At 40.9% G+C, this 124,657-nt stretch overlaps 1 protein-coding gene and 1 long non-coding RNA gene across 11 annotated transcripts; one reads left to right on the top strand and one right to left on the bottom strand.

Annotated features, from left to right (window-relative positions):
- The first annotated feature begins 31,912 nt into the window (after window positions 1-31,912).
- LOC137106568 (uncharacterized) lies at window positions 31,913-120,243 on the top strand. 3 transcript variants are annotated; one of them, XR_010911971.1, is made up of 6 exons: window positions 31,913-32,073; window positions 32,695-32,804; window positions 35,156-35,188; window positions 101,108-101,273; window positions 104,588-104,676; window positions 116,511-120,243. It is a non-coding gene; the product is annotated as an uncharacterized lncRNA (long non-coding RNA). The 3 variants fall into 3 exon arrangements; XR_010911968.1 differs by lacking the exons at window positions 31,913-32,073; window positions 32,695-32,804; window positions 35,156-35,188 and adding exons at window positions 98,677-98,792; window positions 99,017-99,219; XR_010911970.1 differs by lacking the exons at window positions 31,913-32,073; window positions 32,695-32,804; window positions 35,156-35,188 and adding an exon at window positions 71,079-71,206.
- Window positions 87,526-123,654, bottom strand: tfec (transcription factor EC). 8 transcript variants are annotated; one of them, XM_067490039.1, is made up of 9 exons: window positions 123,525-123,654; window positions 115,326-115,533; window positions 95,060-95,314; window positions 94,247-94,345; window positions 92,151-92,271; window positions 91,152-91,208; window positions 90,982-91,057; window positions 89,915-90,062; window positions 87,526-88,791 (listed from the first exon to the last, which is right to left on the bottom strand). In XM_067490039.1, exons 2-9 carry the CDS (start codon window positions 115,509-115,511, stop codon window positions 88,321-88,323), a joined length of 1,413 nt encoding a protein of 470 aa, XP_067346140.1. In that variant the 5' UTR covers window positions 115,512-115,533; window positions 123,525-123,654; the 3' UTR covers window positions 87,526-88,320. The 8 variants fall into 8 exon arrangements, with proteins under 8 accessions (XP_067346140.1, XP_067346141.1, XP_067346142.1 ...); XM_067490040.1 differs by having other exon boundaries at window positions 92,226-92,271; XM_067490041.1 differs by lacking the exon at window positions 94,247-94,345.
- Between the last annotated feature and the right edge of the window lie 1,003 nt (window positions 123,655-124,657).

Raw genomic sequence — 124,657 nt, 5'->3', positions numbered from 1 at the left:
ACTCATTAATTGTTGCCCACCCCTCAGTGCTGCACTGCACTGTGCCATTATGAATGCGGGAATGTGAGTAGAAAAGGGCAGAGAGGTAGGCGAAGGATGAACCAAAGAGATTCTGAAAAATACACAGGGAGGAGGAACTCTTTGGAGCATGACAAAGAATGAGATTAAAGCTCCTTTCCCATTTCCAGTTGCCCCTGTGTCTGTGTGCATGCAGTCTGCACATCTGTACCCTTTTGTCTTAAATATCAAAGGCAGCAAAGGCACGTTAACATTTGAGTAATTCCAAAGATACATGAGGAGGACTGGAGAGGGTGAACGGTGCAATGAAGAAGTTATCAAACTAAGGAAGAGCGTTTCTTCTTCCTTTACATCAATTCTGAGAAAGCTGTTTGCCTGGCCGTGGTACTAAATCACGGAGGGGTGGCGCCGTGCAACCAGTGTGCTAAATTAGAAGCTTTTAATAAAGAGAAATGGAGGAAGTGACAACTTTTAAGAGAGGAGCGCAGGTGGTGAGAAGAAAACAAGAAGAGTAAGACAAGCAAGAGAACAAAAGAAGCAAAGCTATCAAGAAAGTGGGAAATGCATATATTGGGTAACCAGAATTGAGGCAGACAGGGAGGCAGGCAGGTTCAGTAAGGGGTCCTTGTCACTGGTGTCAACAGTTTGAGGTTGAGACAGAGACAGCAGCACTGAGGGCAGGCTAACGCTGACAGGACCTCCACTGCAGCCTTGACGGCCGGCTTCACTGGGACCTTAATTGGTCCTTTGATGTCTCTGGAAAAGGTGGTGAAGGCAATGGAAATGGAATCTGTCCCTTCTCTGCTGCCACGCCATTATATCACTATGCACTCTGTGTTTATTTATGAACCATGACCTTATTTCTTGTTGCTCCGTGCTTCTCAAGTGTGCCCTATTTCGCTGCTGCTCTACAGCTCTTTTTGTCTCCCATTCATTTTGTCTCGCGATCTCTCCTGCTCCCTCTCACTGTCCTTTATTCAGCATGTTAGTTTGCATCGAAGTTACTGCTTCCAAGTTCCCTCTTATCACTTCTCCAATAGTGTCACTGTTTTTCAAGCAAAAAATAACAACAAATGAATGGCCATCATAAATGTTTCTATGTTTAAAAAAGGGTTTGTGTTCTCATTCAAATTGCCATTTCCGTAATTTATAAGCATCTGCATGCCTGTGTTCACATCAAGGCATAGTAAAGGTTGTGTAGTGGTAACAAGTCAGGGTTTGTGTGCAGATGTGTGCGTGCACTGAAAACCCCTGCTGCCTGTGCTGATCAAATGGTGCAAAAAGGGTAAGTCCTGCTAATGTGGGGAGCTGTTTAGAGCCAGGGCCTCCTTTTGAAATGATGATGATAATGGATTCAGTCCTCTCATTAATGGAGTCCGAGAGCTCATTAGGCACCAACAAACAAGCTGGCCTTGTCGGCACAGGAAATGCCAAGTACCCCCATCTGCCTCTGTCTCCCATTTTGTCCAAGGATGTGACCATGTTACTGTCATTTACCTCAATCCCTCCCACTCCTCTCTACAGGCACAAACACACACCAGGGGGGTGGCGCGCACACACACACACACACACACACACACAGCAGTATTTTTCAGTCCTTAGCCGATTTACAGTACCAACCTCCCAGCCTCCCTGACCCAACATCAAAGTCGCCCAGTCTCTGTGCACTAGGCTGGGACTCCCTGAGAGACTCTTTCTGGGCTCTAGGGTCACAGGATCAAGAGGACTGAAATTGATCTTGTCTCTTTGGTCCCGTTCAGCCCTCTTTAGCCTCTTGTCATCACGCTCAGCTCCCTATAGGAGCCCCCGATCGTGAAACCTGCAGAGGAATTGAAAAAAAAGTGTGATTTTTGTCTCTTTTCTCTCACTGTCTCGTCAGATGAAAAATTCTCCCTCTTGTTCATGACACACTGACAGATAAAGAAGCATAGTGATGTGATTATTGAGTTGACTGTTCCACTTTCAATATTCCGACACTGGTCACTTGTCATTGTGTAAGATCAGTTTAAAGGGGCAAATAGAAAAGGAAAGATATACTCCATTGGTGAGACTAGTGTAAATTAAGTCTTGACACATTTGTTCATATTGGGACATTTAGCTATTTGGGCTTTTGCATGTGTCACAGCCCTGCTGGCTGAAGGTAGTGTGTGTTTAATTGTAACATTACTATCTCTCCATAAATGGCTGAGTTGGTAGAGTGGCCGCCTACCGACCATAGGGTCGGAGGTTCATACCCCGCTCTTCTCGACCACATGTCAAAGTGTCCCTGGGAAAGACACTGAACCCCCAACTCACGGAATAAGTTGAAAGGACAAAAAAAAAGAATCTCTCCTTATGCCATTCAAGTGCCACAGCTCTCACGCTTGAATGAAACCAAACCACACAGAGATGCAGAAGGAATCATTGCTCAAAAGGTTGTCAGACATGAGGCATGACAAATTATTAAAAATCCTTTTCTTTTTTTTTTTGCACTGTGGTCCTTTCTAACGGTCATTGTAATGTGTGGAGTCAGTGTGAAAGAAAATGTATTAATGTGCTTTTTACTCTTCTGGATTAATATCTAAAAAAAAAAAAACACAGTTCCTCTGTATTTCTACATTCACAGTTTAATCGCTTTGTCTCAATGGATCTAAAAATATTTTTACTCATTCACAATGTAAATACTGGCATTCATTTTACACGTGTATCGCAAGCTCCCATCGTAACATCTAAGAAATCATTTCTATCCATAGAAACCAAAGATGCAGATTGGCAGTAGTGAGTTTTTAATGTCTCCTTCAATTAATCGTCTCTTGGAGTCCAACTGAGTCATCTGCAGTGTATCAGAAAAGACACACTGCAGATGACAAAGTCTTATCTGCATACCATTCCCTCTCCATCAGGGAAGGAAGTGATATCTCCTTGTCAGGGAGGAGGAGAGATCAGAGAGTACAAGCTCCCAGAGAGCGAAACCCACAAGGGTCCATTCCGACTTCACAAGGACTCTGTTATCGAACATAATGATAACACACCGAAATTATCAATCAATACATACCATTCTTCAGATAAAATGTATCATAAACTTTATTTCTATTCCGTCATATTTTTCATCAAGTATTCATTCATTAAAAAAGTAAAATAGCATTTCTATGATAGAGGACTGTGTTTCCCTCTCTTTCTTTTTACATTATAATTATGGGCTTGAGGGATATCAATTAAATGTGTCCAATTACAGAATGCTTCAAAACTGGAATATAAAGTTGCGCCTTCTTTTTTGATCTATTTACTTGCAGCCAAGGCAACAGAGGGAGAGAGGGAGTAAGAAGTTTCAAAAACAGCCTCTGTTTCACATGAAAGCGGCATTTGATCATATTTTTTTATTTTTGTCTTAAAGAGAAAAGCTTGCCAATGAGAAGTCATTCCCCATTAAAGTCATGCAAAATTATCAGGCCTGCATTAAGAAGCTTTAAAAAAAAAAAAAAACGAGATATGTATCATGCATGTGGATATGCATAAACATGATGGAGGAGCTTAAGTAGAAAATGAGATCTGATGCCGTCGTGAAGAAGAGAAAACTGGCGTGCTCGGAATGCATTTAAATTTAAATATTCATGTCATTATAATTCTGAGGAATGTGGAGCGACCGTATGATATTTTATTGAGGAGGTTTTAAAAAATGAATGCTGTCCCTACTCCTTAATAAAAATCCTTGGCTTTTACTCTACTGCTGTGTTCAGATGTGTGGCAGTTAAAAGTGGGTAAGGTGAGTGTAGTATAGAGAGGAAGGGACAGGTTGATAGACAAACTGGTGGACGGATGGACAGACTGGACAACAACCGTGACTGGCTGCTGACATACAGGACTGCATCACATTATGCAGATGTAAATCAGTAATTTATCATTTTCATACTGTGTTATGCTCAGAAGTGTATAAAAGTGAAGTAAGACACAGGTGAATACGATCATGGAAGTCACCTTTTTATACCCTTACATAGCAGGCAGTGATTTACATATGCCCTCTACATTCCCTCTGTCCTTCCCTCAGTTTGACATCCAGACACTAAGACCTCACTACACTCACTGTAAACAGTAATCACCGTGTTGCGGTTTCACTCTGCGTCCTAGTCCAAATTTCTTAACAACTTTGAACATAAGGGGGTGAAAGTTTGGTCCACAGCTGCACTTCTGCTTTAGACAGAAGAGAGGGAATGGGAGAGAAGGGAGGAGATTTGGAAAGACTGACAGAAAAGTCTAGTTATTATGCTCTTTGACCATTGGGGATCTACACGATATGTGCAAGGAAGCAGGATTTGGTGAACCTTGAGAACAGTTTATGGGAGGATGATGCCAAATCAGAGGAGTTGGGATTGGTTGTTGTGCTAGTGATGCTAGCATCACTAGCACAGGGTGGGGGGTGGGGGACTGTCCCGCATCCTTCATCATGTTAATTATCTTTTGTTTGCCCTTGATAATTCAGAGGCCCGGTGTGCTTCCTATAATGAAAACCCTGAATCACAAGGTCTAGATTTAAGAAAAAGAAAAAAGGGGGGGGGGGGAAAAACAATGCCACTGTCATTACCACATCATCAGTGCCTGATCAATAATGAATGAAACGCACATTAAGCAGGGAGAGGCAGGAGTTTATGAAAATGACTTGTGTGAATAGATTAAATTACAACTATTATTACTTCCCTTTTGATGTGTTGCGTCAAAGTAATTACAAAATGTTAAAAAAAAGAGAGAGAAGAGATGAGGGAGAAGCGGGGAGCCTTTCCTTCTAGAGTTATAAAATCAAATTTATGTTACTGGGAAAATCACGTCTCAAGTCGACAGTGCTTAATGTATTAGTCCAAATAACATTTTCTTAAAGTCATCCCTTTCACATTTCTGAAGAAAGATCATTAGAGTTTGAATAAAGCATTCACATCCACGTGATGAAATGGGAAAAGAAACTCCTTTGTGTGTGCTTGCAAATGTCTGGGTGTTCAGCATTGAGCAAAATTCTGTGTGATAACTTAGCCATTAGTAGTCCAACTCATATTTCCGCTCTTCTTTGCCCCTGACATAGCTTTATGATCACCATAAATCTCGGAGCCAAAGTTATCAAGTTGCAGTGTTCAAACCTGCCGGTCCATTAGTTTACAACTCCACCCTGGCATTTTCTCCCAGAAAATACACAAGGGATGGCATTGGTTATGAATTACACCCCCATAAATCATCACCTCCTTCATCTTCCTCTGATAGAAGCTTTTAATGGTGAATAAGCCAAACAAGATGGCCTCCTAAGAGCCGCGTCGGCGTCAACATGCTGTTTGTGATAGTGGCTTTCAAAGGCTTTGTCAGGGGATTAGGGTGTTGAGGGGAGTGCCACGGTTAAAGCAGCTAATTATCTATATGTTAATGGGACGTCACTACATTCTTTATTCTGCACGGTGACTCGTGCCTGTGTGTTTTTTTTTGCATGTTTTGTGCGTGTGTGTGTGTGTGTGTGTGAGATCAAGAGTGAGTGCAGGAACAGGGAAGGAGTTTTTGAAATGACATGTACGGCAGTGATTCTCATTTGTTCAGGGGAAGTTTTCAAACTGTGGAAACGATGTTATTACACTTTGCCACAATCGCGCCTGTGTAATGTGCTATTTGCCATGCCAGGCCCGGATTTCGCAGATGGAAATTAGGGGAGAAAATTGCCACTAACTACTCAATTACAGCGCTTGATGGTTAGGCTGACCCCAGTTGGCAGCAATGGCAACACAGAGCCAATCACCTTCCCCAGATGGCATTAAATTAGAATAGAGAAAGAGGACAATTGCACATATTCATCGGAGAAAGACATTTGAATTACCTCAGATGCTTTGGCTTCATATTGAACAATTAAGTGCAGCGATGGGATTTTATGGGATGGTTTGGAGGCAAGGCGCTATGTTAGCATGATGGAGGCATTGTAAAAGGGCTTTGTCCTTGGATTTTCAATCTGACAATTAAAGCGAGTGTTAGTAATTTGAAAATTATGAGAGAGACTATATCGTCTATTAATCCTGAGACAATTAAGGAAACACTTAGTCCTCAACCTGGTACAAAATGTTCCGTATGCGATATTTATTAGGGTCTATGTAATTTATTTACGTTTGATGACTTACTGTAGTCTGCATGCTATAGTCTTTGCCTTTCTTGGAAAACGTAATTTTATTTGATTTAACTGTTGTTCCAAAATGAAAACTTGTGTTTTGAGTCTATCTTCCAGCACTGTCTTCAGTTTCACTACTCAGTGCACGCCACTGAAAGAAAAAGTTTAGATTTTTTGCTCTGCTCTTTTCTCAGTGTTTATGCTGCACTTGCAAAGAATAAATTGGGGTATCGTGCTTTGATCGGTGTTATATTTCACATTTAAGTTGATGTTTGTGCTGTGTGTGATGCGTTTACTCAGCTGGGAAAGGTGATCTCTATGTAGCACTGAAAAGCGTAATGCAATTACCCGATTCATTTTCTAGAGATTACTCTCTCAGTTACATAGAGGGCGGACGTTTAAAACCACAATCCATAATCCCTTTTTTCCCCTCTACAACATTTGGACAAAGGTGTTTTGTACTTGTGCACCAAAGGAAACAATATCAAAATAGCAAATTCGAGAACCACCTTTGTTTGGATTTTCAAATCAAAAACCGTTAAACTGAGCATAGAAGCTGTGGCAGTTCTCGATTACAAACAACACATCCCAGCACTGTTTTTGAGCTCACTTTACGCCTGAGCCGATATAACAAGAGCCAGCATTGCCAGGAGCAGGCCGCTGTGGTTTCACCTGACAGCTGGAAGTCTGAGGATCCCTCCTCAAATGATGTTTTTCTCTGACGAAATCTGCAGCATCTGCAAGGCTGTAATCAGTGTAAACCACAGTTTAGCTCAGATGTGTTTTCCCCTGCCAAGGGTTCACATGTGTTTACACTGTGGTGGCAGACAAAAGCTTTGAGTAACCATAGTCTGCAACAGCAATTTGGCAGCCACTGAAACCCCTGGCAGGCTCCACACTCATTTATCTCGGCTTTATCGCTAAATCAGTGGCAGCACGTAAAAGGGAAGCAGAGATTAATTGTTTTAGGGATAATTCATCTCCCTTCTGAAGTATTTTTATGTTGATGTGTAATATAGTACCGGGCAATCATTTACTTTTCTCTCTAACCTGTGGAATAACATTGTATCTAAGCACTGGAGTCTGTTATGGCATTTGTGCATATTCTCCTATAGAAGTGACAGAAATGCTCATGAAATTCTAATACAGTGACTTATTCTCACAACTCCAGGCAAAATGGCTGCGGCAGCAGTAGCAGCAGATTTAGCCAAGGAGGGCACTATTGGCGTGAAAGTTAACAACCTCCCCCTCTCAAACACACACACAGATGCACACACACACACAATTCTCTCCAATCGAATCAGTAATAACACTGATTCAGTGACTTTTTCATCGCTTTGCCTTTTTATCTTGGCCAGGCTGTTTGCCTATGCATCGTCACTGGAGGGGCAAAACACACACTTGTCCTTTTTCCATATTCAGTAGGTGTAAGACATCAAAACATTTTCATCATTAAAATGCTTACCATTTGTGGCCTTTGTAGCACAAGAATATACAATAGATTTAAATCTCCCCATCCTCTCAGAGAGCAAAACAAAGAGTGCTATCAGGTCTTTATAGTAAGGAAACGGCATCCCAAGGTTCTGTGCGGGGACCTACCTTTTGGGATCAATTATGTGGCCACGGGCTCTTTTTAAAAGAGCTGCACCTGATTAAAACTCTGCCAGTTTCCCAAGGTCCCTTTGTGAGGAGTGCGGAGGCCCTCGCCACGGCTATTTATTAGCATATTGTCTTTTAAAGGTCATTGTCTGTTTTGCACGACCCCTCTGTATCTAGAGTAGGACGCTGTCGGATTCACTTCCTATATTTCTGCACCACTTGCTGATTGCACGGGTTGGAAAAAGAGGAGGATGCAGGAAAGTTGTGTGCTTTTCACCCCCTGTGGACTGCATCAGGAGTTGACTGTATTGATACACAGGCTGTGGAAAAAGCACATACACATTCAGTGTACACACTCCAGTGGTGACACTGTGGAGGATCATGGGATGCTGTCGCTTTTTCCGTCCGTTTCCCCACAGCCTATGTAGAAATGTACAGTAGCCACCAACAGCCTGGTGTGAGCTGTTATCTCTGTGTAAACTAGTTGTCTCGGAAGTGCCTTGACAAAAGCAAGGAGCTTGTTGAACACTGGCACACATCAAAGCCAGGCAGAAGAGCACTCGGACTGACTAGCATGGCTCACAGGGGCAGGCTATGGACTGTTGAGGGCTTTTTGCGGATGAAGCTGTTGGAGATGGTGGTAATAGAAAGGAGCGTAGAGGGAAAGAGAGGCAGGCCCTTGGTGGGACAAAAAACGGAAGAGACCTGTTTGCTTCAGATGTGGTAAATGCTGGATCCCTGTAGACACTATTAGAGCTTCATCTGGCTTCCACATCCAGGGGGGCGAGAAGCAAAGGATGGAGAGGTGAGCAAAAAACAGAAGGAAGACAAGTTTGGGTTAGAATGAAAAAGAAGCAGAAAGATGTAAAGAGAAGAGAAAGGAGGAAAAGAAGAAATAATGAAAAGAAGAAAAAGAAGTAAAGCAGCTGGAAGGGCAGGAAAGTGCTGGAGTGCCCGTCTACATTAACTGATTGTCCATTGAATGTCACCTTGTGTTCCCTGACCAAAGTTGCAAATTGCAGGTAGCTGTAATTTATTTCCTTTTCATCCATAATCACCAATCAGGGCATCAAAGACAATCAAAAACTTTGATCACAATCAGGCTGTAGCTGAAACTTAACCTCAAATATGGTGTGTGTGTGTGTGTCCTGTATAATCTGATAAAGTGGCTACGGTTAAAGGCAGCTATGCTTACAGTATTATTGTTAAACGTTTTGTGAAACTTGGGTGTAGACTGCAATCATCAAGATGCAATAAAATTTGACATGATTGTGGAAGCAAGCATTCAAACTGTCCCGTAAGAGCACACACAGTTTATGAAAACGGAATAATATTTTTATTGTAATAGCTTATTTCGTTGCTTAATTGTGGGATTTGGTGACCCACTGGGCAACAGGAAACAAACGTGGCAAGAACATGGACAGGTGGTAATGATGAGAATCACAACAAAAGAGTTGTAAAATGGAAGAGTTATTGTGTGTGTGTGTGTGTGTGTGTGTGTGTGTGTGTATATGTGTGTTAGAAAGTTTGTGATCGTGAAACTGAGCCCAGTGTGTACTTGAAATAGAGACTATGGACAGGAGCTCACGAACAGGATAATGAAGGATGGACAAACAATACATTAAGACACAGTCTATGGGGACTTTCACCCCTGTAAAATGTAGACAATTACATCTCAAATGTATGTAAATACCAGGAAAAATGTAAATGAACAAGTGAAAGGTAGAAAAACTAACTTTAACAGATAAAGAGTGATTGCTTTATTTTTCTCCCCACACTTGGGTTATTCAGTATTGTGCAGAATCCTGAATGTTTCCATGTGGTACTTCTCATATGCCCTGATATCTTAATTAATCTTTCAGCACAGCTCACAGGTTATCCCTAACAAAAACCAGCAGAGACATCCTTATCTAAGATTTACAGACAACAGCATGCAGTGTTTTCACTATTTGAACTTGTGAATTTAAACAAGTCATCCCACAAACCTTTGGATAGACAGACAGTTTGTGTGTGTTTGTGTTGGGATGTGTGCTGCAGTTTTAGGTTTTAGTGCTTTTGGTTAGGACAGTGTAAAAGCAAGTGGCAGGTTCAACGTACTATTTATTACATAAGACATGGGCTGTCCCTTCTCCAGGTAACCTGTCAAAGTATGAACTCACTGGTACCATGGAGTAAGGATAGTTAGAATAAAAATCAAATACTGTCAATAATATTACAAATTTCCCTAAAAAACATCACATCAACAACATTTCTACAGTGTGAATAAAGGGAAAGGGTGTGTGTGTGTGTGTGTGTGTGGAATGGAGCAGTGTGCCTGATGTGTGCCTTTAAATCTACTGTTCTTTAAACTATCTTGTTAAGCAAAAGTGCCACTTTGAAAAATTTAAGAAGAAGCAAGGGAGATGATCTGAGCATTTTGAGGTCACATGGGAGGGAGGTGCTCACTGTTTTACATCCATAAGAATGTGTGTACTTTTATACTTCTGTACGTGTGAGTCCCGTTGGGTTCTTCTGACTCAAATTCTTTAAAATGAGGACATTGTGCTTTTTAGTGTTTATCAAGGTTAATGCATACAAACTTATATCTTTGTGTGCATGATACAAAAATTTGTGTGTGCATGTCTCCAATTTTACTCGTGTGCACATATGTGTATGCATGCAAGAGTGTTGCTGAAACACTCTCTCTTCACCTAAGCTCTGAGCAGACAGACACAGACTCGTGAAAAAAATACCACGAAAGAAGAAAAAGGAGATGAAGAGCCTGTGCTGTGTTTGTGTGTGTGTTGTGGTGTGGGGGTGTTTGGGAGGGGCAGAACACAGATCATGAGTGACTCCAGGCATCCAGCCACATCTGACTTTGATTAATTGGCCTGGCGTTCTCCCGTCTCTCCTCTGGGCAACCTGACAGAAAGGTAGACCACAGGACAGCACAACACCACCAGGGATGATCTGTCTTATAGCTTTCTTTTTTTGTCTGTCTCGCTCAGTCTGTGGCTCGTTCTCTGTCCCAATCATTGTCTGTCTGTCTGTCTGTCTGTCTGTCTGTCTGTCTCTCTCTCTCTCTCTCTCTCTCTCTCGCTCTCTCTCTCTATCTCTCTTTCTATCTCTCTGTTTTTGTCTCTGTGCTAGCTGTCAGCAGGTGAAGAAGACACACTCCAGTGAGCTTTGCCAAGTTAGCTTAAATCAGGCACACCCAAAATGACTCGCCGCTGTGGGAAGGAATACAATGCAGTTCATTGTTTTCTGCTAGACATTCATGATGTACACAACTTTCCAACAGCAGAAAAAATGCATACCGACACAGTTGGGTTAAGATCTCAACAAGTGTCTGGGGATGTTTAAATGCTGAAGCCATGTTATTTTAAAGTGTATCTGTAAAACACACTCTGTCACTTTTGCTATACACTTTTTTTCAACTTTTGATCTGTCGGGATTTAACTTTCTCCATTGTCAGTGTTACAAATGATTAGCAGACACGAATGCAGTTTGACTTAAATGTTCGCTTTTAATCTCACAGGTATAAAATCAAGAGATTGATGGTGAGTCTGAGTTTTAGCCTTCCTGTCTCTGACTTTCTCAGTTACAAAAAGCTTTGCCTGTTGACCTCAACACAGTCTGAGAAGGCCTACAAGATGATCAGTGCAGATAATTCCTCTGATTGAGTAAATAGGTGAACTTTGTGGTGACTACGTAGGAGAATCTCAGGCAAGCTGAGAATCCCTGGAAAATTTGAACAAGGTTTTGCTCCTACATTCCAGTTTGGTGTGAGAAAACTATATATAAGATTTGAAAATCAATACAAAATAAATATACCTACAAAACATGCATGCTAATAGGAAGATGCATGATTTTATCTCCATTTAAAATCAGCATGCAAACTGTTTTGTTAAAATCACGACAGGTGTGCTGATTAGCTTAAACCATCCCCGTTAGTTTGCAGTATATTAGCCTTTCAGTTCCCGACAGGAGCTACAGCGTGTTAACATTGCAGAAACAAGTGGCATGTATGACTGCCAAGTCCCTCCCCACCTATCCTCCTCCCTTACCATCTCTTTCCTCCTTTCCTCCCATCCCTTCTACCATCAGTGTTTAACCCCGCTCAATTTGCCCGTCTGGATGAAACAATACTTGTGATCAGCGCATGTAATGGCACCTTATTAACCCCAATTACCACAATTAAAACCCTGCTGCCACTGGGCCCCTTTCAAGTCTTAATTAATCAGATGGCAGCGAAGAGGCCGTTTGGTGGCCCCCCCCTCCCTCACACGCACACGACACACATACACATTTGTGTGCTGGCACTCATACACACCTTATCCCCAGCCTTGACCGACCATGTGGCCTCGCTAAAAAGCACATCTGGCGGAACAAAACGTCTCCATGCTGGCAGACAAATGCCTCCACTTTACAAATGAAAGGCAAGCCTCTCTCCTCCTCTCTCTCTCTCTCTCTCTGTCTCTCTTTCCACATCTCTGTGATGTGGGTATAATGAACGTTACAAGCCCCCTTGGCACAGTGCCTTATTGGGAGGGTTTGGAAAGCTGCCCAGTTTGTTCCTCGCTAATTGCTTAATTGATGCATTGTTTTTACTGATGATACGGATTTGCCCCCTCCTCTTCTCCTTTCCCTCCCTACTGCTGCACATGGATACAGATACAAAAGGAATTACACCCGATTAACAAGTCATGGTCCCTTTCAGCAGACTGTATTAGAGACTTAAAACCATTGTGACGGCTTCCCTAATTGAGCACAGCCACTTGATGTAACATAATGCCATGTAAATAAAACCACTTCCCCCCCTCCTGCTCGCGTTCATAAGCAGCCGCAAGAGAGACATGAATATGGCTGCTATAGTGCTAACAAGAGACTCTTTTATAGCCAGAAATCACTTTAGTTGCCAGGAAAGAGGCCTTTGTTTGTTGGTTAGTGCATTAAGTCTTCATGTGATTTGCTACACCAAGGCAATATCATGGACGTGTCCAGTTAGGATAAATAAGCATTTGGTGAACTGCAGTTGTTGGGGAGTTTAATTAGCAGAATAAGGGTTAATTGAAGGCCTCTCATGGGAAAGAGACTTGTGTGATACTCGGGAGAATACACACACTGTTAATACATTCCTCTTTTTCTCTAGATATCTCTCTTCCCTCCCAATCTCCAGGAGTGTTTCATGTTGACAACGCAGAAATGGCACACACACTCATATGCTAGCAGGCCCTCTGCATATTCCTACTGATGTCTAGTATAAAGAGGGCGTGTTTCTCTCCATCCATGTGTTTGTCCCTGGCTCCGTCTCTTGACTGCTTCCTGCCAACAGGGGCCAGGAATCAGCTAGATGAAGGAATCCTGGTCCACCGAGAGATGCTGAAGAAACAAACACAGACATTGTGACACAATGGAATGCTCAGTCTTTGTGGTCACAAACAGGAATGCTTGCACACTCGCGTCTTGCACATAAGAACAGACATTCAGGTACAGGCACATGTGTACACACACACACACACACACACACACACAGTGAGACGTCAACTTTAACACACACATGCAGACACACACAAACTTCAAGGCCTCAGAGACAGTGAGAGAGCACTAGAGAGAGTTGGATGTTATTTATTCATCAGTCTTTCTTGTAGTCAGGAGGCAACAAGCCCCCGGAGCTGTAAACACACAGAGACACAGGCCTCAGTGAGCTCCAACCCTGGGAATAACAAGTGGTCCCCACATACAGTACAAGCAAGCAGACGCACATGTGGGATGGCTGCACAAATACATACACACATACAGGGTGCTCATTTTCCCTGACATAGCAAAGACAAGACAACATCCTCCCTGGGACTGAATGAAGACAAAAGAAGACTACAATGCCAGACAGGGTAACCTATGTATAGAAACCACCATTACACCATCACAGAAGAACAGCAGACTTGATTCTGAAGCATGATAAATTGATTTTTGTACTTTCATACTTACTTCGGTTGAATATTAATTGAATCAGGCGGGCAGGATGGGATAGGAGGGAGGACAGGCAAGAAAATAATCAGAGTCTAAGAGGAAAGAAAAGAAATGTGCTGAAGGGATGGGATCTGGCATCCCTGCGTAAAAATAGCATCCCCTGCAAACACATTTGCTATTATCTCTTTGGTGCAGCGCCGAGTAGCACAGGCTGCACTCCGGCCCCCCTATGGAGCCAGACGGCAGCATTTACATGAAGCCTGAGCAGGAGAGTGGAAATTACAACTATTGTGACTTTATTTTCTACAGGGTTTATTGCATTATCATAATGTGGTGAGAGAGCATGATGGCTCTGGCATCAAGTGACAGCTGTGGTATGAAGGAGAGTCTTTGGTGTCTCTGCATGGGCCTTCAACTCTGACTTTCTTTTTGTCTTCCTGTTTTTCTTTCATTCATACTTATCTTTCTTTCTTTAAGTCCTTACAAGATTATTTCTTACCATTTCTTTACTACCAGCCTTCGAGTGTATGTGCATTAGCACAGTATGCATTTGTTGGCATGTGACAACTGGCAGGAGTAGTCCCATCCAAGCATGCAGGCCACAGTGGGCCAGAGAGGACTCTAGTAGTCAGATCTACAGGGAACTGCTCCAAGCAGATGTTCACTACCCCCTTGAGTGTGTTTGTGTGCACTGACATACAGTATTCCTCTGTTTCCCTTAGTATCACACTGAATGCATATGTGTGTGTGTGTGTGCGTTCCCCCATTGAAGCTCCTACACATGCAGTGGCATTCCGATCCACTGTGTGATTTCTGCCACTTCAAGCACCCTCTCCTTCAATGCTCTGTGACCGAACACCTGCTGTACAGCAATCTTTTAATGAGCGATCCACCTGAGAGAGGAGAAATGAGGAGCAGGAGGAGGAGAAAGATTTCATGGGTCTTTATTTTTTCTTTAGAGGTGCCACCTGTGCCGTGTTAAGAGATGTAAAGCCGAATCTCTCTGCGGAAGCCTGCGTTTGGCTTTGATTAGCATTGCAATCACAATGTAGACACAAAATGTAAGTGATGCATTAGCAAGGGGAGGCACACATGCAAACATGCCCCCCATCCCCAACTCCCCCACACACACACAGGAGACTGTCCTCGCAGCACATGAGCTGTCTAGTTACCATTTTCCATACCAAGTTAAAAAAAACAAATGGCATGCCACCTAGGAGACAGAACCCATTCTTTCCATTATTCTCTCTCATCTCCTCTGCCCTCCTCTCGTTATTTTTACTTCTCACTCCTTAATATTTCCCAAAGTGTGTGTGTCTGACTACAAGTATGCATGTACTTTAGCATGTGAGTGAGTGTGTGTGCGTGTGCACCTGGAGTGCTGGTGTTTGGGCAGTTCTTAGTCTGAGCAGCGAGGAGGTGATTTGTAGCAGGGGCCTCTACTACAATGCTCACTTCAAAAGCTCCTTCAGGATGCTGCACACTCTTGCGCTTGCCTGCACTCTGGGCCCAAATCAGCGGGTGAGTTCAGCATTAACCTATCATTTCCCTCATCCTCCTCATACATTATGTCCTTTGAATTTGTGTACCTAATTAGACCTTTGGGTTTGCTCAAGCTGCTTGTCTAATTTATTTGGCAGGCATTCACAAAGGTACATGTGCTTTTTGTCCTCTCTGTGTCAAATAAATGCAGGGCTGTTTATAAATGAGGTGGGTTTTATGTGTTTTTTTTTTCAGTTTTTCCTATGCTGAGAGATGAGATTATTCCATCCAGATAAAGACAGTTTTGTTTTGTCTATACCTGTAGCTAAAATCAGCCTGCTCTCGCTTTGAAATTTCTGTTTCAACTCTGCATAGCACAAAATGAAAACAAGTTTTGTTCTGAAGCCCCAGACATGATACAGTTCTTACATTATATCACATGTTTTCCAAGCTTTGCGTGTAATTTCTTTGACAGTGAAAAGAACTGCAGACTGACACATTCATAGGATATACCCCCAATATGCTGTAGACTGATCAAATGGGCTGATTTTATTTGTACATACACCATTAAAAGCCTCTGTGGAGATGTTTTCTCTCTTAAAGGGGAAAGAGGAGGGGCCTCCGTGCATACTGCTTGTGCACTTTTTACACACAGTCACAATCAATTAACTAACCAAATCGTGCTAAAGCGCCATTTATATCCAGAAGAGGATTTAACCGTACATGAGAAGGGAAATGTTATGAATTGTGAAATATTGATGGTGTTTGTGTAAATGCCTTTGCTTATGTCTCTTTTAAACTGTTTATAAATTCTAATGCGGGGCCTTTGGACTCCTGCAGTTTGGGTTTGTTAGCATTTAATGCAGAAGGGCGGGGGAAGCGATGAGCAAATAAGCAAAGGCCTGCAGAGATTGCTAAGTCGAGCTCTGAAGTGCAAATGAGCTTCTTACTCTCTTGGTTTTAGACTATGTTTTTTTACAACGCACTGACATTGAGACACGGGACATAGGAAACATGTTTATTTGAGCTGATATTAGCATCCGTGTCAAAGCCGCAGCAAGTAAAAAGATTTCCTTCTGGAAAGCTGCGGTGCTTAATTAAATTACATTTCAGTTCTGTTAATTCCTTGTTGTGCCATTACTACTGAAACATATCGCAGGAAGCCATAGTTCACTAATGACTTGAAATCTCAAACAACAAAGTCCAAATGGAAAAGCCACATGTCATGAGACAATTATAAAAAACTAATATTACTCCCAGATGACTAACACAGTGTGCAACGTTTGAATTAACAGCCTGTCAGTGTTTATATTTGGGCAAAACTTTGTTGGAACCTTTAACCTTCTAAAAGCCACTGGCACAGCTTGACCATCTTTTTCCTCTCTGCTGGAACAGCTTGAGTCGAGGCCTGATTAAAAAGCACAGACGTTGGCTGTGTCTTCCTGGGAGGTAAGCGCAAGCTAGGAGCCTGGCCGGGGCCTCGGGGAAATAAAGATTTGGATCGGGCTGATTTGAGTAGATGAAGATAGTGCGGTAATTACAGGCATCCCAGATCTCAGCAGTAGATATAGCAAGCCAGGCCCAGAGCTTATGGGAGTGTGATGAAGATGGACTCCTGCGCATTGGCAGGCAAGCATGGTGGATGATGAAGGGAGTGGGGAGTCATTCTGTCACTGATCCACAAAATCACATGAAATAGGACCCAGGGTAAGACACTAACTGCGTGACATCTCCTGTCATGGTACCAAAATAAATGTATGCTATTTGACACAGAAGAAAGTGGCTGTTCTGTATGCATTACTAATGTGATTATGATTCCAGTATTAGCTTTTCTGCTGCTGTTATTAAAACCATATTAGCTGAGCCACATTTTATTCTGTTTTATGGTTTGCCACTGCTTCTTTTTTCTCTGTCTTTATTTGTATCTTTCTTTTGTTCCTCCTTGTGCCTGGATCTCTAAAGTTACTTTATATAGAAAATCTGGTAGAAATTATAATGTGCGGATGATTATTGAAGGAGAGTAATTTCACCCAGTCTGGTGATAGACACTAATAGGACTCTATTGTTGTTAGCATTTAGCCTGTCCTGATTACCTTGTTTTTCATGGCTGCATCCTGAACTGGGGCTCCATCCCACCAAACCTCCAGCCCTGCATCCCTCCTCCTGGGTGACATTTCAGACGGGGCCCTGAGGGCGTTTAGAGGGGAGGCATCGAACAAGGTAATTGCGGCGAGGTTTCCCCTCACTAAATTAACCTCTGCTCGGAAATTTATTGGCCAGCCGCTCTCCAGCATTATTTAAACTTGCCGTTATTTCTGTGTTGAGCAGGGAGACACTGGCTTTGTGGAGTTTATTTATATATTTTTTTATTTCTTGTCTTTTCGTCTCTTTACTCAGAGGTTTGATTATGTAGAGATGGAAGATGTTTTGAGGAAATGACAGCAGCCAGTAATTTATTACAGACAGACTCTAGCTTTTGGAACATTTTTAACTGCTCACCTGTGGAAATACACATGAAATTGCATAGACTTGACAGCTGGGTGAAGTCAGTGCACTCCCAAGGGTCAAAACTGGGGCACAAACTGTACTTACACTGTTTCTAATGTATGCTGCTTGGGACGAAAGCCAAAAGGAATGTTTTTTTTTTTTTCATTTCCCTTCTGTGTTGGGCTTCCTTGTCCCTCCCATTTTGTCCATTTGAACCTGACTTCACTTTAATAGTTGTAAAAATACTGCTTATGATGGCAGTGACATTATACATTCCAACATCTCCCTCCTGTTCTGTCTCAGTTTATTTTTGTATTTTTTTTTAGGAGGGTGGCAAGCTGAAGGATAAAGTATGTAGTTCCAGCAGGACAGAAGCTTAGGCAGTATTGAATTTCTGCTACAAACACAAACAGCACATTTGTTAGATTTTCATAACTGTTATTACTGCACACGTCAAGAGTTCGACCCCACACATACAGCCTATAAGGTCTCGGTCGGTGCCCTTTATGGCACATTAGAGCAACTGTGTGGAAATCAAACGTGCACAGTATTAATATTTAAGAGGAATATGAAGGCATGTCAAACCATTAGGAACCACGAACTTGACCCTCTCTACACTTTCCTGGCCGATGTTTCAGATAGGGTAGAGATAAATGGATGTGCTGGAAACCTTTTCAGGCTCCTTGTGTCCCCTATATGGCATATTAAATTATCCTGGGTTCAGTTAGAGGGGCCTGAATAATGTTAAAGTGTCTCTTTTGCTGGTTGTGTAACTGAAATATGTCGACCGGTTCTGAATAAACATCAATCTTTGCGCCTGTGCCTCTAGATGAGATGATTGGCTAAATCGTAAAGCGGAGACAGCTGGTGCGGTAATGTCAGCTCGGCCGGGACGGGCAGTCAGCGCATCATGATTTACATTGCATCTGGCATTTTGGCCAAACCGATGGAGGAGAGTATCAGTCAGATTTATTTGACTTTTCTTTCCTCTCTTCCTCCTCTCCTCAGCTCTTTTCTCAGCTTGCTGACAGGCCCTCAAGTCATTCTAGTGTGTCTACACATGTAAAAGGCTCATTTAAGGAGGGAGTTAGGTGGTTGCACTTCTCTTTTTTTTTCCCACTCTCTCTCGTTCTTTCTGTCTCTCATTGGAGCGCTGCCAATTTACCGGCACAGTCCATGACGAGGAGTGCAGATAGGAGATGGGAGACAGGCGGTGTCAGAAGCAGGCGCTCACCCTTCTGACCAAGGCTAGTTTGTTGTCTGTACATGCTGCATAACCTTTTTCACATTTCCCTTCACTACCTTCTATCTCGCATTTACCCACCCAGCACCTCGTAACCCCCCCATCCCATCATCCCTTACTGCACCAATTTGTGAATCAGCTTATGATAATGGCGCGATCATAACGGAGCAGGCCCCCATTGAAATGAGATCGGCTGAGACAGTACTGACCTTTTGGCGGAGGTAGGAGTGGTAAAACGTCCACGCCGTAACAAGGTCTGTTGAGTAAGCAACTTACAAGGCAAGGTTACTGTTCCTAGAAAAATGTATGAGAGAAGGAGAGAGAAAGTGTGTAAGTGAGAGACATTGTTCTGACTGTGACTGACTATTTCACAAGTCGATTAACTTCTGTATGTGCTGTGTGAGTGTGTGTGTGTGTGTGTGTTGTGGATATTCTGCTGATGTGGATAGTTTTAAGAGTGTTACTGACAGGGCAGGGGCGGGTTGATGTACATGATCTTTACGCATCAGATGGAGGGGCATCAATCTCAGACGAATGGTCCTTGCACCCTTTATCCACTTGGGTAAGAAGTGTTGTACGTTCAGCACAGCATACAGTGATGTTAAGGTTAGCCATGCAGAGACTATACATTTTAACATTTGACATGGTGTGTTTGTGTATGTGTGTTCATGTGTGCCTTTGCAAGTGAGAGACCCATGCTGATTTGAGGGCACGCGCATTCACACCATCCTTGCTCCTTCTTTAGATGCTTTGGCCCTCTATAAATAAAACAACTTCCTTTGGCCTTGCTGACAGCACCAGTAATGGAGTCTGCATCATCAGTCTGACTGGCTGCCCACTTGACTGACTGTTGTATCTAACTGGTGGAGCATGAAGCAGCCAGATCACTTTTATCGAGAGCCTGGAAAAAAGAAAAGAGCAGCTGACTGGGTGTACCGATGCTTATGTTTTTGTTGCAGTTTTACCCTATGTCCTTAACATTCACCCATTCACACATGACGACAGCTGCCACCCAAGCATGCCTGTAGCCGGAGGGAACCAGATATCAAACCACTGACCCTGTGGTTTGTGTACAAACGACTGCTCTACCTACTGGGGTACAGCCACTTTTGTATATGTTCTTGTGCAACTTGAGGATGGATGTGAGTGTGTTCATCACCCTTCCTATGCGTACATCTGCCTATATGGTGACACAAAAAGAGGTGAGGGGTGTGCACGATCAATCTTCATTTGGTAATTTATGAAGGCGACCGCTTGTCAGGTATCCAGCGGCGTCTGGTACAACTCATTCTGCTGTGCTGGAGGGGGGAACCCCGGGGTAGCTGCGCCTCCTGTCACCTCCCCTCCCTCCTCATCGCCGTCTCCTACAGTGCCTGCTGCCGTCAGCAGCCCAGAGGCATAGCAGAGAGAAAGAGACGCAAGACGAAGTGAGAGAGGAAGCCAGGCGGGATTAACCCTGTGGCCACCCACGGCAGGTGCTGAGGCAGCCACGCGTCCAGCCTCATTAAGGAAAGGGAGAGAGGGCAGAGTGGCAACAAACACAGGGGGGATGCCAGGAATGTACATACTGTACCTACTGAACACAAACACACATGCATCTATTAAACCGCTGTGCCGTGCCTCAGAGAGTGGCACCTATGTAGGTAACACTGACACTTTGGAGCGTGCCTGTCCATTTTTTTCTCTTCCCCTTTTCTTTGTCCCCTTCTTTCTCACCTCCATCTCTCTTACCTGCTCTTCCCCTAATATTACCCTTTTCCTATTTCTTATTCAACTCAACTACCTGTACTACTTTTGCACTGGTGTCTATGGCATTGTGTTCATCGCCCACGCAGCTCTAACTGTCTCCAGCTCACTTTTCTCCCTGAGTAGGCCCATAGGTGGGGTTGGTTCGGTCTGGCAGATATGGCATGTTAGGACATGAGCACCTGGGCATGATAGTTGTAGACACTTTGTGTTGTGGGTTCACAGGAGAAGACGTCAACTGATAATTTAGCCCTAACACAGGGAGCACAGCACTTGGAACAGGGTGAGCGGGCAACAATTAGGCCCCCTAATTAGCCTGAACACATGGGACTTTTTGTAAATGTGTTTGTGTGTGGTTCCGAATTCGCATACTCGCACTTTTGTGCATATGCACCTAAGGTAGTGCTGATTATCTATTTTTTTTAAACAAATTTGAATCCAAATTTTCATCGGCGGCCTATTTTGTGGCCTGAGCACATACTTTCGGAAGTTTACTCTTTGATCGGACGTACTTACTAAATGCAATACTTTGAGAATCTTAGTTCAGTACCAGTACTTTCAACATCAGTCTCTTTACATCACCCCTACTTAACTTGAGTGTTAATAAGCCTGCAGACCTGCCCTCGGCCGTTAATCACGCAGAAATATAGGAAGTCGAAAGAAAACGCTTTGCTCGGGATACATTACAATAGGCTTGCAATTCTTCCTATTTGATCATGTCCCATTGCGTCTTTGCCATTCATTTTATCATCTGATTAAAGATTGAGATTTGGGTTTTAAAATGTGTTTTTGAAATTAGTTTAGTCAGGACATGGATTGCAGTGGTCTCCTGGTATCCTTTTTCCCCTCTAATTTCTGTGGATGGTCCGTTTGTGTGACGGCATTTCAGATGGTGAATTATTCAAGGCACTAAGCAGCACTTTAGGCCAGTTTCCCCCAGCCGGAATCTTTGATTGGGAAAACGGGGCCTGATTTGTGAACGATAGCCCCAGGGCTGCTGGCCTAAGGCGAGCTCGGGGGGGGACACTGGCCTCCGATCCCCTCCTGGCCCCAGGGAGGGAAGGTCCGGCAATGGCCACCAGGCCTTCCGGTCTCCAAAAGACAGTCCTTGCTTGTCCGCCCCTATCAGCCATGCCTCTGGAAGTGAGGTGTGATGCAGGATAGGTTCCACAGAGAGTATGAGACGGATGAGGCAGTTTCTGAGCAGCGTCTCTCCCCTCAGCCAGAGCCTCCGTCTCCCACGGCTGCCTGGGCAATTTGTCGGTCGACCTGCCAGGAGCAGAATGCAAATCCTCACCGGAGGAGATGCACAAGGGCCTCAGTGCCTGCAAGCTGTGTGTGTGTGTGTGTGTGTGTGTGTGTGTGTGTCTTTTCTATAACAGCCTAACAGGATAACTGTCATCAAGACCTCAGTGTATCATTGTGAATGTGTGTGTGTGTGTGTGTGTTATCTGGCTGCTATAGTAGCAGTTTCTTTTTTTCTCTCCCTCTTTCTGCCTCTGAGCTGAGACATGACTCTCCTTCACTGCTCATCAACCCACCACTCCTAATTTATAGATGGGCATAAAAACTCTGTATTTTCACTCACCCTGCCCACCTTCCACCTACCCCTGCATAGCACCAGCATGACAAATTAGGACACATGCTGTTAACCATGTAAAAGTTTTCTTTTTTTCCCTTTTCTCTCCATGTCTCTTGCACCTGTGTTTCATCTTTCTGTCCCCTTCTCAGACAATGGGGCTACACATTTACCTTCTGCTGGTAAATGATGACTAGGTTATCATCTGGCGAATCAGCTGACCCACACGAGCGGGTTCAAACTCTGGTTTGGACATGTCAGAGTTTCACAGACAAATTCGGCTCGCAGAGGAAGATAAATGACTGAAATGCCAAGACAAGCAACATGGTGTTCTCCAAACAGCACAGAGTTCAGACAAGTTTTCAAGGACAACTCAATACACAAGATGAAAGTGATCTTCTGGGCTCTCATCTCATCTTCACCGCTCATATCCAAATACCACCTGGATCATTCTGTGCTGTCAGCACTTTTTTCCCTCAAAAATTAATACTTCTTTTTCTTTCTGGTCAGATAGGGGTACTTTATTCGTCGTGGTTTGCCCGGAGTCCTCCGCATCTTCGGAATGTGAAAGATTTGAAGGCATGGATAAAAGGCACTTTTCTAATCAACATTTTTTTTCCTTAAGCGCTTCTTTCTTTTAAAAGCTGTTTTTCATTATTTATAAGTGTTCTGAAGGTGCTACTGAGCTGATTTCTTTCGCAAGGCCTGATATGAGGCCGATGGAGCTTGCAGAATTGATTAGATAAGCTTCGAAATTACAATGTCGAGCACGCAGTGCTCTGAAAATGTGCTCTAAAATACACTCATCGCGAATATTAATACCCAGGGCTTATAAGCACATATTTGAATGTAGAAGGGAAGTTGATACATGAACTTTCATGAGCTGTCCCAGTATGCATTGCCATATATTACTGGTCAAATAAAAAATTACCCTTCTTTCCTAAACGTCGTCCAGGATTCAGAGTGACGGAAGTGTAATCACAATTTCATCATTAGCAATTGAACATTCAGATCTAATCTGTTTTACTGAATAATTCTGAAAGATGTTAATCAAATATACGAAAGCATATTTAAAATATTTAACCAAATTATATTAATGAAGATGAAAGGGTGGGCTGTTTTTAGCGGATGTAATGCGAAAGACCTGGGTAATGGCTGGGTCCATAGGAGCACATGAAACACTTTGTCTTCTGCTAAATATTTCATGCCCAGTACCTGTTGTATGGTGCTTAATGAGCTATGGGGGAAAAAGATGATTTATCATGCAAAGTTTTCAAAGGAAATGCTAATTCAGATACACGCACACACACACACAAGAACACACATTCCTTGCATTTTTCTTATACACATTTTCTCAAGTAGCATCACCAAAGCCACACCACATTTTCCAGGGGTGAATATTTTAGCCCTGAAGAAAAGCAAACTCAAGTGAGAGCAAAAATCAAGGGTCAATGGTGTGTCTTTAAAGAAACTTTCCCTTTCTTTGCCTTTCTGCTCGGCCCTGTTCCTCCCCTGAATGCTAATATCAGCGGGGAGAGCGAGACAGAGAGACATGACAGAAACATTGTGGACGTGTGTGTCAGAGAGAGGGGTCAGCTCTGGGCAAACTCATGTTAATGCTCAGCCATTAATAAAATTTATCTTACTTGCTGTTGACTCTTTTTAACAGTCTGTTTTTTTTAACAGTTTTTTTTATTTTTATTTTTTTTTATTGAAATGCCATTTTTATTTTTCCTTTCCTGTTTAGATAATTACATTAGAAGATGAAAGTTGGGTAAAACAAGGTTAGGCAAAAGAAAAGTAAAACGCATGTATTATTAATGTTAAAAATACTGCACCTGGCACTCATAGCACCTGATAGCTCATGTCAGTGTTGTTACAATTTATATCATGATAAATGAAAATTTTATTATTATTATTAAGGTTCTTACTGATACATTAACATCCAAGTTCATTTTAACATCTTTTAAAGTAAACTGTTTTTTTACATTAACAAAACGTCTTAAATATTGAATCTGATCTGACAGTAACTGCTATCCAACCTATCAATCAAAAAAAATCTGATCAAAGAATAAAAATGAGCAAGCTGTTAGTGCCAACTTGTTTTTACTTTACAGGTTATGCTTGTGTCAGTAGCAGATACCCAGAGTGCACATGTATGTAAGGGGCATCTGTATCTGTTTGGAAGCATTAAAGAAAGAAGAGATGTAGTGGGAATGGATGAGTGTGAGTATTAAGATGAAGTGAAACAGTTGGATCCATTCCAGTGTTACAGAGCACCGGGGCCAAGAGAAGGCCAGGGCAACAGTAAGAAAGTGACAATCGTCAGGTGATTAGAAAGACTCGGAGGCTAGGTAGACCTACAAAATGAATAACGGTGCACCCCAAACTGCGCCATAAGGCTCAATGGTTTGTGATTTGCAAGTTGATAAGACAAGAAGATTAATAATGCCGCATGATAATGGCTGGCTGAAGCTCAGCTGGGGAGATGGTAATGATGGGATATTGCTGTAGGAGCAGTTCACTGAGCCACAGTGGAGTGAGGAAAAGACAGAGAGGGAAAGATGGAGAGAGAGAGAAAGGGGAGCTGCAGCCACGTGGGAGGAAAAAAAGCACTCATCCCAATTGGCCCTCAGGATATGAGAGTTTGAAAAATGAGAATGCAGTTATCATTTTAATTAGATATAAAGTTTTTTTAATATATATGTGTGTGTGTGTGTTTGTATATATATATATATATATATATATATATATATATATATATATATATATATATATATATATATATATATATATACACACACACACACACACCTATATATATATAGGTGTGTGTGTGTATATATATAGATATAGATATATATCTATATCTATATATATAAATATAATGGTGTGTATATGTAATTTTGCTAAAAGAGGGATTTCAAAGAACATATGTATTTTTCATTGCACTGTACCATTGTAATTCCTGAATGACAGGTTTTTGTTGATTTTCTTCTTTTTTGCCTTCCAGGTTGGGTAGTTGCAGGAGTCAGTCATAGCCGGGGGCAAGAAGGTAAATCATCCTGTAACACCTATACAATCACTTGCTCCAAGGCAGATTACACAAAAGTACACACACACACGATTGTTTCCAAGCATTTTATCAGTAGTCTACCTGTTTGTGTAGCAGGCCAGTACCAGGCTGTAGCAATAAGTATTTATTCACTATCTAGAAGTGGCCTCCAGTGTAAGGGATTCAACAACTTCTGTCCTCTCTATCACTGTGGAGGAAACAACATCAATTTGCTAAAAAACTTGCACAGTGTTTTTCCCTTTTCAACACATGTGTAATTTCCCTCAGACAAACCAGAGTCTAATCTCCACATGGAATTACTACATTTTTAATGATCTTGTTTGATTATGACAAGCTGTTAAATACTATGATCTATTTCTGCTGTTTCCTTCTTACATCTTCAGTACTGTTGACTCGTGTGTTTACACCTCAGACAAACATTTTGTCACGTCCCGATTCATCTTAATTGCACCACTTTGTCAGCGTCTGTTCATGAATTCTTGCCATACCTTCACTCAATCTCTCACCACTTTGTCTTTGTGTTAGGCGGTTCACATGCTGGATCGACTTAGATTCCGAACAATCTGCCTTTCATCCAATGATCACACAATTAGCTGTGCTGGTTGTTAGAAAAGTCTGTGTTTTGCATATCTCCAAAATTTTGTTTTCTCTTTCTCTAGACTGGACAAAACTTGATTATGTTAGAGATCTGATGCTTTGTTCATTCCAGCTGAACGTATTAAAAAAAGTTTTAATCCTGGTGGACAATTTTTTTAAAATGTTTTTTGGACCAAGAAAAAGCAAATTTGAATAGGTTATAATCAGATGGTTCAACGCCATTGATAAAACAGCTTTTGAGATGTTTGAGGTCAGTGCGGCGCCAAACGATCCCCAGATGTCTGTTAATGAGTCAATAATGGCCATTAAGACCTAATGGGCTGGAGTGTGGATTGGGGAAATTGTAACTTGAGCCATACCTCCAATGATTCTTGTTTTACTTAAGAAAGAAACAGACACAATTCTGCCAAGTGTAGGAGGCCGATTTGTGAAAGTAATCATGTTAATGAGTGACAAGTTAACCGTGTGACAAGCCGTGTTCTAAAGATCAACTCTGCTAACAGATGTTGTTTGTGATAGCAGTGCCTGAGAATAGTCACGACAGCTAATTTCATTACACAACCTGCTAACCTGATTTGCTTTGTTATACAGTGTGTGATAAAGTAATGTTTGTCTCTGTATGGAGGATGGCAGTTCAGTAACACATAGCTGATTCCAGCCTCTCTTGTCTGCAGTTACTTGGCCAAAGGATTACTTGACAGGCAGTCAAGTGTTTATTAAGTAAGAAATGGTAATAATCTCTGAAGTACAGCGGAGTGGAGGAGACAGAAGCAAAACAAACTAAAATGTCAAAGTGCCCCTTTAAGATCTTTCCGATAAAAGAAACCCACAGCGGATTGATAAAATCATAATCCTGTCAGCATTCTGCTTTCTACCTAGATTTCCACTTAGATACGTTATAATTAGATAGCAATAACTAATTAGTATTTAATAAGTTCCGAAGTGTGTCTCGGTTTCTCCTTTGCTTTCCTCTCTGTGTGTGATGAGTGTGTTGGATGATGCCCCTAGAGCTGCTGATCGCACTGACAGAAGGGTTGTTTGTCCAAATTTGGATTGACACTCAGTCAGGGCCCAGTCGGTCACCCCCTATCATCGACATGACACAAAGTGGAATGAGCCACATTAGCCACACGCAGATGCACATCTGCAGCGCCCCTGCCGTTTACACCCATTAAACGCCCATGATAAAGTCCTGAACGCCTGTAAACCCCCCCTTTTCCCTCCATTTCTCCCCATATTGCGGCTTCCTGGATCTCGGCACTGTAAGCAGTGATAACTGATGACGAGGGGGAAGACGTGACAGTGTCAATAACCATAATCGTCCCTGGGTAGGAAATAATGAAGCGTATGTGCCGTGTCAGCCCTACATGGCTTCAATATCCTCTAATAAAATGAAGTGGAAAAAAATTATCCGAGGGGAAAAAAAAACAACAATCAATAAAGTAATCTAATGATAAATACGAAATTGCCATGTGGAGTGAATATTATTTTCAATCTCTGAGGAATGCTCAGCAGATTATTAGGATGAAGGAGAGAAGCCTATTTCTATGTAAATGGGAGATTGATTATATTTATTTGCTGGCAGAGGGGCTCTGAACAGCTTGCCTGTGAGACACACACATACACTCACAAAGACGAGTGAGAGACATCCGTAGAGAGTCTGGTCATCAGACAGCTGTTTTTTCTGTCTGTTCGGTGTCCAGGCCCTTATGACAGAGGAAGGAAATAATACAGAAAAGACAGAAGGAGAGTGAGATCAGTCTTCTGGCTGCCAGCTCCAGCAGAGCTCACCTCTCCAGAATATTCTAATTACCAGCCCTCCTCATTACAGATGCCATGTCAATGAGAGGGTGGAGGGGGGGGGAGAGAGAACTTCAAGCAGAGAGGACCAATTCTGTAATTTCTTAATCACTTTTTTGGCAACCTTTGCATGTGCCCTGGTTAATGCCACAAATTGAATGTTTCTTTGGTTTCTCTCTAAATAGGCTATCATGCCGTTGCAGCGGTGCTTAGCAAAATCTATTATTGTCATTTGCATAGGGGCCTTTTTAGTGGCAGGATCCTACAGAGGGGCGAAGAACAAAGAGCTCATGAGGGAGAAAATAGGACAGAAATGATCCGGCGCTGCCTTCAAAATGTGACGTCAGGTCCCTAATGAAATCTTTTGACTGAGAACATAGCAAATGGTGGAATCTATATCTGACACTTAATGGTTTGCATAGAAATTAGAGACAGAGAGCGAGCGAAGGACCCCCTTTCGCTTGATGTCCCCTGATTAATTTACAGCACTTTTGTTACATCGGCATCGTCCAAAATAAATTAACCACGCTGGAGATATCAGAAGAGGAGGGGGGAGGAAATGCAATTTATTAGAGAAAAAAGTGAGATGAGATTAAATAAAATACCTAATTGACAGAAAAAGTCACCAAGCAAAAGCGCTGTTCGCCATTGTCGAAGAGGTGTGTGGGTGTGTGTGTGTGTGTGTGTGTGTGTGTGTATGTGTTTGGAGGTGAGGAGGGGGGGAGAGCTGGCCACTTGATTTCCTATGAAAATTAATCGGCTATCAAACAATCTTGGCCTGCCGAGGATGACTATACAGCAGGGGCAGGGACAGTGGTGGCGGGGGGAGAAAGTGAGAGTACGGTGGAGAGGGGGAGAGAGAGGGAGAGGGAGAGAATGCCCTTTGTGTAGGTGAAATGTGTCGGGGACTGTCATCGTAATATACCTCAGTGAAATGAAGGTTAATTCTGATGTACAGCCTGCATGGCCGTCATTATCGGCGAATCATGAAAATAAATTAAGCCACTGAAATAGATACTCCTCTGGTACGCGGCAGGGATCTCATGAAGGATGGACGGCTGAACTTTACAGATTATTATTGGGAAATAGTGCCGAATTCAATTAATGCACCTAAAAGACACCTTTATAGAGGGCAGCCATAATTTAAATGACAGCAGGGTGTAATTTTGCTTGTTATAAGTCAAATTTGCAGAGTTTCATGTTTCATGCATTTTTTCCTTCCCCAACCCAATTTACCTTTTTTTATTTTTTCTGTTTGCTAAGGATTTACTTGTCCTTAGAACAAGAAAATGTGTGTAAAGAAGAAAACACTCTCCTATGTAAAGGTTTCTGCTGCAACACAGTGAATATTTGGCAAATAAACGGGTTTTTGTTTAATCCACAGCAGTTTTACTATTGTAACTGCTCTTCATCTCCTCCCAAGTCTCAATATATATTTACTGTCATCCTCTGCGGCAGATCCTCATTGCATGTCCGCTTCCCTACCTCGCCGTGCAGGACCCCCTGTGCAGACAAACCCTGCGAAGCATACAGATGCCAGAGCCTTTATGCAGATCCACCCCAGCTTGAAAACGGAATGAGAGCCCAGTGAACTGGGTAAATGGTCGACCTCTCACCTGCACACAACGAAGAGAGAAGCCAGCGGCTTAATCCAGGCAGGTGTCTGACAAGGGGGTGAACACAGTCTGGGCCGTATCGCGCTGACCCTCGCTCAGACTTTACTTATCTATTAATCTACACCTCCCTGGAATGGGGCGGGGGTTGGGGGGGGGGGTGTTGAATTAACACCTCAACAGGGCACGTGGCTTCTGATTAACACACATCACCCCACCAAGCCGCTGCCTGCCTACCCAAATAAAAGACAGAGAGAATGGAGTGAGACCAAAATTCACACATGCAAGGACGTATAGAAAATCATATGCACAAACTGTAATTTCTGCTCCTGCATACATTCACACATCTATCTGTTTCTCTAACACACACTTTTTATAGCATGATCACCGCAAGGTTTATCATGGCTGCTCCTGATTTTTTTATGGCAGTTTTCTGAATAAGCAGGAAAATAATGTGTGTGTGGAAATAAAATTTTAGAAGAAAAGTTCCAGCCTGCTGAGCTCTTGTGTTGAGCTGCTCAGCAGATCTGTTGTTTAATTTGACATAAATACTTTCCCCCATCTAAACAGAGGCTATGTTAAATATTTATGTGCCTGTTTTTTTATTTCATAGAAGATTTGTGTGACGCAAAATAGAAATTGAACTAGTTTTGTCTTTATGGCGCATGAAATATATGAATGGATTAAGGAGCAAGCTTGCAAGAATGCTGTATATTGAAAATTGCATCATAAAAAGCAGAAGAGCGGTGCGTGAAAATAGGTGGATGAAAACTGTTCATATAAAAGTTGGGAGTTGTTAAAAGTATAAAGAAAGACAAATCTCACCACTGACTTTTTCAATTCTCAGCCCATTGAAAAAACCAAATAAAAGTAATTGTATTTGAGGGTAGGATGTAGTAATTTAGAATTTTTAAACCATTGGTGTCATCTTTATTTAATCTCAACTGTGGTGAAAAATCATATCCTCTTTTTCCAAAGCCAAACACACACAAATCTTCACTTCCTTGTTCATCTCCTACTCTCTTTCCCCCCTTTCTAGCTCTAACAGTTTAAAGAATCTTTCCACTATCATTATTAGTATTGAACTCATTTCTAAATTCAGAAATTGGCCCAGGAAGATCATTCATTGTAGCAGATAGTAAAATCAATAGCTTTTGTGTCAGGCAGCGTGGTCTGTCTCCATCTCTCAGGGTGGGTTGGAGCTTAGAATGTGCTTGCCTGTGTGTGTGTGTGTGTGTGTGTGTCTGTCTGTCTGTGTGTGCGTGCAAGAACGTGCATGTGACTGTGCACGTCTGTGTTTGAGATAGAGTACAGTACATAGAGCAGACAAAAGGCGAGTGAAAACTGGGGTAGTGGGGCCACCTCTTGACGGCATAGATACACAGTCTCACACGCATGGACATGTTTCAGTATACCACTTCCAGCTGACCTGCGGACACACACACACATACAAACATAAATACAAACATATTTTACATTAAATATAATCACATAGAAAAAAACCTAATTTGCAACAACTATTATGATTATAGTATTTCACACATAGAAACACATATAAAATATAAATATGCTCACATGTACACACACATTTGGTTAATTATTTTATTTGATTTTCTGCATCGACACACAATGAATACATTTATTCGCACACACATACATTCACTTTTTTTGCAGGCGGAGCCCAGTGACGGAACAAGGACAGCTTATCCCAATGAGAGTCAAATCAATCAAGTCCTTTTAATCACCACTCTGCTTTTATAGTGTGGCAGTAATGATGGAAGCCTATGTAGGGGCAATCCCCTAAGACCCCCCCCGCACTGCCACCTCCCCCATGTGGCTCAGGTTGGAGCCATCACACACACACACACACACACACACACACACACACTCTTAACTCTGATGATTTTCATTTCTCAATTACATTATCTTATTAACCAATCAATTGCCTGCCTTATCAATAATTAATGTCCCCCCAACTATTAGAACATAGATTAGATTAAATGCCAGTCTCGTCTCCCCTCTTTGATACTTTTAACTGGGCCCTTCATAGCCAGTGTGGTTTCAAGAGAATATTTAATTTATATATGAATTTTAAATATATTGGTATTTTTGAACTAATTATGTTTAGAAAGATCACCAAGTGTGTGTGTGTGTGTGTGTATATATATATATATACACACACACACACACACACACACATACATACATACATATATATATACATACATATATATATATATATATATATATATATATATATATATATATATATATATATATATATATATATATATATATATATATACACACACACACACACACACACACACACATTTGTTAAAAAATCAACAGATGGTAAATGGAAACTCAACCAAACAACCAAAATTAAAGTCAAATTCTCAGTTCTCAGGTGTCAAATAATAAAAAAGTTGAAATCTGGATTCCACTAGTTTCTAATACAGTTTCACCTCAGTTGAAATTAAAAACCTTGTTCATATCATGGACGTCTTATTTATTTAGCCTTCTTCCTTTTAAAAATACAGTATAAGGTCTGGAGACTCAGCACTAGATTAAACGACTGGTTAAGAGTTAAGAGTCTTTTTTTTTTACAGCGCGGTGCCCAGCTTTGGCATGCGCTGCTGCTCCTGCTGACTGCCAGACGAGCGCTCGGAGGGGTGTAAAAGAATGAGCTCACGGATCGATGTCTCACTCTGCTCAGCCCAGCTGTTGCTGTTGTTTCTCACGCAGAGAGGCTTTGTCTGGGCTACGCAAAAACAACCGGTAACAACTGTTTACCGTCTGCCGCCTTAGGCCTGAGCGGGGCCTTGCACTTGTTATTACTTGCAGTAGTCGCTGGTAGCTCGCACTGTGAGGCTGTTAATATGAACCACTTCAACAGATCACAAGTGGTCTGCAGGGCTGGAAGCCGATATTGAATCATTATTCAATTATTTATTTATTTATATTTTACTCGCATAGATTACGCACATAGATACCTGCAGATAAGACCACTAATTTTTAGAGAGCAGTGTCATTTCCTCCTTTTTGTGTGTGTTGCAGCACATTTAAATGCGAGCACAAACACGCACACACACTCATTCATTTGCACTCAGGGGTTCTTGACCCCAGACTTTAGGCCTGGGGTTGCTGTTAATTATAACCAGGTTTAGAGGTCACTTACATGGCAACAATGGATCCTGCATGTTCTAAACACAGGTATCCTAAACACAGAATAATTTCCTTTTTTCTTTTTCATGATTTGTATTGTAGATCTGAAGGTGTTCATACTGTGAAAAAAAAGGATGTGGAGCAGGGGAAACGTGAGCCAGAGAAAGGAAAGCTCCCTCATTTTTTCTCTCTTTCTCTCTCTCTCTCTCTCTCGGTCTTGCCCTTCCTTTTTAGCCGGGCTCAAAACATCTGTCAGCACTCAGACTCCGGTGGCGAGGTAGAGAGAGCGGAGGGCCTGGTATGCAGCGGGCCCGGCCCAGGAATCAGTGGAGCCGCTCAGCTTGGTACGGGCTGCCTTGTTTATTTGCCCTGACCTCGCGTTCACTCTGAGGTTACAGGAGCTGCCTTAGTGAAAGGAGCCATTGTCCTGCAGGAAAAATCTGTTACAAATATTTACTATGGAGGGAATGCTAAGCAGTGGCCCGCAGCCAGCCAGACTCGAGCTGTAAAATTCACTACAGTGCATTTTTGAATTAGCCACCTCCACCCCCCATTCCTTTTAACTGGGGTTAAAATTATACCCCCACATTTTTATTAATGAGATCACACTGTCGCAGATTATTAGCCATTTAATAGCCTTACCATAAGGATCCTATGATTTCCTTCTGCCTAAATTTATCCCATAACTTAACATTTTAACAGAGCATGTAGCATGTGTACAGGGACACAGTGTGGTTCTACACATAATGACTTCTGTTGGTTTGTGTATTACTTAAATTAAAATTCCCAATAATTTTATGTGTTTTCAGCAAACAAACTAATTTGCTTCCCTGGCTTCTAGTCTGTGTACGACATCACATTTAACTACCACGCCAATGTTTTTCTTGCAGGAAAAATCTGGAGCACATCCCCGCACTACATTTCTTATTCCACAGGGTCCCCCTGTTAGGTCAGTAGTAACAAATGCATTTTCAAAAAGGCTGCATAAATTCCATTTTCCCCTCATATGGGTTTTCTTGAAAATGCCATACTGGCATTAGCTTGAATAAATCTGCTGGTTTCCATCATGCTTGCCTTTTTACCCTCACAGCCAGACCAGGCGGACACCCTCACCGGCGCATTGACATGCAACAAAGCTAATGGTGGCCGGGACAGGAGGGCCTAATCTTCACTAACTGACAAGATTTAAATTGAGGAGACATCTTCCGCTGATTAGCTCCCACACCCACAATTATCCAACTGGGGTGTCAAGCAAGGTTTAACATCTCCACTGATTCTGCTCTCCTGAGACATTCGGGAGGCAATGCAATCGCTTTTAATAACTGCCTCCCTCCCTTGCTCCCTCCCTCCATACCTCTCTCGTCCCTTCTCCTCCTTGACGCCCAACGCTTCTCGTGTAGCTCAGCGTTCCTGTCCCCCACCCCTCTCTATTTCTTTTTCTTTCTGCTCCTGTGTCCCTCTCTCTCCTCTCTTCCCCTTCGTCTCCCCCTTCACTCCCCTTGCAGTTCCCCAGTTCCCAGTCATTCAAGCTCCCTTCAAAATTAACCTTTCCTGCAAAAATATAATTTCTCACAAAATGAACCGCACTGAGCGATTTTTTTTTTATCTTGAATAATTTATTCAAATTGCCCAACTCAGAACAGCAGAGCAATCTGAACACTGAGTGGACCCCTGAATTTGGATCTGTCTTTTTTTTTAACTTAAGGTAGAGGAAGAGAGAGAGAGAGAAAAAAAAAAGTTTATGTACCTTGCTGTCTTCTGGCAAATAAGAGGACAGGTTTGCTTCCACCTTCTATCCCCTGCGATCTGGCAGTGGTATCCCCCTTGAGTTTACACCTCATTAAAATTCATCTGATCTGAATATTTTTGCAAATATGGTCTGATTGCTCACCATGACATGAAACATCTCTGTGTGTTATTTTAATCACACGCACCCCAACGGACAACGTATATGATGGCTGTGACATTGAAGTCCTCCACTGCTTGACCCCATTTTATGAGTGCACGTCATTTTACAGGGGACCGATGGGTAATGGGGGTGGTTTGGATGTTACCTGGAATGATGGACATGCTTGATAATTCTTCCCTCTTTTTTCTTCAAATGTTCACACAGCATCAGCTCGGTTTAAAGCCCCTCTCAATCATGCTACTCTCCCCCCCCCCTCCTTTAAAAAAAAAAAATACTCCCACCCTCTGCTTCCCTCTCCCTCTAATGAACTGTTTTCTTCCGGTGATGGAACGGGGACACAAAGCAATGTGATTAATAATTTACTGTTTAGTTTTACTAATTGATCTGTTTTGGGAGCCCGGATAAAAGTGAGGATGCATCCTCGGCGCACAATGCCTTTCATATGGCATTTATCCACAAGTCACAGCCGGCTCCCTCAAGATGAATAATGAACTAAACAAGATCAAATAATTATCACATGGGAGTAGCAGAGAGAACTGCCTTACAAACACCACTGAGTTTACCTTAGGTTCTTTCTGCAGATCACACAACACAGTAGGAGCAAGAGCTGAGCTTCACGGAGGCAGGTTGTTATCGGCAACAAAGACCCGAGTAAGGGCTTGCAAGGACAGTGCTTATGATTAGCTTTTGTGTTTGCGAAGTTCGAAAACTTTTCTCCATGGCTGGTGTTAATAAGGCCCTGCTTGTCAAATGACGATCTAACATTTGCTCCTCCTTCTCTTCCAGCATCTGCAGAAGACTGTTACCTGGAGTTGTAAGGTTGGTGTAAACTTTACTTTGGTCAACACTGTTTTTACTAACATACCTGTACACCATATATCCATACAAAAGACATTCACTTTTTCATTTCAAAATCTGCCTCTGCATCCAAACCTCTCTTTGAAAAAACAAGGGTTCTTGGACAAAATCAAGGTTGGCCAGTCCAATGGTGAAACAAATCACTGTCAGTCTTGTGGTTATAATAAGAGAGTAGGGCTTCCTCCATCATTTAGAACATCATATATCATCACAATGAATATTTGAATTGAACTGTTTGTTTGAATTGGTGTAAATCTGAACTCTTGTACTTGAAATCATCCTCTATACACGGCCCCAGTCAGTCATAACAACTCAGCACAGTCAGTGAAGTGCTTCCTGCTGGAACAAATTCAAGCTCCCTTCCCTCCTGAACCTCTCCACAGTATTGTCATGGAAAAAAGTACACCGGCCTGAGGCATCCTGCTGGCTCACCAGGGGACTGAGCATACCATTTGTGACGTCATTGGTTTGAATCCAACTCATGACTTTTGACTTTCTGCACTGTCTAACAAAAAGAAACTGTAATAACAGGGACTGGAGAAAGGCAGTGAAACGCTACAACAGCAGCCCACAGTAATGTTTTGACTGGAACACACATGCTTTTATTTGCCTTGATATTGCAATATCTACTCAGGCATAGACTAAGATTTGTGTTTATTGCTAAAAGAAAGGAAATATTTGGGTAGAATTCAAAAATAATAACTATTTGAGGGCCTTTATTTACTGTATACACAGCTTCAATGCTTTCTTTTCCACTGTGCTAATGTTTCCTGCAAAGGAGAGAGCCATGGGTTAGGCAAGGGAAGGAGTCTGCAATATATTTATCCACAGCACCTTAACACAGAGGGGGGATTAAAGATGAAATGAGAAACATTTTTTCCCTTGATGCACCAGGGTCTTAAAAGAGACAGAATGGGGGGAAACATCTTGTAGCACAGAGATGTTCATCTGTTTGCAAATGAGCCATGTGTGCTTTTTGCAGTGTGTGAGATTGACTCAAATTTACATTTTATTGTTTTGAATTACACGCTGTTGGCCCATTGAACCTAATGTGGTTTCTCCGCCACCGTATCTGTAATGGTTATGGCTGTTAGCTTGTAAATAAGGTTTAATACACTGAGCCAGTGTGAAGTACCAATGTGTGTGTGTGTGTGTGTGTGTGTGTCCACATGCTTTTTGTGGTCTCTTATAAATATCCCCATGACTGTGTAGAGAGTGTCACTATGTGTTAGCTGCAAATAGCATAAGATTAAAGCACCATCTTAATGCCCATATCATTACCCTATTAGTATATGACATATATGTGTATAGGTGCCTGCTTAATTAGCACTGATTGATTGGAATCAATGACTGTAAAAAAAGAAAAAAAAATGGGAGGGGGGGTAAGATAGGGCAGGGTCTGTGGGTGGGTAAGTAGGGTGTCTTGTAAAAGTATTCAGAATTAAACTGAAGATAGTCCTCTTATTTCTGATTTGGCTTAGCTGTTAAACAGGCAGACAATCTAGTTGCCTTTGATACTAAAATCTACACTGCCTGCTCCCCACCCCCTCAAGAAAGAGTAGCCTAATTTTGTCATGGATATTACACAGACACATGCATGAATCAGTGCTGGTTGTCATAATTATGTTAACACAGGAGATATTAAGTGAGACAGGCCTATTTCCAAAGGTGAGACTCCAGAATCAACTCAGCGCTCAACAAACCTCCGTGTCAATCATGCAAGCGATTCATATTCAACTAAAGTCAAGCACATCTGCCTGGATGCAATATTTATGTCGGAAATAAGCAGCTTAACCGAATCATGCTAGCAGCTATTAGCAAGAGACACACACCTAGCTTGCTCCCCTGTCTCTCTTTGGAGGCGGTGTTTGAAGTCTAAATAACACAAGTTTGATTGGTCCCATGGATGCTAAAGAAATCCCACTGAAGTCTGCAGTTTAATACAGCTGGAACAAAGGTATATCTGTGTTTGTAGTTGTCATTAGGTTGTGTATCTCTTCCTTTTCTGCTCCTCTCTCTGAGGGCCACGTAACAGTGGAGGTTAGCATTCCAGAGTTGCAAATGTATCCCCCTGTCATGAGTGTACGGCTCTGTTTTAGATCAGCTGTCCCTGCAGTGGCTGATGGACAGCTCTACGGAGAAATGTAACATCAATAAAAACAGTTCTGTTGACTGTACAAAGGCTTTTGTTGATGAACTGGAGCTTGTGCTTAAGGGGAAGGAAGGGTGTGAAGGGGTGGTGGGGGATCGGGGTTGTGTAAGGGTTAAGCGTTGCCAGGTCTTCAGGGGGTAAGTGAGTGTCCTCCTTTTCCTCCTCACTGTTCATATTCTCCACCACCTTTTATATATATCTCATTCATAATGGATGGATCCGGATCTCTGTTTTGCATCTTCACCTGACAGTTTAAGTGTTTTCCTTTTTTTTTTTCTTTCCCTTTACTCTTTCTTATCCAACTTCCTATTGTCCTGGTTATTGTGCTGTGGGAGAGTGTGTTTTACAGAGGAATTTTCCTCTGTCTTGGAGCAGAGGCCTGTGATCTACAGCCTACTTCTAGTTTTGTACCAGTGAAGGACACAGGAAACATAGCAGTATTTTTTTTATTCTTTCACAGATAAAAATATCACAAAGTGCTTTTGGTCCATTTGTCTGGTATCACTGTCATACTGTAGAATTTGCGGGCTCTGAGTTATAGGTAGACAGGTGACAGTGAATCATTTCCTTTTTAAGTGGGATCGGGAAAATATCTCAGGCCTACGCACACATAAACACCCGCACTCATGAATCCACATACAACAAAGCCGCATCAGGTGGTCTCCACAGGTTACCCATCATCAAGCCTAAATACAGCCCTCTATCATTGGCAGACCTCCATTTACCTCTCTCTCTCTCACACACACGCGCGCACACACACAAACACACACACACACTCACACACACACACACACATTGTAACCCTGGCAGCCTAGCACAGAATGCCTTTTACCCCTGCTTATTTAGATGCACTCAAGGACACAATGGGGGTGCATTAGCAGTGCTCGGCCTCACAGCAGCTGTAATTTCATTGTGGTTACCACGTGCATCCTACTTGACTCTCAATTCAGTCTCTGGGATGAGGGCAAAATAATGGGATTTACCCTGTCTGACAAGAGCCTCCCCCTCCTATTTTGTATGTGTGTGTTTGAGCAGGTGAATGTAGGTATCTCATACATACCAGTGCCTACAGGTCTAGTTGGAGGTGTTTATGTGTGTGTTCAGACTTTGCATGGGCCTTTACACAGTGAAGTCTTTTCTGTTATCATTTGTCAGCATCAGGGCATCTAAATGAGCTGCGCCTCCACTGTGGGTTAAAGAGATGAGCTCATTCCAAATGGACCCAGAGTATTGGCTTCACAGCTACAAAGAGTTGGTTAAAGTTGCGAGTGGTGTCACTTAAAAAAATGCCACATACCCAGTTTTCGAATGAAATAAAAAACGGTGGTCATGCATTTGTTTTAATGCTTAGATGCAAACATAATGAAATTCTTTTGGATAAAGGACTTTAGAAAATGAATACTTATTGAAATTCAAGATCAAATGTTGATTGTTATACCAGCAATCATTTTGTCAGTACATTTTTGAACGATGAACCATATATTTGGGTGTTTTTGTAAAGTCCGATTTTTCAAAGAGGAAGAGTTGGCCATCTGTTCTTTAAAATGTTCCAGTTTAGGCAGTGCACCACATTTGTCATATAATGTAGCAATTTTTATGATATCGTTGTCTTTTTGCTCACAAAGCATGATGAAAAAGGGTTAATTCCAACAAAAGAACTTTTCAGTCATGTGGAAATGGTGCACCAACAACTCTGATGTCAATCAAGTATTTGTGATTTCCATGTTTGCTAGAAATACATGCCAAGAAAGGATGGAAACCTGAAACAAATTTCCACCAGTTCGAACACAAACACCACCAGTATTTGAAGATGTCATAATGAGATGATTTCATAATGGAAGAAGAGTCATTTATAATATATATATATTGAAAAATATTGTGAGGTAACTTTAAGTTTATGTCACCCAAAACCAGTCCTGCTTGTATTTAGTTACCAAAATGTCTGTTTTCCTGAATGTATGGACAATTCAGGATATAGGACCAAACTCCAACAGTACAGTATTTTCTGTAACGTCCTGAGACTAGAGTGTTAGCTGCAGCTTCATGTCTACGAAGAAGCTCTGCTCCTGCCTTAACCCATATTTCTTAGTTATTAGAATGGAAAATAAAAAGCAAAGTAAAAAGCTTAAAAGCTTTTAATTTGTATTCATGATATAAGAATTGTCAGCCATGAAGGAAGCAAACAGTTCCCCTCATCACAATACAGCATGCATCACTTTTATCAGACACTCAGATGTTTATACACACATGCTTGCACAGATACTTGCATGCACACACATACAAACAGTACAAGAAACAAAAATTTAATCAGGATGAACAAAGCCTGTCTGAATGTGCGGTTGCACATTAGCATCTGTGTGCCCACACACACATACGAAGCATTAATTTATTCAGGTTAGTGGTGTGCTTTAATTATTACAACAAGCCTTTCTCCCCCACCTCTATAATAGCCGGCACGTCTGTAGCTGTAGCTGTCAAAAACAAGCTGAAACAATTTCATCTGTGAGCGGAGAAACAAACACTGTCTCCTTTCTCTCCCGCTCTGTAGTGTAAAGGCCTTTAATCAGACCCTAGTGTATTTTCTGTTTGTTTATAATGTGATAGTGAGAACATAGCCTCTAAATGTGTTATGTTGTTGCATAGCTTCACTGAACATTTCCCAGGGAGGGGAAAATGATAGGGAGTTTCATAATTAAGCAAATTAATGAGTTTATTCGGTGAGCAACCAAGCACTTAGTTCAATGCCAGCTCCTATCTCCTCAGAGACATAAAAAGTCTTACTTTGTTGCCAGTGCTGTGTGTGCAAATGTGCATTTGTTAATGTATGTGGGTCCGTCGGAGTTGGCATCCCTTTGTTTTTTGTTCAGTTTTTACAATCCTTCGCATTAGACAGGCACACAGCTATGCAAATAGACTCAGAAACACACTACAAAGACAGTAGCATTTTTACCATCAAATATGCTGCAGGACAGCCTCGGCTGTTGACCATTTAGCGCAAGTTCTCCATTTTTTCACAGTCACTTGTTTGTCATCAGTAGCCTTAAGAATCCAGCAGGCCTTCATTATAATAGAGCATCTATCTGTGTCACAACAACCCTGTGACTATTAATGAGCAGCCATTTTGTCTCTTCGGCTGTGGTTGCATAGAGCTTCATTAATATCTATAGGTCCGAGAGGCAAGGAAAAAGGGAGACCATTGTCCCCAGAACTGCACAGTTGAATGCTTAATCACTCCTTTTTTTCATTATTTTTTCCATGTGCACCAGAACACTAGTTTGCAGCTATATTCATGTATGGGTATAACGTGTACTTCGATCTATGTGGGACTTTACCTTTTTAGCTTGTGTTTGTGCGTTTATCGCTGTAGTCACCACCCCTTCCTTATTTTCTGGACGTGTAATTACTTTAGAGTAGGAAACAGAGCCAGGAACTCAAGCCTCCATGATGACCCCAGGATGGCTCTCTCCATGACACATGGGGCCAGCACGGTGCAGAAGGAGAAAATGAGTGGCTCTTAGGTCCCAACAGGTGTCCCGTTTGCTGTTTGACTGTCATTCTTACAGCTTCTCACTCTTTTTTCCCCCTTTGTTTCTCTCTCTGCTTGTGTTTGGCAGTGTGAAAGGTGTCAAAGTGCAGTGGAACAATATCGCATTCCTGCTGAGTGTGACTTTATTGCGTGAGCTTGAACCTGTTGTGTCTCTGTGTGAGCATATGTTGAAAAATCCAGTGTGTTCCACAATGTAGAGCCTAGAAATTAGCATTTATTGTTTCTATATAATCAAATATTGCTGCCATATATTGAAGTAATATTTTTGGATACACACAAACATATATATATGTCACTTGCCTGCATTAGCAGTGTTTTTTCCCGTTTTTCCTCTGCTGTGGCTGCAAAGCTTTTACTGTTAAGCAGCTCCAGGGACTCAATGAACTTGCAAATGTTTGCATTAGCCTTGAATATCAAATGTTGATTCAAATCTCTTTAAAGCTCTGACAATGTGCTGACATTGCAGCCCTTTGTGATGTGTTTATTGTGGAAGTTCAAATTTTGAAATTCTGATAAAGCCCTGAGGTGAATTCATATGTATATCTAGTGATAGCCACTAACAGTGCGATGGCAGAAAGAGATGTTCTGGCCTGTATCTCTTCCTCTTCATCTGTCTTTGTTCACCTCCCCTCCCTCCTTAACCTACTCATCCCTGATATATCTCTCTTCACTTCTAACTAACCCTCCCCTCACCTCTGTCCTCCCATCCTTGCTCCCTCCCACCAGCACAGACAATAAATATCTTGTCACAAGGATGGCAATGCTCCTTCATGGAACACTGCATGTTTATTAGAGGCAGGAGAAGTTTAAGAGAAATGCTAACAGTGTTCATTAATGGGCCGCATCCGCGTTTGATGAGGCATGGCACATCCTAGCCACCGGCCAAACGGGAGTACATGCGGGCTGTTCAGGAGGGGCGGGGGTATGGGACGACGGGCATAACGGCCACTGGTAAACGGCTGGTAATTGTGTCCAAATTGTACAGCAAGAAGGCCTCTCAAGGACTGACAGTGACGGAGCAATTATGGCAAGCCAAGCGAGCTGTGTCAAATTAGCCCTCTCCTCCTCTTCCTCCATACTCCAAAGCCCAACCCCTTCTGCCACCTGCTGATGGGAAGTCATATTTCCTTGCCCTTCATAGCAACATAGAGTGATAAACCCTTGATTGTGAATGATGGGCAACAGGGGCCATAGCGGTTTAATGATTCAAATTGTCAGTAGGTTTGTACCTGAACACTGGGTGTCATGTGGGTGTCTGAGCACGAGATGTTTAGGGTCTAGCTGAAGGGAGGAAGTTTTGAGCGGGGTGGGGGGTTGGGGGTGGGGGGGTTTGAGGGTGGGTGTGTCTCATGTGCTCAGAGACCCAGCTGAGGGAGTCTTTACCCGAGAAGGTCATCAGTCAGCTCTGGCTGTCAGGGATGGATCACACACAGTGGAGTGCGCCTGACTTTGGTAATTACATCTGACTGCAGAGTGCCAATGTCTCCTTTTGTGGACCCACAAAGACTGCATAATTTATAATTAACTGCAATCAGTTCAGTCATAAGGATGTTCATCAAGGCTTTTTGTTTTAGGGTGGGGTAGATAGCAGTGTATAACTAAATCATTCTTCAGTTTATTTCATATCTGTTACATGGTTTTGTTTGAAGAAATGTATTCTATTTTCACATCAGATCAGTTAATTTTTCCACTGTTCTCTATTAGAATAAACTAAAAAAAATATTTTCTATGATTTAGTTTAGTTTTCTTCCACAGAATATGCATTTTGGAAGGAAATTAAGTCAGTTGATATATTCTTTATTAACTCATGCAAACCAAAGGCGGAGGAGAAAGAACAACGAATTGGCTGAATGAACAAACTCTAGATGGAACAAATGGGTGTTATGAAGATCACAGTAGAGGTGATCAATAAGACTCATGATTCATGGTGTCCATCCATACATGCAAACACATTCTAATTGATTTTCTCCTATTGATTTCACTTGTGCCTCTGCGACTCTGGTTAAGATGGGAACATGGATTTGTGTTTGATGATAGAAGTCAGACAGTGATCAGTGTATCTAAATTAGTCTTACTTACTTTCATATATGATCATAATGCATAGTAAATACATGCCAGACAACTGCTGTGCACAGAATGAAATTATGATGAAGACAGTACAATAAATGGAGTGTAATGTGATAATCATCTTATAAATAATGTAACTAATTATGTATATGGATCAACATTTCCCTCATTACTATTATCTAAAAGTAGTTATTTGAATGCCATTCTTTACACATTTCTTTGATTTTGGGATGCAGGCAAGGAACAAGGTATTGGTGTGTGTGTGTGTGTGTGTGTGCATGCACCCACACATTTGTGGCCTTGCATGTGCACAGGTGCAAACACGTGCCTGCGTGCTAGTGTGTGAGTTTGAGTCCAAGTATATCAATCTTGTTACTGCCATTAATGTCACTCTCAGCTCATCATTCTCAAATTATGTTTAATAATACATCGCTTTTGGGCATAAATGTTAATGCAGAATTGCATATAATTTTATGTTCTGAAAATGACATGTCTTAGTTAACCTCTCAATATTTAGAGAGCTACTCCACTTCCATGCCGATGCCCAAATATCTTGATAAGTGAATGCAGGCTCTTAACGTTCTCTGCAAACTTTCCTCTTAGTCTAAACCAAACATTCCCTTCATTTCGCTTTGAGCTTTCCCTTTCGAGTCTGCTTGAATAGTAAACACTTTGGTTTGATTATTGATTTTGGTCCTTAAAGCAATTTTAGCTAATGTGGCTAAGATAACATGTCAGCACTGATTCCCAGTCAACTTTGTGATACATGCCATTTGCAGAAAGTCCTTGCTGGGTTTTCCACGTCAAAGTTTATTGCAGTTTGATAGGTGGCATTTATATTTGACATGAGGTTCCCTAGATTAGATGTTTTGGAAGTCTGTTTTCAAAGCGTGCAGTTGTAAAATTCCTCATAAAAGATTCTTATTAACATCATAAATATATGTTACTAGGAGTGTGGCTGTTGAGGTTCTCACATCTTTCCCTAGCTGACTTGTGTTGGATGCCATTAGTTGGATTACACCATTGATACTTCATTGGACCACTATTGATTAGCTATTAACTCGCTAACACCAGATAATTTATTTCAAATGTATCCGCATGTGGCAGCAGCAATCTGTATTTGAATCAAGGTTGCCTCAGGACATAAATGTTGATTTTTCTCTTTTTTTTCCCTGAAAACTCAAGGGTTGGAAGCATCTCTGCAGTGCTGTTACATATTAACAGCATCTCCAGTTATGTTCCTAAAACATGATGAGTACACTGAAGCTGAGATGCCTGCAGGATTAATTATTGACACTGTCCTTTGCACAACCTGAAATGAGTTCAGTGTTCTATTTTCCCCTGTTATATAAATATGAAAAAAAAAATGTTGCTGCTGTTAACTTCGGAAAGCAGGTTTTTCTCGTCAACATGCTGGAACACTTTAATGTTGGATGCATGTGGTATGGATAGAGAACTGAAACCACAGAAAGCTATGGATGGAAGTCATCATCATTGAGACTCACTTAGGCACTTTAACATCCACGCTGTACCCTTGCCTCGCCTCTGATCAGCGACTTTAAAGTGTTTGCAACAATCTGGCGAAGAGATTAGGCCCCATTTTGTAGCACTGGTCATTTTCTGTAGCGGTAAGAGTTGAGGAAAGGTTTGACTGGTGAAATCACAGTGTGGAAATGAGTCCAGCTCCTCTGGGTCCTTGCAGCTAACACAATGATTGTCTTGTGTTGCTGCATGTTGTTAGCATATGACAGAGTCTGCTTTCAGCTTGTCTCTGTTATATGCCCTTCCTGTCCTTTACAGCCCCAAGTGGTATCATTTTGTTTATTAGCTGGATTCTCGGGTCCTGTTGTTTATTCATAACCCATTGTTTTCAAGCAGGAACTGCTCCGATTTAAGGGGTTCCATATTTGTCAGCTGAGTGTTAGTGGATGGCACCCGTACGCCTCCCTGCACCTCCAGAGACTCTCATTCTGACAAGGACATTTTTTTCCTTCCCCATCTTCTTCATGCTCTCAGTGTAATGAAAACTAAATACACACATCCTCTCTTGCTGTCTGTCTCTTATCCAACTCTTTCCCTTTACACTCTCTCCTTTTTTTTTTTAAGAAATTCTTTTCTCTCTGCTTTCCTGACACCTTGGCCAACGGGAGTCGTTCTGTGCCCGGCGGTTGTCAGGAGAGACAGCCAATAAGCAATCAAAGTGGCGGCCAGTGGTTGAGACAAAGGAGCACTCTGCCTTTTTCTGAGGTGCTGCAGTGGGCCGTACAGAACGGACTTGCATGTATAATTAAGTGAGAGACGAAGCCGGGGCCACTTAATCTTCCCCCTAATGGTGATCCTAGCTCCATCACCAGGGCCCCTCTGGGGGGGCTGTACCCCAAAGACCCACTCTCCGGGTCACCGTTGTCCCCCAATTGTCATTGGCAAATCTTTTTTATCGTCCAGAAGAGCTGTTTTCCTGAACCGCTGGCATTGATCCATTCATCATGGCTTTGTTCCTTTAAGAACTCTGAGGGCACAGCAAGGGTCTGCCGAATGAGCTATTTATCATCCAGCAGAGAAAAATAGAGAAAAAAGTGAAGAGATGCATATTTCACGCAGAGTTTTTCTCAAAGCTTACAATAGCCTGACATATTTCAGGGTTGGTTTGTATTGTTACAAGCGTCCCTGTCACCTGTGTGATTTATAAGAACAGCAATTATGTTGAACTGCAAAAGAACTTGTTTGATTATTGATTCGGATGAACACATTTGCTTTGTAAATTTGACTTCCCCCTGACTCATACCGGAAACAAAAGACATGATTGGTATACAGTATATTGATGCCACACAGGATTGCAGACTAAACGTAGCTATAACACGCAGAGCCCTTTAGCTTAGTTTAAAGACCAGAAGCATGGGAACAGCTAAAATCTGCAGACCAGCAAAGTTTACCAGTTAACATTTTATATCTTGTTTGTTTAAAATAACAAAACGATGCTTGAAAGCAACAAGTTATGCTTTTACATCTGGGATATGGGCCAGACTACTTCACAGGTATCAAGTGTGATTATAGCACAGAGCGACAAAATAAACGAAATATTTCCTGATATTTCCAGCTCTGTAAAATAATCGTTTCCTATATTTAAAGCACTAAACTGTAAAATAATAAAACTACTTTTATTTCATTTAAAAGCACTTGTACACACACACAGCAAAAACAGACACAGACTTCCTCACCCCAGACAAAGCAAATCAAGTTTTAATTCTCCTGTTTGCTCTTGACACAGCTAAAGGCAGCATAATGGGTCTATTACAGACTACCTGCATCATGCTTAATTCATTGGGGTAGTATTGCTGTGTTTCCTTATTCAGCAGCCTCCTCGTCCTTGTGATTCAATGCAGGGAAGAAACCCCATTTCAGGTCCCATGTGTCTAGGCTGGCACTTGCAGTCACTAGTGACCCTTCACTTCCTCAGGACGGAGGAGAGCAACCTGGGACGGGGACAGGGAGAGGAGGGGAGAAGACCTGTGTGACTCAGTCCAAATGGAGCGTCTTGTGGTTATCCCTCTAATACTGACTATTACGTGGTCCCACCACTGACACTAATGGGATGTTACAACGATTTAAAATGATTTAATGGCTCCCAGGTTGGGGCCCCTAATGGCCCTCTTTATACGCCAATGCGTATTATGAATGGCAATGACAGTGTTGTGAAGTGCCTCTGTTTCTCTCGCTTTCTTTTCTCTCTTTTTCTTTAGCTGCTGCTCAGGCAGTGTGACAGGTGCCGTTTTGTGTGGTGATAGGGCTGCAGACACTGCAGTGAGTCAGTAGATGGTTGACGGACTCCTTATAAGAACCTATAGTGTAGCAGGAGTGTTCATTAAATGTCTTATTGCATGCTGCTTCACTGATGTGCACTAGACCACAGCCAGACTTGTTTGCTTGTAATGCCTGTTCACACACACCGTCTAAAATGTCTGATATGATGAATAGAATTTAACTTTAAGTACAATTATTTTTGTAGCATTGTATAGTGTGCTAAAAAAGAGAAAGCTTCAGAACCAAACCAGAAGTCTAACCCCCCTATTGCATAGTTGTAATTTTGGTATGTATCAATTTTAACACATCAGCTAATAAACTTTGTTTTTAGAAAAGTTTCAATTTCACACTGTGTAAAATGTAATTAAAAAGAGAAAAAAGAGAGTTTTTTTCTAATCTACTTTTGATTGTAAATAGTACAAAGACAACATTTTTAATGTTGAAAATGAGAAATGTTTTTTTTTTTTTAAAGAACTGTTCATTTTAAATTTGATGCCAGGAACACGTTTGAAAAAAGGTTGTAACAGGGGCTACAAAAGAGTGGAAGAGTTGTGCCAAACACATCAGCTTGTGGAACATCTCACTACTAATGGGGTCAGTTGGCAACTGCTATACCCTGATAGGAATTAAAAGAATATCCCAGAGAACCAGAGTCTTGCAGAAGTAAAGATCTCCATCACTCTGTGAAAATGTTCAACATTTAAAAATGTCAAATAGCATTTTAGCATCTGTGGTTTATAATTTTAGGAGATTGTTAAAAAGCTCTGTAGACAAGGGACAAGCCCAATAACCAGCGCTGATTGGTCCTGGTCTTCAGACCCTCAGGGTCACTACACCACTACAAGCTCAAGAACAACCGTTTCAGTGAACATGCTGGTTATCTGAAGGTTGAATCATGTCAAGTGTCATGTCAAGTCAACTTCTTTTTTTTTGTTTGAAAACATTTAGCTATTCATCCAAGCAGAAGTTTGTACACTGACATTGTCAGTATACACAGCTTATCTACATGTACAAAGAAACAACGATGTATAAACAAGATCCAGAAATGCACCTACATTATTCTGACATTTAAAATAGACTGAGGCAAAGTAGAAAACTGTTCTGTGGTCTGAGACATGGACACCACAACCTCCTGTCGAAAGAGCAGAGGAACATAGTCCAAAGTATCTCTTATGGTGTGGGGCTAAATGGATTGGGTACTGAACAACGTAAAGGTCGTGGCTCCAATCACGCCTCCAGGCACTAAACGCCTGTATACAGTTCAGACTTGTCGCTCACTGAAAATATTTGATGCATTATGAAGTTAAAAAGTAAGACAGCAATTGTAAAAAAAAATAAATAAATAAGCTGAGTAAAAGTTGAAGTGTAAACAGCATTAAATAGAAATAACCCAATGCAATATGAATTTTTACTTAAAGGTAAAATATGCAACTTAAGCTAGCACAAGACTTAAAATAACTCCTCTCCGTACTCTGCTGTTCTCCTCCATCCTCTGCCCAGTGTTACAGATAGCCATCATTATGAAAATACAATAATTAAAAATTCTCCAGAAATTACTATTCAGGGAGAAATAAATGAAATTCAGAACAATGAGTCTTGTTCAAACACCTTTAGAAGTGAGTTTTTTTTTTAAACTCCCTGTGCTATTCAATAAGTCTTGTCAAAGGAGGGTTTGTTTCTAGTAAAAAAAAAAAGAATATATATATATACATATATATATAGTGAAAAAGTACCATACTATATCTTTAAGTGCAGTTATCAATTTGATTTAATTCACCACTAACAAAACACAAGGTCTAAAATCTATATTGAGCAGAAATTCATTAAAAAAGGTGCAAGTCAGTAAGAAAGTGATAACTTGAAAATATTTTTTATTATTTCTCCTGCATAATAAATGCTTTTACCAATGTAAGACCATCGATGATACTGTTGACACTTTTGCAGCAATCAACAAAGCACCATAAGCAAAGAACCTAAAAGGAGACAAATTTGATTGCTCTAATTGTAAGTCCTCTCCTTCCAGCTTCTTCCTGTCCTCGAGGTCCTTTCACTGTTTGGCTTAAACCTGTTGATCACCTACACCAAGCCAGGTCGAGAGGTTAAGCAGGTTGCTCATACCTTGCCACTCCATTCTGAGTCTCCTTCCTTAAAGAAACTTTATTCCCAAACATTGTGCTACTTGTGGACATTTGTATCAAATAAGTCAGAGAAGGCAAAAAAGGAGATTCCTCTGGCCTTTCCAAAACATACTTTTTCTCCGTTTGATGACGTAAATCGCCTGGGATCCCTGGGTCAACCCATGCAGCAGACTTTCCCTTACACAGTTTGAGGCATAGAGAAAATACAAGCTCTGAATGTACAAAGATCCAATGACTATATTTATATATGAATATGCATTTGCATGAGTACGTCCATTGGTGTGCTTATGTGTTTGGGAGTGCGAGTGTCCACGAGCTTTAATGTGTGAGCGTGTGTCAGACAGAAAGAGAGCCCAGAGGATTGACAGCTCTAGCAGTCATTACACGCTGAATTGAATGCTAGATTAGCCCGAAGTGGCTCAGGGTCAAGCGGCTGCCTACTCCCTTTTGGCACTCAATGACTTTAATACCCGCTACTGTATTAGTCAATTACTTCAAAGGCTAGGCTGCAAGGTCATTACCTCTTCCACAGTCCTGACTCCATATCTTCTGAAGCAGTGACTTTTTACTGCATCTATTATTGATTTGTCTTCACTTATACAATTTATATATGAAGAAGATAAAAAAATGATAAATGCGTTGTAAAGGCTGGAATAAAGCATGGCTTTTAATTTATCCTTTGGCCCGTAAAAAGACACAGGCAACCTTGATATTTATGAAGAAAATAATTGGGAAATTCCTCACTGATTTAATATTACATGACGTTACATTAACACCATCACTTTCTCAGACACGGCCAATGGTAAACTAAATGTACTTTTAAAGAGATTACAATCCAAAATCAAAAAGAAATAACTCTTTATAGCAAAGCTTTAAAGTTTGGGCATTTTGTCTTCTGACCATCAAAACAGCATGTGAGTGCTCTGTCATAAGATCAGGCTCCTCTGCTCTCCACCTCTCTGCTATTCTCTCTGTCTATCACAGCTCCACTCTTCCCATTAGCTCTGATGTTAAATTGCTCTTGTGTGATTGTGTCACCGGGCTCTCCCTTCCCTTTCTCTTGGGTGACTGATATGACCTTTAGGTACACCGCCTGACAATTACTGTCACCGAGAAATTGAATTATTAGCTTTCTCTGCCAACGGAGCCGCGGGTAGGTGGTTGGTAGTTGAGAGTAAAATGCTGTAATTACTTAGCTAAATTGCCATATTATATTTTTTTGCCACTCCTTTTCCTTTTTCTTCTTCCTCGTGACTGATATAAAAGCAGGGCAAAAAAGAAAAGGAAAGGTGTTGAGCTGTAAAGCTTATGAAAGAATGATTTTGAATGCCTCTCGTAACCTTTTCAAGGTGTTGATTGTCAATAGGAACAATTTAGAGATGACTAGGGAGGGGTCGCAGGGAAAGGTCACAGTATGCCCTTGCTTTTTTGTCTATTTGGTTGTTGGTCAGTCTGACTTTCCCTCTTTTTATGTCTCTTTTTCCTCAGCCTTTCTCTGCCATACACAAAACACTTGATTTGACTATAATTGTGTTCCTCTTCTGCGGGCCCTCCTCTTTATCACACACAACACTCGGAAGAACACACCCTAAACTGACCAGGCTGAACATAATCATTTTTTTTCTTCCTTGCTTAGCAGCTTGTATCCTGGCCTGTCAGATCCTGCAGTTTGATTACAGTATCTCGCTATTTAGTGAAAGCCTAAACTGTGCTGTTGTTAATTAAGCAGTATCCAAGGGGGGATGGATGACTGCGAGGGCCCTTGGAGGTCACGTTGCTTCCTTAGAAAATGAGGGGAAGAGCATCTGGAGGTTTAAAATGTAGGAAAAGAAAACGGAAAACGAAGGATGCAGGTTTTGTCACTCCCTTTTAGACATGCTACAGTAGGCCCCTGGTACTGTCATCCCTGCCTGGACATACTGAAAAAATTTTTAATTCTTTCTCCTTCTTTTCTTATATTTTCTTATCAAAATCAAAATCAGAGAGCGTGTGGTATATTGTAAAATCATAACTAAGAATCAAAACAAAAATCAGCTATGACAAAGTTTTGCTCTGGTGCTGTATGATAAAATAAAAAAATGTGGGTTTTATTCACCTGTTGACATTGACAGATAGTACTACAGGACTAAAAGACTTGTGTTCTCCATGTAATTTTCTCAGAGGCACTTGTGAGACTTTACAATAAGGGCACATTCATTAACTTCAGGCACAATGAGCATCCTGATGCTGTGACTGATTCTAAAAGGACCCACTAATAGACACATTTGGTATGAAGTCACAGTTGTGTTTTTGATGGACAGGTGAAGGGGTTGACCCCATCGTGTGATTACCTTCATTTTCAGAGGCACTAAAGAAGCACTAAGTTGGGAGATTTTATAATAATTGGTTGTTCGACTGGCAGACCAAAACTGCCTTCACCTCTATCCTTTTTAAACCCACACGTTTGTGGGCAGGTTACACGTTGCCACGCTCCACCACTTGACCAAAGTGGTTCACACTTCATTCACTTCAAAACTTTTTTCTCAGTTAAGATGCTGCACAATTTAGGTGATATTACATCTGTCTTTCAGCAACACTTACTTATTTTGGTGTAGTTTCCTGCAAATGATATAAGGTATAATGCGTCTTACAATGATCATAATATTACGAAGACCCTTTATAACTTTTTGAATCAGAATATGCACTAATTTATGAGGCGGTACACTGTCAAACTCTGTATTTTCTCAAGGAAGATACTGGATCAATACTGTCGGTAACTTTTTGTAAAAAAGTCTGAAAAAGCAACTTAGATTGTGCAGGCTTTATCAATTTTTCTGTTGATTCGATGGATAGTGTCTAAAATAAATGTGCGTTGAATTACAGCTTGTTACGAGCCTGTAAAGACGGGGAGAGAGGTGCAAACTGAGACGGGGAATAAGGCAGAAGATGAAAGACCAAGATGGGGTTTTACTCTATCAGCTATCATGGACAGCTGAGAAAGGTAGCAGGAGACAAATGTGAGTAAAAAGTTGGTTGAAAACACAAAAGCAGAAACCCAAATGAGAGAACACCCTATGAGAGAAAAAGACACTGTACATGGAGAGACAGAAAATAAAAGAGATGAATAGGAGCATTTGTATGGTTTTTCTTCCTTAAGGTCGAGCTTGCTCAATCGTCGTAAGAAAATAGACAATGTGCCTGCGCCATAAAGGACATTTACGCTCATTGCTGCGTCCCAGCAGCAGCCCATTGCTCTTTGTTTTAATTGTCCGTGAACAAGGCATTGTTCTGCAAGATCAGGGTCTAGAGAAAATTTCCTCAAACTCGTTCATTGTTACAAGAAACACATTATAGGGCCTTCATTATTTTCACTCTGATATAGAGAATATGTTATTTGAATTTACATAATTCTCAGCGCAGCTCCAAAGCCACTTCTATAAATAGCTTTATTCAGCTTCAATGCTAATTCAAATGAAGGGAGAAGTCGTAGTCTCTTGCAATGTTGTGTCTTTGTCTCTCTCTCACAACTCTTGTGTGTATTTTCACACACACCAAACCTCACAATATCCAGTCTTTGTATATTCTGTATTGGGTTTGTAACGCATGTCAAAATCAGCCGTCTTTGATAAATGCCATGTGCACACTACAGCCAATGGGAAGATTAATTTGTTGTTCGCCTGCCAGTCCCCATCTTGTAATGTGGACGACTTTCGGCTCTAAATGAAGTTGTTGTGTTGTACATTGGGCAGGGGATTGTCCCACTTTCAAGCACTTCAGTTGTTTGTGAGATTGGCCTGGAGGCGCTGTGACACTGCTTCACTCCAGCTCAAACACACACCACCATCCACACGCTGTTGAGCAAACACAGGCAAAATCACACACAAGCCCTGTTCTCAAACGCACTTATCCTCAGCCTGGTTTGCCCTGAAGTTTGGATAAAAGTGTTTTATACACTTGTGCTGCTTCTGCTTGGCTAGCACAGCTGTGCCTGAGGACATACAGTTGATCAATGTGCCATCGCAGACAAAGGCAGAACTAACAAGAGCGCATGACTGACTCCAACCCGACTACTTGGGGTGTAATAATTCTATTTTGTGGGTTTTTGGAGTCCAGAGGTTAGGCATAACGCTTGGAGAACTTGAGTGTTTTTGCCTGCTTGAGAAATAATTACAGGCAACTCCACCTGACTTTGGCAAATGAATTTGGGAAAGAAAGATGTGATACATTAGCAGTAAGCAGTAAGTTAATCCCGAAAGAATGGTACAGTGTATTTAAAATGAAGCCCTTGTTTAATTCTTATGTTGTTGGTGTGTGGCCCTGAGCACAGAACAGTCTTTCTGTTATTCAGTATTCACAAATGCTGAAGTTTATGTGGTTTCAAAATTATTTCACTACTCAGCTTTCTTCCACTCCCATAACTGGACCGTGCTGCTGGGCGCTACAGTATCCATAAACCCAGCCCGCACTCTCTCACCTCTCGCCTCTCATTTCTCATAGTATTAATAATACAAAGGCATCCATGAAGTGGGAGCTGTGCTTGTATTAAAACAGCACCGGCCCAGGATACGTTCAAGGTCGCCACAAGGCTGAACTGTTATTCTCTCCGCGCACGGCATGAGGCGAACCGCCAGTCATTCCAACTGATGGAGGTGAGGGCCAAGACTGAAGTGCTCATTTCTCTCTTTTTTTTAATATGCAATGAGTGGCGAGCCATCAGAGACTTCTCTGGGTTGTGCTGTGTGTAACCTTTTTATGCAACAGCGATTTCATCTGCATTCTTTGTTGTGTTAAGAAGAGTTAAATGACCACTTGGGATGAGCATGCTCTGACCTTTAACCCACGAGGATAATAATTGAGATGAGGAGCGTCAAGTATAATAGACTGTTAAGGTTTATAGTATAGCAGAGGGCAAGTAGGCCTCTCGTGCTCCTGCTGTAGTCTTTGCTTTCCGTCTTTTTCTCGTTGCCAAAGATGATGCAGACACAGAGGACCAATTACAGCGAGACACAGACTTCCATTTCCATCTGACAATGGAGTAAAAGGCCTGCAAAGGCATGCAGACGGCCAGAGAGTCACAGGAAGCTAGCGAGGGTGACAAAGGCCAACAGCTACCAGCATCTATTTTCAGATTAATGGTTCTCACAGGTTTTTAGAAATATGGTCTCTAAAATGATTTCCACAGTGTTTCTATTATTCATTAAACCCCAAGCAGGAGTAGGGAAAAAGGAGGAAGATGAGGCAGGACGAAAGTCTGTGGTTATTGATTACAATGCCGAAAATATAATGAAGCAGATATGAGGATTGAGTTCTCCTCATACATTTGGTGGCCCCACTCGACTGTCACAACTGCGCGTCTGTCTTGCCCGGTGTCTCCGTCTCTGAAAGGGCACATTTGTTGTATCTGTGCTGTTGTGTCAAGAAGACGTGTGAAAGAATAGATCCGTTCTCCCCCACATTTTAAACAATGACATGGCGAGGAATTCATTTGTCTTGGTTTGGCTTTGTCTCAGAGGTGACACACAAGCGGGGGCTCCTTTTGTTGCTCAGAATTGATGCCACTAACAGTGTAATAAAAATGTCCAAAACTTGCAACGCCGTTTGAGGAAGAGCTTCTTTTGTTCCTGGAGAAGCTCTTGTACAGAGGAGATAACTGCAGGCTGTGTTGGTGGCAAGATTAATATGTTGGCCAGTTAGACCAGGGTGTTTTCTTACTCCAGCTATATCTCTGGTGTCAACATCATAGCTCTTCCTTTGTACGTTCTCTCTTTGAATTCAGCCCTTCATTATACTCGTTCTGCTGAGCGGTAAACAGTACAGTGTGCCGACAGATAACACATTTATCTTACTGTAGCCTCCTTTGGTGCTAAATAATATTGCTGCCATCAGGTTTAAAATACTCCACTGCGACAGAGTAACCTCATTTAATCATTAAAGGTTGACTTATCAGGGGAGTAGGATGATAAGTATCAGACACAGAGTTTGCAATTGCTCATAATGGCCTTCAGTGGAAGTGCTGAACACAACTGGTGACAAGAGTTGAAAATCCCTTTTTTTTCTTTCAGTTGACATATTCAAATAAAGGGAGCAGAGTGATGCTTTTATGATTTATTTATTTATTTACTGTTTTCCTTTTTTGCTGGGGCTCTTGACAAACAGTAATGAATTACTGAACTGTGTCTGAGGACTAATGAGAGAAATTTCCCCAGAGAACCTTTATCTGTTGCCTCTCGGAGAGCACCTTGGGGACTTGCCCTCCTGTCTGTCACCTCCACACCTGCACAGACACACACACACACACCCCACCTCTCAACACCGCTCTACCCCTCTGCTGTCTGCCCATCATCCCCTCTACACCCCTTCGCCTCCCCCGCCACCTCCTTCACTCATTGACACCCCTGTTTCCTCTAACACTATCATGTAGCACAGCCATTTCACTTTTGCACCTTGCAATTAAAACTAGAGAAGAGGAGGAGGAAAATAATACTCTTATACTTTCACCCACACTCCTCCTCCTCCTGTAGCCGGCACCCCTCTCCTATCAGCAACACAACCCTTTTCCTTTATCTTTTTTTTTTCTCATACGTGCCACACATAGAAATCCAGAGTTTACGAGAATGGCAAGCATGGAATTAATTAACAAAGGAAATCTCACTGCAGCTTTCGGTTGAGGTAGATAATTTCAGCATTTTGGTTTCCGCTCCCACAAAGGCAAACGGAGGCAAATGTAGTGACACAACAATAAAAAAAGCTACAAAGTGAGATTTGTTGTGCCAACTGAAGAAGTCTCTTTCCTTCTGCTGCCCCTGACTGTTTTAACTCCTGGAGGCAGCGTGTCTATTCGAAGACAAGTGCTTTCACTGTGGTGGACAACATGGAAGTCTTGTCCACCATCAAACAAACAGAAAACCACACACACATGTACACCTTGTATGTGCAAGCTGATGCGCAGACACACAACACAGTCCAGCAGATACACACACACACACACACACACACACACACACACACACACACACACACACACACCCTTGTGAAGTCAAAGAAATCTTTGATCTTTGGTGTTGCTACACTGACCTCTGCAGGAGCTTCACCCAGCTCTCCTGTGGGTTTGTGTGTGTGTGTGTGTGTGTTCTATAATAAGTGGTTTGTGGAATTACTGTGTGTGTGTGTGTGTGTGTTGGTGTGCATGTTAAAAAAATTAAAGTTGATGGCTATATTAAAACATTGAATTATAGCTATATTGTTTAAAAAGTTGTAATATTGTAACAGTGAGTGGAGGCACTAGTGGCCATTATTTTGTATTTATTTTTTATGTTTTGCAAGCCAGGTTTTTAAAGAAGTTTGTTTTCTTCATAAAGCACCTACTTCAGGGGTAAATCAGAAACATGGAGGCATGTGAATGACGGCTCACACATGTTTTAAGGCTTGAGTGATGTTATTTTCAGATGTCAGAGATGATGATCCGGCTAATAAGGCCACATGTGGAAAACATTGTCTGTTTTGGATGATTTCTGAAGCAAAGCAATCCAAACGTTGTTCATAGTAATTAGGACATCTCACATAATGTGAATGACCCAGGAAATTACATTGCTGCCTACAAAAATGAAACAGATGGTATTTTATCTGTAGCTATTTTTTTTTTGTATTGCCAGACAAGTTAAGAGCACCATCTGTGCTTTAATGCATGTGAGGGTGATCTTGGTGTGACAGTGTTTGGATGGGTGAGGAAAATGGTCAACAGAGCAAAACTGCCTGGTTTAATCAAGACGCACACACACATGTACACAAATATTCACACACACCAAGGCCCCATGGGAAAATTTCATCACACATCGAGTCAAAGATCACAGCTATGTAAACAACAGTTTCTGATTAGTGTTACATTACTGTTCAATTTTTTATTTCTTCCAAATTGGAAATCTGAGGATGCTGTGTTCTTACCCCCACTCCCACTGCCTCCTCATGTGCCACAGTTGCTTGATATTAAACGTGGATTAGCAATGTCCAAGCTCACTTTGGCCAGACATGAGGGGGAGAGACACTGCTCTTCCCCTTAGAGGCCATTGATTTCCAAGCTACTTACGCCCTGTGTGTATGTACGGACACACGGGAGTGTAAGCTTGTTAAATGTGAAGACATCGCCTGTCACCCACAGGTCCCTGGCTCATCTTCCTGGGGCTTAACAGCACAAAAACACATAGACACAGAGTAAATTGGGCCATTTTACAGAAAGGATTCAGATTTGTACACACTGTAGCATCATCTGATAAGACTGGTGGTACTGAGGCCTCAACTGTGATCGCAAGATTGCTAGGTGACTAAACCGGGTGATCACCCGACTGTTATTCTTCTTCAGATGCTTAAATAGTTATGTATGATTATTGTCTTACTATCCATTTGATCCAGTGCAGCTAGTTTGGCTCACAAGGGATGATGGTTTTTTAATGACTTTCATCTCCGTAGAAAATAAAAGTTTGTGTTTCTCATGAAGTGATGTTTCTATCTGGCCTTGGTGTTCAGTAGTGAAGCATCGCCCAGGTGATTACAATCTGTAGTCTGCTCCACTTTATTATCCCAAAACATCACTGGGCCCTTTTCCAAATATATCATAAATAATTATTACAGAGTTCATGTTCAGTGCTCTGGGCCATGGATATAACTTGTTTAGTTTCAAACACACCCCAATCAATAACAGCCTGTCATCTAAAATTTATGAGAACACCAGCTTGTATTTTATTTATTTATCTATTTATTTATATATTTGATTTGGCTGCCTTCTTTCAACCTCGTGTTCTTAACTAATCTTCCTGAGTGTGTGTACTGTACATGCACGTGTGTGAATTCCACAAATTGTGCATAGCTTTGTGTGAATGCAATCAAGTGCGTGTGTGTCTCTACACATATGTGTGAGAGTGTATGCGTGGTCTGCAGCTCGGTCCAGCAGGCAGCGCCACTCGAGGGACCCTGGTATTATGGATTGAGGACAGGAGTCATGCGATGATTGACAGCCACATTCCGTTGGAGGTGATTAGGTGCGCGAGGCCCAAAGAAAACAGACATGATGGAAATTTTAACATCCCTACTCTAATTTCTGCTGCGGGTAATTATGATACATGATGATCTGCAGACATCATTGGCCACACAGTCCGCTGTGCTCAATCTGTCCTGCTTTTGCTGTCTCTCTTGTTCTTTCTCTACCACAGTAGCCCCCCACCCCGCACACACACACACACAGCCAAAATAACATACAAACTAACAGCATCAAATAGCAGTAGGGCATCCAAATGCAGCAATAAAATTCTAGAGAGCATCTTTAATTACGGCAATCTTCAGTAAAAGCATTGGTTCTTTTATTACTCTCTTTAGGAATATTAGTCAGTTTATTTTATGAAATGAGCTTATTCGCTCTCTTGCTGAGAGTTATATGAGAAGATCTAAATCACTCTTATGTCTGTATAGGGAGTTTTGGAGCTGGATTTAGCAGGCAGGTTACCTTAGCTTAGTATTAAGAGTAGAAACAGCTAGCCTCTAAAGGAACCAAAATCTACCTACCAGCACCTCCAAAGGTCATGCAGTAAAACGTGGTTTCTAATTTGTTAAACCTGTATATAAACATCTATGTTTGACAGGTGTGGGTGTGTGTTTAAAATGGAAAGATTGGGATTATTCATTTTTGCAGGCACTAAACAAATTGTTTAATTATTCAGCTTTAGAGGTGATTACAAACACATTTATTTTCCCTCAGACAGAGCCAGGCTACCTGTTCTTTATACAAAGCTAAGCCGCATATTTACTGTTCAGATCATCAAGCCTGGTGTTAATCATCTGATGTTATTCTTGGCAAGAAAACAAATAACCACATGCCAAAGTATCAAACTATTCCTTTCTACAGTGGCTACGCAGAGTTTGAACTGTATGTCTTTCAATTAGTCCTTCATTCTTAAGTATCACATGTCCTTAAACCAAACTAAACTGTAGTCAAAACTGTAGAGCAGCTTATTGATGGAGAAAGTAATCAGGATGGAATTTAGCTGCAGCATTAAATCAAACCACACGCCATCCAAAAATCAACAAGCTCAACACAAGCATACACTCATTCAACCTGTGAAAGCCACTGGTCTACTATCATCGCTCCCAAGCCGCAGTAGAAGTGTTGTGATCTGAAAGTTACAATATTCCTCCCAACAGTTCCTCTCAGGCCCCAGTCTCTCATGTGCTCCTTGCTCTCCTCCCTCTATCTGACACAAGCTGCACATCCCAGCTCTCTCTCCCCCATGTCAGGTGCGTTTAGCATGGCTTTGAACGCCATGCCTCCATATTTTATTGAACACTTTGTTGGTTGATGCTGGATTCCTCCACAATGCCTGGCGATGGGTTCATGCATTAGAGATGTGAGCTTCGGAGGAAGGATTGGTGGGGGGGGCGGTGAGGGTTTTCAGGAGTTTCTGTTTTGGTGGGCGCTACAGAAGTTGTTATTTAGCATTTCAGTATTAGTTCATGCTTGCTGCAACAAAAAATCTGTGGGTCCTAACAGAACTTTCAGAGTTCTTATCCTTTGTGTATCTGACTGCTGCACATTGACTTGTTTTCGTCTCTCAGCAGGCGTCTGCAATATTGTTTTTTTTTTGATGTTATTCCTTCAATCCGCACTCAGTTTTGACTGTGAGGTGTTTGACCAATGGGAGTTGAGAGAGTCGGAGGGTCAGTTTAACTCTGTACCTCTCCGCCAAACTGCTGCTTTAACTTGGTATGACGTTTTAGTCAGACGAAGGAAAGAAACATAGGAAAACCTTAGTTGGACTGTGTTGGTTACTGCTAACATTGTGCCTCATCTTTGTGACCTTTTGCTTTAAACTGAAATACATTCTTGAGCATAGCATGTATGGGAGAGGGTCTATTTGCATATCTAAGGTTAAGTCCAATTGCCCTTGATATACAGTAGGTGTAAAAATACTGATTAATCCCCCAAAGGGCTGAGTGTAAAACACATATCTGCAACCTCCTGATTGTAATGTGTAGCAATAAGGAAAGTACACTGACACTGAAATGTGTCAGGCTTTAAATTAGCGCTCCATATTTTAGTGCAATTTACAACAGTGGCGCATTGCAAAGGCCTCCACAGGCAAGAGGTATCTCACTTGTTGTCAGACAGCCTCCTATCACCTCTGCATCACTTTTCTTGCATTTGCATAAGATTTTGTTTCCACCGAGAGCCATTCAGTTTCAGTACTTTGGTAATTTTTCTTTTGATGTTGCACTTATTTATTTAGATTTTGTTTTAAGCAAAGGGCGTTAGAAAGTAAGCCTGCTCGTCTTTGTGTAGTTGTGGGGTTCTTGACACAGGCTTTGTAAACGTGCTGCTAGAAAGTCTTTTCTTGGCTTTATAATGGATTTCATTCATGGATGTCTGAGGGCTGCTATAATTGTTGGGGCATTCTTTGACTGTGACACCACTGCTAAACAGATGTTTCATTTACAACTAACAATTACACACCCAGGAATGTTGGGGAGAGGGGAAAAAAATTGGGGGTTTATTTAAACAAAATCCTCACATGACAAGTCCTCTCTCCAGCACCTTGCAGATTTATTTGAAACCAAACAGTTTGTGCTGATTCTCTCATTTACTTCTCAAGCCCCTCAGTCCAGGGAGCAATAATCTGGCTTCCTGTAGACTAAACATAAAATTAAAAAGCAATCTGGCTGTGCCATATGTTTTATAGAAATCTGAAAAAAAAAAGAACTCACATCAGCGACTTTTACAGATAAAAGTGCCACGGCTCGCCAAGTGAAAAGATGGATAAAAAAATGAATAAATCTTTTTTCTTCTTGTTCCTCTTTTCGCCTTTGCATATGTTAGAGCAGCTTGATTAACTGCTGGGCCGTCCAAAAGCTAATTATTTTATTGAGTTGGGGGACGAGGCAGGATCCCACCCTGGGGATTTGGCTTTGGCTTTGGCTGCAAAATAAAAAAGGGCCCCACATGTGTGATTTCTCCCTCCTCCTGGTGCCCGTCCTGCACGGTGACAGCAGGATGAGCCCCAGGTATGGGTGGTCTCATCTCTAGTCTATCAATAAGGAGATTACTAGCCGTACTGGAAATGGGAGGGAATACAATACCCTTGCAATTTGATTTTAAGCCCCACAGGTCAATCTCCTGAACCCCCTTTTCAGGTATTTCCTTTTATCATTATTTTACCCCCATCCTTCAACTTTCTCTTTTACATTCTCTGTTGGTGTCTATCTTTTTTCTTCCTTTCATTCTATTTTGCTTTCTCTTACTCACTCCTTTTATCACTGTCCTTCACTCTATTTTGCTCTCTGTTTTTTTTTTTTTCTTTTTTCTTTTCAGAGCAGCCAGTCTTGGGAAGTGTGCAGTTCAGACTGAGAACATCCTAATGACATTTCTTGTTACGTTCGGTTTCTATGGTCCTCTGCTTATTAATGTATTTATTTTTACGAATATATGATGAACGGTGGAGAGTGATTTTGTGATTTAAGCCATATATAAAGCGTTTTTTTTTTTAAATGGCACTGATGTGAAATAATGAGAGAAGTATTTTGCCCTTTGCCACCTGCTGACGAAGTAAGAATGGATGAAGAATGTTTAAGACATGAGCACAGTGCTGTTATAATGCCCCAGACAGAAGCAAATCTTGAAATGGACAAGGAAGATGCGACAGTGTCAAAACAAAACTGTCTGTCAGTCCTTTGGACCTATTTTACTGTAAAATAAGAGGATGTGGGGAAGGAACCGGTGTTGTGGCAAACCTTTCTAGTGACTGACCAGGCTAGATAACATCACATATCTCTTCCAGCATCTGAAAAAGCCAGGAGGCCGTGTTGATGATTCAGTTATTAACAACACGTCTGATGACGAAACCTCCGACTAGCCCAGATATCAGCTGACATGCATCACTGGCCTAAGTGTCCTAGAGCACCACTCCAAACAAAGATGGGTCAAAAAGAGTGTGTTTAATCAATTTCATGTTCATGTTTTTATTTGTATTTTTTGGCCTATTATAAATCAACTAACACTCACTCTACTGCTGCGCTCTCGCTCTCCTTTTCCTCTTGTTGCTGTTAGGGACCAATGCTTTTTTCTACCTGTGTGTGAGGTCCTATACATGAAGATGATATTCTGGCTATGCTGTGTTTGCCTTGTTATTATAAGAGTTAGTAAACCTAATAAGTTATTGTACGTGACATACATTCCATAATTTTCGATTTTACAGTATTTTCAGGTGTGAGTTTTGAGTTTTGCCATTTCCTTGGGTAATAACTGCATCTAGATCAGTATTCCATGAAAACAGACATACAAACTCACTTCAAAGTTCCAAGTCTTTCTTCTGTCATGTGGCCCCTTTTAATAGATACTTAAACTCTTAAAATCTGTTTAGCTGGGGGAAAAAGCATTCACCATCAACAAATCCTCCAACTAAAACCCCTACGTAGGTTATTTGCCCCTACCCACTCAGAAAGCCAAAAAGACTGTTTGTGGAAAGACTGCTTCCACGCATGGAGGGAAGGTGTCTGTTAAAGTGCAACATTTGAGCACCAACTCACTACAAAGGACTGTGGTGTCCTAATGTAATGTTAGGTAATTACATCCATTTGTTAAAGGATTAGCAACATTTTATTATTTATACATAACTCATTTTGTGTGTGCAGATGTGTCTTTGTGCTTGCGTGTCTTAGTCTTGTATCTGTGTCACTGTATCAGTAGTATCTGATTGACCTAACACCTCTGTCAACAAGATATAGCCCCTCTCTCTGATATAAAAGGAGAATACCGTTATTGGCCTTTCTGTATCGAAGTCAGGGTGCGTGGTGGACAACAAATTGGCTCCTCCATGTCTCCCTTTCCAAATGCTAAGGTTAGGCTTTAATTGTGGCACCTGGGTTGGAAAGCAGCAGAGTTATAGACAAAATAGCGATGCTCATGTCAGTGGACGTGTTGTGAATAGTTCACGTAATACCAGTGTATACACAGTGGACACAGAGCCAGCCACCTTTGCTCCTCTCCCCTGTTCTCACTGAATAAGAATCTGACATAAATTCTGCACATATAAAATTAGTAAATGCCACTGTAGCCGTAGTTAAATATCACACAAACCCCTGGGGAGGGGTGGAGAGGGGGTTGGCGGGGAGTTGCTGGCAAGTTACCTTGGCCTATTTTTTTGTGAGTGTGTTGGGGAGGTGAGGGGTGGGGAGTTTGACTAAAAGAGGAAAAAGGAATGGCGGGAGGTTGGAGAGAGAAAAAAGGGTGAAGAGAACAGAAAGAGGGAGGGAAACTGCTGTACATCGTCAGAGTGGGTGGGGTAGGAGTGGTGGCAGGCTGTCTGTGACAGAACATTGTTTTCAGATATGGAAGCTGTCATACTTCACACTCCTTCCTCTCCCCCTGCTGCTCCCCTTCCTTTCTTCATATTGAAACTATCAAATAAAACAGCGTTGTGTAAAAACCTCTTTCTTCAGCCTCTCATATGGCATCATTAGAGGTTAAGTGCAGTCTAATCTCTCCTCTAATAAAGTTACTTTGAAGTGTGGAAAAAGGGTGGTGTGGGGCCAGGGGTTGTTCACACAGACTATTTAGGAAATTAGCTCAACCAAAGCACCACTGGTGAAGGCTGAAACCATGTTCAATGTGAAATCTGAACCACCCCCATACTCGTACCACTAAACAGCATAACCATTTTTTTTTTGGTCAATTTATTGAACTGATGTTTTTTCCGGATTAAGGGCATTTTTTTGTTTTTTGTAAATTAAGCACAAAGTTAATATTTTTACGGTTGTCTAACTATGGATAAAACTAACAGTTCTTAACAAACAATTGTAAACCTCAACTGCATGTAAATGGAAGTTTCCGTTTTTGTTGTTGAGACATTTCATTCATTCTAAATTTTCTCTGTCTTCCATACCCTCCTGTTCACACTGGACCCTTGAATACACCCTACCTGACCCGTCATTTTTACATTTCTCTATCAGCCTGTTGCTTCAACAGCCAGAGCCTGGCAAAATGCCAGCTCTGGGTGGGAATACCCACCGCCCCCTTATTAATTTACCAACAGATTGCCAGCACTGCTCACAGTTCAATGACGGGGTGTTTACAACAGTTAAGCGATGAACTGACACCCATTAAAGCCCTAATGTAGCACAGCGCTGCCGAGCAAAGACGACTGCCCCTGTTCTGTTTGCCACATGTGATGATACAACAGCCAGAGCAGCGAGTGTTGGCATTTTGCCTTAATTGGGAGTCCTGGGCCCCAGCCAACACCAGCAGCCAAGAAACAACAGGTCTGAGACACACAGTCGTACTAACACCAGCTCCTTGCAGAATCAGCAATTCCTGTCACAAGGGATGCATGCATATTGCAATTTTATCCTTTAAGAGTCAAAATAAAATAATTAAGAATTATTATAAATTAAACATTTCTTTACAGGAAATGTCTGCAACTTTTACTTAATATTTGCTCTTAAAAATAGAAGCATGAAGTCCAGTTTACTGTAGGAACAGCTATTGTTCAGGCATCTTACCTGCCACAACACAGCCCAATATGGTAGTGATTTGCAGAGTAAATGTTATTGCACTCGCATGCTTCGACACCACATGTTTTCAGTGTCTTTTGTTGGTTCATGTATATTTCGCTGAATAGGAGAGGGAGATTCTTTCTCCAAAGGGATCAAGTTCAATTACTCCAAACCATTTAGTGTCCAACACACAAAAGGGCATTTCTTGACCATATGGAACCCTTTATGTAATGTTTTCCTTGTTGATATACAGAATCTATAACAAATGATAATGGTTTGCAGCTGTGGGATGCATGGTGTCAGACGATGGCTTGATGGTTTCAACATGAGTTGAGTGCCTGCTCTCCGCACAACAATACCTTTATATTGTATTTGTATGGGCCTTAATCTGAAGTTTATGTCTACTTTATTTGTATCCTGTTAGATCAAACTGGATTAAATGGATTTAGGTGTGTGAGATTTAAAATGTCAGTGTAAAGGTGCCTTTAGCGGTGAGGAAGCTCAAAAACTGCAAAATTCACCCACAGTTGAAGGAAAAATGGACGATGAGTGTCTTGGAAGAGCATGAAAAAAGAGATCTGTAAAAATGATACAAATATCTCACCTAATGAAATTGTCACACTGAAGCATATATTTTTTATTTTTGCCTGTATTATTTTAGTCATCCTATTAATTTGATCTTACATATCCACACATAGACAGATTGATTCTGTTGATTTTTGAAAAGCCCACATTATACAGCACCTAACAGTGTGTGACTAAATTGCATCAAATTGATGGTGACACATTTCTAAGATTACTGCCATACAGTACATGAGGAAGAGTGAACAGATGGAAGCCTGATGATCTTTGATTTGTATGCATATATATGCTGCTTTTAACGACAAATCACAATGGAAAGATACAGATGTTCATGATGTGACATCTCCCTTTTACCTCTATTGTCACCTTGAAGAAGGCGAGACACCTTGATGTAAAGGCGAGATAAATTGAGCGTGCAGGCAACTTCATTTGTCAATCACTTCTAGCATAATCGTTCCTGAAAGGTTGGATAGGAGATGGTTTGATAGAGTAAAAAATGCAATACAAATAAAAAAAAGATGGGTTAAATACACAAATTGTGACGGCTTTGCTAATGTGAGTGGAAATATCCTCTGGGAAAGGTGATATGCTGTCGATGACCACTGAAAAACGTTGGCAAAGCGGTGACAAATTGCGGTATAGGGCAAAGACAAGGCCTTGTTTTTGAGAAGGCCTAATTTGTCGTCTCCAATAAAGGCCATTGTCTGGGCTCTTTGCCCAGTGGCTGGTTAGATCCAAAGTGATTGGGTGTAATGCCTGACAGCTGTCGGGGGTCTACATGAACTTTGAATTTGAGTCAACTTCTATGTGTCCTGCCAAGTTTCTGTACATCAATATTTATAAGGCGAACGGAGGGGCCGAGGGGGCAAAGGAGACGGAGGGCAAGAGAAGCTGCTTAACAACAAATGCATGACGGCCTGTTGTGGTAACATGAGGCCCCATCTGGTGCTGCTTTAGGTTCCCCAGGCTCCATGTGTAGATGGAGCAGAGGTTGGCGTAGGAGGGAGTGGTGGTGGTACTGTATGTGAGCTTGAAGAGTTGGGGGTGGGGGTTATGTGGTTACAAAGGGGACACCTCAGGCTGGAGGCATTCGGGTGAGAGAGTGTCTGGGTCAAGAGGGTCGACTCTATGGACTACTCTGGGGGCCTGGGCTGTGACAAACGGCTAATGTGGTAGAGATGGGTGGGCATGACATTAGCACTATAGGTGGGTTTACTGAATATACTATAAATACTGTTTATCTGTGTGTTTGTACTCGGAATTAATTTAAAGTACCATTATCTCCTACTGTGTATTTAAAGAAATGAGGTTTTCCCAAACTGAAAAATTATTTAACAATAAGACACTTTCATGAAAGAAAAACGTGCATCACCATCAGTCATAAATGTGCACTTTAGCATGTGAAAATTATGATAATACTATTGAAATTTTGTGGTACTCGTGTAATGATTGTAATGTGAATATGCCTGCAAAACATTCACTGCAGACTTATTTTATCAGTAAAACTAAAGTATTGTTAATATTAAAATTATTACACGGGACACAAACCTTGATTTTTGCCGCCACCGACTATATCTCCATGAGCAGAATGTACTGTAGAACTGTTACTATTGGTTTACACTAATTAACAAAACATGAAAAAATAATTTGCTCCAAAGATATAAGGCAATACATGCAACATTAATTAGAATAGAAACATAAAAACACAATATTTGGAGAATTTAAACATATGCATTGTTTATGTTTCTGGAGGAAAAATAAGGGGTGACATTTTGCATTTTGCACTCTTTGTGCACATGTCCTTGCTTAACTTAATTGCCATGACTGTATATCGGTGGGCTGTTGGTTGAATGTGCAGCAGTAGGACTCACACTTTGTCCATGCTTCTCCCCAGTTCACCCTGGGGTGTAAGGTTGGATCAACCCCCGGGGCTTTTAGTGGATCTCTGTCACTGATTATCCAGCCATTAGCAGTCTCTGTTTGTTTGATTTCCTCTATCGATTAAAGGGAATCCCCAATCAAACAAGCTTTATTGATGAAACAACACAACCTCCAAGTCCCTGGATAAACACAACACGGCTCCATGTGTACGCGTTGTTGGGGGTAATGACATCAATCTTTTCTGGAAAAGTCCACATTTCATCACAACCGCATGAACAGACCGCTGTGGATTGCTCATAGGAGACTTATAGAGGTATTATCTTTGACAGCACAAGCAAGGGCATGTGATTAGATGGCACATTGTTAGCGCTGCTATCTTTTACATACAATATTTATCCTATTGATTTCTTTTGATTAAAAATCTAAGCAGTCAGTGTTGGCTTGTCACAGTGAAAATCTTCACATTTCCCTCCATTGTGAGGGATGTGTGTCATGTGGATTAATATTTCAAAGTCTGGTAATTCATTTATGACAGCCAGAGGTTGTTATGGAGGGAAAAAAAGAGTGTTTCAATAAGGCATATTCAGAAAGAACCGCTGCCATGTTGCTGTTGATGTTTTCATTTTTGTTTGTCAATGCTGCACCTTGAATCGGCAACGAGGGAGTCGGAGAAAAAGAGAACATGTTAAATAATACAATAAATTACACAGCAACTTTCTTCCTCTGTGTCGGGAGAACAGATTTGAATATCTATTATTTACACGAACATCTTGTTAGCTAAAGAGTAAGCAGTTTGTTTACTAAATATGTGTTTTGCGTTGGTTGAAAACACAGCAGTTGCATAATTCATGGAGCAGGCATTGTTTGGTCACATAACTCAAGCATAGTAAAATGTTGCGGTGTCGTGAAACATCCCTGCACATTAAAAATAGACTAGTGCAACACAGCAAAAGCTCCCGCTTTTCAGTCACTTACTCAGACGCGCTTCCGCACATTAATATTGCAGATAGTACTGTGTGTGTTTGTGCGCGTGGATGCTTGCACGTGCCTGTTTTTACCGCCTCTTTGCTAAAGCGCCATGTGTCAGAAAACAAAGGCAGAGGATTTTTTTTGCTCCTTCGTTCCCTTCTTCCATCACTCCTCTCAATCCACTCCCCCCCCACCCCAACAAAATTAATCCTCATTTTAAACGTCTGCTCTGGTAGCAGATCAGGCTAGGTGAGAGATTGTCTTCTCTTCTGCACCTTCAGGGCATCTCAAGCTCCATTTAATCCAAATGCCAATTTGTAGCACACAAATAGGAAGAGGCTGGAGTCAGCTGCCTGCTTGGCTGCCTGTTTTGGGCATTTCTGTGCACATACAGTACAAACTTGTGTATCTGCATGTGTGTGTGAGTTACGCACACATGTGTGTTCCTCTGTATGAGGGTTAACACTGGGCCCTCTCAGCTTGGTGCATCTATAATTGGAGAGCAGGGAGCGTCCGGAGGTGTGGGGTTGTCAGTCACTGTTTAGGTTGCCCCGGGGCCCCTGGCACTCCTGTGGGTATCAAAGTGGCGCTAATTAAATGTGGACCCCGCCATACGGCCCTCCATATCACGGGGCCAACGGAGAGCCCCTGCACGGCTGTCCTCCCCATGCCTTTGAGAATCTGCTGCTTGCACTAATTACCCATTGTCCAATTGACTTGCCCAGTCTCACACACATACTGCAGACACACACATTTCATCCCCTATCCCTCGACCAACCCCCATCCCCCTAACACAAGCCCCCCACCCCCACCTATATTTATTATTTCATATTTTCCATGCCCACTGTCTTTGGCTAGCCAGCCTAATTAATCTTATGGAAATCTCCTCCAGCCAAGGTTGGCCTCCGATGTTTGTAATTTGATTTGGGGATGATAAAAGTGAAAGCCGGGTGTTCTCGGATGTTGAGGGAACAGTGTCATTTCTCTGTCCTCTCGCCCGTCCCCCTCCACATCCCAACACTCGGGAGACGCGTGGGGGCTATCAATCTTTCCCACGTGCCCAGCAAACTGATATCCCAGAAAATTAACTTCAATTAATAACAGAAATCCCCTGATGCGGCTGTGGAGGCAAGCCGGGGCTTTGAAGGAGAACCTTCAAAGATGTCTCTCTGCAAGTCTTTTATAGGCCAGCTGGGGAGGGGTTTTCTTTTCATTATCATCAGCCAGCATTTGAACACTCAGTTTTCTTTCCTTTTCTTTTTTTTTTTTTTTTTTTTTTTTTGGTCTATAGCTATGGACATTTAAATAAAACTGCTGTCAACACAAAATATCGACTACATTCCCTCTAGCTAGAAAAGCAAAAACAAAATGGCTGCTCATTATGAAACTGCACAACCTGGCCTCTGCCTTTGTGTGCTCAATAAGTCTCCCCAATAAGACATTGTTTATATGGACTGAATAACCACTAAGGTCAGACATCAGATTAGATTGTTAACGTTTCAGTATCAGATTTGAATATGACCAGCACATTACCAGTGTTTTCTTTTTGTAAATTTATCATGCTGGCATATTTTGCTATATAGGAAGGTCAGCTTTGAGTTTAAGGTAAAATAGAACCGGAGTCATATTACATAATATGTTCATCAGAGAGCACCTACAACTCTAGTTTCCAAATGTAAAATGTTACAGGTCACATTTTGGCCCGTGTTTTTCAAAATAAAAGAATGTTTAAAAGACTTGTTTGTTATTTTATATATGTTATTTTATATATGTTTATGTTAAAACAAATGTAAAAAAAGTCTACAAATATAATGTTAACAGATTTAATTAAAGTCACTTAATTATTAGCAGCTGCCCATGGTTAAAGATGCTAAGTAGTTAGGCATAATCCTGAAACCTTTTTCAACAATATTCAGTCTATTTTTGTTCAAAATCATAACAGGTTTTATTATGATTTGTGCATTTCATTGTGTAATTCCTAAAATCTTATATAGCAAACAGGCTTTCAGGATTTAACTGATTTACTTTGTAGTGATGGGAAGTTACATGGAGTTAGATGATGAAGTTTTGATACACTGAATTAGAAATTGTTGGACATTTGTTGGGTATAGAAATTCTAAGCAAAATCGCAGAAATCACATAAACCACAAATACGACTTCTATAATCTGCATTAATGTGTGAAATGTTATTTCATTGAAAACTGCCTGGAACTTTCCCCAGTAACAAATCGCTGCATGCTTGTTGTATCCTCGCACGCCCCCTTTAACATCTTTTCCCACAGAAGCAGCTTTACTTAAAGTGGCATAAATACAACAAATAAGCCATGCTTATCGAGTCACAGTCCCCTGCCACCCCTTCAATAAAATACAATTCTGTTTTCTTCACGCCGTCTTCTGGAGTGCTAGTATGCCATGGCGGTCACGTCTGGGGGGGAGAGAGAGAGAGAGAGAGAGCTCTCTGCTTATTTATTTGTGGCTGTTTCCTCGCCTGTCAGGATAAAGAGGGCAACATGGAGCCAGTCTGAGAACATAATTTCACTCTGAGTGCTTTAGCCTGAAGCACTGAGCACAAGCACACACAAGCACGTAGTGTATACACAGGCACACAGGCAACACACACACTTGCAAGCAGTGAGAGTGGCTGTTGACCTGCTGAATAATGCTTTTGGACTGGTGAAGCAGTGCTATGTGTGAGTTCCTCTGTGTTTGTGTGTGTGTGTGAGTCTCAGAGTGGCTGGTTAGCAGCTTAGCCCTCCCGCTGACTCCTGTTAAGGGCTAAAGGGATCCATGTCAACAACAAGCAATAAAGAAGATGCTTCATCCAGAGAGACATGCTGCATGAGGCAGACATGCACACACACACACACTCAAACAACATGATGCACATCCGGAGTTGTAGCACGCAAACGCACATAAACACGCACCAGACTTGGCATGTCTCAAATAAAATATAGATAGAGGTGAGAGTGTTTGAAGGGTCTATTAGCGCAGGCTGTCGGGGAGTGATAGGGGTGGGATCAGTGTCACAACTCCCCTCCGCTCAGCTCGGCCGTGCTGAACGCTGTGGGGAGCTTGGAGAGCTGCCAGCTGCCTGTTTACAAGCCAGACGTGTGTTTGATACTGGGCTGCTACCACTTGATAGCAGCCAAATCCCTTTCCAATGAAAAATAAACTAGAGGGCTTCCTCTGAAGTGAAATAGGCCGGCACAGAGCAGCTCAGCTCAGCCAGGATACTGTCTGAGAGTTGCTGAGTCAGTTTGTTTGGCTGCCCGGGTCACCGGATCGCTGGATGATTTAACGGCTTGCTGACTGCTGGATTGACGGGCTGACTTACGGTATAGTTGGTTAGTTGATTAGGCCAATCTGCCAAATAAGTCTTGCGTTTATCTTAATGAATGATTCATTTGGAGCCTTAAATTAAATTTTTCTTGGAACAATACAAACTGGCTGGTGTTATTTTATTTCAGTTGTTTCCAATTAAAAGTAACTTGTTTCACAACTTTCCTATATTAAAGAGAAACGGTCTTCTTACTAAGACAGTAATATTCCTAATTTGTCATGTTTATGATATTGGCACCTCTTCTCTGGAACATCTGGACTGTATTTTCTCTGGAAAGAGAATATAACTATGGACACATTCACAAACTACACAACAGGCTCATAAAAGTGGATAGCTCACAATAATAACAATAACTTTCAGATTAGACTTTTTTTTTTTTTGACTTGGGCACATTGTTGTGCATCGTGCACACATTGCTGTACACTGGAATCCTTTTATGACACGTTTAGATTTTACGACTGCAGTAACCCAAAAGACAAGAGTCCAGTTTACAGATACATACCCTTTATTAATCATGTTCATACCCATGTAACTTTTCATACCAGATTCTAAAAGTTGTATATAATGTCAACATCCCGTGAGCAAAACAGTGGGTGGTTAAGCAAAGGTTATTAATATTTTTGTCCCCATTTGTTCTAAGAAAATATTAATTTTAGGCTTTTGTATGTTCTGCAGCTCCTCACTCTTCTCTTTGCCTGAGGCAGTGCCTCTCTTCTGGGAAGGTTTATGTGCAGTGGTTGGTCCTCTGCTTATTGATCACTACCAATGTCTCAGTAATCTCTCTTTGTCGTGTTATTGGTTGGAAGCCGTTGGGGCCACATGTTTACTGATTTGTTGAATAGCGTGCGATTAGGTGGAGAGCATGATTACAGCATAATTTTATGTGTGTACGTCTGTGAGTGTGTTTGAAACGATTTGTACAAACGCTTGCGTACTGTACATCTCCATGTGCGTCTGTATCTCCTTCTGTTTGATCTATAACCACTCGTTAATTAGCAGTGATGTTAATTAAAAGCCCGCTTCCTTTACATTCAGTTTGGTAATGGAGGTTTTATTCACTTACATCTCATGTGCGTCTCTCCTTCCCACTCGCACGTCTTTTTCTTATATTCAGAATCAAACTTTTGTTTCCTTCCTCATTTCCCACCCTCTCTCTCACTCCTTGTCTCTTTATATTAAAACATGTTAAAACAAATTAGAGGTTTTTGATCTGAAAACTGACAAAGCATCAGATATCAGATTCATGATCACTGTAATTTCAATCCATTCTTGCAAACACACAAATACGGCACAGTGAACTAAAGAAAGACAAATGGATCTATATGTATGTGGCCACAAAGGCCTCTGCTCTCTGAAGGAACAGTGCAGCACAGTTTTTTTTCTTCTTCTTCTTTTTCCTCATGCCTATGTATATTGTAGCATTAATCATTTTCTCCAAGCTGAATGTCACAGAGATTGCCTGCCAGCCCTGAATAAACACTGTCATCCTTCTGCAGGAATAACCTTCACATATTAGCACTGTCAAGTGTACGTATGGGTGTTTGCTTGCTTATGTACAGTACAGTATGCATGTGTGTGTGCATGCGTATGTGTGTGTGTGTATATGTTCTCCAGCCCTACTAAAGGTTGGGAGGGCATGTAAATAAAAGAACAGAACAAGGCAGGCTATGAGAGTGTGCTTATGTTTCTGTACATTCTCAACAGGCTTTCATAGCTCTGTGTTGCGTTTGATTAGTCTGAGACAAGGCAGACGATCTCTCCTCTCTGCTTACACGCACACACACACGCACACACAATTTCTCTCTTTTTTGTCTATCTCTCCCTCCAACTGTATCCCTCGTTTGTTTTCATTAGTGTGATTGCTTCAATGTCTCTCTGACCTTCAGCCATCTTTAGCACTTGCTCTCACACACACATACACACACACACACACACACACACATACAGTCACACAGAAACATTCCACTGGAGGATCATTTCTGATTTTTTGGCTCATATTTTCTTCCCATCTCTCATTCTTTCTCTGCTTATTTTCTTTTCTTTACCAGAGACATCACACTGTCTATGTTAATAACCCACCTTCCTTTATATGTTCCTGTGGAATAAAAGTAAGTAAACGAAGGTCTTGATTAGACTTTTACTTCTATTTGTCTGTGATTTGAACATTGTTAATGGACAGTTCTTCTGTGAATGCAGGGTGCTGGTAACTAAGGGAAAGAAAAGAAATATATGAAGGGAGGGGGTAGGAAAAAAGAGAAGAGGAGAGATAAGACGGACAGGGCAGAGGAAGGGAGATGTATAGCCGAGTACCCATGACCTTCAGCATTGATTAGGGTCAATTAAGTCTTGAATGGCAGTTTGAACCATAAAACCACTGGGACAGAAAGACACAACGAGAAAGATAGAATTTTTTTTTTTTTTATCAATTGTCAAGATGTGGCCATTGGAAACACATCGATAAACACTTTTTTGACAGTCCTCTTCACATGAGTATTTTGTCAGCAACAGGGTGGAGACAAAGAGTTTGTTGTTGCGTGTGTGTATGTTGAGAAATCTTAATATTAATTCAAGGGCTAATTGAAGGCAGCAATTGATTGAAGTGGCTCATGATAAAGTCTCCTGAGCAACTCCCACACCCTGCTCCCACCATGACTTGTAAGAGGAGAGGAGGCTAGACAGGAGAGGAGAAAAGAGGATGCTAGAAGTAACAGCATGAACAATATGCAAGAAGTTCTGTCTCCCTCCATCTGCCCACCCACCCTTCTTTCTCTGTGTTAAAATAGAAACATGCCCAGTGTATGTCATCACAGTAAAAAGATCAACTGTCTTCCTTTGGATTCAGAGGGCTAGCATGAAGCCTCTGTCTCATTATAAGCACCTCTGATTACCACGTTAGCTGATGTGTGACATTGAAACTACAGTAAAATGAATTGTGTCTAGCAATCCCTAGCTTTTTGTATTTAAGCATTAAAGATGCAGTACAATGAACTTATAAGTGATCTAAATGTAAAAAACAAAACAAAAAACTGATTCACAAAGTTTTGGCTGCTATACAGGCATATTTAAGTGGATAAACATTCATTAATGTGAAGACTTCAGATCAGATGCCAAAGCCTTGTAAAATGTTTTGGTATCGTGTGTGACATAATTTTACTGTACTACTCGGGAAACTTGGTGATCATTCTCTGCATTGTTTTTGCCATCCTCTGAGACTCCAGTATCATGCATCTTTAACTTTAAATGGCCTTCATGAAACTACCGTGACAAAGGCTCTATGCCGAAACGTGTAGGTATAAGAAAGAAAATGATTCCATTCCTTTTTATGCCTTCCTGGTTCATTTGACATAATAGTTTAAGAAACACTAACAGCCCCTTGTTTCTTTGTTTAACATAGGTTGTCTGCCTCCTTGTAAGGCCAGGAAATTTGAGGTTAATAATAAGATTTGATGTTCAGCAGCTGAAATCACAATGTAGGATAAAAGGATGATTTGTTGTATGCAGGAAAAGTACTTTATACTCTGTATTTATAGGAGATAATAATATAATGCTTTTCTACAGTGGTTATTCATTTATTTCTGTAAGTTATGTCCTTATAGTGAAGTGCCAAACATTTTTTCTGTTTTTAGCAACTTATAAAGGCTGACCAGAGGTGCTGGGTTAAGTTATGCTAATGTTGCAGGGATCATCAGAGTGCACCAGCAGATAACATGTTTTAAAGTCCACATTGCTGGGAGGTTGAAAGGCATGGAGTCTCTGGATTGAATTGGTACTGGCGGCCTTTTGGAGAGAGTAAAATGCTAAAGCTGGATGATGTAGGGGCTGGATTCATGAAAAGCGGTGGGCACGGAAGAGCACCCTTAGGTGGTATGTGAAATTAAGAATGATTAAGAAGCAAGAAAGACCAGGAGAATTGCTTTGGGGAGGCTTGCTTAATGAACATAGCTAGAGGAAAAGGGGCACGGTGGAGAGTCAGAGGCTGATTCACGTTCACCCAAAGAGGCATTTGGAGGAACAGATACAGACAAATGAGCAAAGAGGTCGACAGAACCATAGAGTTAGTTTCGAGAAAACTTGCAAAATAAACATATGTGCAGGTCATTTATAGAGTATAACTCACATGTTTACTGTAGCGTCTCTCATAGGTTGTGTATTTTGCATAGATTCGTAAACCAGGTCACCAGCAAATGGATATCTAAGTTAAAGCAGGTGAAGTGCCTGCTGAGAGGCGAGCGAGAGGCAAGGAGGTGTTGCAGCGGTCATCAGGGGCTGACATTTATTTTGGCTCAGACAGATGATGTAATTAACTTTTAGACCTTCCTGTTCGTGGCTGCTTCTCCTGACAGGTGCGCCAAAGAAAACAAGCCAAAACTCACCACCTTCCCTTTCACCCTTCAAACACATCCACATTAATTTGCGCGCACATACACACACACACTCTCCTCACTCATTCCATGTCTAATGTTACACCTCCTTTTCCTCCAATCTTTACCGTCCTATCTGCCCTTACTGTCGCTTTCTCACTCTCTTTCCCCCGACTCAGTGCAGCGAGGTGTCTTCCAGCTTCAAGTGCTTGTATCCAACTGTAGTGGCTTTCAGTTTTCCTCCATCAACACAAAAGCGCTTCCTTGCTTTGCTACTATTTTGTTCTCCAGGGAAAAGTGCTCAGTAGGCCTACAAGTTAGCTTCAACCACTGTGACACTCCAGAGTTGCTTAACGCAGCACTTTTTTCATCAGCCTGGCAGATTTGCATTGGAATGAGTGACAACATACAGCCATAAGCTGCGTGTTTGTACCTTGTATGTGTCATGATGACTATAAGAGTTTTCCTTAAGTTTTCACAGGTTGTGCTCTTCTTACACTAACTTGGAATTGGCTCTGTTTGATGCCATGATGAATAAATGAATAAAAATGAACAAATTCCATATGAGGTAGTAATATCTTAAAGACGTTTCACCTCACCTCCTTGTCAGTCATGGCATGTATAAACCACCACACCTGTGAGCAGCTCTTGGCACCTCCTGTGAGATATGGGGTATTTCGGATTTTTGGAAGCATTGCAGGTGTACTTTGTAAACTGCCCCCACAGCCATATCATCTCTAATAATGAATAATGATGGCTGAGGTCTGTTTTGTTTATTTGCTGGCCTGGAAACAGGATAAAGCTTATTTTGCACGGAGGCCGACACGAGGCAGATATGAGGCTATAATGGTTGGCAGATGCACTGGCCTGCGCCTTGGCTGCCGAACAAGTGAGGTGTTTGTTTGCACAAGCTGATTTCTCAGACTAAACTGGTATCGCGTCCTGCCAGCTGCTTTGGATCAAAACAGTCAGCCGAGGCGGGCGGGAAGGGCCCCCGTCCACCTGGCAAAACAAGATGGGACCTTGATGTGACAGCGAGTAAAACATCTCCGCTAACAAATGAGGAGTTTACTGAGATGACACACGCTCTGTTGTCTTAGCTGTAAATTTAGGCACAATTCAGTTACTAATCGAGGGGGTCATAAAGTATAAAAAGGCGAGAGAGACAAAAGCAGAAACAGCGAGCTCATGCTTTGTCTTCAGTCTGGGGTCAGACTGAAATATGGGATTAAATAAAGGCTACAAAAGCCAGACACTATATTTAGTCTTGAGAAGTCGTGAGGAGAAGTCACCTTTTCTTTTCTTTTTTCTCTGACTGTCTGACTGTCGTTTCTGATGCACACATCGGGTGATTGTGATGACAGGAGCCTTGCCCCACAAATCTTCTGTGCAGGGAGGTATTTGTTCAGGAACGCCACTTGTAAAGGCATTTGGTTTGCATTAAACCATACTTTCATTGCACATGTGAATGCATTACTGTTTTTTTTTCTGTCATGCACTGTTGGTCGCAGCCAGACGCCATCAATTCAGTGTCGTTGGCTCTGAAAGAAATAGTAAATCACAAAAGTTATTCAGGTAAACAACTCCTTATGGTACTCTTAAGAACGGTTGAGTTCACCCGGCAGTTCACTTGCAGTGGCACGATGTGAGAGAAAAACACAGTGCATGTGCTTGTTTAATGGCAAGTCATATGTTAATTTTAATGACAGGTTTACCCAGTGCACAGGTGCGTTGAAGCAGAGGTTGCAGGAAAGAGGTTAATTCTCACAGTCGCTCTAACAAAAGTTTAGGCAAGGCAGGCAAAAGGGGGGAGGGGCTTTTGGAAAGAGGAAAAGGGAGGAGAGAAAGAGGACAGGCAGACGAGTTTGAAGGAGTTCTCTGTTTTCCGACAGGTTTCAGCATCTCTGGGAAACCTGCTGGTCTCATTGGCCACTGCCTTGGGGAATACTGAGGAAATGTCCTCATTTTCAGCTTTTTGAGACGCACCTCTGTGTGTGTGTGTGTGTGTGTGTGTGTGTGTGTGTGTGTGTGTGTGTGTGTGTGTGTGTGTGTGTGTGTTTGTGTGTGTGATGTTTGTGTCTGTGCACCCCAGGTGCAGGTGGAGTTTTTCAAGAAACTCATTCATTGATGGTAAAAAAAAGGAACTTTTCCTCACTCAAGCCTGATTGTATCGAGGTTGTTTGAATAAACAATATAAAAAACATGTTAAATGATCATGTAACAACAGTAGCAGTTTTTATATTGTGTCCCATTTGTCATCTTGTTATCTAGTAACATCATTATATTAATGTTTGCATTTTATTTTCAATGAGTAGCAATGGAAAATCTGTATTTGTCTTATACACAGCCTTATATAAATATATTGTATATCCACAATATTGTACACTTTTCTTGCTTTTTTTTGCTAAAACAAATAATTTGCAATGTTTGTACTTTGCAATTAGAACAACATAAATCATTTTTGCCCCAAATATTGTATTCACAAAGAAACAAGAAAAAAAAACATATGACAAAAACAACAATGATCTCAAATTAAAAATTCCATCTTCAAATCCTACAAATATTTATCTTTGTAGCATTTGCAATTTTATTGTTTGAATTTACTTAGAAAGAGCCTGTAACTATTTGATGCTATTGAGTGACTTATCGCCTCCTATACCATCTCCTGCAGCAGTATTTTCCTCACCTCCCCTGCACCTCACTCAAATGATGAACACACACAACGTCAAATAGTATCAATCTTTTAAAAGCCATAAGGATAGCATGGCTGCAGGCCATGGCATGGCATGCAGCCATAGCTTCACTATCTTCTCTTTTATCGCCTGCCTGTTACTGCTGGTGCCACTTCATAAATAAAGCCATTACACTGGAGAGAGGTGCGGGACAGGACTGTGTGTTCACATAGACAGGCACAAATAAACATGCTGACACACACATACACACACACACTGCGCAGGTACTCAGTCTCCCGTCGCTGGGGAGCTTTAACCCTGACCAGCTTAGTTCAGAGGCGACGGGCTTTATAGGACATTGGGGAGCAGCTCACATGGAGTAAATAGAATATCCAATGGTGTCTGTCCCAATCTCGAAATAAGCCACCAAAATCTCAGTGGTTTTTCACTCAAAGCTGTGTCAAGACACAAGTGTGTACATACACTTACACCACACGTTTTCAACATGCTAAAAGAAAACAAACACATGCACAAAGCAGCATCTGTGAGTGTGAGTCCCAGTGAAGCTAAGGGTTTTATGCTGACACTAAAGAATGTGTTCATCTAGGAGTGAAGGGCCTCTCTCTCTCTGTTACCTGCCTCCCTGCCAGTGGACTGACTGACTGACTGAAGTGTAGTCTAGTGGGTGATCTGACAGGGATCTTCACGTGATCCCAAAGGACCCAAAAGCTAGAGCCCTTACCGAGGATATTGGTGAAACATTACTTGATCTGAGTGTGGTCTGCTTGTAGGGTGGGTCCTGAGTTTACACAGCCTTGTCTCTTAACCAAAACTTGTGTGTTTTATCAAAATGTACTTCAGCAAAAGAAACACTATTATCCCTTCTGTTTTAGTCTTTGGAGCTTGCTCTGGATAAGTTAACAAAATGTTGTTGGCCTTTTCCTCTGCGTGTGTGAAGGAGAGCAAAGCAGGAGGTGAATGATTCAAAGCCAAGCAAAAGTTGAGGGTTGTTTGAAGAGAACTGGCCTTCTTCAAATCTGAAGAGAAAAAAAAATATGGCTTTGTCGGAGACAGATGGGGAAATTGAGAAATGGAGTGCACCCAATTGTTGCAGAGCAAGTACAAGATTAAATCTGTGCCACTCTCTCTGTGTTACTGCCCTGTCCCGGAGACGGCAAGGTATGGATCATGAGGTGGAGAGAAATCATTTATAAAGCAAGAGAAGGGGGTTTATGAACTGAGCTGGTTTGGGAAAGAAAGTGTTGATGCAAGATATGGACAGAGGAAGATAAAGGCAGGGAAACAGACAAACAAGGAGTGTTAGTGGAAGCGAGGCCAGATAGGAAGGGTGGAGTTTCTTCATCCCTCAAATCATCCCTGCATAAGAGAAAACAAAGCTTGGTAAATGCTGATATGATTTTTAAAACAGCAATATGGTTTGACACAGTGTAAGAGCCAAATATTTATCTTTCTGCCTCTTTGTTAGTGCAGACAGGTCTGGAAATACTTTTACAAGTCACTAATAATATTTATAGTTTTTACATATGGGCGCGTAGCACATTCAGAAGTGGTTTTGGTTTCTCCGTGACGTGGGTTTCACACAGCGCAGGCATGATTGAATTCCAGCCTGCACGTAAGTGTTTTTTGATCTAGTAGGCTTGATCCTTGCACACCAAAGCGACGCCACACACAAGCTATACTGTATGCACGCATGTGTACACACAAGCGCACACATTATACGAAATCAGCCTGGCTCAAAGTGGATCATTATTTACTAAACAGGTTGCCTAACAAGAAAAGACTGATTCCCCTGCAGGCTTGTATAAAAACCCTGGAAGCATGGCAGCAGAGCAATATCCATCATAATTGATGTGTTGCAAAGCAGATTACACACATTAGCACACACTGTACTAGCTATGACAGCTCCAACTGAACATGACAAATTCCATAATGTGGAAAAAAAAAGGTATTTTGCTCTCTCTGGGCTTAAAAGACACGGCAACTAACAAAGAGGCATTAGCATTTGCAGGAGTAAAATGTGAGAATTTGTGTTTGTGTGTGCATAAGCTGGTGTGTGTGCATGCTCTCATCTCTCCTTAATTGCATTCTGTTTGTTCCACTTGGGGCGGAGGGTCCTGTAAACTGTTTAGAGCTTGGCACAGCATCTCCTGCTCTGTGACAAGACTCCATTCAACACGGTTAATCCCAGCATAACATTAGCTACACGGACGATGCCTTTGACGCCACTGTCAGCGGCGGCGTTATTTACCGAACACAGCACAACAGATAAGCTCATTGAAACTGCAGCGGCTCATGCATTGTGGGGTGGCATTAGGGGTGTCTGTAGCTGCCTAATCAGTGGGCCGGATGCTGGAGAAATAAATAAGCTCTGGGAAGAGGGACGGCTTTACTCGGTCTATCACTCCCCTCCACTCACTCACTCACTCACTCACTCACTCACTCACTCACTCACTCACTCACTCACTCACTCACTCACTCACTCTCCTCTCACTCTTCTAATCAACTCAACAGCATTACGACAAATCTGCTCCTGGAATTCCTGCTGGTTGCCTCTATTTCTGCAAGCGTGCTATTAAATTAGCTTGTTAAAGGCTGTAAACAATATGGTATTGATGAGAGTATTATGTTGATAATGATGATTATTATTATTACTTTAAATGTTAAAGATGATTGGGTTTTTTTGTGAGACACTCAATACAAAACTACTTAATATTTTTTCTTATTTTGGATTAATTCCACAAGAATTCAAGTTTATCACTTTATCGTCATTATGTTACACTCCATGGAGACTAAAAATAGGCTCTTTACTACATCACAACCTTCACACGTTTCATCTTTAGTGATCCAAGTATTTATTGATCCAAGCCTACTCTGTGTTAGTTTAAATATGTAAAATTCATAACTACTGCTAGAATTAGGCATAAATAGAAAGTTCTGTTTTTAAACCATAGTTCCTCATAAGACAAAAAATGTCTTAATGTAAATGTTATGGATAAATATATAATTTATAATTGTAGTTGAATATCCTCTGATTTTGTTTCTGTATAAATAATGACATTTTCCTTTTATTCTTTTTTTGCCTTTGAATAAACCTTTATGTAAATGATTTAATGTAAATGATTTCCTTCAGCACTAATTGTCAAATTCATTTTAATTGTAAAAGAAGACTTGAGCTGTGCGGTGTGTTTATGTGTGACCAAGCCACACGCCCACTCCTGACGACCCACTAATTAACACCCCATGCTAATCACTTTTAACCCAGCCAATAACCAGTGACATGCCATCATGCAGATCACTACACAGCACAGCAGTACATCCAAGGCAGGCGATATTTTCTTTTTCTCTTCAGTGTTGTGTTGGAGAGACATCTCAGTGAGAATTTTGACTTGTTTCACAGTATGAGAGTGAACTGTTTTAACTGTTTTCCTGAACAGAATTCGGTATTTAGCAGGACTGTCATTCGCACAGTGATACTGAAGTGATATAAATATTTGAATGGTGACAAAGAAACATGTCACCACCGCCACCACCACCCTCTCCTCTACCGAAGCATCTGTGGCTTTAAATTCATGCTGTATGTTTCTCCCTGTGCTATAATTTCTAATATTACATTTATTTTTGTCACCATACAGAGTGCCACATGTATTAGATCTAATCCATTAGCCTGATCCTACTTTACATACACTGGTTTAAGGACGTGTTGGATAAATATCTTCCCAGTGAATCTGCCGTTCTGGCTGAAATAATGATTTTGATATAAGTTAAGCTGATTTGCCTAAGCTACCGAGTAATTAACTGAACTTAATCATTTCATTGCAATTCATTCCCATTACCTGAATTACTTTTACAGACTCTCCTATCTTTTGTAATGTCTGTGTCTGCTTTTTAAGTTCACCGTTGTCTGGTAGTGAAGGAGCAGCGCAGCTGAACTCTGTTACAATACTGACCTCTAGTGTCAGTTTGCCCCGGTTCGGGCTGCCCTGCGAGTTTAAAATGTGACATTTTAGCAGGTTCATTGGTAGTCCTATCTAAGGTAATGAATCCGCTTTGGACAAACTGCCTAGATGGAAGCTTTAGCCTCCAAACGCCTGGAGCAGGGATTGCCCAGGATGGGGCAGAGGTAGATTAGGAGTCAGTGTAATGAGAGGCAAAGCATCTCTTTAGCTCACCCTTTGTCTTTGCTGCGATTCAACAAGCCCTGGAGGAAAAAGAGAGAGATACTTCTTTGGCCACTGGCAGCCACACGGGCATTGGCTTTATTTTTCATCATCCTCTTCTCCTCTCCTTCCTGTCGGCCTCTTTTCCTATCCCTCTCTGGATTTTTTTCCTTCCTTTTCTCCAGTGAATGCTGACATGCCAACGTGGCCTCACGTCCTCGACAGGAGATTGTCAGATCTTCTAGATTGTGAAAAAACAGGGGACACTTGCCAGCCACACTGGTGAACTGAATGGGCAATAGGCGTAATATGGCTCGCATTTAATAAACAATTACCAATCTATAATAGATGAGTTCGGCTCCTGAGGTCCAGCTCCTGGCCTGGGTTGGGAGCGGGAACAGGAGAGTTAGAAGAGCTAAGAGACGGAGAGGGGATGAATGAATAATGCCGAGGCAGCACCCAAATGCAGAGACACATACGGCACCAATTATCTTCCCCTGCTAATGATCATCATCTCTGTAGTGCTCTTCCCTCGATATTTCCCTCACCCCCCGTGCCCAAATCTGACATCCACCTAGCTATTCTCACACCTCACTGTGCGCCATCCCCCATAGCTCGCAAACAGAGGAAAAGGGAGTCAAACTGAGGCAGTAACTGTTTCCTAAATGTTGATCTTCATTTAGTTTGCCAGTGTTTTTTTTTTTTATTTCATTTTACAACAGACAGGTTTCCTGGTGGTAGGATGGTGGGGGGACAGTGACCATTGCTCCTCTTTTGAATTACAAACCAATCGGGGACTTCTCTTCAGCAGCTTTCTGTTCAGTCCAAGGTCACCCAGATTACACAAGGGTACAGCGTGTGTATTTGAGTGTGTGCGTGCATGCAGATAGACCTTGTGGGGTGGGGGTGTCTGTCGCTAGTTGGATTAGCATACAACTCTGACAGAGCGAGGGGAATTAAAGGCAGCACAGAGGTATGATGGCCAAGCAAAATGGTCCCTGCTCTGTGCTTTATTTGAATAGACAGCCTAAAATACTTGAAAACACCGAGGCAGCGAGGAGAAGCTCTTTGGCCCCCAGGATCACAAGGCGGGGGTGGACCTGTGGTGCTCAGACACACTGCAAGTGGAGTAGATAGGGCCCCAGTAGACAGCTTCGCTATGGGAAATAATGCAGCCATTTTGGCTCCCTCAGGGCCCAAGTCTGTGGTAGTAATGGGATCAGAGCCATGACCCTCCCAGGACATGGTACCACTGTTGGATATTCTATGGCAGTGAACAGAAGTCTGTGCTCAGCTACTTTTCTCACTTAGATTCACATTTGTTTTACTTTTATGTAGCTTTAACAGTGACTAATCAAATTATCCAAAGTTTCCAGGAATAGACTCTATTAACAATTGAACAGAGTGCAGCGCTACTTATGACTATTGTAAAACCTTCTAGCGCATATAAAGCTATGTACTCTGGATATCTTCTAATCATATCTAATGTTCTTTATGTATGCAAGGATATTGTAAGCTATTAACATATGCACGAAAAAAGCGAGCCATATAATTGTACCTTTTTATCATTTAATCCCAGCACTGGAAGATACAGCAGAGATCACATTAACATTTACATTTGAGAATCCCTCACCTTCTTGATACAGCTCCAGCTTTCAGCCCCAGCATCTCATCCACCTTTACATAATATCAGGCTGTATTAATGCTACATATGGAGCTCCACTGTCTGTGCTGTGTGGATTTACATTTTCCTAATGGTGTGCTTTCATTTTCCCCCTCTATACTCCTGTCCTTCCCTTCACCTCCAGCCCACAGCCCACGGTGATTTAAAACACATACAACTGTACTGCCGTTTTTACTGCGGAATAACACAAAGCACGGGTTGAGACACCTTTGGTCGCCCCGGCCCCATCTGTTGCACATCTGGAAGTGGTGCGCCGCACCAATAATTGGAAGTCAATTTGTTTGAAGCTATGTATTCGGCATCTGGCTTGATTCATAAAAGCTCTGGAAATCGCATTAATTTTATAGCATCTCAAGAAGGCCAAGCCACTTTTTTTTCATCGCTCTTATGTTCCGTCGTTAATGCACGTGGGGCCTCACTAGTCTAGTGACGTGGGAGTTTGTCGAGCACTGGTCAGGGTGTGGTCCTTAATAAAAGCAGCACAGAGGCCAGTGCCTTAAAGAATCATGGGAAAATTGCTGTTGTAAACTACAGCTCCAGTTTTGTTTGCTTGAGCTGCTTTAAAAGATTTTCAAATTTTTACTTTTTTTTTTTTTTTAATTTCACCTTTGGCTTTGACCTTAACCTCAGATCATTTCTTATTTTACCTGAAGGCGAAAAAACTCATCCGGGGCCTAGTTTGCCACATTTCCAGTGGATGGATTGACTGATTGAGAAGCAGCATGGTGTTGTTTGTCACACCGCTCTGAGTCAAGGCTGAAAATAGATATGACACTTGATGTTTGGTGCCTCACTGCCGGCTGTCATATTGTTATTCCCACTCAAATTTCACCTAATTTGTGCACAAGTCTTGTCACAGTCCAGATCCTGATGAGGGCTTTTAGGTGGTTATTTTTTTCCCTTCGCTTCCACGTATGTGTGGCAACAAGGTGCAATGAGATACACACCTGTGCGTGCATGTGGCTGTGTGTGTGTGTGTGTGTGTATAGTATGCATATCGTATGTGTTGGTTTGTGCTCAGGTGTGCACATTTGTGTTTGCACACAAGCACATTTGATTGGGCTTGTTTGTGTGCGCGCGTGTGTGCGGCCCTGTGCGTGAGTGTTTTTGCCGTGCTCCAAAGTGAGTCACCTCGACGGGAGGTGATTAAGAGTTGCCAATGGCAGGCTCGACAGGTGAGTGCATTGTAGCACGCTGGCAGCTGTGGCATCTGCACAGGTGACAGCTTCTGCTGCTCAGTGGTGGTGTCAGTGTTGGTGGGTGGCAGGAGGTCTGACAACGTTGTTTTGGTGACAGAATGACTCCACTGTGAGGTTCACGACATCACTTGCCTTCTTTAGATTTGTCAGTTTTTACTGGGAAGTATGGGAAGTACCATGAACTTTAGCATATACTTCCAAAGGACGTATTCAGTGTGAAAGTACTGTTTACCAACCATTACTGTTTACAACTACCCTAAAATATTTTACTTGTTAGGCCTTATTTTTTTATTAGTAATTCACCAAAGGTTCTCTGTTGTGCTTGAGTTAGTTTCCTTTCATTAACACACTGCACAGTGTGAGGATAAAACACAGCCCACTGCTGCCACCTGCTGTCCGAAATACAAGCAGCAGCCTTTTTAACTTGGGGGTGAGTAATTCATTGACTATTTTGCTGTGCATGCAGTATTAACACAAAAATGAATGGAAATATTATTTTACAGTGTTAGATAGATATTGCAACAAGCTAGAAACCCTCTAGTGTCTTGGAAAAGCACTGCTGAAGAGCAGAGGATGCTTGTACAATTGCTTTACATGTTCATATTTATTTTCACTTCTTTACGTATGCAGCTTCTAACAAAACCCTTATTGGACCTGGGTTTTCTCAACCCATTGACTTGCATCATTTCCTGAGTTTTCAAATTGTGGGTTTATGAACTGTGATATTCCAAATAAAAAGTCGCTTGTTCTGATGTCACCGTTGCCTCATCCGACGACTTTTCCTTTTGAAGATTGTGCATAGCTGGCCTTGAACTTTGTCCATGATAGCCTTTGATATGGAGAAAAACTAATTAGTTACAAAGTTAATCTGACTTCTTTTCAGGGTAGAATGCTTTGTCTCTTGGGGATGTTTTAAGAGAATCTTACATGAATGCGTATTATTATTATGTTTTAATAAATTCTGTAAATTAATTTAAAACCCTAACTTTCACTTTCATCAGATCATATACTGATTGAATATGTGTATTTTTTCTTAAAATTGTTAAGACAAAGAAGGAGAAAAAAAATATATAAAAAATTCCAACTGTAAATTGAGCCTTGTGAAATCATATGTTGACATTTTCCTAGATGTCTCAGATATTTCTTAGTTTTTTTATCAAAATGAAAATCTATATTTACCTTCTACAATTTCTTTGGCCAATTACTCATAAACATCACCCCCGCTTTGTAGTTGGACTGGCTATAGTCTGTAATCATTGATTGGTTCAGTCTTATTCGTGGCTAAACATGATACGAGGAATGTTTTGATTTCATTATAGAAAAACACACTAATAAACTGTGAAACGTCAATTCCGGGAAGCTTTGATGGGAAATCCATTTGGGAGGTATTGGCAAGTTTTTTATTTTTTTAGACTGGTCTGTTTGTTGCATTATTAATGCATGACCTCAAAATCATAAAAGTGTGTGTTGATGGGGGATTTCTGAGTGATACTACTGGACAAAACAGGTTTTTAAGATTAGCGATCATATTTGGGTTTTTATCATTACTTTACAAAGTTTCTTTAACAAACTTTGTTAAACACACAAACAGTTTTGTGTTCCCACAGTCTGAAAGGACACATTTCCTCATCCTGCTTACCTCAAAGGAAACTGTCTTAGCTCTCAGCTAACAGCTCTCATAGCACCTCTTTATCCCTCGTCATTATTCATCCTCAAGGGCTCATCAGCTCACAGTAGGCTCATCACAATTATTACTCCTCCTCTACTTGTCTTTATTATCCAATTTCCCTCCTCTCTCTTCCTTACTGCCACTCATTGCCAATCAGCCACCTTTTAAGCTGGCCCTTCACCTTCCACTGTAAAACTTTCCAAGCTTTGTCCACTCTTTTTAGCCATGATATTGTCTAGCAAGTTTCTTTTGCCCTCAGTCTACCATTGGTCCCTTTGTATCATCTGTCTACAATCATGTACATGATGAATTTGTGTATTACAGAGTTATCCAGAGGTTTGGATCTGCTTATGTGTATCAATGACTGCATAAAAAAGATAATTCATCTAGTAAAAAGTGCCTGCATGAGGTCTTTCCTTACAAATTCAAAATACTTGAGAACTATATTGTTATTATTTTCCATTAATGCTGCATTTAGGAAAATAACTGAATAGTTACTTTTTTGTATGGTGTGGGAGCATGAACGCATTCCTCCAGTAAAGTGAAGCCAAAATTAATTTTAAAAAGGGTGTTTATTATATTGTCCCACCCCTGCTAAGAATAAAAAAGGTAACATGTTAGATAATAATATATATCTATTTTATGAATACATTGATTAAAAAGTATATAAATACAAAGACACTTTTAACAAAAAGTCTTGAACAGACATAACAAAGGACGAGTTAGGCATTGAGGTGAATACATCAGTTACTTATTTGTAACTTTTTGTAAGACAAACTGCAAATTTGAATAAGGCACATCACATATTAACAATCTGAACTGCTACTTTTTGTGAAGTGGTAGCATTTCCAGGACAGTTTGGTTGGTTTCCAGAGGTTATTTTGCATGTTACAGTGTAAAACTACCACAGTGTTTGCTACAAAAACAGTAGTCATGGTCAGTTACATTATGTACATAGAGGCTGAAAGACATCTCCCTTTTTCTTGTTAGTTTGTTTCTGCTCGGAGGCAGAATTTATGAAACGTTTGTAGTAATGATAAAAAGAGCAGATGGTGGAAAAGGTCCATGGGTTGTTTTTGGTCCCACTCAGCATTGGAGAGGACAAGCCTTTGGGTCAATTGAGCTCGAACACCTACTCGATCAACAAGAACTAGAAACTTATGTACAGGTGGCACTCTAAAGGGGCACTGTCAGGTGTGTTAGCTGTCATTTAAATTATTTGCAATCCTGTGAAGGGTCATTATTAAATGACCAGAGCCATGACTCAGTCTTTGAAAGGCTCTGTGTATGGCACCAGTGTTGTCATGTGAACATAACAAGAGTGTCTTTCCGAAGAGCGCCCGCACTTACAGGTCATCACCCCCTGTAGAGCTAAAGCTGCTCCTGCGACTGCTGTCTTTGGATGCAGCTCCAGGCGAGCCGGCTGAGAGGAGCGGGTCAGTGCCGAATGGTGACAGCGGGCTCTCCATTAGAATCTCATCCAGCCGGTGCTCCTCTTTGAGTGTAGCACTGAAGAAGTCTGTAAAGTGGGACAGCGGGTCAGAGAACGTAGTGCAACCATCAGCTACTGTGATGTGTTCCTGCGGCCCGCCGGCAGACGGGATGGATGGCATGCCAGCCACCCCGGCTATCCTCTGGAGGTAGTCGCTGTTGGGGTCCTCTTGGTAAAGGGGAGGCTGCTGAGGAGACGACTGCTGCTGCTGCTGCTGCTGCTGCTGTTGCTGCTGCTGTTTGAGAAGGTGTGATGATAGTTCAACTGTCCCCAATGCTGTAGCCATGTTTGGGAGGCCATGTGCTCGTGCCTGGATCTCAAGCTCCTGGAAAGGAAGACAACCTGCTCAATGATTGAAAGATAGTCTAGATAATATCTGAATGAATGCTTAATAATATGAGCAGAATTTCCATGATGATGTAGCAATATGTAAGACTAAGACCCACCACACCTTTTTTTTACAACTCCTCCACATACTGAGGTTATAAGGAAGTTCGGGTGTTGTACACACCTTCCTCCCACAGAGTATGAAATCAACACTTGTCTTTTTATCGTTAGTTGTGGGAAGGAATTCCAGGAGTCATCCTGATTGAGATGATTACAGTTGTTGTGTTCCTCCCATCAGTAAAGTAAACCAAGATAAACTATAATCTGTGTGTTCATAAAAGTTTGTGAATGTATGTGCTGTGCTCTGTCTATGCATGCATCTCTTGTTGTTGTGCTTATTATCTATTTCGGAAAGCACTAAGCTCATCGTTTTTATTTATTTAGCTGAGTTGTCTGACATTAGATCAGGGGGGCAGGGGTGGTAGGGGTGGAGGGACCTCATTGTGGATTGTAGACTCCTAAGTCATTGGAGGTGCAGTGGGAAGTTCCTGGGAATGGCAAAAACAAGGGGAGGTGACAGAATGAGCGCTCTGTCTTCAGAAAATTAATATCGGATTTTTCAAAAAACAAGACTAGTGTATTGGTGCATTTCCCAGGATGCATTATTTGCAACTTAAAACTCCTCAGACGCTCGTCTTTTTTGTAGTTTGAAACTTTATTTGTCTACTGCATTTAAATAAGGTTTCATATTAATACAGCTTGGTAGGTTTAGTTTCACCTTTGTAAAACCTAAAACCGTTTAAGCTAGTTTAATGGGTATCTATGCGTTTTTTTCTAGTAAAATCAACTAATTCAGATTAAAATGTGTTTTTTTCTCCTAAATAACTGAAACATTTTTGACTAATTTGGCTTGTGGCTAGTAACAGTTACACTGGAGATATATGGCCATCCCTTTTTAAAAAAATACTTTCATTTCTAACTTGCAAAAAAGTGTAACGCCTTAAAAAAATCAGTCATCCACATTTTCATCCGCAGTAATATGGTGATGTATTGTTTCAACACAGTTTTTTATCACTCTCTTTATGACAGAAGCACTGAAGTTATACAGCTATATTTATTACCTGGATTCTAAGTAGCAGCCTCCTGTTCGCTTGTTCCAGCTTCTTCTGTCGGCTCTCCAGCTCCCGAGCGTGCTGCTGCTCCTTCTGCAGCCACCTTATGTACTCCACCGAGGCCTTCAGGATGGTGCCTTTGTTCCAGCGCATGTCGCTGCAGAAAGGAGTAATGTAAAAGATAACCTTTTACACAGAACCCACTGATGTCTGCAGAATATCCTCCACAATAAAAAAGGGGAGAAAAGTTTTAACGCAGTGCTTTTTTTCCCCTTTTGTGATATGAATAAGAAATGGTGATTTACATGGGGCAATTATTCATCCTTGGACATTACATGGGGACACTGAATAGGAATTTTAATAGAATAGTTAAGTAGCTATGTGGAGAGTCCATTCTCGTACCTTCTTGTTCAGTAAAATTAATCCTCGAGTAAAAATAGGTGAGCGAAAATGAGCTAAGTAGGAAGACATGTGGGGAAGAGAACCCACTGGACTTAAGGTGCTAGAGTGCAAGTCATTCTTTTAGAGATATTGCTTTTTTAAAAAGGAAAGTGGAGCTGCAGTAAGATTGTCCTTTTCCACATGAATGAGACGTTGGTCTGATCAACGCTAATATTCTCTTTTATCCCATGTTAATGGCACAATGACAATGTTAACCTTCCATTTAAATTTGAAGCAAAGTTCAATTGCGAAAGATGGCCGATGGATTTCCATTCGGCTCCTTACTCCATCTCTATGTTCCAGTTTGACTTCAAACTTTGATTCAAATGGTGTGGCCTGCTCCTTTGCATTTGACCCTTTCCTCATCATTCATGCTTTGAGCTGAACTGCCGGGACACACTGAGAGGATGTTCGGCTCTTGGAGCGAAGACTACAATGGAAGTTCAAGTGCACCCTTGAAATATGACTTAAATGTGTTTGAGTACTCATTTAAATTCAATGAGCAGCATTTAGAGTGTCTTTGTGCTTAGAATTTAATATGCTTCCCTGCCAGACAAGTTCTTGCAGTTGCTTCTGTGACATAAAGTGAAGCAGGGCATTGTCTCAGTAAATACATACAGGATTTGGCAACTTACGGGTCATTTGACTTTGGTATGAGTGTCCCCAGCTCTTTAATCCTGTAGTTGATGTTGTATCGTCGCCTTCTTTCAACTAAACAAGCAGAAAAATATAGCAAGATAAGCATGATGAAAGCATAGACAGAGCAGTACTAAATGCTGGTCCTAATTCAGCAGGAGGCACTTACTCAAATTATGGTTGTCCTTCTTCTGTCTCTCTTTGGCCATCACCCTTGTGTCATGTTCTGTGAAAAAAAGAAAAATCACAGAGGGGAACAAATTGATTAGCAACGCACACAAATTTAGAAACCGAAAGATAACGACCACAAAACACCACAAAAGGTCCAGTCAGCAGACACAGCAGCCAGAGTTCATTGCTGGGGTCAGCCAGAATGTTTTCGTGCATCACCCTGCACTACAGACACAAGTTTGTCCCCTGTAGCATGCCTGCAGCTCATTGTGAAAAAACAAAATGGTAACCACTTTTAAACTACTTACTCGTTAATGAAGACAGTTTAGCAAATTTGCTAGTCTGTCCTGGAGAGGGTCAAAAATGCCAGTGCATCCATATTTGTATTCAAATTCTTCCAAATTACATAATTGGGGACCTGAGATTGGATTTCCCAATTTGTCTCTGCTGATTCAATCAAGGCAGTTAACTCTGTAACAGCCCATTGTTCTCCTCACCCACACTAAAATAAAACAGATGGTAATTTACTTATTTGCCCGTTGAGAGTGAAGGGTTCTTCAGGCATTCTTTCTATTTCCTAAATCAATTAGGCATCTTTGCTTGATGCATGACAGTAATAAGAAATGTCCTAACACAGCCTCTGTGTTTTTTTCTTGTCTTTTTAAGTTTTGTGTGACTAAAATGTCCACACATTTTAACGATTTATTAACAGAGCCATTGACAAGCAGGACAAATCAGCTTATACATTTGTCCACCTGCCAGACGCATGGAGTTGAAAGAGTTGCGGTTCATAGGCGACACAGACACGCTCTGTTCTTCTATCCAACATATGAGTGTTTAGGACTGTTGTCTCGTGTTTGAAATCCTCAAAATAGCCTCTTCTAACAACTTCTTCCAACCAGAACTGTGTGTGAGTTTTAATTTTACAGTAATGTGAGCTTGTGATATCTTTTTAATTGGTTAATTTGTTGGATCACTGCAAGGTATAAGTTCATACCTGTGTATTCTCTTTTTACAGTGAGCTTTGTAGGGTTAGATGTGGGACTCATTCCAACATTAGGGGCGTTCATACCTTGTTCACCCCCATACACGTCCAGCATGCTGCTACTGAGGGATACCTAGGAAGGAGAGAGCGGAGAGGGAGGGGGTAGGAGGAGAAAGAGTCAGTCACAAGGGAAGCGCATTTACATTTCACACACGCCCAAACATGGATGCCTTTTACACTTTAACAAAAGCCACAACACAAATAGTTGTTTTTAACTGCTGTGTGGCTTTGTTTAGCATTGATAAAAATGACAAGAGACAAGGGGACCGATCAGAGCTTTGCAGAGAAGGCTGTTTGCCCCCAGGCCCCTAGGTTTGGATCACCCAGCAGGGCGTTGTAGTACCCACATGTCTGCCTCAGCAGGACTGGGCAAACTCATGAAGCGCTGCCCTGTTTGGATTGCCTGCCCGTATTGCAACACAGAGAGTTAAAAAACAAAACTTAACAAGCACTTGGCCTCGTTGAATAGGGCTCTCATCCTCCGGCTTTACTCCATCTATCTCTGACCTCTGACACCGAGGCCTGCTGCTCTCTGACGTTTAGTTTGACCAGACGTGATGCCTTTATCTACTGATGCCAGCATTTACTAAACCCCACCAGCTGAAAGTGCTCCTAACACAGAGATGTGCTCTGTGTTGAAAATAGAATCCCACTGGATGAAAAGACTAGCTAGGTCAATGGCATGAACAGAGGCAAAACTGTTTTCCCTACGGGTTTCTTTTAGTCTAGGAAAGCATGCAACAGTTCTGCAATAATGATGCCTTTTCACAGATCGTGGAGATGTCAAGATATAGCGTGCTGACACACATGTGTGTCTAATTCGCATTTGTCTATTTATGGGAAAATGCTACAGAAGCCACCATGGACTCCAAATTGTGCACAGCCAACTTTATGTGTGTCTAACTAACCACTAGACTGGTGATTTGATAACGTTGCATGTGAAGTTGAGAGATTACAGGAATGGAAAGCAAAAGAAGAAGGGCAGAACTGGAGGAAGAAGGAACAAACACCAGACACTGCATATCTGCAGTTTGGTTTGGTTTACATGTATTTTTTCTCATTATCTCACCATGATGAGAGAACAGAGGAGGAATGGGAGGAGGAGGGGACAAAAGTGCTTATCAAAATGAAAGATTGCAACAATTCCCTTACTGCTCCCATTGTAATCACTTCAATCCCTCTCCCGTCTGTGTTCCTGGATGTGTTTACACGGCAAAATGGTGTGATGCATCGTACTGTATGACTAATTAGGATGAATTGATCCATTTAAGCACGGTGTCATTTCCAAACAAGCCCATGGGGAGTGTATGCATTAGTCCAGTCCAATGGCTCAGTAACTCTCTCCAACAAAATCACTCCATGCTGCTCTGTCGTGCTTCTCTCGTCATTCCAAAACCTACTCTGCCCCCCCAACCCCCCATGCCTTATCTTCTCCTCCACCCTCTCCCTCCTTCTCTGTCAAAGTATCTGTGACAGATGCGTTTTGCTGCATGTCACTTTATCTGGGTGTATGATTATTTGTCTGAATGTTAGGAGTTAGGCAGATGTTTTACATTGCACAAACACTCGATATTTCTTCTGGTGTCCAGTTGAACCCTTTTGTTCAGAATTTTGAATACTTCTATACTCTGCAGTACCGTTTCCAGATAGTAACTTTAAATTCATGTTGTCAATAACGATATACCTTTATCCTTCTTTTTAACTCAATCTTCATTCTTAAACGTCTTGAGTAATGTGAAAAATGTGCTAAGCCCCAGTGAACTTTGACTCATGCCTGGACTTAAGCTGACCCCTAACTACGACAGGTCCTCTTTTTCCCAAGCTTGTCAAGTCTGCACCTTAATGTTTGGGTGGAGGAACCTCACTTTCAAGTCCCGATTGAGCCTTAAAAAATGTGGATCTAGACAAAAGACCTACATGCAAATAATGTGGGCAAAAAAGCAGGAATAAGTTGCATAAATAAATAAAAAACATACCTTCTTTCCATTGACATAATGTTCGAATAGTGTTAGTGTGTCAGAGCAATATGTAATGTGATGCATACTTACATTGTTTTGCATTATGTTAGGCTCCATGCAATCCAAGCCTCCATCATTGAAAGTGGATTCAAGACTAATTAGGTCATCAATAACTTCATCCATGGGGAACTAAAAGAAAACAGTCATTTGAGTGCACTCATGGACAGTTTTTGTTTATACCATTGCAATACTGTCCAAGTGTGGTCTTTTGAAATCTCAGCAGTCAAACTGAAATAGACATGAGAATGGGTAGGGATTGTTGAGAGACTAGTCCAATAACAGACAGATTCTTCGCTGCCATCTTCTAAATTTAGGCTGGAAAGTCTGTTATCAAACTAGCTTCTTCCTTTGAAAGAGCTCTCTAATCAGAGACTACATGTCTGAAGTTATTGATGAGCACATCAGGGAAAGAAGGAGATCAATGATAGCATCACTTGGTTTAGATGATTAATCAGTACTACTCTCTGTATTAATGAAGTTGTTCTAACTGGATTAGTTAGAAATTCAGTCATAATCATTGTATTTTGTGAATTACTCTGTATGTTGATTGTCCCAACAAAGTGTCAGCCATGTCTAGTGTGACTATGGCAAATCTCTTACAAGTGGCTATCAAACCAGCAATATTATGTTTTCGACAGGAAGAGGGCAGGAATATATGTCAAGAATGTTGCGAAATCTACAAGAAGTATGACCCACAGTTTGTGTAGTTGACTGGGTTCAAATTGTTGCAGTTTCACTTTTCCAGTCAGCACTAGGCACATTTTGGGTTTTTTCAATTTCAGTTCCATAAATTCAGCAACATCATAATTCACAGATGTTTTCTTTTAGCAAAAGTCCACTCACCTCACTGTCGTGATTGGCCATAGTAAGCAGAGTAACTGGGCTGGTGGGGTTGCTGCTGTCACTGACAGCGGGCATGTGTCCATTTCTCATGACTGGCACAGTGGCCAGAGGCTGGCCTGGGGTGTGTGGATGTGGCACCGTGTGACCCTGCCCGGTCGAAGAGGCCAGTTTGGAGCCCAGCGTCAGGTACTGCTTCACCTGCTGACTCTGAGTCTGGTGGAGATGAAACTTTGAATTCTCCAGATGGCTCTGTACCTACAGCAAAACAAAAAATTCAAAAGTTTTGCTTATTAGATGGTGGCATAGAAAATCAGTGGAAGAGTGCATTTTTTTCATATGAGGATATATTGTTAGATTAGATGTAGTTGTTTGCAGTTTGTCCGCTTTGCAAAGAATGACTTATTCAACACACATAAATAGTCGTGAATCACAATCTTCCCGGTATCAGTCACTCATAGCAAACTTACCAAATTACAGCAATACTACTTTATAGATTCTTTATAGAGTCACCTTTAACACTGAAGCGAGTCATGTTTGACTTGAAGCATGTAGGAAGTTTTTATGAGAATTAGGACTCATCGGATAACAAGCAAAATGTATCATATTTGACTACATATTTAAGTGACTTTCAGAGAGGAGTCAATATTACCAAACGGCCACAAAAGCAGTACAAATGCCTTACGTTAGAGGACATGATAACACTGTCATAAACATTTTGCCAAGTAATAATAATTTGATGTATTTCAGTTTGCTTACATTTGAAGCTCTGGTTGCATCCCGCATGGTGTAGTAACTGCAGTCAGTTAAGTGTGGCATTCTCCAAAAAGCAGATAATCTTCACTTTGTGTTGTTTTTGTGTGGCAACAGGTCAGCTCTAGGGATCCAAGTCTGCTGCTGCTATCCAGTCTTTCTGCTGACTTCTCAGAGACTATCTGTCCCTGCCAGTCCCCTACCAATGTCTTTTAAAGGCCCCTAAGTGAACTAATTACCATGTCGCCTAGCATGATAATCACTTCAAACACTGGACTGTCAGATCACCCGGGGTTTGATCACTGCAGGATATCTGACTTAAGCGTCTATCACTAATTCATACGGACCGCCCATTTAAGGCTGACTGACCAATCAGTGGTCAGCTCGCAAGTCCACTGCTGTCTGCTCCAGGGGTTATGACAGTACAATTGACCCTTGTTCCTCATTGGGGGTTTTAAATAACTCCTCTTATGCCAATTTTAACCAAGCCTTTTCATTCATGTACTGACAACGACAGTTCGACAATGATAAGTTTCCCAAACAATAAACAGCAGTAAAGCTATTTTTAAGGTCTTTATTACTGTAAGTTGCTATTTCCAGAGGGAAAATCTCACCTAACAAACATCTTATTTACTTACTGGGCTCTAGGGCTCACAAAGAAGCTCTCTGTGATAATTTGATTTATTAGTTTATGGTCTGTAAAGCCATTTTTGTAGTACTTAATGCATGTATTGTTAGCATCGATTTTATGTCAGTTAGCAGTTGATAGTCATCTTGTCTGTGTCTACTGCTGAGATAGTTTTTTAAACTTCCTCTTAAAATGTGCCACTGACCGGTCATAGCAGTGTGCTCTGTGAACTCGTCTGAATCATTTTTGTTATAATACCAAATGGACACATTTTAAATGTCTGTCCTCAGTCAGAAGTAAAGAATACGCTAATAAGAAACAGTGCACATGTACATAATTCAGTAGACACTTCTGCATTACCCAACAGCAGTAAAATGTGATATATGGAGAAATTTAAGGAAGCTATATACAGTTATGAATCAATGGTCTCTGCTAATAACAATTATGGCATTAGGTCAAATGCAACATGAAAAATAGAGGTTTGCTGAAATGTTAAACCAAAGTTACAGGTGCACAATTGCAGAAGAGTTATAAAATCAGCTTAGTTACTCAGTGATGGCTATCTTTACCTAAATCTGGCTAAAATTAGCCAATTGGCAAATAGCTGAATAGCCACTACTATCTACTGGTTATACCCGGTCAAGTTAGGCTGTTGCAAAAATAAGAGGGTTTTTTTTATGTTTATTAACAATAATGTGCCATTTTTTTCCCCCTAAAATGACATAGTCTTTCAGAAAGAATGGTTGGAATTGATTAAATTAGTTGCTTGTAGTGAGTATCTCATTGTTCAGGCTTCTGGCAGCAATAAAGGTTTTTATAAGGTCAAATGTCAACAAGCACATCACTGCTAAATCATAGCTGTGGCAGCCTTAGACTTTATACTTAAACTCAGCATTAAATTCCCCTCGTCAGCTAGACTAGCTGCCCTTAAATAAGGACTGCCTCATCACAATACTCGAGTTGTCAGTAGCAACTGAGGGCTCTTATCTGGCTTCTCCAGGCCAAACAAGATGCCAGTTGTTTTGCCAATCAACGTTTCTTTCCACTACAGATAGCAGGATGGATGCCAGGAGTGCTACACACCACATCTGCATTGTGTGACAGCAGATTGTCCGGGGTTTTGCTTCAGCTTTCTCACTACTGTAAATGCCGGAGACACGCTTGTTATCCACTTAAGGGAATCTTATTAAATTTGAGAGATAATAATGCTTCAGTCACCATGATCAACATTGACAATGGCAGGCCTGTGTATGTGCTAAGGGGATATATAGAAATTGATCATTGTCTGCCAAATCCACACGACAGGAATGAAATAATAATTAAATCAATCGAAACTCAAGTTTGGGACTTTTTTTTTACAGCTATGCTGATGTTTCAGACACTTCAGTTTTTCTCTTTCTCAAAACTGGCACCTGCTACAACAATTGAGGCAGTGTTTGAGGTTAGCGGTTAACAAGAGGTCACAGGTTCACTTTCAAGTTATACACATTTATTCCTGACATGGAGACATAGGCTACAAGTCTCTCTATCTCTAAACTATCTCTTAACAGAGATAAACAGTCTTAAGGGAATCAGTTGCACCATCAATATTATTATTAAATTACAAAATTAAAGACAAAAAATGTTATTATTTGCGTAATGTCAGTAGCTACTGTGACCACACATGAATCTTACAGGTTTATCCAATCCAAGAAATTGTCTGCTGTGCTCTACTGTGAAATCACATAACTTTTGTTTTTCCAGCATTTAGATATGTATAAAATGTATTTGATTCAGGCAACCAACTGCTTAAAACTGCAAATATAAAGTATATCACTGCACTAGTCCAAGGACAACTCTGCACAAAAAGCAAACCCCTGGCTTACAGAAACAGGTGCCCAATGCTGAAACCTTACACTTCAGTTTCATGTAATCTGTCAAAGTATGATTTCTTTAGCCTCTATTTATTAGATGGATTTAAAAGCAGTGTGATTTACCTCGAAGTTAACAGGTGAATATCCACTGAAATGCTGCACTCACATTGTCAAGACAAAGAGACAAACTCACAGGTGTTCCTTCTAAGTAAAACCCTCTTGCCTAATTCGGTTTCAGTCTTGCCCAAGTTCTCCTTTCACTTCAGAAAAATTCAACAACTTATGAAACACTGGGTGATGGTGACATTCTTCAGCTGTACAAATTATGGGTAAAACCTAGTAAGGAGCATGGATTCATTTCTGCAAAACACCATATTTTACAACATATTGACAGTTACAGTATTATCTTTTTCCCAGCCTGAATCTTTGGAGATAAGATGAAAGTGGAACAAAAAGGCTCCTTCAGACAAGCTTTCTGTGTTTTTGCTGAGCCTGCTAAGCAGTAAGTAGCTGTAACCACAAAACCTAAATTGTGAAATGTGAGGAAAGATAAAGCTTGGATAGTGAACCGATTACAATTTTTGCATTCCTCGGTTGCTATTCTGTTAATCTGGTTGTAAGTGGTTGCCTTTTATGAAGTTCAGTCTCTTTTGCATGCAAACACAAACAAATGCAAACACAGTTACACACTTTTTTTATATCTGATCTGAATTCCCTGGCTTGTAGTTAAGTCGCTCCCCCCTACCTGTACAAGCTGGAGCTCTGTCAAGGTGATCACTTTGACCACACAACAACGGCTCATGGCTCCCCGGAGTGGCAGCGTCTCCCACCACAGGAGCTGCGTATTCTTACAGAAGAACAAGAACTGTCACAGCTACAGCTGTGTCTCTCACCAAGACAGGGGGAGAAGAAGAGGAAGCAGAACAGAGGTACTGAAGCCTCGTCCTGAGCTTTTGCAGAAATATCGGAAAGGAAGGCATGACACATCAGCTTATTTAGGAACCGCACGAGCTGTTTCCTTTGGGTGCGTGTGTGTGCGTGTTTGGGCATGCTTGTGTTTTTGGTCAGGGAAAGGCCTGACAGAGGCAGAAATACAGATGGCAGTTAGGAGGGGTTGATGCGTGTGTGTGTGTGGGGATGTAAAAAGTTGACAGAATGTGAGTTCCTGCTTGTGGATCACCACACTTTCCTGCCTGCAGAACATCAAGCCCAGCTCAGCACATTTTCCCAGGTTATCTATATGACACCCACTTCCTTTAGAGGGCTTTGTAGTCATCAAACTACAGTCATGGCTTCAACTAGGAAACATACAAAAATGCAATCTGTGTATATGTGCAAATATGCTAAAACACACAGATGCACACTCACACAGACTTGTTATCATGTCCCAGTCACTGTCAGGCCACAACAAAGGCCAATGCAGGACTTCCCAGAATGGCGCTCAGAGAATTCCTGGACACAGCAAAATTTACCAGGGTTATTCAAGTCCTCCCTGTAGACCCAACCTTTAGATAGTTAAACAAAAACAGCTAAATCAGCTGCTGCCATTCTCTTCAGCTATTTCAGAAGCCAAGGTTCACAATCCTTCCAGGATTAGCACAACAAATCAAGATGTTTAAGAATTATCTGTGTCTGCTAAGCAACGCCAACATAGAATGCCAGTTTTGTATCCTACTCTACAGTACAATCTCCAATTTTCCAGAAAAGGTGAGATGTCAGGTGAAATGTAATGCAGAAAAGGAAAAGTGATTGTTGATAGCAAATACTGCAAAGACAGCATATCAAATGATGAAACTAGGAAATGTGATTGTTTAATAAAAGTGTCATCATTTGAGTTTCTTACAATGTTTCTTACAACATCTTACAATGTATGAGGTTAATCAGCAACAGTTCAATGTCATGATTAGGTTCAAACAAAACATCGCTCAGAAGTCATTCAAAAGAAAGAATTGGGAGATGTTCATTACTTACAAAACACAAATAATTTGGCAATTTTATCATCAAAGATTCATAGTATCATTAAAATATTCAGAGAATCTGGGTAAATGTGTGGATGTCTGGGTCAAACCAAGTGTTGTTAAACATAGAGGCCATAAAACACCACGGTAAAAAACATGGCTTCTTTAAAGTGTGTTCCTCAATTTGAGCAATATACATCACATTTCTCACTTTCAGCATTTGATATGTTGTCAAGCAAAATTGGTTTGACATGATTTGCAATTTTTTCAGCATTTTTTAAATTGACATTTTCATATCGTCATTTCAGGAAGTGGGATTTGCACCGGACTGCATTTACCTAATATGTGGCCACTACTGTTAGGATTTTAAGGCTACAGTGAAAAGAAAGTTTTCTGTGTGTTGAAAAGAGGCTTTATACTTACTGCTGATTCAATGATCATTGCATTACTGCATACGGTAACTGAAGATCTTAATAAAACTTCATAATGTAATTTAAGGACACTAAATGTAATAAGATAAATCCAATCCCAATGACTATGTTAAATCAAGCTGGCACAGATTACGTATGTTTTTAAAGAATCTCTTTAGGACTGTAATGCACAATAAGCCAATGTCCCCTTCAGCTGTTAAATTACACTTTGTTCCACGCGTGTCCATGCTGGATGATTTTATTACGTAGAGAATGTCAGTGTTGATGCCATATGTACAGTAATCTTTGCAGAAAGGATTTTTGCATGGTTAGCATTATGGTGTTCTTCACATCTGTTGTGTTTTTGTTAGTGTGTGTATCTGTATCTGTGATTTGTAGTGAACAAATTCACCTTTACCCATGTGTATATTTGTCTGCCTTTCTTTCAGATCCAGCCATATTCCTATTTGGCCACTTTTGGCTCATCCTGGGCCGAGCCACAAGTGCTCACCTTTGTTAGTCCCCCTGCATGACATGTTTTAAACATCAGGGACTTCCTGTAAGAGTTGGCCTGCTTCTGAGACAACACTTCAAAGTGCAGCTCCCACATCTGAGGTCTGTTTTATCCTGCTAGAAAAGGAATGCATAATGGACACGGCCCCACTGCACTTTTAATGATTCTCATATGAATTAAATATTACAGCCATTTTAACTGGAATACATGTGAAATTGTATGTGAGAGTGTGTGCTTGTTACCTTGATGAAATATTGAATTTATGAAAATGGTCTGCCTCGACAGCAGCGTAAAAAATAATTAAGAATTATATTCTATGTAAAGACACTTGCTGGAAAATGGCTTAAAGGTACTCAATGGAATTGGGATTGTAAACAAATATAATTTATTGACATTGAACAAAAATCATTTGGTGTATTTTTGAATACACCTTTTTACTACATGATAAAAAAAACATCAGTTTCAAAACACGGCTCTATTCATGCTGTGATTAATGCATTAATGTGTTTATGCTTGAAGAAGACAAAATACGGACTCTTGCAAAGCTGTATTGGTTACCAAAAGTTCGGTAGTTTGTTTGTTTTTTTCTCTTTAAAACTTTAAGTCTACAAGAGGTAGAGAATATAAAGATAAGAGGCTGTGGAATTGGGGCCATTTTGTGAGGTTACCCCATCTGTCATCACTGGTTAACATGGCCAACCTGTGTACCTTTTTTCTTTTTTCCATTTGGCTAAAAAGTAGTTTGAGTTGTTCAAGTCTGATGGGGGAAGGAAAAAAGATCATATTGATTGAAGTATTGATTAGTAAATGATGCTGCTGTAAGTGAAAAGATATGTGATCTGTGAAAGATTTGTGAAATAACACTAGCAAAGTTTATTGCAGTGCGACTTGTTTCGGTTTTACAAAGTTTCAGTCCATTGAAGGACCTCAGGAGGCTGAATGAGAGAGGCTGGAGATGGTGGATGCAGTAAAGCCTGTGCTCTCCATCAGTACAGAGTGGATGTAATTAGTCCAAATGCAATAATACAGTTTTTGCTGTTAAATTAGTTAGAGCACATTATTTTCTGTGGGCAGGAAAAAGGGGCCTGTTGACAGGAGCACCTAAAAGGCTGTAAACCCATTTACACAAATATACACAGCGAGACAACACATGTTCACTATGACAGCTAAACCCCACCCCCCAACAAAAGTGCGTATTTATTTGCACACAGTTTAACCAATAATAGTTTTTGTTCCACATCTTTTAGTCCAGTTGCAGACAATGGTGTAACACTAATAAAGGTGGACCAAAACAAGGACAATGTGATATTAAGTGCTGGTTGCTGAATTTCAACAGGAATATACATTTAGTTGCCAACCCTAAATTCCTGTCCATCTATAAACACCTTTCTTTTTTACTGTGGCTAACTGTGGCTAACTAGGGTCTAACAGACAAGCTATCACATCAAACTTGTCTCTCAAAAAAGAAAGTGTTTGTTTGCTGACACCGAACTAATAAGTATGACATCATATCCTCACAAGAATGCTGATATCGGACAATTCTGCATGTAGTTAGAGTTGAGGCAGCACTTAATTTAATGTTGGCGTCAGACACAGGGTTCTGATTCATACAATGTGCCTGTGATATGAACATCTTACATTACGTCATTCTTTAACGTTGACATGGACTTAGACCACTTGAAATGAGAGAGCAGGTGGCATTTTTGCTGCTTTGGTGGCACATGCTGCTGATTCCCTGATCTTTGGTCACTGCTCAGTCAGGTTCAAGCCACGGCCATAAAGCTGCTGAGCAGTACACAGCAGCGGATTGTGGGTTATGTTCCTGAAAGGGGCACCCCAACCTTGACCCTCACTGTCCAGTGAGCCAGAACAGGATAGGCCGGTGCTGTGAATGATGTCAGAAGACAACTTTAATCTCTCCCTTTGGCAGACAGTGAAAAGAAGCCTCGGTGGGCTCCAACTGTAACTATGAACATAAAGTCTTATTAAAGTTATGCACATGATTGATTGCGAGGCAGTTCACATTAAAGGCTTTTTAGCTCCGGGCCTAAAATCTGTCTAAAGACAAGATGTTCATGCAGTACGCGTGGTATGTGCTAATAATTTAAAATATAGTACATTTAAATTAGATTTTTGTATGTCCAATTTATGTGCAAAATGTACTTGTGTACTTTATGTACTAAAATATGATCAGAATTTGTAGCTAAATGTTTATTCTTGTACTATTAATGGGCGGCAGAGAAATTTCACTCAAATACAAAACCTAAACCTTTAAATAGACTACAGGTTTGTGTAGACTTTTGTGGATGGAAATGCCACTAAAAGGTCCAACTTCAAACCCCAATCCAAATGCTATAGGATAAGATAAAACAATATATATGATTGTGTGACCAAAATGAGCAATAACACAGATGAGAAAATAGTTAATTTGTCAATTTGTCATAGACTCTGATTTCTGGTGTGCTGAGAGCCAACAGCATATCCAGTGTTTTGACTCCTTTTCTGCTTTGTAAACATTAGGAAAGTAAGTAAAAATGCTGGTGATAATTGGTATCGGCTGTAGGACAATCAGCTATCAGTCAGTACTTTGTTCTATTATGAAGTGTTTATCCTAATCATCATCCCACAACATGACATTAATTGCATTTGACATTTAATGGCATTTAGTAAAATGCACTAATACATGGTGTTTGCATCACATCACATCTGGGCTTTGATAATAATAAAATCTCAATTTGTGTAGTTTTTAGTACGTACAGTTTGCATATAGAAGTGTATTTCTCGATTGTCTGCGATTGTGAAGTACATTTTAACAGTGGTTTACTAAAAGTGTTAATGTGTCAGGAAGGACAGATGTTCCCAGACTTACTTGCATGTTAGTAAGGCTCAGTTGTACACTGTACATTATTTTTACAATACATGCAGTCAACCACAACTATTTACTTATAGGAAGGGAAACAAAAAGAAGAAGAGGTAATATTTCCCATGTACAGATGGCAGCTGCAGCATAACCCACGAATGGCAAGTCCCTAAATTACAATATAGTACACAAAGTTAAAGACATTTGCGAAGAACTTGATTATCTTTGTGCACATTTAAAGAGAACTACAAAAGAAAGAAATTTAGTAAGATTAAACAGAACACTCCTCTGACTTTGAAGCTGACCATGGCATCAAAGTGAGGTTGCTACACACCCCCCACCAACATAAAGTATATCTGTGTGCTAAAATACTGTCCAAAAGCTTTGGTGGATATTGATCCCCCCTCTCTCTCTTAACTTGATTGTGGAAAATTAAATAATGCAATAGCTCTTTAATGAGAACTAAGTAGAAAATTAAATTAACTTTGACCTTACTCAGACTAATAATACATGGTTTGTACTGTGAACAAAGAGCTGTTTGTTTGCTCTTTTCAGCTATGTTTGTGCCCCTGCCGTTTGAACGACTGAGCTGCTGAGACCTCAGGAGGGGTGCCAGTGCTCCTCTTCCCAGCTTTACAAGAGAGGTAGGCAAAAAATTAAAGTGAGGGGAGTTGGAGGTGAAGACTAGAGGAACTCTGGCTTTTATCGCATATTTTAACAGTTTTAACTCCAAACAAGTAAAAGATTAAAAGATACTTGAGGACATTTTGTTATGTTGCTCTCCAAGAGATGCATGGCTTGGTGTTAGGGTGCTGCTACTCTGTGCATCACTGTAAAACGCATGCAAATTTCCTTTTTTTTCTTTATTATTGTTGTAATGAATTTTAATATTTCAACTCTGTCTATTTCCCAATTCCTGTACTAGATAGTACTCTCTCATCATCCTCTCTCCTCGCTGCCAGCTTCTCAGTTTTACAAAACCATGTGCTTCCTACATGGCAGACATTTCATTTGACCAAAGATTACCCAAAATAAAACAGCTCTGCATAGCAACTTGGAACTGATCATTTGCCAACACGGGACTTGATCGCAAAAATTAGTTCAACCGATACCCTGTGAATTCTGTGTTACCTTGCAATTTAAAACATCACAACAAAGGCCCTGGAACACGCATCACAATCTGTTAGAAAAGCTGTTGTGAAATCAGGCATTTTAGGCTGCAACAATCACAAAAGGGTCCACCAAATGTAAGCATAACAACAAGGATAGTGATGCAAGACACAAGCTCTAGACAGGTGTCAAAGTTCACCAACAATAAAAGAAAAACTGCATTTCACAAACATTTGGCCTATAAGTAAAATATCAGGGTGAAGGTGGTTGAGATAAATACTATCTCAATTTGCTTGGAACAGATACCTGGTCATAACCTCTCAATAAACCCTCTAATAGACAATATATTACATGTTTGTTGTCGTGACCATGTTGTGAGGACCCGCCACCTCTTTTAGTTGGTGAGTTAGAGTCAGTGTTTTGACTTTCTGTCATGATTCTGAAAAGCATCACCATGTCAGGTCAATGCTGCTGCCAAAGTAGGTCAGTAGAGGAGTGCTGCCTGCCTTTTCCCCATCTCCATCAAATTTGAAAGATTTAAACAGCTTTTTTAAACCAAGCAAAACAACAGGTATGCACATAACTTACTGTAGCAGCCTGAGCACATATCTCTCAAGATGGCCGCATAATCCCCCAACAGTTAATAGTTGACAAAAGTGTTACACAGGCGCCATCTTGTAAGAAATGCGCCTATGTGCCTATTAGAATGGGTTAAGTGCTTGTGGGTTTTTTTTTTTTTTTTTTTTTTTTTGAGTAATAAGTTGTTTAAATTGTTCAGATTTGATTTGGAAGAGAAATGAATTTAGTGTGGCTTAATGCTACCTGTCATCCATCATCATCCATAATGAAAATTTTGGTGCATCTAAAAATATGTACATACTGTATGTATTTTATGTACATATATTAAACTGAGATTTACGGTGAGTGTGAGAAATGTTGCCATTCAACAGCTAAATGTGAAAACAGCATTCTAGTGTCAATCTAGAGGTATTTTCAGACCTTTACAGTAGGACTCTGCACTAAAGCTCTACTCCCACCACAGTCAGTGCTCATCCATGCGTTGAATTTACACTGATCAGCCACAACATTAATACCACAGGGTGAGTTTGATATTGTGGGAAAAACTGAATTCTGGCAATGATCAACAGGTGTTAAACCACACTGTGCATTGCAGCTCACTGTGTGTGGGGCTGCATAGCCACAGACATCTGTCCACAACATAAAACCTCCAGAGGGCATTTATGTTGTTATGACTGATTGGTGCATATGGCATTTAATGGCTGAAAGGTGGTGAATCAATTTGTGCTTATTTTGAAAAATGTTTATTAGTGTTATTATATAAATGTGATCTTTAGTTACTGGGCTAAAATGTGAAGGAAAATGGTGGATTTGAGCTGTTGTGAGCAGAGTTACCAGAGTTAGTTCTTTTAGTGCTTTAAGCTACTCAGAGACCCAGACTGAAAGCAAGCCCCAAATCAAATGGTTTCAATAGCTATGACTCACTCTCTCTCTCCATTTCCTGCTTATAGTAATGATCTGATGTGCAGGCAGAGGAGGCACATGTGTGAGGCTAACATGAGATGACAACAATCTTTTTATCACAAAAGGGAGCCCCAGAGACCAAAAGACTAATTTAAATGAATATTTGGGTCTATTAAATTCTCGACAAGGCTCACCCAGGTAATGAGAAACATTTCATATGGCAATTAATGACTAGTAAACTGCAGTTGTCTAAGAGAAGGGCAGACATATTTTGAGTGTGTAACAAGCTGCGAGGTATTCCTAATAAAATCACGTGTTGTGAACAGACAGAGTTATGGTAATTGAGTTAACCACCCACTCTTACCCCTCTTTCTTTCATCGTTTGTCTGATTCTGTACGTGAATGGAAGTAATTTCACATGACCTGGGGTTTCGATCCAAAACTGCACTCCTCGGCTTTGATAGTTATCAGTAAATTAAGTTTGCAAAAGAAGACTAAAGATTTGGAGTTACAGACAGATAAAGAGAGACTTGGGACTTAACGGGCACTGTGAACTGAAGGTGACCGGTAGTCATGAAACAGCCACGCTGACTAGAAGAGATGAACGGATTTTGTGCGCCTGTTCAATCACATAAGTATTGTACACGAGTATATACATTTACTTGTAAACGTGGTACTTTAAGCAAAATACCGCATGGAGGTGTTACTTTGGGAACAAAGTCTGCATAAGACACTAACGTGTGGATTTGTCACCTTCTGCTTTGTGAGGCAGTAAATATAAGAGTAAAATATTTCTGTTATTATTTCACATTGTTATTAGTAGCAGTATTAGAATTATGCAGACAGTAGTATTTGTTCGACTCCTTACAGTATGTCATCAGTCTCAGTGTCTCTGTTAGTGGATAATTAAATTGTGTCACATTTGTTGTATGGTGCTTTGATTCTGCTCATCATTCCAACTTTATCAACTTATTTATATTATTATATTCTCATATTATTATAACAGTAAATTTCATTAGGTTTAATGCAATTTTAACCCAGTGCCTCTTTTACTTTATGTTCACATGTAACCGAATGGTTCTCTACAGTATAGCAATCTAAGACAACGTGAAGCATTTCTATGACAATCAATATGGATTTATAGTATGCCTCATTAGTATTGTTTGACTCTGAGACCATAGCAGACATATCACTCAGGTCCATTTGCAGACATTTTTACATGGTTTACTTCTTAAAGCATCAGTGCAGAGGTAGGTTTCAGTTTCACTTACCTGGCCGTACCAATTATATTCCAGCATCGTGACGATACTTGTGCACAAACACATGCAACTAAATCTGTGCTTGTAGTCTCTTCACAACAAAAAAACAAAACAAAACAAAAAAAAACTGTGGCCTGTTGCTCTCTTCTCAACACAACTATACAACTCTTAGTTTTCCCTTTGTGGAATTGACGCTGTCAGGACTTGGGGGGGCCAGGCGAAAGCTAAGCTATTATGCACATTTTTGCCCACATGCACTGGCAAGCATACACACTCTCACTCACTCACACACACACACACACACAAACACACACACCCCTGAATCTCCTGTTGAATTTTGGCACTCCCAGGGCTTACGACCTGTTGATAATGAACCTGAACCCATTATTTTGAGTCAATGAATTGAAAGAAATAGGGCAAAGAATGAAAGCCACAGGGCCAATTAACGGCATTCTTTGATGTATTACCATCGCTCGCCACTCAGCCAGACTGCTCTGCGCCTTTTGTCTTTATCCCCTCTGTTATTCATTAATTATTCTGAGCAGGGTCAGAGTTCGTGTGGCTAATTGTGCAGACCGTCTCTCTTTGAGGATGGCAAAAGACTTGCCAAGCACTGACACTCCCCCTGACTGTGTCCAGCCACCTTGAATTATGCCAATTATTCCAATTCTTTGATTTTTTTTCCCTCTCTCTGTTCTATCATTGTACAAATTGTATCTCTTTTCCCCCTCTCTTTAGACTTTCATGGTTCAGTCTCCATCACTGGACCCCCCCCCCAAACATCTGCTTCATCACTTCCGGTTACTTTGTTGCCTATTTGTCCTTCAACAAGGGAGGCCATGTGCCAACCTTTTGTCTCTCAGGTCCTTTAGATGTGTTCTCTTCAAAGAGAGTCCCATGTAGCACCTCTGGTTTTGGGTAGTCCTGAAAGGTTAGGTCCTAAGGCCATGTCTGCGTCAGTGACGCCACTGGCTAAATACTGCGTGCCACTCTGACCTCCTTAACTTGGTGTGTGAAGCTTTGTCTATCACAGCTACTCATCTTGTCTTTCAGCAGGGAACAAAGGGGAAGAGATGTTAAGATGGGGCCCTGATAAGATCATGTTGTTGCCACAAGCCAAAAACAAGAGGGATTCAGTGAATTGACAAGCTTTTGGATTTTTCAAGGCCTAAGCTGGCATTTCCTACTGTCTTTTGGCCTTAGGATATTTCAATTTGGATACAATGGTTTCTTTCTTGTCTTGGAAGCGGTTATGTATGTAATAGGAAAATATATTTAAAACAAAAAGCACTGGTTTGGTTCTTTGTGTAAAACCTAAAACCTTGGTGAATGGTATTAACTCTGTACTAACTTATAGATTAACCCTGTATTAACTTACTGTATACATTATTCACAGTACATATACTCACAGTTTATTATGCATGGATCATAAACACACACACATACAGACCCACACAAACACACTAGGGGTTCCCAAATACCAATTATGATGTTCGTGTTCCCCCCTCTGTGCTTATCTTGCCTCCGGGGAGGTTTCCAGCCCACTCACTCCCTCTCTGCTTAAATGCAGATCCCCAAACCCAGTGGGAAGCCTCCACAGGTCCTAAAACACACACCCTGCTCACCCATTCTCTGATCCATACTGTCCACTTCCCCAGCCACACACTAACACGGCTGCTCTCTACAACTGTACCTTTTTTGCTCTCTTTTGAATCCTATTAGTGCGTGAACTTAGTTTAACTGAAAAAGACTGTCGACTTCACTCAATTAGGCCTAATAGGATTAGGTTGTTGGTATGGGCCTGGAGGTTTAAATAGGAATGGAATTTTGTCAGACACCTGCTCCATCCATTGCATTAATCTTATAAAAGCTATGGGGTCTTTAGGGGCCCCGGTGACGCCCAGGGTTGAATGGTTGGATTGCTCGATGGCTGTTTTTAGGTGCACGGGTTTTACAGGAAGTGTGGCCCAGTGGTGAAGAGTATGAGTCAACCAAAAGGTGGCAGGTTGCTATGATAAAGAAATAATATTGTAATAATACCAACGTAATTCAACGAGACCAATGAAAACATAAAGCACGAGTTTATCACTGTGAATTTCTTTTCTGAGTTTCTTGGCTGGGTATATGCATATACTGTTTAGCCTCATACACTAAATAGCCAACCTGGAAGAATGTGGGAATGTTTCCCCACTTTTCCTTTTTTTGCTAAAATGGTGTAAGTGCAGTGTTAAAATGTATTGTCTGCCAGTGAAACATAATACTAATGTATATGTGTTGGTGTGATCAAAATCTTGACACCAAAATTCACTAAACCTCAGTCAAACCTTTCAGAAATGCCTGAAGAGTTGAACTCAAAGCCACAGGACACGAGCCCATTCTGCAAATCTTTTGATTTGGTGGTTAAAGGGAAGGAAAACCTAAATGTAAAGAGATAGGAGTAGATAAGATAAGAGTTGGAGCAGATAATAGAGGGCTTAATGAGGCCCTGTTAGGATAATTATGAACAGCCATTGTTTCCTAATACAATTGCTCTTCACCATGCCACTGATCTTTTCATGTTCATATAAAGCAGGTATGCAACTGAGTATGGTGCATGCAGACTAAAGGTGCTTGTTGATGTAACCCCTATGTTAAGCATATCAAGCATTACAAAACAGAATTAAAATTTGAAATGTTAAGGGCAACAAATAATATCTCGGGCAATTAAAACTTCTGAAAGCACTAATGACAAAGCACCAACAGCTTTCAACTTGTGTTTGAAAGAATAAATTAGAGACTGGTCTGAGGCCCTAGGTAATCCTAGATAGATACAGATAAATAGATCATAGATTACCAAATGCGGGAACCAATAGGAAACAGGTATTTCCTATGTTATATAAGTTGATTAGCATTGATTAGTACATTTCCATCAGTTAATAATCTGAATTTTGGTAACACTCATTATTTCGCACTGATCAATAATTGTAATCTTCCTGTCCTTTTTGAATATACCCATTACATTTTTTACACTGCTGGTAGAAATCACGAGTGAGCCCTTCATAACCCCCTCTGAGCAATAATTTAGGACAACCACTTCAAGCTATCAGACCAGCTCACCTGTCTGGACCACTGCAAAAGGTGCAGCTACTGAAGTGCTTCCACTGAGCCTCAACAGGTGCACGCCCACTCGGACATGATCCTGTTGGATACCATTCATTTCCACTGTGGATTATTTATTTCAAATTCTTACAAGGCACCATGTGCTTCCCCACAGTCGTATAGCACCCCAGACACCAGTTTAATGTTTTGAAAATCACACACTCATGAAACTGTTAACTGCTTCCAATGATTCCTTTAAACTTTTAGCTGCTGCTCTAAATCAGCTTATTGTTGAAATGCAACTTACTTGCCTGCTTGTTACCATGAGCGGAATCAGCATTATTCACTGCTATGTGCATGTTTCCACATGTTTCACCAGTTCCTAAACAAATGGTCTTTAGTGTAGTCAATCCTCTTCATAACTAATTACCATTCTTCCCATGGGTGTCATACCAAGTCTCATACCAACACCTCACAATGTCTTTCCCGGAGGTCTCTCTGTGTCTGTGGGTGATGTGAATAGCTAGCTTGGTGGCCTTGAACCCCCACCCTCACTGCCACCACCTCCCCACCTTGACGGATTATGATATGTTTTATCCAGCGGTGGCCTGTGTTTTTGTTCTGTGTGTCAATTATTGAGTTTAATGGCTTGATTTTTGCTGTTGTAAGAACAATTGGCGTAACAAGAGGTCGGAGGTGAGCTGGAAATGGGTGGCGATGTGCATGTCTGTATGTTTTGTTAGGATGAAGTTATGTCCACTGTCAGACACTAAGGAATTAATCATTAAGCAGTTAGAGGGCATTTCTGCCTAATTGTGTTAGAATCTTGAATAACCCTTTACTATCAGGAGTGAGGGAAAGGACCTGTGAAAAATCTCTTTGATACACGAGCAATTTTATCACACAGTAATATAACAAAGGATGTCACTTCTATAATAGGCAACATGAAAGGATACAGTAGTTGCATTGGTCTATATATGTGATATTTTGCTGAAGAAGAGAATGATATGTTCATTCCCCACTGGCCTTAAATCAGGTTTTAAAGACTGTATTTGGCCACACTTACACCACATAATGATATAGAAGCTACAGTGATGTAACAACTTCTCCATAGTAACTTTACAAATGTCCTTTTGGTATTGACATATATAACATAATTGAGCAGCATGATTGTTCTGTTTGTTCTTCTGTTAACAGTTATACTATAAAAGTCTTCACTAGCTTCCTAACTGTTGCATTGCTATGTATATCTTTTATGGTGGTAAACTGAAAGACAAACAGTAAGACTGCTGTCCCTTTGGGGATAATTGTCTCAGGTCACATAGAAAACATCTGAAGTCCAAGGTTTCATTTGATGAGCTAATTACATTTACGGCATGTTGTGTCCGTCTGACTGCAAGTTGAGCATCCAGAAAGGGTCAAAAACTATTTTGAGCGTAGCACTAAGTGAGTAGCATTTTTAAGCGGATCTAATTAGAAAATATGCATCAATTAATGTCTCATTCTTTGCCCACTGTCTGACTGTTGCACGCTAGTGGGTGAGAGATTTGTAGTCATGCTGTAAGTGGAAAGCTTTTTATACACACATTTTTTTGTGTGTATATCTAAAGATTGAAAACTTGTGACTAAACAGAAATATTTATAAGGGAATATTGCACCTGCATTTTTATGTTAATATATTAACACTAATAATTTATTTTACATAAACGGTTGTTATTACCGAACTGATACAGCATCATATATGCCATACATGGTATAAACCTTAATCGCATTACTGGTGATAGCCTGTGTGTTTTCCTCTGACATGTTCAGTGTTTCCAGCACTTTCTTCCATCTATCTGAATCATTTCACCGAATCATTTTGTGTGAATTTTCTGTATTCCTTCACTCATGCATGCACTCAGTCCATCGGGCAGACAGCAGACCAGCCAGCCCCGGCACTCAGCCAGTCCAGATGGGTGGTCCAAACCAATCACTGCTGCTCTCCCATGCCTTGGCCTGCTAGTGTCCCTGTTGCCCTGACACCCTCCTCTTTTTCTCCCTGTCTCACACATTCCTCCTATTCCTTCTCCTCTTTTCCTTCACGCCAATCTTGGCTAAGTCACAGCTCTTTCCAGTCTCCTTTAGCTGTTTTCTCTACAGTTTTAGCACTTTTTCAATTTTTTTTCTCAACTCTCTTCCACTTATTATGCCAGATTTTCTGTCCACATCCTGCTCTTTCTCGCAGTTTTTTTTTCTTCTACAATTTTTCTCCTTTACACACCGTTTTATGTCTCTCACAGTACAGCAGGGAAGCAAAACCCAAAACATCACCATAGGGCTCAAGTATAAGTTTTAACCAATAGTTGCTCCATTACAGAGTTTTAAGCAACTCCAACTACAAGTCACAAAGCTTTAACTGACCATGTGAATGGATCACAAAAGTGTTTAAATTGAAATCAGTCAGTTGATTATATTTTGATTCCCAAGTAATAATTCTAAATGACGCTTTCTTAGGAATCTGTAGGAATTTTAGCTGCGACACGCTAAAGTTACATGGCTCTTTCCACCATTATACTCTTTGTCATGCTATTTGTTCATCGTGATATTTATGGTCAAATATGAACTAAACATAGATGATCATGAAAGGTACTTTCCATATTCCATACTTTTCCATATTTCCATACTCATTGTTTGGCGTGTATGACATTAAAGGAAATACATATCATATATAGACAACAAAGTATTAGGAAAAACCCAGCTATTCCATGTCTCACTTTAGATGCAATTCTCCCAGCATGAGCAGGGTGCTAAAAAGTTTTGCGCTTTTAATTTGGAGAGAAGCTCACCCCCATCCTTACAGCAACACCTCCACCTGCATCTATGTAACCACTCATGTTCAGGTAGGGAAGGGGGCAGACTGTATCTTCAGGCAGGTATAAGCTCACAAACACCCACAGGCATTTGTGCATAACTCACACACTAGAGCAACTTTAGCACATGAAAGGCCACCTACAGAAGTGAAAAACATACTGCAACAGTGCTTTGAAGTCTATCAGTCATCCATCTAATGTAGGGATGTTTTCTTTTCCTCCCTTTATAAAAGTCTGATTTATATCTCACCTCTAGAAATTCACCCCCTGAACCCCAAGAGATGGCTTCAGCTTGTAATCTTTTGGCTCTTTTCACAATAGTCCCAACGTATCCCAAAAATCCAAAATTCACTTTTGCATCAAAGCACAGCAGGGAAATAGATCTGATTATTAAAAATCCCTTGTGAAGTCTGCAATCATTGTGTAATTCAGTAACACACAAATACACACAGCATGCATACATCGAATTGCATACAGTATCTGCAGTAGCCAGTTATGGCTCTGTGATCTGTCAACACGTTGTACATGGGGTTTCTCATTGCTTGGACAATGGTGCTACAATCCCCAGACACAAAAATTCCAAATAAATGACCCCTAAAACACAGAGTTCATTCAAATGGTTCCTGACGTGTGTGAACAATAGCAATAAAGTCACAATTGCACTAGTGTGTATTAGTAGCAGATGGTTACACACATGTTGTAGGATGAAAAATATGTTGCCACTGTACGCAGCATTTGAAAAGACGGTGATGTTCACTTTAACTGTGTTGTTTCATCAGCCCCTTTTTTTCAAATGTCTCTAAACAGCTGTGATGAATGAGTACAATGTGTCATTGATGTTGTTTACATGCAGGAGGTAAGAGGAGGTTCACCAGTGGAGGCCCACTGTGTTTACGACCTGGTTGGGTTTCATATTTATGACAAGTGATGCATTTGATGGAGCTCTGTAATTATACATGTGACAACACTGTTTTAACCTGACAGTAGAGCAATATATTCCTGTGGTGATATATGGGCTATTAGGGAAAGACACGATGATAGTGGCTCTTTTACATCTTAAATGGGGTGTTAGTTGTTTATGATGTGATCACAGCCTTTTTGTCACACGCATACTTGTTATTTATCATGATATCAATAGGATATGGATATATATTAATGGGATATTATGGGAATATGACACATACATGGATAACATAGAGTCCTAGCTTATACAAATCCTTGAAAAGATGTTCTCCACAGGTGACTTTGTCACTTTACCTTTGTGAAATACCCCAAAGGTTTTACAGTGTTTCAGTTTTTCTCCATGAGGCTTGGCTCACTGGTCTGTTGGTCATTCTGTCACTTTAGTCGAGGCTGAAATTCATAATTGATTAAATGGTCTGTACATGACATTTTGTGCAGACTAATGTTGGATGGATTGCAGTTCATGCCCCACAGCGTGAACTGTTACAACTCTGTTAAACCTTTTAATTACCTCATTTGTTACCTTCATTTTCTGTTGTGGCTACTTACCTTCCATGGGTTTTGGCACCAAACACTAGGTTGTGCTCTGGCGTAGAGTCCACCGTAGCTAAAGTGAGAATGAGAATGATGAAGAATGTCACTGGGATGAGGCAGGGAGAACTGAGGCCAGCTATGTGGATGCGGTCCAGAATCATAAAAACCCTGGCCGTCTGAACCGGAGCAAGACTGGAACATTTTTGACAAGCCGGAACTGGATCTGAGCAAAAAAGGAAATAGCAATTAGTCAGTAAATTAACCAATTATGTAATGAAATTGTTTTATTATCCTTATTAGATTTTGATTTATTCTTAAATTTCTGAGTGAATATCTTGTTAGGAAAAGAGAAACCAGAGGACAGATGTGTGTGTGTGTGTGTGTGTGTGTGTGTGTGTGTGTGTGTGTGTGTGTGTGTGTGTGTGTGTGTGTGTGTGTGTGTGTACACAGTTGACATGTATGACAGTTTTAGGGTCAGATCAGATATATGAGTGGATAATAGAAATAATAAGTCACTAACATATACATTTTTAAACCATTTAATACACTCTGCAGCTCTATTAGTAAAACCTGCAGAGTGTAAAATTAAAGGAACATCAAGTTTTGTTCTATTCACATAAAAGGAATCAGGCAGCGTTGGGTTTTTAGTAAATAATTATCTGTAGGGTTTAGATATTCATGCATGTATTCAATGACACTATTGTTCCCGTCTGTGTAGCACTGTGACCTATTGGTCACATGATATGAAGAAATATTGTTATTCCCTTAACTTGTTTTTTCACTTACTGATGGGAGCCTTGCTTGTTATCAGATTGCAGAACTTCATTGGCTTCATTTGTGAAGCAAATAAATAACTCATGAATTGATTTGTAGACAGTTTAATTCCATAACATTTCTATCACGGAGTGAATAGATAGACAAACTTGATGATTGGTGTGACAGTAGATGCTGCATGCTCTGGATCAAAGCATCAAAAGCCAATTTGATACACATTTTTTATAAGAATTGTTAATAACATCACCCCCTCAGCTAGTGTGAGGTAGACAGTGCCATTGAAAAACGCACATTCTATGCATTGAATGCAGTGCTTTGCTGAAAGCTTGCCCTTGTTTCATTTCTTTTTCAAAAGACACAAGAAAAAGTCTATCTTTGACAGTGGGACCATAATTTAAAACATAGCACTTAATTTTTTTGTTGAAGGTCCAAAAGGAGGTGATGGACCAGAGCTGGAGAAACTTTCCCAGAAGTTGATTAGATGGAGAATTCGTCAATAGCTGATGGTCCCAAGGGACGCCAAGGGCTCAACTATGAAACTGAAAGTAAGTACTTTAATTGCAGTGTTTGAGAGCAAATTAGCTGTCACTGCCACTGGAGTAATCATGGACAATGCATGCAAAATAGGAGACTCACGTAAATGTAGTATGTGCTACAATGTAGAAGTGAACACAGAAAGAAAGTAGGTGAAGGTTGGAAGAGTGTGTGATTGCTTCTGCTTTTGTCTCTTCTTTATCCTTCTCTCTTTTCGTGGGAGGTTAATTGGCAAGACATCTGGCTGCCTGGCTGTCCAAGGATGGTGCAAACACTGTTTAATTGCCTTTATTCTGTCGCCAACATTGTAGAATAGCTCCACTGCAGAATATGCCAGGGCGTTCTAGGCACCGTGTAAAAAAATGTGTAGATGACGGGCATGAGAAAACAGGTTATTGTAAATGTAGAGAAAGGGTTTTGTCCACCTAGCTGCATTCCTGCAAGAATGGTCATTTGGAACAAGTGGGTTGTTTGTGTGGGTTTAGCCTGAGTCTTTGTCTGTGGTATGTGAGCCTCTCTGTTAGCCCATGAGCAAGGCATGTTGCTTAAATACCCATTAACTGGTTTAACACATGAAGAGTGTGTTATGGGTTATGGGCTTCTGTCACCCATTTGCTCCCTCCATCATTACTAAACCATCGTCCCCGTGCTTGCGTGGGTTTTTTCTACGGGTACTCCGGTTTCCTCCCACAGTCCAAAGACGTGCATGTTAGGTTAACTGGTGAATCTAAAATTTGCCCGTAGGTGTGAATGTGAGTGTGAATGATTGTCTGTCTGTGTATGTCTTTCTGTGGCCCTGCGATAGACTGGACACCTGTCCAGGGTGGTCCCTGATGGCTGGCTTAAAGTACTTTATTTATCTTAATGGGACATAAATTATGTGATTATTGCTGCATATTTTTTTAGAGCTAAAATATGGAGCTCTGGGAAATAAAACTAGCTTTGGCATGAGGCCCTTAATATATCCACTCAGGGCGTGAAATACTGAGGCTGTGCCAAAGCTGATGGCATAGTTTACTAAAATGAAGATGAAAGGTTTTCACTCTTTCAGACTTGACACATCTTGACATAATGGACATCAATAGTTTGAGGAGAGGAGCAAACTTAATGACAACATTTTCTAACTGAGCTGTATTGTGAGTCAAAGACGTGGTCCTTGATCAGAGTGTTAAAATCACTATAGATTTAACAATTCTTTACCCCAAACAAACAAATCTGGAATGAATGGATAAATGTAAGCTGAAAATCATGTCCAGTGTGTGAAAACTTTTAGCGAGGAATGTCAACCCTCTGCTGGCATTACTGGAATAAGAAACTGCCCTACTGTCATTTGTGCCTCAGAGACCTTTCATTTTATTAGCTGCAGTGATTGTGTGTTGTTGTTGATCAACACAAAATTTTACTAACTTTACTTAAGTGTTTTCAGGTGTATGTGTGTGTGTTTGTGTGTGTGTGTGTGTGTGTGTGTGTGTGTGTGTGTGTGTGTGTTCATACACCCAGGCTAGAAAACTGGTCCTGAGATTCTCATGTGTTCTCGTCTCCTCCTCAATTATTCTACCTTAGGTAACATGGGTCGTTATTGATTATCTACAGAACGGCCATGAAATTCTATAAACTGTGTGACTGTGATGTCCTGAGCTCATGAGACCAGCACTTTATGATCTCCTAGTTGTTCAACAAGCGTTCCCCCTATTTAGGCCTCTTTGACCTGCCTTTATCCAAATGACAGCTGACAGTTAACCAAAGGCCTCCTGCTGCTCCTAACATAGGGTTTGCAGATATTCCTTGGGGTCAAAGGAAGACAACAAGCTGCAGTGGTCATGTTTATTCACGTCATTGTAGGCCTGGTTCCCATCTCTGCGTTCTCATTTGTTTATTTGTCATTAGTGGAACAATTCTACATCTACATAAGTAAGGTATCACAGAAAGCAACAACCGAAATTATACTAGTAAATTCCATCTGTCTGTCTAGTGAAGTAGTATGCATCACTATTACAAAGTAATATATTTTATAAATTCCTGTAGGGGAAATTGTTGTGGGCAGGCATTGTATGAAGCTTGACATGTGGCCTGAAGGAACTTGCAAGTGGAACCACTGAGACCTTGTGATATATTAACTGCTTTAACCAACTGAGCCACAATTGCATTTATCGTGAATCAAGTATTGGTTCATATCAAAAGTTAAATGTGTGTGTAGTAACGGTTTGCTAAAGCTGACAGGTGTGTGCCAATTGTCTGTAAGATATATGATTAATGAATGCACTTTGCATTGGCACTGCAAACTAACCCCACTGACCAGCAGACAGTTTCTATGTATCTCTAAAGCCCCTTTTGAACATGCACTGGAATTCAGACATTTTCCAGACTTTTTCTGGAGCAGGTGTATGTGTGAACACAAGTCCGTTGGCCCTGACTTTACTCAGATTTTACCCAGCCAGCTCCCTAGTGCAAATTAATTTGTCAATATTAATAGGAATAATAGGTAATACTCTAGAGAATTCACCATGAGTGAGTGGGCGTGTTGATGACATCCATTTCCAGCAACTGCCATGAAACTGGGCAAATACAAACACCAGAAAGTGAAGAACTCATTCATTCCACCCAACAACAACGTTGTACCGGAAGGACAATGAAATTCGTGAACTTGTAAATGACAATGAAATTTGTGAAAGAAGACCTGGAAATTGTCAAACAAATACAAGGAACAGCACGAGATTCTGTGGGATACGACCAGATTACAAAGAAAAACACTGTCATGTCCTGCCCCCTGCTAGAAGTGCCCAAGCACCACCCCTTCCCCAATTACACAGAGTATTGCTTCCACAGTGAGAACGCATCTCACACGGACTATCTCCCGATGTTGGCTACATGTCTGAAAGGGAAACTGATCCCTGATCCTCCTGACATTCTAGAGTTCATATCTGAAAGTTGATTTTGTATGGCTGTCTGGTTTAGGGTGAGCTCACCACAGCACCACCTTCACCCAGCTGGCCCTTTGAAGCTGCACATCAGCAAGTCTAGAGTACAAATACTTTACAGCAACAAAAAAAAAATAGTCACATTATTATTCAATTTCCTGCTGGTAGGTAGTGAATTTAGACTCATTCAATATACTGTATGTGCAAAGTGTTTAATTAAGAGCATCATATTATTATCAAAACCAATGTTAATGTTATTTACTGAATTTGTTGCTTCATCTTAATTTATTTGAATGTTTTAACTCTTATTTCCACTTTTGTGTGAAATATTTTTTAATAATTAACAGAGTACAACTACATTCTACATACTACTATAAAACCATCGGCCTACCTCTCTCCCCATGCATACACACTTAAACAAATCCTCATCCACCCACGTGGAGACAGGAAGCTTGGAGTATCATTGCTGAGGATTTTCTAAGTGTCTGTGTTACAGATGAGAAAACACACACACACACACTGACACGCCGACATCTGCCTCATTAAAACCTTTTCCATAGATATGCTACTTTATACAGCTCTCCACTCATCACCACCTCCAATCTGCTCAACCCTTGCCTCCCTTTGAGGGCCACTGTTTATTTTCATCAAGGCTCTCTCTCTCTCTCTCTCTCTCTCTCTCTCTCTCTCTCTCTCTCTCTCTTTTCCTCTCTCCTATTCCAATCTTCCCCTCTGTCTTTCTCGCTTATTCATTCACCCTCTCATCCACAGTGGGCTTTGTTGCTGGCCTGTCATGTATTGAAGCACCTATTTATTTGCTTTTTTCACCACTAATTCTCCCTTATTGTTACTCCCGGTGTCCCATTGCGTCAAGAACAAGGCCGCTGCGAGAGTTTTGTTCTCTGTGTCTAAGACATGAGTCAGTGAGTCAAGATAATGATGAAGAGCTCAGACACGCAAGAGATCCAGCCTCTATCACTAGTCACAGCAGCAAAGTCTTCTTTACTTACACTCCTCACAGGTCATTATTACAGCGAATATTCAGTTTGTGTAAAGAGCTGAGGTCATCGTTTAAAGTTGTTTTAAACCTGTGTGGTTCTGCTGTTATAGGGTTTTGACAAGACAACTATTACTATCAAGCCACGCAAAATGTTTATGAGAAAAGATTATACTTACTTACAATTAAGATTATCCATGAATTATAATGCATCCTAAGATTTTTACATATTTGTCCTTCGTAGCTGTTGCTTCTCCACAAATTTGGCTATACATTGAATATTTTGAGTAAAAAAAATAATTAAAATTTTTGTTAGAATTTCTTACGCTCACTTCCATTTCTCTGCTAGTAAAAACAAAATGATCAAACATTTTTAGTACTGTAAACTAGTTGTGAGGCATTGGAAATAGGACAGACAATCATGGCTACGTGCAGCTCAAAGTAATGTGAAATGAGCAATAGATATGTTGGAAACATTTAAATCATACTTACAATACTAATCCAGCACTTTGGAAAAAAGATTTTAATCTTCTTTTTCTTAGTAAATATACATCAGATGAGTATTGATACCATTTAAAAAGTCAATACCAAACCGTGTCTATGAAACTGAGAAACTGAATCTGTTCCTGAAGCACATATTAAGTCATACCTGTGTGTTGATGAATGGCGATTTAATTGTCAGTGCTGTTATAGTATTGTTTTAATGTGCTAGAAAAATTCCCAGAGTAAATATGCACCAGTATGTAAAACTTGTGTCAAAACCTGTGATGCTGTTTCACAGTATGTAGAATAGAGCTGGATTTTGTTTTTCTCTAGTTAAATTGTGGATATTGGGTGGACACCAGTGTGTAGACAGGAAAAAGAACACAGAGGAGCCTTTGTATTTGTGCTTACACTTTTGGAGAAACACAGGCAGCATTCGCTTGAGCACACAAAAAAATAGAAACTCCCTCTAGAGAAGAGAAACCTAGAGATTCCATACGACAAATATATGCCTACTTCACATGTCAATCAGATCACTTGTTTGACTTCAAAGAGGTTTTTCAAGAAGAGTCTGTAGACCGTGGATGAACATTCACTTTCACTTTTCATCGGTCATGGGTGTGCGCCGCTGCTGAGTGGAGGTTGCTACAGTCTCACTTTGAAGTCAGTCCTCAGAGCAGACAATGTTTACATTCTTCCACCACAATGCTCCCTCATGCCCACTGCACCTTATACGCATCTCTCTGTTAGACTGTGCAGATGCTACATTAAAAGGTTTGACATTTAGATCGTCATAAAAACTAATATGACAGGGCATAAATAAAGGGACTTCTTTGGAAATGTAAATTAAACCCAAGTTGTTGTTTTCAGAATAACCACAAGATGGTGTCGTACGCATCTATTTAACATCGTTACAAAAGACACTTCATACTTTTATTTCCTTCTTGAAACCGCAACCTATGCCCCCACAAACTAAAATAAGGACAAAAAAAAGGACTCAAACATTTGCAGAGGTGTGAGCATCATTTATTGCCTGTTTCTATATGTCTGTTTCTCTCACAAGCTATGACTCAGATGAGAGTAATCGCTCAAAGTTGCAAAACTCAAAGAGTACCCTGTGCACAAATCTGAATGTCAATGTACCACAGCACCCTTCTATTATGATGCACACTACACCAAGTTGCCACCTCCTCCTCTGAAAATAAACCAGCTATGTGGTACTGCACACATCTCTGCTGTTGCACACTGCTCAGCTTCATATGACTGGCATAAAAACCCCTTACGCCCTGTTTTTGATTTAACAAAAAACATACAAATACATACAAATTACAAAACGTTAAAGTCCTTTATCACAAAATTAATCAGATGCAGTACTTTTACTTGCTACGATTGTTTTATTGAAACAGTATTTTGTTCAAAAAAACAAAAATACTACTTAGTCATTTTGGTTGTGACTCATTGTCCCATGAGGCTTTTACACACTTCCACCCTGTTTGCCATACAGCTTAATATGTCCACACGGTTTTCCCCCTCCTCAATATTCCCGTGATGCAAGATTCGAGAAGTTCATGTTGTTTTTTTTCTTTTAATGTTTTGTCAATAATATCAGGTGACAAAAAAAAGAGGAAGCACGGCATGAGGAACTTTAAAGATTTTCCCGCTGTGTCATTGTGGTGTCTAAAAGCTGCTCTCAACAAATCCATCGTGTGTCTACGCTAGGATACGACAACTTGCTAAAGAGTAGCTAATCGTTTACAAAGGCATTTCAATAAATAATGTAAGAATAAAGCGGAGCAAATGACTGTTCACTGTTTTTTAATATCTAAAAACATTTGATAACAATACATTGAAGAAATTATTGTGAGAATGTGATTTATTATTTATAGATAAAGTGTATATCTTCTCAAAACCTTATTGATTAGTCTCTTCCAAACATATCACTCTGAAAATTAAACCACAATTAACCTTTGCAAAAACGGGGAAGGTTTCTGAAAACAAAATTATTCCAACTTCGTGGGCAACAGTGTGGTAAAAGCCAGAAGTTTTGTTTTTAACAGAATCATGTCGGAAAAAGAAAAATAACTCAGCTGCAATGAATAAAAACACTGATTTCAGGTGTTTATCTATAGTGATTTAACAACGTATTTGCTATTTTTGAATTTAAATACAGTAACAGTAAGTAGTGTAAGATGGAGCATCTTATTATAGTAAATGTTTTCTATAATCCCCACAATCTCAGAAATGTAATTTAATGTTTTGTCTTTGGCTTCACACATATATTGTATTAAATCTACATATCTATGAAAAAAGGAAAAAACTCACAAAGGAACTTCCTGTTGAACAGTATATTGCTTTTGGAAGAATTAGGTGCTGGGCTTCTTTAACTCCCATTAGGAAGCTTCTATACACTACACATTAATTCACATTACAGCAATCCTTAAATTACAGGACAGTGTTGTATATCAGTGTATTCACTGCTAAAGAGAAGAATCTTAAACTCTCAGTTACCTGTAGTTGGGAGTCTATGGAGGACAGGTCTTCTTTTTCTACAATTTCTTGCTTATCTGCTTCAAAGTCCTACTTTAAATGATCCAAAAGACCTTGTTGTTGATCTACCTCCTATTGATGTTAAATCATTCTTAGAGGCAGGGACTAGTGAAAGCACCCCAGATATAAACCAAATCGTGTTTCCTCTTTTTTTAGCAGTCAAGAACGGGGTGCAAAGGGAAGCTTTTGCGTCAACAGCCCCTATATCAGACAGAAATAATCCCTGATTCTGGCAAGTCATCATGTTGCATAATCGTGGTTGCTCATAAATGAGTCGAATACACTTAAAACTTTACGTTGTGCTCTACTCTTTAGGAAAGCTTTTGAGTTTTCTTTGGAACATCTCAACAAAATCACAGTGCATGCCTAGTAAATTCCAACAGATCCTGAAGCTGTCAGTGCAGCGTTCACACTTTAATATTGTTGTCAAGGTCGTTACTAAAAATAAAGACTTGACTTTCAAGTGTAGACTGAATGCAGTTAATTTCATATTCTTGAGACAGTTTGTCCATACCTGATCAGCGCTTCTCGACTTGTCAGTATAAAACACACAAGTGTTTTTGCTCAGCTTTATGGAACCGTGACATTTCATTCCAGAGGAAAAGGGGCTGCGATATTGCATTCACGATCACTCTGTAATCTGCATAATGACAATGATGAACAAGCCATCAGGGACGATTAGAGAGAAAAAGCCTCCAAATTCTCCTTCAGTTGCATGTTGATTGTGTTTGTTCATGGCAGTTAGGTTGATGAGGGAGCAATCCGGAGGAGGTTGGATGGACACTTGTTACGTGTTACCGTTAAAATAGCAGACATCTCTTGACGAAGAACAAACAGCAAAGGCAGACTGAAATCAAGGCGTCTGCGAAAGCTCTCAGGAATGCAAATTCAAAAGCACTTCATTACTTGCTTTTTCCCTGCAATCTCGTGTCTGAGAGACTGAACTAAGTGGTTAATCAAGCCAAAACCCAAACCATGTCTGAGGGGCCAGAGAGGAGACACCTCTGCTCACAGACAAAGCCGAGGTGCAGTATTTGTGTATGTTTACTGATTGTATGTGCATACATATGTAATAGTGCGTGTGTTTTTGGACC

This window comes from Channa argus, chromosome 21 (genome assembly GCF_033026475.1).
Source record: "Channa argus isolate prfri chromosome 21, Channa argus male v1.0, whole genome shotgun sequence".
In the NCBI taxonomy this organism is placed as follows: Eukaryota; Metazoa; Chordata; class Actinopteri; order Anabantiformes; family Channidae; genus Channa; species Channa argus.
Note: the sequence above shows the minus strand (reverse complement) of the source record. Positions and strands in the feature narration are given on the sequence as shown.

Excerpts from the sequence above, each read along its gene's own strand:
- tfec (XM_067490039.1), bottom strand. The coding sequence starts at position 115,511 with ATGTTCCAGTCTTGCTCCGGTTCAGACGGCCAGGGTTTTTATGATTCT. Across the intron at positions 94,346-95,059 it reads TGGCCAATCACGACAGTGAG|TTCCCCATGGATGAAGTTAT; the intron begins GTGAGTGGACTT and ends GTTTTCTTTTAG. Across the intron at positions 88,792-89,914 it reads GGCTGCTACTTAGAATCCAG|GAGCTTGAGATCCAGGCACG; the intron begins GTAATAAATATA and ends CTTCCTTTCCAG.